Genomic DNA, 141,258 nt, shown 5'->3' with positions numbered 1-141,258 from the left:
ACCTTATGTACAAATACCTACAAATACGGATGACACCACCACCCTAAAATAATGCTTTTACCTTTGAATGAGTAATTTCCAATGTGCTCTAATGCTCACGATTTTATTGTGTTGGGTATCTAAATGCTGCTACAAAGCAGAACTTACCTGCTGTGCCAGCCTATCCGTGATATCATTGCATCACAAAACCTCTTTACTATTACACCCCCTACTAATGCTTTATTCCCCACTCCAGACCTCATATGGCACCAATCCACAATCCCTCATCATATCAGCCTCATGGAAATTCAGGAAGGTTACCTTCACAATTTAATCCTTGACTCCATGCTTCACAAAGGGGGTTAGGTGTTTAGCGAGGGGGAGGAAAGCCACACTTTGAGCTACTATTCTCAGACTTCCTCTGAGTCAGTGCCACAATATGTCAGTTTTCACTGAGGAAACTAAATGTGCTCTCTTCCTGTTCCTATTTCCAGAGAGCTGTAAGATCTGCTCCATGAGCTCCTAAAAACATTATCCTCTATTATCCATCGCAGAAGGATTACTAACCAAGGAGGTCGGTATAATACCTGGAGAAAGCGTTTCGCTAGTATAGTGTCATCTTTGCTGGCATAGAAGGCATGCGATTTGACATTTGCCATGTTTTATGTTCCGGACAATTTGGAACTTCTTCTACAAACTCGATTCTAAAAAAGTTGGGACACTGTACAAATTGTAAATACAAAAGGAATGCAATAGTTTACAAATCTCATAAACTTATATTTTATTCACAATCAAATATAGATAACATCAAATGTTGAAAGTGAGACATTTTGAAATGTCATGCTAAATATTGGCTCGTTTCATGACAATTACAACATCATGGCTGCATAGAAGAAGGATCAGAGTACCTAAATGGCCAGCCTACAGTCCAGGGCTGCGTTGATCGTAAAAAAAATCGTATGAGTGATCTTAATATTAAGGTCTGTTTCCCAAAAGCATCGTAACTTACGTAGCACTTGAAAATGATCGTAGATCTACGGGTGCTCTGGAGTAATCGCAAAGCTCTAAGTGTATCGTAAGAAGAGAGAGTTATGAGGTCACCTACAGGACAACCGGCAGATTACAACTTTATTCAAGTGCATTGTGACAACACTAAGCCTATAAGTTTTTTTTATTTTTATTTTTTTATAAGGGCAGGTAACAAACAAAAAAAAATACAAATGCACATTTGAATTAAATGACAGCAAAAATAAAAAGAGAAAAACAGAATAAAATAAGTAATGTATAAAATATACTTGGTAAAATATAAGACTGGGAAAAATAAAGATAAACTCAAAAAAATATGTCAATGACTTGCTGACATGCACGAAAACCAGCCATGTACTGGACATTCCTCTGCAGTGCCCCCTTCCTTTTTGTCAGGCTTGCAAAATCCTGCCATTTTTTGCAGACCTCTTTACCCGATCTTTTAACTAATAATTTAACTTTTAACTTTTAATTTGGTAGCAATGTCCTCCCAGATGTTTTGTTTCTCTTCGTTTGTACGATGCCGTTTAAATCTGTTGGAAATAATATCTTTTCCCGCTCCACCTCCTCTAGAAGGATATTGATTTCGTCTTTTTGAAAGGTATCTTTTTTTCTTTTTTTTCAGCCATTTTGTCAGTGCCTCAGCCTGTAGGTAGCCCAAAGATGCGTTTTGATTGCTAATCCACATCAGATGACAATTATTAGGTGAACCGTTCAGAGAAAAACCATTCCATATAAGGTTATATTTCAGGACTTTGCAAATGGACAGCGACTCTTAAGTAGCATTTATAGCGCGTTCTCGCGCGTTTATCTTATGTACATTTTTGGGGAAACGCACGTTGAATTGCTGCGAGTGATCGTAACTTTGCCCGTAAAAACGCACTCTTTATAGCTAAGATACATCGTTATTGGGAAACCCCGGCCCAGATCTTTCAACATAGAAAACATTTGGCTCATCATAAAGAGGAAGATGCGACAAAGAAGACCATAGATAGTTGAGCAACTAGACGCCTGTATTAGACAAGAATGGTACAACATTCCTAATCCTAAACTTGAGCAACTTCTCTCCCCAATCCCCAGATGTTTGCAGACTGTTATAAAAGGAAAAGGGGCATGCCACAGAGTGGTAAACATGGCCATGTCCAAACTTTTTTGAGATGTGTTGATGCCATACAATTTAAAATCAACTTATTTTCCCCTTTAAATTATACATTTTCTGTTTAAACATTTGATGTCATCTATGTTGTATACTTCCACATCATTTTATAGTGTTTTTATTCACAGTTTGAACAGTGTCCAAACTTTTTGGGATTTGGGTTTGTACTTAAATAATCATTGGAAAGTCAGACATCCAACTTGATTATCACCAACTTCACTGAAAAATGTCATTTGATGTCATTTCCAGTATGCCAGTACTTTGTTGGTTCTTTTTAGGTGGATGTGGGAGTATTCAGAGTTCTGAGTTGTCTAGAAATGAATGCAGCATGACTTGAATATTTTGAGGTCAGAAGTGCGAAAAGATCCTGCTGCATTTGTGACTTACCAGCTGTTTCTGAGTGAATCACTTGAGCTGAACATGACTAAATTTTGAGCCAAACTAGGTTATAACCCAAACCAAACCTACTAACCATCAGCATTGTGTTTGAAACATGCATGGCGCGCTAGTCAAAGTAATTTTTCTTTTTCAAAGATGAACTGGAGCATTGGCCATGGCTCTTAAAACAGCAGGAATCTGTTGTGGCTTTTTATAGTGAACGTGACAGCTTGATATATTGTTTTTGTTTATTCATATAAACAGAACAGCAGAAAGATGCAGTCGTGACCTTAAAAATCACCACAGATGCATCCTCCCCTGCAATGCCGTGCATCAATAGATTGCTGCCTGACTTATCTAGCGGCCTCAGTAGGCACGCTCATTGCCTTTGTTATATGGATAGTTTTAGAACAGAGGCTTACGTTTCCCAGAGCCTCAACGTGCATTCTGTGGTTCGAAGCCAATATAAGATTTAGTTTAAGCTTTTGCAGGGCGGTGACATTAAAGGGAATTGGAAGTTTTTACAAAACTGTGTCAGCATCAGTTATGGTCAATCAGATATGTACTGTGGGGCTGCAAAATTCTCTGCAGCTGTACTCTCTTTAGAATTAAATCTGGGACTTAAGAAAATGTCATTATGTATTGAATCTCCTGTTCATCTAGCATTAGGTCTGGGCTACAATGCAGCTTATATACTGTACAAACAGTACCTAGGAGGAGACTATCTGACTGCCCCAGTAAGCAGTGTTTATGGTGCGATATGAAATAGATTCAGACTTTTTTTTTTAAATTTAATTTAAATGTTTATTAAATACCTGAATTTTAATTCGATTTGAATTGAAGTGTAATGGTCACCAGCTCTGTCCCCTCCTCCGCACTACATTTCCCATCATCCTCCCTGGCTTGCACTTGCGCACACACTCCACAATCTGGCTACCCACCTACAGAGGCTGTTCCTGAACCGCCGGCACCGTCCTTGCCTCCTGAGCTGCCAGCCTCGCCCTGGTCCCCTGAACTTCCGTCTTCTCTCTGGTCCCCTGGACTGCCGGCTTCGCCCTGGACTCCCGAAATTGCAAATCTGCCCTGGAGTCTACTGCTCCTGCTTACTCTCTTGTCTAGGATGTCACCCAGTTTTCTCCAAGGGGGTTATGTGTTCCATATGTGTTTCTTACCTTCAGACTTACCAGCATCAACTTGAGGGAGAACTCTCTCTCTCTCTCTCTCTCTCTCTCTCTCTCTCTCTCTCTCTCTCTCTCTCTCTCTCTCTCTCTCTCTCTCTCTCTCTCTCTCTCTCTCTCTCTCTCTCTCTCTCTCTCCTCAGCATCTGCAATGACAGTAAAACAATGACCATTTCATCTTTCTACTGAACTTTGCAATTTACTATTGTATCGCCTGCATCTGTTTACCTTGCATTGCTAGGAACACAATGGAACACCATTCTGAAATGTGGGTGATGCTCAAACCACTCTTGCACCAGTGCTGAAAGGTGGGATTGGAAATTACACAATTTTGCTCCTGATCACCCTGCGTAAAGTAAAACGATAAAGTGGATTCCATAAAGTGGATTTCATTGAGGGTGTTAAATTAGTTTAGAAGCCTTTCTGTGTTGTGCGGCCCCAAGACTGCATTATGTGCCACACAACCAGTGGACTGCAGAACTTTACAAGTTTATACATTTATAAGTTATTGCAGCACTCGGGACAATGTTTATAATGGGCTGAACTCTCTGTCCAGATTCCCTCAAGGAAAGACCATAATTAATGACAGTCAATTAGGAAGACTTTGATTTAATTTGAAACCCATTTGGGTCTCCTCCTTCCTCTTACACCTTACTCTCCCCTTCCCCTCTGTCTATGTCTCATATTTTCTTCTCTTTACACTAATACCATTGCCTTACACTTTACTATCTCTTCTCCTTATACTTCCCCCATCCTCAGCTCTTTTTGCTTCTCCTAAATCCTCAACTTGTCTTGCTCCATCTCCTCTACCTATACCATCTATACCTTCTATACCCTCTCATCTCTTTCTACCACTTCCACTGCTCCTCTCCATCTCAATATGACCCTTCCTATATCCCCCCAAAGCCTCACACTTATACACCTCTTCCTTGTCTCATTTTTCTTTTTTCTGTTGTGGTTTTCCTTTTTATAGTAATATATTTGTAATTTTTCATAGCTGTGTAAACAATTAGGAAATTAGCATTTCATTTGTTGTGTATATTACGAACTCAGCAGATATTTATTTGGGGCTAATTGAGAACATTTCAAATGCAACTGAGAATTTAACAAAATAACAGAGTTTTGTTTGTTGTGTTTGGAGAAATGCTGCACAAATGATTGTAATTTTGTAAAAAAAACAACTTAAATAATTGCATTTGTTTGGTTGGCTGTATGCACTAATGACTAACTATTTCTTTTACCATTTTGTGCACACTGCTTTGAAAAAGTTGCATGTGATTTGTAATTTGCATGACTATCAGATAACTTTTTTCGAGAGCAGTGACCTGAGTTCAGAGAAATGTGTCAAATTGATTGAGAAAAACTGTAATAAATGAACTTTGGTAGACCAGGATGGGCGAACACTTAATTTCACAGAATGTATTACCTTGAATTACAAATCAGCAAAGTTCTCTACCTTTCATTAAAATTCTGTTTCAACTTCCTGCCCATCCATTCAAATAGCATTGTATCAGTCGGAGTGCTTTGATACAGAGTGTTTTGCTTCAAGTCAGACTGATAAAAAGCACTGTGCTGTTCCCTTAAGCTGTGTTAAATCAGCCAATCATATTAGAGCTTAGCAAAGTGATGAAGTGATTGCCAGTTTTGTGTGCAGCATGCATCGTATGTTTGCCATGCCTGTCTGAGGCTGAGACTATGTCCACCTTCCTCAAACAACATAAACAGTCCCAGAAGAACCTGTCCAGACAGCAGAGACACTCAGTACATGATCTTTAAAGCCCCACGGGAATCATTCTACCGCAACCAGATGTCTGTCTCTTTATTTCTTAAGAACTACTGAGCTTGCTCTCTTTACACAAATCCCTCCAGTATACCCCGCAAGGGAAGACTCAGAAACCAAGAAATACAGAGTGAGCAAGAACATCTCATTTTTCTCTTGTACTTTCCAAGCAGTAAATTCTTATAAAAAAAAAATGTCCTACCGAGCTCCTACAAAATAATGGTTGCAGGGGAGAAAGTTACAGAGCAAGATCCAATTATAAAGGGGCGGTGAACAACCCCAGCCATGACACACAGTGAACAGCAGATAGGGAGGAGGAGCAGGAACCTCAAGCAGGTGTTGAGACTCCGCTTTGACTGAGGGCGAACAGATTGCCTCCATCCTGCCAGCACTCATCTGCATGGTAATATCGGCTGCCCCCTGCTAACCAGACAAAATGATAAGACCTTCTGCCACAAGCAGTCCTGAGTAGTGTGTAAAGAAATGCATCACATAGCTCTGATGGTTGCTTATGGAAATAAAACACTTATAGGCAGTTGCTTGATAGGCATCTTAGTAACAAACTTGGGTAGCCTCTGATCTCCCAAACTGTTTGACAAGAATGTGCTGTTTATGTTAACGTACATGTTAGTTCAAGAGCAAACACACTTTATCAAAAAAGTGATTGGCTGCTTTAACTTAAGGCACTCATATACTGTACTTCTAGAGCAGTGGTTCACAACCACGTTCCTGGAGGCCCACCAACAGTGCACATTATGCATGTCTCCTCAATCAAACACATTTACATTTATGCATTTGGCAGACACTTTTATCCAAAGCGACATAAATTGCATTCAATGTACACATTATTTACATTATTGTTAGTTCTTGCTTTCCCTGGGAATCGAACCCATGACCTTGGTGTTGCTAGCGCCACGCTCTACTGGTTGAGCTACAGGAAAGCCACATGATATGGGTGTGTCAGACAAAAAAGAAATGCAAAATCTGCACTGTTGGTGGGCCTCCATGAACGTGGTTGAGAACCATTGTTCTAGAGAAATTGAAGAATAAATTGGTGTGATGTAATTTTGAACAAAATAAATCAATGTTTTGATCTTGCCGAAAGTTCATTCCAACTGGTAAACACCTTCAAATTACCATTGGTTTATGACGATTAAATTGACACGTTTGAACTTTAGATGGATTGAAAATATACCAACATCCAACTTATTTTTACACGTAAGTGAAGAGTTAAAAATAACTTTTAGTATATATCGGGGCCTTAAATGTGGTACTTCCAGTCCTAAAGCCATGTGTGTTATGATTTCTGTGGGCCACCCCCCTTACATCTCACATATGCAGCATGTTTACATCAAACCTGCAAACAAGTAACTTGGTCATGGTTAAGACAAAAGCGAGGACTAGAAGTACAGTTTGTTCAGTGAGTTATACTATTGTGGATTAGGTTCCGCTTTTGGCTTCAGAACTGCCTTTATTTTTCATGGCTTAGATTCAACAATGTGCTGGAAAGATTCTTCAGCGATTTTGGTCCATATTGACATGATAGCATAACACAGTTACTGCAAATTTGTCAGCTGCACATCCATGGTGAGAATCTCCAGTTCCGCCACATCCCAAAGTTGGCCTATTGGATTGACTGTAAAGACGATTTAAGAAATCAGCTTGAGATCATTTAAGCTTTGTGAAATCGTGTATTATCTTGCTTGAAGTAGCCATCAGAAGATGGGTACACTGTAGTCATCAAGGGATGGATATGGTCAGCAATAATACTCAGGTAGGCTGTGATGTTTAAACGATGCTAAATTGGAACTAAGGAGCAAAATGTGCGCCAAGAGAATATCCCGATACTATTACATCAACAGCAGCATCCTGAACCATTGATTACCATTGACCAAATTCTGACCCTATCATCTGAATATTTGCCCAGACTTATCAGACCAGGCAAAACATTTCCAGTCTTCTATTGTCCATTTCTGGAGAACAGGAGTGACAACTGGTGTCTTCTGCTGCTGTAGCCCATCTGATTCAAGGTTTGACGTGTTGTGCGTCCATGGGATGCTCTTCTGCATACCTCGGTGGTAACAAGTGTTTTTTTGTTTGCTTCTTTTCAATGTTACTGTAGCAGTTCTATCATTCTGGCTATTTTCCTCTGACCTCTGGCATAACGTTATTTTCGCCCACAGAAGCGCTCACTGGATTTCCTTTTTTTCCCTCGCCATTCTCTGTAACCCTAGAGATGGTTATGAGAGAAAATCCCAGTAGATCAGCAGTTTCTGAAATACTCAGACCAGACCGTTTTACAGCATAATTCATGCTATGTACAAAGCCACTTTAATCATATCATTCCCAATTCTGATGCTCAGTTTGACCATGTCTACGTAATAATAATAATAATAATAATAATAATAATAATAATAATAATAATAATAATAATAACAATAGATTTTATCTATAGCGCACTTTTCATTCCAAAGAATCTCAAAGTGCAACAATGGGAAAGGGAAAAAAAGAAAAAAAGATTGTCAAGTAAAAATATAGAATAATACAAACAATCAACCAACACATAACAGTTAAAAGCTTTTCTGAACAGAAAAAAAAGATGTCTAAAGGCATTAAGTTGCTGCCATGTGATTGGGTGATTCGATATTTGCGTTAACCAGCAGTAACCTAATCGATTGGCTACTGAGTGTAAGGGCAAATTCCAGTCATAAGTAAGCAACCCTATGCCCTACTCATTCAGAAGGGCATTACACTTGTGTGTAATAATGAATCTGTTTGGAACACACTAATGCAGAGTTCACATTACCCGATTTTAGTCTTGATTTTTATGCGCCAAAAGGTTGTGGGAAATCGCTGACAAATGCCCGAAATGCATGTGAGTGACAATCACTCAGTGTGCATGATCAAAGAAGCGATCAGAGCGAATCACAGATGAGTCTCCGATGCCTGTGAGATATTTGGTATGCTAAATATCTGGACCTGTGGGCTATTCAAAATCCTGCTGTGTGAAATGTGTTCTGACTGAAAATTATATATGGGATGACCTACAGCCAATGAGAGAGCAAGACAGAGGGCAGCGGGAAGTTCAGGGAGGAGTAATATGCCAGAATATCTGTATTTTAATAGATATATACAGTTATATCAAACAGGGGGAAAAAAGCACAAAGATTTGCTTGACCAGCTGCAACAGCAGCACATTGCAAAAAGATTTATTTACCTCCATCTCTCTTTGCAGAACATAATCATTTCTCCCTGTGTCACCCTAACCATTTCCTCCACCATAATCTTTTTTTCTTCTTCTCCTTTTCGCTGCAAATCAGCGCACAGGCGATTTGAATCACAAGCTTTCTGCAGTCTTCTATTTTTAATAACAATTCCAGTCTCGCACGAGAACTCCAGTTTGACGCACGTGTGATCTCACGTTGTTTACTTGTCACTTCTCGCGTGTGTTTAGGTTTGCGGACTGGACAGAGTAGACGCCAATTTTTCCTCTTAACTGTCATGCAATGTGAAACCCCCTGTCACTGATCGATTGTGCAGTGTGAACACAGCAGTGACTGAATGATACCCCAGATAGTCATGTAGTGTGAAAAGATCCGACGAGTTGTGCAGTCGTGCAGTCTGAACTACCTATCCGACTACCTACCATAAGGGAGCAATAAAAGACCATGCAATTTCCTCATCAGCTTCACCTTGAAGTTTACCACAATAAAGCTAGTCTGTGAAAATAGGAATATCTTATTGTTGCTGTTGATGTGGTATATGCAAATACATGTTTTTTATGCTTTATGTGTGTGTTCCTGATCTGCTTTTAACTTTATAATTTATTAAATACTTAATAAAATGTCCTCTGTGAAGTGTTGCAGTTGTTCACTTTCATTTGAAACACCCCTACAAATGCTGTCCCCTTCCCGAAGTGCCCTTCAAGGGTGCAAAAACGCTGTTTGGAAGTATTCCCAAAAATTTAACTGGATAGCAAATTCTGGAAAAAGATTTCCACACTACTTGTTTTAATTAATTTAAATTAACCAAAAATTACAGTAGGAAGTGCCTTATAATACGTGGTTTAAATCGAATCAGTTGCAATCTTCTTATAATAACATTTACCACATTTTTTGTCATCACACATCTAGGAGCACAACATGTATTTTTTATCAAATGTTTAAGATAAACATGTAAAGAACTATATATTTTCATATTCTTGTGATAGGTGCTCTTTTACTGGGGGAAAAATGACTGATTATGACCCTGTTTGATTTATTCATTGGCAAAACAGCTAAGTTATTGTCATAGAGACAGAAATATATTTGGAATCAGTGTAATGCAGTGCAAATAACTGATAAGAAATTCTTAATTTACCAACCTGTTGTTGGAGCAGCTAAAAGTTAATTTGGGACACTATATCCACAGTAGCCCTTAAAGACTGTTATTGCAGAACAAGAACACAGATAAAATCAGTACTAAAAATGTATTGGTTCTTCGGTTGGCTTGGTTGAGATTGTTTATCTATTTATCTGTTATCCTTTTTTTTCAGTTCACAGCAATTTAATGAGTGTAGAACAATCCCAGACAATTTGGCTTTTATTTGCTGTTTATTCTTAAAGTGAAATAATGTGTAGTAGACTACTTTTAAAGGGGTGATGAAATGAGAAATCAACTTTCCCTTGAGCCTTTTATATATATAACTCACCTAAAGGATTATTAGGAACACCATACTAATACTGTGTTTGACCCCCTTTCACCTTCAGAACTGCCTTAATTCTATGTGGCATTGATTCAACAAGTTGGCTGAAAGCATTCTTTAGAAATGTTGGCCCATATTGATTGGATAGCATCTTACTATGTAGCCTTCACATCCAGGGCATGAAGCTTCCGTTCCACCACATCTGAATTTGAAATTATTCGAGCTTTGTGACATGGTGCATTATCCTGCTGGAATAGCGATCAGAGGATGGGTACATGGTGGTCATAAGGGGATGGATATGGTTAGAAACAATGCTCAGGTAGGCCATGGCATTTAAATGATGACCAATTGGCACTAAGGGGTCTAAAGTGTTCCAAGAAAACATCCCCACACCATTACACCACCACCACCAGACTGCACAGTGCTAACAAGGCATGATGGATCCATGCTCTCATTCTGTTTACACCATATTCTGACTCTACCATGTTAATGTCTCAACAGAAATTGAGACTCATCAGACCAGGCAACATTTTTCCAGCCTTCAACTGTCCAATTTTGGTGAGCTTGTGCAAATTGTTAGCCTGACAAGCCAGACCCACATCAAGATGTTTGGTCCTACAGTGTGAGTATATAGATTAGATTTGCTTCCGCTAGTGTGCGTCTAGATTTCTAGGCTAGCAATTTGTAGGCTCTTTTTCCGATTTGTAGTGGAGATGAGTGGTACCGATGGGGTTTTCTGTTTTTTTTTTAGCCCATCCGTCTCAAGGTTGTGCTTGTTGTGGCTTCACAAATGCTTTGCTGTACACCTCGGTTGAAATGAGTGGTTATTTTAGTCAAAGTTGCTCTTCTATCCGCTTGAATCAGTCAGCCCATTCTCCTCTGACCTCTAGCATCAACAAGGCATTTTCGCCCACAGGACTGCCGCATACTGGATGTTTTTCCCTTTTCACACAATTCTTTGTAAACCCTTGAAATGGTTGTGCATGAAAGTAAAAAAAGCAGATTGTGAAATACTCATATATATATATATATAAAGTTCATGGTAATATAAGAATACCCTGTAAGTTTCAGAGCTGAAGACTTCCTTGTTAGTCAAAGAAAAGCTTTTATTGACACCTTATTTGTTGCTTCATCGCAATTTGGGATCAGACTCGTATATGTATAGGGCAGAACTTGCAAAGCCCAATGTCCCAGGGCTATACGTTTTTCATGATGGCTACCAAAACGTGAGCACGTCAACAGGTCGGCAGGTGATTCTTAAAAAGTGAAATAACATTAATTTCTTGATCTGCGAAGTTCACTGTCTTGACTTGACATTTGAAGAGTGTGCGTGTGCGCAGTTCGCGCTTATATCCACCAATCGGGCAGGCCAAGTAATAACAAATGTATCAATCGCAGGTGGATGAGAGATAAATCATGTTGTTTGTTTGATAAATACATTTTGAGAGCTCTGTTAGAGCATTATTCCGGTCACCACTTTCAAAACAATCCCTGCGTGAACTGACAAGGGAGTTGAAGCTCGTTAAAAATGCAAATCTTCTCCAATCCTAGCTGTGGACATTTACTGTCTTCAGTGTGGCACGCCCATCAAAACCCAGCCTTCAGGAGCATCAAAATCAGTGTAGAAAATAGCCTATTACTTATTAGTTATTATGCTTTTGAATGTAAAACCACACGAACATCATTAGTTGACATCAACTCAGGCAACAGCAAAAAAAATAAAACAAACCAGTTCATGACACCTTTAACAAATGACACCTTTAACACCTTTAACAAAATCAAAATATGATCTGCTCACTTACCAATTAGTAATATTGCTAATGTTGTTCAAATGTCATATTTGCTAACTCATCAGAGTGCAAATACCTGCCATACATCAATAATTAGGCTGTGCTGATGATTTTTGGTCTAGAATCAGCATAACACAATGCAGAGTATAAATCATACTTCTGCCTAAAAAAATAATAAATAAAAAAACCCAATCAGTTCTCAGGTTCTTACCTGGAATCTTTTTTCTGCTTGTCTTGGACAGTTGCTGTGCCGGAGGGTTGAGGGGAAGATGATGTGACTCAGGGAGATTTCTGCCTGGTTGCTCTTTGCAGGCTGCGTGAAGGGGAAGGTAACCTGCAGGTGGGCTGAGGCTTGAAGGAATTTTCTTACACATGGAGGAAATAGAGCAAAATGGTTTCTGTGTCACAGTGAACAAATAGCACCCTCAATCAGAAAGCACATGACCTGTCACACACGCTGAACTTGAACACACACATACACACACCCAATGCGTCTGTACTTGTGACATAAAACCCCTTCTTAGCCCTGCGGCTGAAGCTACAATGATACTCTTGACATTTCATGCCCAGCAATGGCCTCACCCATAAGCAGCATTAATATAGCCTGTGTCGTTTTTTTTTTTTTTTTTTTTTTTTTCTGCCAAAGGTTTTCTCTCAGAATTAACGCAATTAACTTCTTATTTTTTATTCAGTGGCAGTAACAAGCTTCCATAATTGAACTCTCTCTCTCTCTCTCTCTCTCTCTCTCTCTCTCTCTCTCTCTCTCTCTCAAAAGATAGATGGATGGATGGATGGATGGATGGATGGATGGATGGATGGATAGATAGATAGATAGATAGATAGATAGATAGATAGATAGATAGATAGATAGATAGATAGATAGATAGATAGATAGATAGATAGATAGATAGATCGATAGATAGATAGATAGATAGATAGACAGACTATATTGCCAAACGCCCAAATACATTTTGCAATATAGTGTGTGTGTGTGTGTGTGTGTGTGTGTGTGTGTGTGTGTGTGTGTGTGTGTGTGTGTGTGTGTGTGTGTGTGTGTGTGTGTGTGTGTGTGTGTGTGTGTGTGAGCCTGTTTATGTGGTTTATGAGGACACAAATTTGAATAACTACATGGGTATTACACTGGTATTACATTATAAATGTGGTTTATGAGGACATATCAAATGTCCTCATAATTCAAATGGCCTTAAAAACATACTAAAGATGTTTTTTTGAAAAAGTAAAAATGCAGAATGTTTCCTGTGATGGGTAGGTTTAGGGGCAGGGGCAGTGTAAGGGGATAGAAAATGTGGTTTGTCCAGTATAAAAACCATTACGCCTATGGAGAGTCCCTGCAAACCACATAAACCAACATGTGTGTGTGTGTGTGTGTGTGTGTGTGTGTCTGTCTGTGTCTGATTAAGTTTATGTATTCAGTCATTGTTCAATGGTATACTAAAAATCCATGTGAAAAATTACTTCTCATTGTTCTCAGGTCAAATATTTATATGAAATTAAAATGCGATTAATTTAGATTAATTAATTACAAAGCCTCTAATTAATTAGATGAACCTTTTTGGTAACACTTTATTTTGATAGTCCACTTTAGACATTCTACTAACTATAAGTAACTTTGCAACTACATGTCAACTAACTGTCATCAGAGTATTAGTAGACTGTCTGATTAATATTTACTGAAACTTTATTTTATTGGACCCCCAACAGACATTCTACTGAATATAAGTAAATTGGCAACTACAATTCAACTTATTCTACTAACCCGAACCCAAACACCTAACCGTAACCTACCAGTCTACTGACAGTCTACTAATACTCTAATGAGAGTTAGCTGACATTTAGTATATATATATATATATATATATATATATATATATATATATATATATATATACTGCATATGGGTTTGGAATAAAATGAGGGTGAAAAAGAAAATGACACAGGAAACCTTGAGCAATATATTTTTACAGGATGAGCATCCGTAACACATGCAGAAATCCTCATCTCACACTGTGTACTTTTTTGTTCTATTCATGCTGCATAAAATTACAGCTAGTTACACTCCATCAGAGTCATTAGCATCCTCTCTCTGTCTTTCTAAAAACAGAAGATTGTACTGTGCAGACGCATAGCATGATTACAAGAGAGACAGTCTCGGGAGAACAGAAGCTTAAATCAGCAGCGTGAAAGCGTCCCTTAGGAGCTCCACCAAAGGTGTTTCATTCCCTCTGATGATGTGACAAGGTATGGCAAAATAGAGTGCAGGTCACGCGTGTGTGAGCACATGCACATGGGTATTGCGTAGAGGATATCTCACATCTGTTTTTGGATGAAGGGGGTAAAAAAGTTTTTTTTTTTTTTTTATTAACATATTAGTCATTAAAAAAAAAAACATGGTCTCAAGGGAAATCAAACAGTTACGCATTCTTTCTCTTCTAGCGTTTCACAACTAGGACTGTCTGCTGTCTAATTTGTCTGTTGCATCAATTACTGTTGGTTGGGTCCTGACAACTGACAGATTTCCATCAGGAGACACCTGAGAGATATGTATCAGTATATTTGTACTTTCTAGAGAGCTGATAATTAAAATGAGAATAGTGTATTTTACCGTTCAGTGCAAACGTTGACAGCATAGTAAACTACTACTGACATTTGACAAAACTTTAGTCCATATCAGTAGACAAATTCACATCCGATCAATCATTTGAAATCAAGTTCAGCTCATTACATTTTATAATAATGACAGGATTTTAAGCTAAACTATAAACGATAAACATGGCCTTGCATTGGCAGACCGGAATCCTCATAATGGCTTTTCAGAGTGAATTAAAGTAAGTGCTAATTCAGCTAAACAAGAGCTTGATTATGAGATGATCAGCAAGGGGGGCTTTTTATTTTGCTGGGCGGATGCTGATGGGCTGGTTAATGCTGAGTGGAAGCATTTACACCAACAATAAATGGCAATAAAATAGCACAAATAAGAAGATTTCATAGCCATTTTGAAATTCACCCTTTAAAGAAAGCATATACTGTAACATGTTTTGCCTTCCTTCAAATGAATGGCTCTAAAAGTCCTGGACTGAATAATCCATAGCAATATAGTGTTCAGTGCAACAGCTCCCCCATCTTAACAGACCTATTGCACGCATGCTGTGCTTCGAAATAAATTGATCCAGCACATAAAACCATTTTAATGCTATGTTCTACTTGCCATGTAGTTATTCTTAGTGCAGGGAAACAACCGGTCGTTATTTTATGGAGCGTGCTGACGACACAAAGAATAGTGAATTGCCAAGACAATCAACTGAGTGAACAAGTCAAATACCTGTCAAACACTTTTCAAGCGTGCACAAATGGTTTTAATGAACACATCATTTATGGTGGATCATTTACAATTCAGAGACTGTTCCACAAGGACCTCGGTATGAAATTACTTTGAACTGTGGCGTCAAAGGAACACAGTTCAAACACTGCTGCAGACACCCCTTTGGGGTGAGAGGGGGCAAACCTGAATTGCAGTTACATCAGTGTCTCACATTTGGTATACCAGGACTCAAAACTGATTTATGGTTATACTGAAAGAACAAAAAATATTGGTGTGGAAACAATGTGTGTGTGGTTCTGGTATACCCAACGCTATTGGGAAAAAATTGTCCGATGATGAAAATTGCTTATAAATCATACTATGTTTTTTTTTTGTTTTTTTGTTTTTTTGAAAATGTAAAAATGCAAAAAAATCAGTTTTGTATCATGGTATAAAAATAACAACGTCAAAAAAAATAAAATAAAATAATAATAATAAATAAATAACAACGTCAATGGAATGTCCCCATTAATCATGAAAATCTAACGTGTTTGTGTGTGTGTGTGGTCCTGGTAAACCCTATGTTATGGGTATAAAAGTATAAAATGTACCCACAAGGATGGTAATATCCAAAATTCTTCTCCTTATGGGAACATATTTTGGTCCCCATTAAAAAGGCTTTTACTAAGTCCTACCTACCTACATATGAATGCAGAAAGTATTCTATGATGGTTTGATGGTTATGTTTAGGAGTAGGGTCAGGGTTAGGGGACAGAATACATATATATAATATTATGTCTATGGAAATTCCCCATGTTAAACAAGACAACACAATGTGTGTGTGTGTGTGTGTGTGTGTGTGTGTGTGTGTGTGTGTGTGTGTGTGTGTGTGTGTGTGTCCTTGTCCTTGCTTATATTACATTGTGGGGACCAGCCAGTGGTCCCTACTTTTCAAAAAGCTTATAAATCATACAGGATGATGTTTTTTTTTTTTTTTTTATGTAAAAATGCAGAATGTTTCCTGTGATGGGTCGGTTTAGGGGCAGGGGCAGTGAAGGGGAAAGAATGTACAGTTTGTACTGTATAAAAACCATTACATCTATGGAGAGTCTGCACAAAGAAAGATAGTGAACCAGACGTGTGCGTGTGTGTGTGCGTGCGTGTGTGTGTGTGTGTGTATTAGTTAGATAGAGTATTAGATAGATAGATAGATAGATAGATAGATAGATAGATAGATAGATAGATAGATAGATAGATAGATAGATAGATAGATAGATAGATAGATAGATTGATTGATTGATTGATTGATTGATTGATTGATTGATTGATAGATTGATAGATAGATAGATAGATAGATAGATAGATAGATAGATAGATAGATAGATAGATAGATAGATAGATAGATAGATAGATAGATAGATAGATAGATTAAATTGCAGAATTAACATTAAAACAGACAACTTCCACATTATTACAAATTACAACATGCTTCATAATAAAAGTCATAATAAAAGCCCTAAAATAAAATAAAAAATACAAAACACATTAAGAGCCCTTTAATTAAATTATCAATTACTGATATGAATGGCTTCTGGTACAAAAGTAAACTTACAATATATTGATTATTCAAACACTTAATAATTCTAAGCTGTCTACAGGAAGGCACTATCTCAAATCAATATCTTCTCAAAATCTCTTGTACATGTACAAGGGGTGTATGTCAATAATAATAATACTTCAAGCTTTCCTTCTCAGTTGTTGCTCATAAAATTCAGTTACGCTCTGCAATGGCACAATGTGTGTGTGTGTGTGTGTGTGTGTGTGTGTGTGTGTGTGTGTGTGTGTGTGTGTGTGTGTGTGTGTGTGTGTGTGTGTGAGTGTGTGTGTGTGAGTGTGTGTGTGTGTGTGTGTGGTCGCAAAAATATATTTGAAAAAAAATAGAAAAACTGCAGAAACCGCTGTCCATGGTGCTGAATCACCATAAACTGTTCAACAAACTTAAGTGGTTTGTGAAGAGTATTTATGTTTATAGAAGCAGTCAGGCCTGTATTCACAAATTTGCTTGTAGTGAAACTGTTAATTGGCATATTTTTGAGTGTTTTAAATTACGACAGAAAGAACGCAAGAGTAGCATCGATATCGACAGCTGAAATGTCAAGCTATATGTAATGAGCGAACTCTTGACGCAGAGGTAAATGCAGCGTTGACACTTTTATTGGTATGATCGTAAGTAATCGATGTCCTGTTTCACACAACATGAGTGTGGAAGCAGTATTTCAGCGACAGCACCTTAAACCTTTATAGCTTAATCAGCTGTAGCTCCATTCACTGATGGCTGTGCATTCCCTGCGTGGAACATTCCTGCACTCGGACCCCGTAAGGCTCAGTCTTAATCCCGACCATCTGCTGGATTTCTGTGGACGGGGCTGTGGGTTTTGTGTTGAACAGTAGTTATAAAGACAGTATCATCCATTTATGGCAAGCTGTATTAGCATTTGTTCTTTTTCTAGTTACATTTAATTAGTTAACTAAATTAGTAAACAAGCTATTTTCTCATTACATTTAGGCCAATTTATTTATTTATTTTTTATTTTTTTGCTACTGGTATTCAACGCTATCTCAGGACCAATTTGTTTGTATTTTACTAGGAGGCTAATTGTACAAATTCGTACGATTTGTCTAAACCCCAGGGTGGGGTTATGGTTAGGTCATTTGTACGAATCGCTGCAGAGCCAAATGGGCAATATTATCTGCCTGAAATACCAGAGACTACACATTTAGGACCACTGCAGTTTCAGCACCGCATTTTTAGGACCCTAGTTTTTTTGTTTTTGTGACAGCATCTAGCCAACTATACTCCAACAGAGGAGACCTGATTCAAACTTTTTTCAACTTATATTTCAACAAACAGCAGGCATGGCAATTTTAAGCTTAATTACTTTAATTAGTTTAAATATTTCAACAGGGTTACCAATGGGTAGATTTAGGGCTAGGGGTTAGTTAGGGCAACATATCAATTAAACTTAATCAATTAAACAACTAAATAGTCCTAGAAATGCAGCCTCCAGGAAATGCAGCCTCCGGGTCCGGGTAGTGCTCTAGCTCCCCAGTATCACTTGACAACGATTTAGCAAAAATCATACGAATTTGTATGAGTGAAGTCACAAAAATTCATACTAGTAGCTGTTTAGGCACTTTAAGTAACCGCCCTAAGTCTTACTAGAATGTATTCTACAACTATAGTCATTATTACAATAATTTTGCAAGAATTTTAATTTAAAGGTGCACTATGCAGCTTTTCCGTCTGCTAGAGGGTGCCTATTCAAAACAAAAGGCGTAGTTTGATGACGCGAAGTTTGAGCGCAGCATCTTGGGACATGTGGTCTTCACCTCAGTGGTAAATAGGACTCGGCCAGATATCATGTTCATGGATGCGGTTATGAACGTTACTGTAGTGTGAAGCAGAGCAGGACCAAGTGTTGTAGAGTTGAGCAAGGCCGCTGGTGCGATTGTTAATGAGATGAATGAAACACACCCCTCGCGAGCAGAGGGACTTTAATTATGAAGGGACTGGACACGGGAGCCGCTGATATTTCCGCTTTTCTGGTCACAAGTAGGAGGAAACACAGCCCTGTTTATCATATTAGATACATTTGAGTGTGTTGGAAATGATGTCATGACGTTACTCCGTGTGTTCGCTCAGCAGCTGCTGTGACACTTGTTCACACTGCTAAGATTAAAGCGCTTCTGCCAAATAAAACTGGAAACCGAGGGTAACGCAGATTTGACGGAATTTATGCTCAGACGTCCCGGGTCCTTGGTTAAAATAGCAATTTTCTCACAATTTACAAATAGTTGGAAACATTTGGGATTTTGTAAGTACTCAACTGAACAAAATATATAACACTGGCCTAGTGGTTTTTAGATATTTTACTGCAAAAATACTACATAGTGCACCTTTAACTATATCCATTCTGAGTCTGACTAATAATTATGAATGGCAAGTAAAAATCAAGTAGTATGCTAGTTTAAACAAAAACTAACAAACACACAAACAAACAAACAAACAAACAAAGAAATAAAAAAGTAAGATACATTTATAAAACTTTTTTTTCTAAGGACTAAACGCTAAAACAGCTTGCCATAAAGTTTTCCTTTACCTTTCCGCCGACTTCGAACCCTAAATCAACAGCACTTCTCACTGAGAGGCGCAGAGTGACACACGTATCAAGTATTGCGAGCGTCAGTCTGAGCCAATCCGTGATGACGTCCTGCGCTCTCTCTCCCAATCCAAACAGCAGGGCAGAGAGAACAGCCGTTATACGGATGATCCCAGGCAGAGGCTGGCGCAAAACTAGTTTGTTTAAACAGCTCGACCGTTATGATGAGGGATTTGCTCCGTCTTCCCGCTTCATGTGCCGTTAACTATACCTATCTTACATTTTTTTAGAATCCTATGTGTGTTCTATCGACTTATGGGAGACATTTCGAGTTTTTAATCCATCTTCAGTCGCGTGTGGAGAGCGTACGCTGCCTGAGGAGAAGACACTTTTGATACCTTTTGGATGGAGTGTTGGCGCGGATAGCAGTCGGTCAGTGACTGTGTGGATTAAGCTGGGGGGAAGTACTTGTAAAGGTGCGGTGGTGAGAAGGTCTCCCTGCTGAGATTTGATTTGACTTCCCGGGTTTAATGCGGACGAAAGCTCGCGCTCGAGCGAGGTGCGTCGACGGGCGGGAGGAGAATGGCACGAGCTTCCGCGCTTCTGAGGAAAAAACAAGTACTTGGCTTCCTTGAGGGGCGTTGGGCACATTGCGCAGGAATTTGACTGTCCCCCAGTACGTTTTTTTGGAGATATCAATCCGTTACTTCGAAAGGGGGGAAAAATCCCAGTGGATTTTAGTGGTTTTGGATATGGGCTTTGGGGTGTTGGATGCCTTCATATCAAGCGCACCTTTGAATTTAGTGTGAATCCAGTGGAGCACAACATCGGAAAATATGACAAGTGAGAAGATTTGGTTCCTCTGACCCTCGGTACTTCAAGCAGGACTGGCGTTCCTTCAGCTAGGTAAACTTTTCTGTCTGAATATTGAATGATTTGTCACATTGAACTGTCCCTTCTCGACCTTCTTAAAGAATCGGTGCCGAGAGTACGAATCTCTTTCCAGAGAGTGTCTATATGTCTTTGGCATATCGGGCTTTGGTTTTTAGGCAAGGTCAGTATCTTCAGGAGTAGCCTATAGAATATATTATTTTGCATTCAAAAATGAGAAACAACTAGCTGAGACGGTTTATTGTAGCTTATTGCATCTGCTCTTTGCGTTAAATATATCAGGGATTTGGTCTGAGTGCTTGTATAGTTCAGATAATGGGATGGATGGGTTCGTGTGTGTGTGTGTGTGTGTGTGTGTGTGTGTTGGGCGGTGGAGGGGGTTATGTTGAAAGACTAGATCAAAATCAATTATTTTATATGCATCCACATCCGTAATCTGCTCTATTCTAAGTAATGGTGACATGAAGAGTGATATTCTCTGTCATATATATATATATATATATATATATATATATATATATATATATATATATATATATATATATATATATATATATATGTGTGTGTGTGTGTGTGTGTGTGTGTGTCTTCAACATTGGCACATATCCAGTCGATGATATGGGATATGGAAGGCACTTGGTTATAACTATAATTGATTAATTAATTAATTAAATGTAATTTTAGTTTGCTATAATAATATTTTCATTTACTGGAGAAGGAGAACGACAAAATAAATAAATAAATGTTGTAATTTTACCTAACATTTATTTCTAATAGTTTGTTTGTGAATTAATAGATATGAGTTGTCTTCCTGATATATATATATATATATATATATATATATATATATATATATATATATATATATATATATATATATATATATTAAGTGCTGTAGACATTTAGAAGTCTTTGGATATATATTTAGATAATTGAGTTGTATATAGCTTTTTGTTTATCCTGAATACCTACAATGATATTGTATGGCTATTAAGAATACATTATTCTTTGCTATTTCAACATTATTGTCATTTGCTATACACCTAAAATATGTACAGCAATATGAACTGGTCTTCATCAGCTTCTGCTACAACAACAAAAAAAAAAGTTAAATGAACTTAAAAAATAATGTTGTGAATAAATCCTCGCATGCTTCATTTGTGATGCTCTTGAGCATTTAGAATGTTTTGAAGGTCACTTTGTTTGACAATTTCTTTATATAAACTATCAATGATGTATAATATATGTTCCAAGTATATATATATTTTTTTTTTAAATGCTGAATATGCCATATACAGATATCATTTATTTTAAATGAAGTCAAATTCCATCCGTTACAAAGAAAATTGTGTCATTTTGTCTTGAATTACTTGAAAAGAAATGTAATTACTAATATATATTGTTGTTTTTAAGTTCACAAAAACACCAATATATGAGATACATTGTTTGATTTGAAGCTGCTATATATTTTTGGCCACAATGTTTGAGCTTTCACACAGAGTAGATGGTTAACTGAACTGCAGCACCTCTTCCACTGGCTGGTGGTGCTATAATTCAATTTATGGCTCACACAGCAGCTCTGAGGGCCGAGCACATTGTCTTTCTGGGTAGGGATGTGGGATTTCTCTTGCTGACAACACAGTATATAAGGAAAGAGGATTTTACTTTATATTAGGGTATTCATATTACAGTACAGTAACAAACTACATATTTAATGTGTAATTGTTTTGTGGAGCTGCCTTCATCTTGAACTAAAGGTTGACTGTAGCCAATTATTTTAACATTTACTACAGTAATTGTAGCATTGTTTCTTATTCATTGCGTAACATTTAAATTAGCATGTTTTCCAGAACCACGGACAGTTCCTAAAATGCCTGTGTGATGTGTTGTTGAATGTGCTGCCAGGATGCCAAAAAAGTCCTTCAGACTTGTTTAATTACTCTTGCTGAGCTTAGACACATGATATGATGAGATGGAGCCAAGAAGCCAGCAAGAGCGCAATGATTCCCACAGCTTGCGTGATTGTTTGAGTAAGAAATGGGAAAAAAAATTGTTAATGCTCTAGTAAATCTGAGCTTTCCTTAAAATGGTGCAACTAGCAGGCCACAATCACAGCAGACCTGGTGAGTTGATTTATAGTCATACAGTAAGCTGTAAGCTGCCTGTTCCAAATACTGTAGATGTTACATGTGTGACTTTGCACGTTAATAATTAGACATGTTAACAGTGCTGAGAAGGTGAAACCTAATATGCCTCTGTTTGCAGATGTCTAGGGAAGCAGCCATGTCTCTGGTTTGTTCCTGTGCATTTCTTGCTTCGAATAGAAGCCTATAAATGGCATTAACCTGAAAACGTTGTATGTGTATGGTCGAGTGAAGGGTAATCCTATATTTCATTCTTTAGTTTTTATGGCTTTGGACTAAGGTTAAATCATCTCTCTGAGTCAATCATCCATGTTGTTTTCTGTGGCAGATTTGTACAGTATATCTGCTCTGATTGGTATAGAGTATTTACTGGCTTGGGTGGCCAGCTGTTGCTTGTCCTTTCCTTGAATTCGTTCAGTTAAAACAGATGAATTAAACACAAAAGATCTGGTGACTCAACTAGATGAATGTAAACATGTCAAAAAAAGATTAGATACTGAATAAGAGTTCAAATCCCAACATTTAGTGCACATTCTGACCTCATCTAACTTTTGAGATATGCCACTCAAGCAACATGTCCTCCAACCAATACGCCTATATAGGTTGTTTGTCACTTCCTTGAAATACGACCCATGGGAGCGTTTTCTAATGTTGCGCCCCTATTGATAATATTTTGATTCATGAAATATGACGCATAGGAGCATTTTCTAAAGTTGTGCTCCTGTTGAGCAGGTAACTTTAATTTTAAAGCACTTTTCCCTTTTATTTATTGTATAAAATTTCAGGTTTTGCATAGCTCAGTTGGTAAAGCATTGCACTATGCGATCATGTAATCGTGTGTTCGATCCCAGGGAAAACATGTTCTCATAAAGTGTGTATGCACTATAAATCACTGGGTCGGTTTAGGGATGGGGTGGGTGTAGATGTAAATTAAAATAAATGTTTTTGCTAAATGGAAATATGACAAATGGTAATAAAAAAAACAAAACATTGCATTAAAATGAACATGCATTTTATTGGTAACGACAGTCATACATCATTTCATGACATCAGACATAACAGTAACATAACACTGTCATTATTTGTACACCAGCTAGAGGGCGCATGACTTTAAAACGTAAATAAAGGTCGTAATAAGGTGCCTGAAAAACAACCTATAGAGTCGTATTTTTTTGGAGGACATTTTGCACTCAAGATATATAGTGCATTTGGATATTATTCACAGCGTTTCACTTCTTGCACATTTTGTGTTACAGACTTATTCCAAAATGGATACAATTCAATATTTTCCTCAAAATACAAACAACAAATAAAAAAAATAAAAAAATAATAATAAAAAAACAATACACCATAACAATGTGAAAGAAGTTTGTCTGAAATCAAATGTATATATATATATATATATATATATATATATATATATATATATATATATATATATATTAAAATCATATGTACATAAGTATTCACAGCCTTTGACATGACTCTCAAAAGTAAGATCTTGTGCATCCTGTTTCCACTGATCATCCTTGAGATATTTCTACTGTGTTAAATTCAGTTGATTGGATATTATTTGGAAAGGCACACACCTGTCTATATAAGGTACCACAGCTAATAGTGCATGTCAGAGCACAAACCAAGCCATGAAGTCCATAGAGTTGTCTGTTGATATCTGCATCACATTGTATCAAGGCACAGATCTGGGGAAGGTTACAGAAACATTTCTGCAGCTTTGAAGGTCCCAATGAGCACAGTGGCCTCCAACATCCATATGGAAGAAATTTGGAATCCCCAGGACTCTACCTAGAGCTGTATGTCCAGCCAAACTGAATGATTGGGGAAGAAAGGGCCTTAGTCAGGGAGGTGAACAAGAACCTGATGGACAGAGCTCCAGCGTTTCTCTGTGGAAAGAGGAGAACCTTCCAGAAGAACAACCATCTCTGCAGCACTCTAGCAATCAGGTCTGTATGGTAAAGTGGCCAGATGGAAGCCACTTCTCAGTAAAAGGCACATGCCAGATCACCTGGAGTTTGCCAAAAGGCCCCTGAAAGACTCTCAGACCATGAGAAACAAAATTCTCTGGTCTGATGAAACAAAGATTGACCTCTTTGGCCTGAATGGCAAGCATCATGTTTGGTGGAAACCAGGCACCACTCATCCATTGGCCATTACTATCCCTACAATGAAGCATGGTGGTGGCAGCGTCATGCTGTGGGGATGTTTTATAACTGGGAGACTAGTCTGGACCGAGGAAAGATGAATGCGGCAATGTAGAGAGACATGCTTGATGAAAACCTGCTCCAGAGAGATCTGGACCTCAGACTGGGGTGAAGGTTCATTTTCTAACAGGACAATGACCCTAATCACACAGCCAAGATAACAAATGAGTGGCTACAGGACAACTCTGTGAATGTCCTTGAGTGGCCCAGCCAGAGTCCAGTCTTGAACCTAACCGAACATCTCTGGGGAGATCTGAAAATGGCTGTGCACTGACGCTCCTGATGGAGCCTGAGAGGTCCTGCAGAAAAGAATGGGAGAAACTGCCCAAAATAGGTCAAACAAGATTTCAAACAAACTTATGTTACATTGTTATTGTGGGGTATTGTTTGTAGAATTCTGAGGAAAATTATGAATTTAATCCATTTTGTTATATAAAAAAATGGAAACAGTGAAGTACTGTGAATACTTTCCGGATGCACTGTGTGCCAATGCTTTTCTCAAAAAGTTACACCTCATATTCCCCAGGTTTTTCTTTTATTACAGGTCTGCAAAGGTTAAAACAATCCTGCAGTGTTTTTGCAGATGCTGTGAGACACCACCTGAATCTTCTGGAAGCTATTTTTGAGTCGCAGAGGACAGAGTCACTGGGATGTAAAAAGCTTTTGGGCAAGCGCTCAGGAAATATTTGGCGTGAGCCGTAAACAATTCCAGTCAAAACAGCCCGATTTTGAAGAAGCGTCAAAAGCACAACATAGCACACAGTGAGATCATGATCAGCACTAAACGTTCGGAGATGGGTAGAGAGAGCCTGGTTGTTGTCAGAGTGACAGGAGAGGCGGAGAGGTAAAATGGCAGAGGTTCGAGTGGGAGTCACTTTAGGGGGTGTTTGTCTGTGATAATGAGCTGTCACTGAGGCTCTGGTGCCTTGTTTTGATCTTGCCACCCTGCTGCTTTAAGCAAGAGAAAAGTGACAGCTGTGAATAGAAATAGATTCTGTGTACAAAGGCCAATGAGGCTATTATGCCATTAGTTATGTGTATGTGTTGGAGGTAAGAGAATTTCTTTTGTGTTCAGAGAAAAGGTGTGTTTCCTGTGTCTGCAGCACTGTCTTATACTGGACAGTGCTATATGTCTACTGAAAATTAAACAGAAAAAACTATTTAGCATTTGCCACTTCTACATTTGTGAGGAAACTGGGTCATATCGAAACTGGGATATTCGGGATGGGCATTCGATTACATTTTCTTAGCCGATTGTCGGGAGAATTATATATATATATATATATATATATATATATATATATATATATATATATATATATATATATATATATATATATATATATATATATATATATATAAATATATAGACTAATAATACAGCAAAGACTAATGATACAGCAAATAAAAAATAAAAAATATTCTAATTTGCCTGGAAACACTTACAACACGCGTGCTTGTCGCATGAAAAATAGGCATCGGTTCTCTATCATGCACTGCGTTCTGTGTCAACTTGCTGTAGGAGAGAAGAGCACAAGAAAGCTCAGTAGGTATCAGTGTATCGATTTGATACTGCTGGAAATTAGTATGGGAACCGTTTCAGATATGTCAGTATCAATATGTATCATGTTGATAAATAAAATGTTTGTACTACACTACATTACATTAATTAGTATGGTGGATTGGTTTAGTTGATATGTGTAATAATGCACATTATTCTTTATAAAGTCATCAAGTCTTTCATCAAGTCTTTATAAAATTAGCTTTGTTTTTGTTTTTATATATAGGGATGAAATGATCTTTGGGTATATTCTTGACAGATTTGCACACATATGTGTGTACTCAATTAACATTGACTTCCATTAAATATAGTGGAGTAGACCATAAAATGAGCATTGTGATCCAAAGCACTAATAGAGTCAGAAGATTACAGAAGTGTTAATATTCTGTGCAGTTTGTTGTTGTGGTGTCACTGAAAGCCTTTGGTGACTGAAGCTTCATCAGGCCTCTCTGATCTAGAAATAAATCATCAGCGTGCATTAGCTGTCATCTGCATTAGCATATCGCCACTACCTTCTGCTTTCCTCTGTATAGAGCAAAGCCTGTGTCATCCATAACAAGATTAATAGTTCTTAGCTAACCAAAGCTATCCCTTTAAAGTAGCCCATCCACACACACGCACGCATGCACACACACACACACACACACACACACACACACACACATATATATATATATATATATATATATATATATATATATATATATATATATATATATATATGTGTGTGTGTGCATGCGTTCGTGCGTGTGTGTGCATGGAAGGGCTACTTTAAAGGGATAGCTTTGGTTAGCTAAGAACTATTAATCTTTAGATATATAGACATAGATATGTATGTGTGTATATACATATACACTTTTGTTTTCTATGATCTCTGTTATATGGCTTTTCAGCGATGCCATAATCTTTTGCAAATATTTAATCTTGTATTCACAAGGTGAAAATAGGATAAATATTTGTTGTGTTCTGAGAAAGGAAGCGTTTTATTTTGATGAGTGCATCTGAGCATTAGGCTTGGTCTTATCTGATGTGATCAGATTACAGGCATTGAGGAAGAGCCATCCACATCATGGCTGGCCTTAATCTGGTCCAGGTGCTGCATACTAGTGCAATCAATCACATGTGTGCGTAAATTCACACGACAAACCAGCATACACTCTACTATTACATCCAAGATATTTACTCTATATGCTCTGCATACACTAAAAAATAAAGATTAAGGTTCTTTATTGGCATTAATTATTTCACCAAGAACCTTTAACATCCATGGAACATTTCCATTGCATGCATTTTTTAAACACTGACATAAACAATCTATCATCAATCAATCAATCAACTTTATTTATATAGCGCTTTTACAATGACGATTGTTTCAAAGCAGCTTCACAGTGTTAAACAAGACAATATTGTAACAATATTTGATTTGGCTGTTCAGTTGTTCTGGAGAAAACAGTGATGTTATCAGCTTATTTTAATTTATCATAGAGCGACAATGTTGGCAGATCAGTATTATACACTCTAAAGCCTAGTTCAGACTGCCCGATTTTTGCCCTGATTTTGAGTCGCCGACAGGTTTTGCGAAATCGCAGACAAACGCCCGAGATCATAGGCAAATCGGTGCTCGTGCACGCGAGTGACAATCACGCAGTGTGAATAATCAAAGACGCGATCAGAGAGAATCGCAGACGAGTCGCCGACGCCGGTGAGATATTTGGCATGCTAAATATCTGGACCTGTCGGCGATTCAAACTCCTGCTGTGTGAACTGCGTTCTGACTAAAAATTACACCGGCGATGACCAACAGCCAATGAGAAAGTGAGATACAGAGCAGCAGGAGGTTCAGGGGGAGTTATAGAGCAGAATATCAGTATTTTAATCGATATATTTACAATTCTATTAAACAGAAACAAAGGCCAAACATTTGCACGTCCAGCCACAGCAGCAGCACATTACAAAATTGTTTATTTACCTCAAACTGTCTTTGCAGAACACAATCCTGTCTCCCTCTGTCTCTCCAACAATTTCCTTCGCCATAATCTTTTTTCATTTTCTCCACAAATCAGCGCACATACAATTTGAAGCAAACTTTGTGCAGTTTATCGTTTTTAATAACAATTCCAAGTCTCGCGCGAGATCTCCGGTCTGACGCAAGTGTGATTCCGCGTTGTTTATTTGTCACATCGCACGTGTAGTTGGGAAACGTAGTTTGCACACCGGAGAGTTTGAGTTGTCTGCGATTCTTCCTCTTGTTCAGTCATGCAGTGTGAACTCCTCTGTCGTCAAACCATCGTGCAGTGTGAACACAGCAGTGACTGAATGATACCCCATATAGTCATGCAGTGTGAAAAGAGCAGTGACCCGACGAGTTTGAAAATCGTGCAGTCTGAACTAGGCTTAAAGAATGTTTGGTTAAAGGGGGGGTGAAATGCTGTTTCATGCATACTGATCTTTTTACACTGTTAAAGACTTGGAATCCCATACTAAACATAGACAAAGTTTCAAAAGTTAAGGTGGACCTTTGATGGGAGTATTTCTTTGTCAAAAATACTACTTCCGGTTAGTCATAAGTTTCGGCAAGTTTTTTGAGATCATGCGTCCCCTTTGACGTTAATGGGGGCGGAATTTCCTTGTATGGGCCTTACGGACAATTCTACCGGAAGCGCGTGAGAGAGAGAGAGAGAGGGAGAGAGCGAAAGTAACAGGCTACGCCCATCAAAGCGCTGGCTTGTAGGATGCTGGACAGGTGATGTGCACATAACAATGTCACCAAAAAAGTGCGTTTTTGGTTGCCAGACCAAGACAGTCCTGCACAGATTCCCCAAAAACCCCGCGTTAAGGCAACAGTGGATGTAATTTGCTTTTCCGGATCAGCAACTGAGTTGCGCGAATGTTTATATCTGTTCGCTGCATTTCGGTGCCGACTGTTTCATAAACAAGGCCCAGTTCGACGCCGGATTTTCCCGATCGCCTAATGCTGAATGATGGAGCAGTCCCAACGTTAGAACCGCAGGCGGTGAGTGAGACTGCTTCAAATGTCTGTGTTTTTGCCTATGCTCATCAAGTAGCCCAAACATGATCACGTATAGTTAATTGATCAATGGAGCATGCGATGTGTAGTGCGTGTACATTTGTTTAGCTGGCCACTATATGTGTAACTTTATGTTTGTGTATTGTAAAAGCACTCCAAACAACAATACACATAGAGGGGGGAAATATGTTGAACTAAATAAGCACGCTTCTTCATTCAAATGCGCTACTATTCCGTGTCTTTCTATGTAAACACTAACTTAACCTGCTGTGCAAAACCAGTCCGCTTACTGTCTACACAAACCACGCGTAAACACACAAACACACGTGCACAACTGCACTTCTCACATGTACACCTTCAAAGACAAAAATACGACGATATAATTCAAGTATAAATATGTAAATAACACAAGCCGCTAAGCATATTTTATTTTGAATAAAGTTTTTTCCCGCTGTTAGGGATGACACAGCTTTACGACGCACTCGACTCAACACAATAGCAGCAGCGCGCACACGTCATTATTTAGCTCCGCTCACACGACACGCCCCCACCCGCTCGGCTTTTTTCGGAAAGACTCGGAACAGCGCATCTTTCTTATATAATTATAAAAAAAATAAAGACTTTTCGGAGATATGCAGGATGCAATGCTACTCTATAGGTACTCAAGATTGACATGACACTGACTGAAATTGAGTGTTTCACCCCCCCTTTAAAAACCACTCAAGTTGGGTTAAAAATGGACAAACCCAGAAATTGGGTTGTTTCAAAGGGTCCATTCACTGTGGGCTCAAACAACCCATTTGTGGGTTTGTCCATTTTCAACCCAACTTGAGTTGTTTTTAACCCAGCATTTTTAGAGTGTTGTTTATAGAATTAAATAAGACATAATTCATTATTTTCATTTGTATATTTAGTTGAATAATTTAGATCATGATTTTAGTGTTCACAACTGAGCAAGCCAAGCCAAATAACTGCTCCATACTGCTCCAGAGGGTTAATAAAGGCCTTCTGAAGCAATGCTTTGTGTAAGACTAATAGGCTATATTCATGGGCTAATTTTCATTTTTGAGTGAATTAACCCTTCAACTTAGTAAAATTAACAAAGAAAATAAGTCATTTTTAACTTAGCCATAAAAATGTTGAGTAATGTCTACTTCGTTGAACATTCCTTTGCAATATTTTTAACACAAACATAATAACATAATAACACTCGGCGCAGTAAAAAGTCCCGGCCGAAACATCTTTCCTCACACCTCCCCCTCACTCTCTCATTTCTGTCAATAGGGAGATGTGAGGGAAGATGTTTCGGCCGGGACTTTTTACTGCGCCGAGCCAAAGTACTCTCAGAAGTGCTATTCCGCCATACATAGTTCTCCTTTTTAATCTGATTAGAAACGCGCCACGTTTTATTTTGTCATCATACATCAACTACTCGTGTAACTGTATTTAAATAGGGGAAACGTGGAGGTGTTTGGTACTTCTAACTTGATCTCTGTTTGGTACCATAGTGAATGAACTGGGCTTAGTGGGCTAAGCTAAATGCTATCAGATCATCACCGTATGTCAGAGAGATTAAGTGCACGCACTGAGACGAGAGAGGTATGTAACAACTCGTTTTAGTTAAGGGAATAACATAGTTTAATATGAAAAAGCGGTGAAGTAACCCTTTAAAAAAAAACTCAGTAATGGTGTTGACATGAATGTGCACATGGTTTGTCGGAAAGCAAATTAAAAACACAACACCACATACTGTAGACATATAAACAACATTCAAATTTTGACTTTAAGATTATAAGGTAAAGTACAGACCGGTGACTTTGTTGAGCTGATCTGAGGGAGTAAAGCACTGTAACACTGTCTGATACAGTGGGTGGCATCTGATACAGCTCCCCTGCTGCAAACATGGCTGGCCAGGTTTGGCTTGCAGTAAGCTGATCTTACTAAAGTAAGCAGATATTGAGTCATAAAATAGGTCTGCAGCAACTATAAAATGAGACGGTACCACCCAGCATGCTAGATATACTCACTTAAGTGGTAAAGAGCACATTAAAGCTCTTTCTGTATCCTTGCACCAGTTTCTGGTAATGGGAATGGCTGCTTATCTACAGGCGTACACAAGCACAAACTATAAAGAGCGGCTTGGAGATGTGTCCTATGCCAAGAGACCCTAATTGCACTTCACTTGGCCCAGTTGATGAAGATAAAGATTCGGTAGGTGCGTTTATTGCATATATGATTACCTCCTCTGGCCTCTGTCTCCTGCGCATATTGACACTAAATGATGGACTGAAATTGATGTATGCACATCTGTATTCAGGGTAAACGTCAGACGATAATGGCTTAATGCTGTCTCTCTCTCTCTCACAATGGCCATGAGAGGCTCAAAGCAGATATAAGTCTGCCAACAGCTGGGCGGAATACAAATGCATCACCACCCCGCTCTCTCATTAGCCTGTGATTTATCACACACCACAAACTATTTCAGGCCTGTGTTTAATAGGGGCTTGTTGTGACCTATGTGGATCGGTAATTTTTTATTTACTTTCTTATCTAAAAGAATTAAACATTAAGTACTCGGTGGAAAGCACAATTTGGGATGTCATGAGATAACAAGTATTAACAGCTAAATGATATGAGGTGTATTGGCTAAATGTCTGGGGATAGTTAATTCAGCCTTGATGATACTTTACAAAAAGTAAAAAAAAACTGGGTTTGAAGTTCCCCTGAGATGAGATAAATAGAAGTTGTCAGTTCCCTTTCAGTCGGTCACGTTTGATGTACGTCAGAACTGACCGACGAATTGGAATCAGATCCCAATTCGTCGGTCAGTTCTGACGTACGTCTCCGTTCCCTCCTTCAGGGAACGAGGGCTATATGTAACTAAGACGTTATTTTGCTTTGTCAAACGAATTGAATTTTACTGTAAGGTAAAACTTTATTGATAACTGGCTTTAATTAACAAAGTCAGGTCATGCTCGATCTCTTATGTGTAATGTTTAATGAGTTTACCGCATTTTGGGTGAATTTATCCACTGGCTTCGCAATAACAGGTTAGGTTCTAACAAAAGGCATTTATATTGTTATCAAAAACTATAATAGCAAAACATCTTTTGAATTCTAAGGGTACATTTACCCAACATTGTCAAAATCATCCCCTCTCATTTGGATCCGCTAAAACGACTAAAAGCTAGGTATGGGCATTTTTGTCAATTTTTCATTTGAAGTACTGATAGGTCTCAAAAACGAGTATTCAGGGGCGGGGCGTGTCCGCCATAGCATAATTAGAATATTTTGTAACACTTTATTTTACAGTGTCCTGTTACACATTTTACATGTCAGGGAGCGCAGGGAACAATCTAATGTGGGGTTAGCTGTAACACATCAATATTATTTCGAGAAAAAAATTGAAAAATAAATAAAAAAAAATAAAAAAAAATATTTGCAAGATATCACTGAACGTTTATTTAACTATAGCAAAATTACATTTCTTACTAAAGTGATTTCTTACTCTCTGTTTTTTATGTTTATTTAAAATAATTAAATAAACTGATATTATTGTAATCTTATATCTGTTATTTAACAGTTGAGATCATTCTTTAACACTGATAAGAAGACAGGAGCAGGGTTTAAATCCCAGCTGAGCAGATGGGGTGTGTTGTAACACTGCGTTAGAAAAGTAAGTTACTTAGTTAGTTAGTTACTAAATACTTAGGCTAATTGTATAATAATTACACTATAATTAGAGGTGTTTACGATTCTGCTGATACAATGAGTAGAGTGAATGCTACTTTTAAAAACACTAGTCATGTCCTAGTACTCATGAACATCCCCATTAAAAAACTGTATTATGCATGTCAGGCCAGTAGTTGACAGTATTAATCCCGCCTATAGACTTGTGATGTTACCGTTTTCACAAATTCAAGTTTTTGTAGTACTCTTAGTGTAGAGATGGTCATTTTCAAAAACCTGTTTTCAAAAGTTTACATATTGAGGCCTCCAAAACGCAGTGGTCACGAAAAAAAAAGAAGAAAAAAAAGATTTTTTTCTTCCCTTTTTTGTTGATAACAGCGTCATGTAAACAACCCTTAAGTTCCATAAAAATAGTTATTACATATAAAAATATGTTTTTGGTACAAGAAACTTAAACCAACATGATAAATGGTTGTTTTGGTGAACAACACAATTTGATCTAATTACTATAATTTCAGTTTTTTGTTTTGTTTAAAAAAACTAAATAATAATTAAAAAAAAATGCAAGGTTTAAAATCAAGCTGCTTTGTGTTATAGTGTAGGCTAAAGAAGAAAGAAAAAAACTCATTGCGCCACCTAGCTTCCAACCAGCATTATTGCTGTTTAGTTTTTTTTTTTTCTTTTTTTTTTTCTTTTTTTTCTCGAATACCTCATGGGTGTGAAAATTATGACATTGTGTTTTTGCATGGCATACTGCATGACACTTGACATGTCATTTCAACTACTAATACAATAAAATAAGTGTATTGTTTTCATTGTTCGACATTCTTTCTGCTCTCTGCAAAAAGAGAGATTAATTTAGTGAAAGACAGGAAACAGGAGTTTAGAAAGGCTTTGATGCTTTGTTGATTCTCATTAAGGAGCTGAAAGGTTGAATAGCTGTTTTAGAGGAGACACCTGGGAGGCCTGAATGGAGGCTGTCACCATGAGTTTATGTCCCAGCGCAGACAGACTCATGAGCTGAGCAAAGGCTGTCTGTCACTCCAGAGGTGCCACTCACCGTCTCTAGAGATGGCACAGAGAACAATGAGCACCTGGGAGGATTTAGAGATCCTAAAATGTTTGTCAAAGTGCTATGAGAGGTTAGACAGGCTCTGTTAGAGAATAAAATAACTATAAAATGCTAATGAGCAGTGCTTAATTTGTAAACTTTGAGGTTTTGGAACAAAGACCGTTGATGTATCTGCCATTTAATCTTATTGAACTAGCAAGCAAATGGCAGTCGACAAAACGACATCTCTTCTATTTAAATCAACAAAGCTTTCTACACTGCCACTATATTAATTAATTGCCAAAAGTTTTTGGATGCTTGCCTTTACACGCACATGACCTTTAAGGACATCCCATTCTTACTCCGAAAGTTTTAATTTGGCGTTGACCCACCCTTTGCAGCTTTAACAGCTTTAACTCTTCTGGGAAAGGTTTCCATAAGATGTAAGAGTATGTTTATGGGAATTTTTGAATATTCTTCTAAAAGCGCATTTGTAAGGTCAGGCATTTATGTTGGATGGGAAGGCCTGGCTTGCAGTTTCCGCTCTAATTCATTCCAAAGGTGTTCTATCGGGGTTGAGGTCAGGACTGTGCAGGCCAATCAAACTCGCTCATTCATGTTGGAACAGAAAGAGGCCATCCCCAAACTGATCCCACAAAGTTGGGAGCATGAAATTGTAAATAAATTATAGGCTGAAGCATTGAGAGATCCTTTCACTGGAATTAAGGGGCCAAGCCCAATCCCTGAAAAACAACCCCACGACATACTCCCCCCTCCACCAAACTTTACTTTTTCATGGCTACCGGAATATTTTGTTGTATGAATATCTGAAAATGAAATGTCAAAAGAAAGAACAGAACCTCTTGTTTTTAAACAAACAAACAAAAAAACTGTTTTATTTTAGCTTCATGCATTCTAGTTTCATCAACACTCTGATGTGGGTTCGTTTCATAAAAAAAGCAACAATTTTGTGCAAAAAGCTGGGAACATCACATCAGATCAGATTCAGAATGATGATCAAAACAGATGGAGTAGATCAACACCCAAAGATTCAATGTCATATACCTGGTACTGGGTCAACATTTAATTCCGTAACATTAAGCAGTTTTGATTTATATGCTGTTTAATGTCGATGATTGTATTATTTTACATATGCATCTGCTTGCATGTGATATCACTTGTTTCTGCTTCTTAGCCTTTGTTTTGATCAGGAGATTCAGTACTCTTTCAGAAGATGTGTAATAACGCCCTCCTACCGCATAACAGTGAAAAGACGGAAAGGCAGGAAAATTCCAGCAGTGGCAAGGAAAGAGTTAAAAAGGTGCCGGTTCCAGGCTCAGTTTGTTCCAGAACAAATTAACGAGCTAACAAGGCTCTGTGTTAGGGCTCAGGGAATATGAGCGAGGGTGAATTTCTAATCAGCCAGCAGGTGTGAATTAAAGCCCTTACAGCACTTATAGATTGCAGTCCTGAATTTTCCCATCAGCAACTTGATCACTAATTACAATTGATTAGACAGTAACTGAGTAATGATTGATCTTATAAAGACAGATTTCTGACTATAGGCAATACGTTCTGGTTCAGTTTCCAGCTTATTCTTGAAAAGAACAATTCATTTAGATATTACAATTAATCAAAACTATAGTATTGCATAGTCTCAAATATACTTTATAATCAAGCTATCATAACAGTGCAATTGTAATTACCTTATGGACCAATGAATTGTGGAAACATATCCACATTCACAATCGTATCTCACGCTATCATTTTAGTTGTATGTTTATTGTATTGAGATAAAAGCATGCAGCACATATTTACATATTCATCTAAACATCACTCTCAGCAACGTTGACGGTGTCAGGATGTTTGTATATTTCTGCAAAGATATTTTCAACTTTTTACTTAAAGAAGAGCAAAAAAGATCTTCTCCTGGAGTATATCGGGGCCTTGAATAACATTCTGTCTCACGTATGTTACGTGTGCACGAGAGTGAGCATGGCCAATAAGTTCCTTGCTGCAGTTTACTTAATGGCCACAGGGGTCGTTAATAACAAGGTTTTCTGAATATACATATAGTTCTTTTAAAAGTGCACTATGCAGTATTTTGCAGTAAATATCCAAAAACCACTAGGTCAGTGTTATATATTTTGTTCAGTTGAGTTCTTACAAAATCCTAAATGTTTCCAACTATTTGTAAATTGTGAGAAAATTGCTATTTTAACCAAGGGCCCGGGACGCTTCAGCATAGCGTTTGAGAGAGTCGCCTTTCAATTGCCGTCATATCTGCGTTACCCTCGTTTTCGGGTTTTATTCTGCAGATTCACTTTACTCTTAGCAGTGTGAACAAGTGTCACAGCAGCCGCTGAGGGAACACACAGAGTAATGTCATAACATAATTTTAAACACACTTAAATGTATCTAATGTGATAAACAGAGCTGCATTACCTTATACTCATGACCGGAAAAGCGGAAATAGTGCGGGCGCCCGGCGACTGTGTCCCGTCACGTCATAATAAAAGTCATGGTGCTCGTGAGGTGTGTGTTTGTGTAACAATCGCTCCAGCAGCTATGCTCAGCTCCACAACACTCGGTCCTGTTCTGCTTCATATTAAAGTAACATTAATATACGCATCCATGAACATGATTTCTGCCCGAGTCCTATTTTCCCCCGGCTGTGAGGTGAAGACCACATGTCCCAAGATGCTGCGCTCAAACTTGCCGTCATCAAACTACGCCTTTGTTTTAAATAGACGCCCTCTAGCGGACGGAAAGTGGATGGAAAGTTGCATAGTGCACCTTTCGGTCAGTGGTTCCCAAACCTGTCCTGGGGACCCCCACCAGTGCACATTTTGCATGTCTCCCTCATCTAACACATCTGATTAAACTTATTAGCTAATTAGTAGAGACTGCAAGACTTGTGCTGCATCTCAGTTTGCTTACTTATACTACATCCTAAAAGTATGTACTCTTTTTGGGAACAAAAAGTATATACTTTTGAGTGTGTAGCAGAATATTATGCAAGTTTTGAGACATACTACTGTGTTATCTTTAATGGACTCAGTTAAAACACACAGTTAAAATCCTCCACATTCAGTTTAATTTCATACCGTATCAGCGAGACATGTAGCTGCACGTTGATCTGCCATTTGTGGATCTTTATTCCAGAGACTCTCCTCGTGGGTTTGCAGTTTAAATATAATGATGCTTTAAAAAGTTAATGGCCAAAGTGTTTTTATAAAGTCTATAGCTCCATATAAGCCCCTCAATTGGAATAAAAATGCGCAAACCGAATGAAATTGTAATTGGTTTGAGAGGGGTGAGATAAACCTTTTCATGAACCAATAAAACGAAAAATTTCACCATGTAAACAACCTGACCGGATTACTCGCGTCCTTATATGATGTGATACCACACAGCCTATAATATTGACAAGAGAGTAAAGTTCATTTTTCTGAGGGGTAAACTTTCTATTTTACTATAGTTATGAAGATAATGTTGGAATAATGACACAGACATAGCCTGGCTACATCCTCTTATGTTTGTCCAAGGCACTTTTTATTCAACTGCGCATGACAGAAGAATGTATTTTTCTGAGATGATTTTTACACTTTACAACAAATAAATAGCTTTTATAAAATCTTATAAGTCCTTGTGGCCGTTGAGAGATGGCATCCGTGAAGGCGTGAACACATTCCAGGTGCTGGAGAGGACAATGTCGACATTTCTAATGTGGCAGACAAACTGTGTGCATGTCACAAAACGATTCCGATTGAAAGTCAGCACATGTAAACCCCGGATCAGTTTAGATAACGTCTCATGTAAACAGTCCACTGAATCTTTCAATCGTAATTATTCTAATCGCAATGAAAAAAAAGAGTGTGCTTATGATTAGACCGTTTGTTTTTTATTTTGTTTGTCATCTCATCCAATAGAGGGTGCTCTAAATGTATTGTATCGTAGGCCCATGACCAAATGTAGGCTTGCAGATATTCAAATATATTCAAATACATTGCTTGGTATTTGATATCCGTTCAAATTAGATTTTTCTCAAAAATGACAGCCCTACTACCTAGTACCTTTTTAAACTATAAATTTGTATCCCTGAATACCTAAAATAGCATAAACCCAGTCAATTGACTGTTCGCAAAGATCTGCCCCCTTTAGTTGCTGTTGCTATTTCTGTCAAGCCATGGCACTTTCACACAGTGAAAAACATTGCGGAGCAAAGAGAACACGACAACACGCAACACTCAGGACAGAGCAGGTTACTTTTAATACGAAACAAAGTGTCAACTCTCAAATTTGTAATATTTTTTTAAAAGAAATTTATAAATACCATTTTGTGGCTCTTTAATATGTGGTGACAGGTTGCTGTAGCGCCTCTGTTAAAGCTGCTTGTGAACCGATCTCTTCCTTTCTAAACAAGCTTCCTTCTAGCTAAACAAGAGAAATGTCGTTTCGACCATGGAAAGATGTCAGTACACATGGTTTTTCAAGGTCATGTCCAACGATGTTAGTCTACGAACTCTCCTGACTGCTTTTTCGGACAAAATGGTGGATTCGGTAGATTATGATTGGTCAGATCGCCTGTCAATCAAACTCATTGCAAAGGGTGAATTACATCAGATATTGCTATTGTTTATATCTTGCCAATTTTTTTGTGTGTGTGCAATATGCATTAGACGCACTGTAGGCGATCCTGAGGCTGAGACTAGTGATTAATCTTGGTCCAGTAACTGTGAAATAACAATTAAAAAGTAGTGAAAGGAATTCAAAGCATCATAATTACTTTCACACATGAAGATCTGCTGTTTATTATTCATGAATCATACTAGAAACAATTGAGGTGTAGAGTTGTGAGTGGCAAATTTGTCTTGATGTTGACTTCTCCACTCCTCCCAAAAGCAGAAAACATTTTCATTTGCTTGGTTTCTGCTTTGAAGTCTTTAGATGTCAAGACATTTCCAAATGTTTAGCTAAACACATATGAAATGTGCAGTATAGCAGCGAGGTACTAAAGTGTTTGTTTTTGATTTATATGTTTTCTGATGGTACGTTGCGTGATCGCATGTGCTGGTCGCATCTCTCTTGAGTTGTTTATGAGCATTAGCATAGCTTTGATGTCACGCATCCTGTCGGAGGTGTGCCATAATGTATGCATTGTCTTAAGGCTCCGGGTTCTTTTCTCTTCTCCTCTCAGGCTTTCTTTCTCTCTTATATTTTTTACTCCCTCTGCATTTTCATTTTCTATTTCTGATCCACTTTCTCTGTAATGATTTCCACATTGCTCAGATGATTACCTTATTCTTGATTGCTTTATCAGAGTACTTGTATTTCCTTGTAGGCTTAATAAAACATTTTCTTTTTTGTCAGCTCCAGTTTTACATTCAGTCTACAGTTGATTTTATAGCTAATTTAGATAATATATAGATACAGATAAAGATAAGAGAATTAAATCAAGGTGAGAATGATGCTAAGCAGAAAAGAAAAAGAAAAAAAAAAAACATCTGTGTAAGAGCAGTGTAAAGTTTTGTTAAGTGAAATCCACTCAAGGTTTTTCTGTTCATGGCTACTGCCTTGGTTACTGTGGTAACTGTCTTGAAAATCTTTGAACGTCTGCCCACTTCAGATATTTCATTAAACCATGTGTGCAATAACAAATGCCCTTTTATCTAAATAGAGACTTATGTTGTTCTTAAATTAAAATGACTATTTAGACATCTGTCACCCTTAAATATGTCTAAAACTGAAAAAAAAACTTTAATAATAATAATTAAAAAAAAAACACTTGTATATGCCAGTTTTGACATTTTGTTATTCAATTATTAACTAATTATTTAGGCACTTCAAAAGATGCAAGGGCAATGGTCAAAAATCCTTTAGCTCATTGTTTGCATTGAAAAATTTCACGTCTTGTCACATTTATATTTGGACCGGAACAGTGGATTGTGACTTTGAAACTGAGAACCGCTCTGTGTGTGAAGGAGACAAGTTCACAGAGGCAATGATTTTATGTAAACAATGGGAAATATATTGTGTTGCCAAAAATGATCAAAATCCTGTCCATATTTCAACTTACAAATAATCAGATAGTAAATCGTATGCATAATGGTATGCGTAATATTTGGCGTATTTGGCATGTTTTCAGAGGAGAGGGCTCCGAGCTCTGTATTTGGCCCGAACCCAGAGTACTCCCCCCATATGTGAGGAAGATGGGGTGGTGGAGGAATGCTGAAAAACTGTTGAGGAACATTGGTGAGTTGACTGGGTATGTATATGAGCCTTCACTTGTGCTGATTGGGTAGACCTGTTGATTACAGATTGCCGACAGCTGGTTGAAATTACATAATGATTGGATAGATCATTTGTTCCTCCCGAACTTTGTTAATAAAACATATTGTGGAATTAGTCGATATAGTTATTATCGTAAAAGGCCTATTCATATTTTGTTATTGCAATGATATTCATACATTCTATACGTTTTACTGGGCATTAATGTTGAGATCACTGTATATCAATATAAACTATATTGGCAAAAAATTTGGGATGCCTGCCTTTACATGAACATGAACTTTAATGACATCCCATTCTTAATCTGTAGGGTTTAATATAGAATTGGGCCACCCTTCGCAGCTATAGCAGCTTCAACTCTTCTGGGAAGGCTTTCTACAAGGTTTAAGAGTGTGTTTATGGACATTTTTGACCATTCTAATAGAAACTCATTTGTGAGGTCAGACACTGATGTTGGAAGGCCTGGCTCGCAATCCCCGCTCTTCATCCCAAAGGTGTTCTTTCGGGTTGAGGTCAGGACTCTGTGCAGGCCAGTCAAGTTCCCCCACACCAGTTTTGCCCATCCATGTCTTTATGGACCTTGCTTTGTGCACTGTCATGTTGGAATAGGAAGGGGCCAAACTGTTCCCAAAATTTTGGAAGCATGAAATTGATCAAAATGTCTTGTTGAGCTGAAGCATTAAGGGTTTCTTTCACTGGAACTAAGGGGCCAAGCCCAACCCCTGAAAAACAACCTCTCCACCAAACTTTACACTTGGCACAATGCAGTCAGGCAAGTATTATTCTCCTGGCAATCGCCAAACCCAGACTCGTCCATCGGATTGCCAGACAGAGAAGCATGAGTCGTCACTCCAGAGAACACTTCTCCACTGCTCTAGAGTCCAGTGGTGGTGTTACATCACTGCATCCGATGTTTTGCATTGCACTTGGTGATGTAAGGCTTGGATGCAGCTGCTAGGCCATGAAATCCCATCCCATGAAGCTCTCTACACACTGTTCTAATCTGAGGTAATCTGAAGGCCAAACAAAGTTTGGACTGGAGGTCTGTAGCTATTGACTCTGCAGAAAGTTGCTGATTTCTGCACACTGTACACCTCAGCATGGCCCCACTCTGTGATTTTACGTGGCCTACCACTTCATGGCTGAGTTGCTGTTGTTCCCAATTGCTTTAAATTTGTTAACATACCACCAACAGTTGACCGTGGAATATTTAGTAGTGAGGAAATTTCATGACTGCACAGGTGGCAATTTATCACAGTAGCACAATCGAATTCCCTGAGCTCCTGAGAGCGACCCATTCTTTTACAATTGTTTGTAGAAGCAGTCTGCATGCCTATATGCTTGATTTTATACACCTGTGGCCATGGATGTGATTGTAACACCAGAATTTAATGATATGGAGGGGTGTCCCAATAATATAGGCAACATAGTACAGCTGCTTGGAACATACAGTACTTTGCAAGAACAAAGACATTTGTTAGTTTTCTCGAGTTGGCAAGAACAAGAATAAAGTTCGTTCTTGCCAGTACATTCCATACTTCACAAGAAAAGCAGGTGGCGATCATCTGCGTTTCTCCGCATTAACCACACCCACTTTACATGTATGACCAATCACACAATAGTTTTCGGGAACACCAACGAGAAAAAAAGTTCTGCTCAGACAATGTGTCGAGAACAAGCTGCGAGAACTCCCAAACCAGGGCTGCGAGAACAAAATGACGTCATTTTGTTCTCGCAGCCCTGGGAGTGTGAACTGTTTTCTCTGTTCTTGCGGAGTATGTTGTAGCCTTTACTCAAGGCCTACAATAAAACCTTTGCCAATTTATTTTGTTAGAATTAACTAATCTTTTATTTTTTTATTTTTATAGTTTTCCTATGTTAGAGACACACCACAGTGCCATCTCTCCTTGCCCTATGTGTTGTATACTGCATGAGTACAGACAAAATCATCAGTATCATTAGATTCTAATGACCCTGTAATTATCCTCTGCATTTATTGGATAAATCTAGAGTGCATTCATCTCCATTCACTCTCCATATTGTGCTTTGTTGGCTCGATCACCCCTAATTTGCGGCTTGTTGTCTTGACCTTCAGAGGAAGCAAATCATTAGGATGCTGCAGCGTATTGATGATTAAGGGTTTTCTTTGTTCTGTGCCCCTGGAAACCTTCTTTGTCCTGCAAGTGTGTGCATACATGTATGCACGATGATTAGAAACGCTTGTGGCATGTTATGATGGAAAACATCACAGTGGGAGCAAATGCTTTTAGCTCTTCCTGTCTGTCAGACTGTTATGCATGACTTACCAGAGTGATAGAGCTTTTCTTCAGATGGGACACCCACACAACACACACAGACACCTACACAAATACATATAATTACTGAGATGTCTGCAAGCTGTCAGCTATTACACAGAAAGCACGAAGACTTTGATAATCAGGCGACACAATTCACAAAATGAAAGGAGGAAGCCCCTTTAAGGGGGTGGCATTTGTTTGTGTTGCCTTCTTGAGAACACACCTCTGTCATTTGTTCCCTGACTAATGGTTTCCACATTGTCAGCATTTCCACACAGAGTGGCTGAAATCCATGTAGGCCAATTCTGCATGAAATACAGCACCAATACTGACCGCATGTAGGAAGCATGCATTCTTGCGTGATTCATGTTTTGTAGGATTTACAAAGGGGCAGATTGTTGTATTTCTTTGGACAGACATCCCAGTGTATACTGCATTTGGGAAAGGGAAAGCATCATTAAATGTTATGGCTTTTCATGCATACTCAGGGTTGGTGAGAGAGCTGAATGTGGATCGTACATCATCTCGGACCAGGGGCTATTTAATACAATAAAAGTTTCAATATTAATCACGGGCGGCACTTCATAGTAGAGTGGCCTATTCAGAGTGAAAAATATGACCGTAGAAAGGATGAGAACAGTGCTTAGATGAATGCGCTGAGTTAGATAAATACCTTGTGTTGTTGCAGGCTTGATGATCATATGAGACTTATTTCAAACACATTAAAAATAGTAATGTTTCCAAACCTTTCAGTACTGTATATTAAAGCAGTAGTGAATAGTGAAAAAAAAAGATTCTTAATAAAAATCAAATCAAATATTTATTCTTAATACTATACAAATTAGGGGTGTCCATGGTTAACCGATTGACCGATTAACCGTTAAAAATTGCATAACCGAGTGAAACATTTTGCTCGGTTAAGTGGCGTCAATGACGTGCCTTGAAATTAGTTGTAATATATGTTTGCACCCCTAGAGACTGCCAGAGCGCTCCCAGACATTTGTAATATCCACAAGAAGGAAGTCATGACCAGCTTTCTAAGCGGGCAATGAAGCGGGCAAAGAAAGCGTGGGAGCACTTTAAAATGAGAGTGACGGGGCAAAATGCAAGTATTGCAATGCAGTGCTTACCGCATTTTTCAGGCTATAAGTTGCTCCGGAGTAGGGTTGGGCATCGAGAACCGATTCTAACTCGGAACCGTTTAAAAAATAACGATTCCACTGGAATCGTTTAGAAAATTTATTTTCGGTTCCGATCTTCGGTTCCAAGCGCGCAAGTTTTGGTTTCCATGGCCACCTGATTTCCGGTGCTTGCGCGCCCGCTTGTTCTTTTAGCCATGGAAGCCCGGTAAGCGGCTCTGAAGTGTGGATTTATTTCACTTTTCAAAGCCTGGGTAGCACAGTGCAACTAGTGTTGTCAAAAATATCGATACTGAAATATCTGAAAAGATACGATAGCCTGCTCAGCCTACACAATCAATCCCAGCTGTTCTCCTCTCCTCTCTGACCGACAGCGAGTTGACACGCAGCCGCATATTCTCATTCAGCCGGTTAACCTCTGAACACGACGGACGCGCGTTCTGCTGGACTTTTCCTTACGACAGCGTGTTAGTGTTAGTGTGTGGGATCGGTCTGAATTTCGCGCGGGATTGCACATAATTCTACGAATCCCCGCAGATTTCAAGCTCACATCTGAAGCGCACACACACACACACACACACATAGCCTACCGTAATAAAGCCGCCCCTGACATACAAGTGCAAATATTCGCTTCTTTTTCCAGCTTATTATTGGTCAAATACACTCAAACAAATTCTCAGTGCACATTTTGAACAGTATGTAAACACAGTCTTAAACAATTCAGGAGGAAAAGAAGAATGAGTAACAGGAACAGTGTTCAGGATCCATGAGTGTGGCAGTTCTTAAAGGGACCGCAGTTATTTGTTATTTAAAGTCAAACTACAAAAAGACAAACGGTCACACTGCTCTTGACTGATCAACTTGTCTAACTTTAATGGTTTTATATGAAACTATTTAATTTTTTGCAAAAACATTATCCAATGTTATTTTAAATTTATTTAGCCACTTTGCGTTTTTTTATTCAGTTTCTTACCTGAATGTTAGACCTACCTGAAAAAAATAAAGCAGTCTATTTCATTTATATCTTTTATTCTATTGTATTTATTTGTGCTATTTTTTGTAATATGTATCTTTGTTTATTCAATTTACCATTCAAAATCAAGCTTACTTGTGCTGTGTGTAAACTATTGCAACACAATTACCCCGTTGTAAAAAATACATTGAGTTAACAAATATTTGTGAGATAATTTTAATAGTAATTGATCAATGTTTATATATGAGAAAAAGCTTAAAAGCTTTATCATATAAAGTGATCTCTTCAGAAGAAATGTTTGATTGCCTAGACATTCAAAAGACAGACAAAAAATATATATATAAAACATATCTAATTGACAGTATATGCAGCATTTTTCCCCCGTTCTATTGAAAATAGCATTGAATATCGATGTGACATGTTTTGACTCCACCCCTCAAAGAATCGGAATCGAGAATCGAAAAGAACCGGAATCGAAAGTAAGAATCGGAATCGGAATCAGAATCGTTCAAATCAAAACGATGCCCAACCCTACTCCGGAGTATGAGTCGCATCAGTCAAAATATGCGTCATGAAGAGGAAAATAACATACGTCGCACTGGACTAAAAGTCGCATTAGGGCAGAAGCAGAGCACGAGCCGCGCGCGCTGTGCATAACGGAGCAGAAGAAAGAAAGTTTGAAGTGAGAAACTTGTGAATGACTGGAGAAAAGCAGACGTTACTTTAACTGTAATGAAGAAAACAAAAAAGCTAATCGCGAACTGAAAGCAAGATGGCCAGAGCTGAAGGGACGAGTCCACAGATGCTTGAACTCTCTGCCGGGAGAGGCTCAGCTGCGCGAGTCAAACGCTGAGTCTGTGTGAATCATTCTCGGCTGCATATTTTACTAACGTTACATGCTCTAATCATGCAGGCGCCCTCGCGGCCACTCGCATTGCTCGTGAACTGGAGCGCATCTCATCCTAATTTAACGAAACTCAGCGTACGCCTCGCAGACATGAAATAGATCTTAAGAAACTTGAAATGTCTTTTAACAATTTAAAACGAAAAGAAATAGGCTACTCTCTGATTGTGTAATCCATGATGTGCATTTCTCTCTATAGGCGCGTTCACTACGGAGATGGTGGTCGTCAAATTAATAAACTTAAAATAACCCTGACGCACACTATGGTTAACCGAGTATTAACCGCTAAGTGCCTCGGTTAACGGTTAATGAAAAACTTGAAAACGTGCAGCCCTAATACAAATCAAATATTTTGGCTCTAGCAGTGGTTTGTATGCATTATATAATGGGTCTGTAACTAAAAATGTAAAGCTGCATATTAGGAATGACGTCCTTGGCATCAAAACGTTTGAAAACCTCTAATCCAGATGACGGTCAAGAACAGAATAAAGCAGGTGGAGAGTCAGCTCAAATTCTCCTTGTTGTGGACTGATGCTGTTTTATTCTACCCTTCCTTTCGAGAAAGCTTACCAGTCGTATTTGTAAGCAGAGATTCTCTCTGAATGTATTAGAGCCTTTCAGAGCAGACAAAACATCGGTAGGTGAACACTCAGCCGCTGAATTTGCTTTTGGCAAGTGGCTCTAATGGACCTTACAAGTTTTCTGAACGCCCCTTTAGTCAGTGTATGTGGGACGGTGGCGGATGGCTCTCACAACAGGACAACTGAGACAGACTTTGTGACATAATTGAGAGAGACATCACAGAAACCTGTCCTGGCCAGACCTCTCAATCTTCTGAGAGAAAAAACGTAAGTGGTGTAAGCTTGAAATCTTAAACGAACAGTTTTTTTTTTTGTCTCACTCCATGTCCCAGATATGGGCAGCTTGTGCTTTTTGTGTGAGCCAGTGGTATATAAACTGTGACCTACTTCTCTGAATAATGGGATATGCATCATTTGGTTTGGATCGCGGGAGGGAGCACGACCTGAGCTGCACCACCGGCACAGTTGGCGGTGTGTATACGTGTGTGTGTGCGCGTTAGTGCATGTGTGAATGCCACAGGCAGGTTGAAAGTGAAATAGCGTGCTCAATCCATGCAGCATTGATCAGAAAGGCCTCGAACTCGTGCCTCGCAGCCAAACTTTGCTGATGAGGATCTAGAGGGGAAACAGTGGGGAATGTTTGAGACGCAGAAGCTAGACATAGCCAAGGGCAGTGCGATTTAGATTCAAGTTGAAGAGTGGCAAAGATGAGACCCCACCGGGGAGAGGGGGGGAGAAACGCCATCTGCAGAGACCCCAGGTGCAGCCGACACAGGTGCTGGAGAACCCAGAGGAGCTGAGGCAACCAGACCTGAGTGAGAGAGAGAGATCAAAAAACCCACAATGCACAAATGACAAATGCAAAGCTGCATAGACAAAATCATCAGCTCTAAAGTGCAGACTGGATATGTTTTATGCTGCTGCCTAATTCCTTTTATAATACTCTCTTTTTAGTGAGAATTGAGCTAAAAAATTCCTTAGATCTCACCAGGAATAGTTCACCTAGGAATAGATCACCAAAAATACAGACAACAAACTTTTGTCACATTTAGTTTTTCTCACTCGATTTTATTTTCATAACTTTGTGATATAAACACTAAAGCCATGTTCAGACAAACATTTTGTATATCTAAATGGGTTTTTAAAAGTCTGGACAGCAAAAAAAATAAAAATAATAATAATAATATTTTGGAGGTAATCATGGTTAGAAATTCCAATTCCAATCAGATTTTTACTCAGTCTGGATGCTCAAATCGGATTTCCGATTGTCACTCGTAGCACTCGTTAACGTTAAAACTGATGACGGGAATGCTGGAAGTATTCACACGGTATTCAAACGGCATGTCCAAAGATGTCCATTTTTCCCTGCGTCCATTTTGAAAGCCTTGTCACATACATGGCTGCGCCTACGTCAGTACCGAATGTTTTTGCAACCCAAGACAGGTTGGTACTGACGTAGGCGCAGCCATGTATGTGACAAGACTTTCAAAACGGACGCAGGGAAAATGGAGGTGCATCATCTCACTTTCTAAGTAAGTGCCCTGTCGAGTTACGTGAAGAACTCCTCCGTACAAAAAAAAACATGGCCGATATCTTTGGACATAATGTCCAAAAGATAGGACGCAATGGAACACAAGCAGACAGGTTGGTTATGCATAGACACGCAAATCGTATCTGATCACTTTCAAATAATAGTGTGGACAGTCCACAAATGGATAACATATTAAATTGGAAAGGCATTTACTTTCAATAAAAAATTAAGAAACTGTTCTAAAAGTGGAAATAAAGTGCCTAACGAAATGCTTAATAATAATAAAAGGATCTACTGGGTAAGGTTAGGGGTAGCTGTAGGGAGGGCTTTTATTGTCCCATTAAGGTGGCATCCATTAAATAATTTTAACCACTTGCCTGTCACCTCCCATTTTGGCATACCCCAAATAAAGTCTTTATGAGTAGACACATAAGTAATGTATATCTAGAAAGCCCACGCTTAAGAGTTTACAATTCAAGACTCAGAATAACTCAGACAGTTTTTAATATGAAGATAGGCTCAAACTTCAAAATTATCTATCATAACCTATTAAAATATATTTTTAACAGTCAAATTTTACAAAAATGTCCCTTTAGTTAACATCAGTTAGCATATTAACATTAATAATTATCCAAACATTGTTCAATTAAAAAAAAACAAAAAAACCTGTTCATATAGTTCAGGTGAGGTCAGGCCCATTAAATAATATTAACAAATACAATGTTTGGTGTTTAATAATGTATTAGTAAATGTTTAAATTAACTAAGAAATGCTTTAGAAGTAGTTTTAGAATGTAGTTGATTATGTTAACAAATGGAAACTTATTCAGTTAACTATTCAGTGCTTTCAACGGCATAATGTTAATTTTAGGTTTCAGACATTTAAATATGCATAAGCACCAGCAAAACAATACATTTAGAGATTGTGCACACTGACGCTATTATAGGAATAATATTTTGTTTCATTAATTAGATGAGTTTTATTCATATCAGTACATTATGTAAGTCACTTTAAAGTTTACTCTATTCTTCTTTCAGTCCACCGGCCATTTACTTTCATGTATTTTAGGAAAAGTAGATGAATTGACCTGTTGTAAATCCTATAGAACTGATTATCTGAACTGCGGCACAAACTAAATGTTATGCTATCGTTATAAAGGTGTTTAAACAACCAATAACATCTATTTGCTCATATTTGACTATCAGAATATCAGATATTTCATACTATAGTTAACGAATTTTTGAATATTTTTAATAAAAGGAAAAACGAAAGCAGATCATCAGTCATACAGCACTATTGTGACTGCGGTTTGTCACGTGACAAGCAATGACGCGTCACCATGGAAACAATAAAGTGATACGTTCTAAATAACGATTGCCTTGAAAACTCACGGTGGGGGCTCAGTCAGAATATTTTAAACTTAAGTCTGAAAGGGTTCAACTTCATCTGCTTACCGAACATAAAATATAGTACAATATGTAGTCATATTGTCATATTTTTGTAATAATTGTTTTTTGGAGCTTTTTACTTTTATTGTATGGAATACAGCAGCTCAGACATTCTGTTTAAGATCTCCATTTGCATTCTGTGGAAAAAAGTCAAACGTTCATAGAGATGAGAGAACCAGTGTGTGTGTGTGTGTGTTTTTTTTGTGTTTTTTAACATTTTCAGTTTTTGGTAATATAAAACAAAATATAAATATTATCCATAAGCTTAAAAACATAAAAAATAGAAATGTTGCCTTGGTAGCTAACTGAAATAAAATTGTATCACTAAAATGAGTAAAACTATAAAAACTGATACAAATTATAAAATCAAAACTACTAAAACTTTTTCCAGATGAAAATGATGCGCTTGAGGAGCATCTTGGAACTTCAGCTCTTAAGCAATAAAGACAAGCCAATGATTTGCCAAAAATAACAGCAAGCATTGCTGCAAAACAAATTGATTATAGATCTCAATGGTCCCTTCCTCCTGATGCCGAGAAGACTAAGAGGGAGGTGGGGTGCTATTCCGACTGATTGTCCATTAGACTCTGCATTAATCCTTAAATGCAAAATCAATACCGAGAGGCAAATGAGATCAGAGCTCTGCTGGAGAGAAGGATAGGAGGGAACAGGCACTGGAAAAAAAAAAGAAAAAAAAAAAGAAAAACACACACACTCTGGTGCCAGTCATGCTCCGACGAGATATTTGTTCATTTTCTCCCCCATGTTCTGTTCTTGCCTCTTTAGAGAAAACAAGAAGACATCTAAAGATGTCTTCTTAGACAGGGGTTTTCAAATTGGGGTCCGGGGACACCCAGGGGTCCTTCTGAAGGTTCTAAGGGGACCCTAGAACATTTCTGACAATAAAAAGCAAAAATGGATACTGAAAATTCTGTTTCATTTTTTCTCTCTTTTCTTGCCGGTAACGAGTTTTTCCAATAACATCAGTTATATTGCGATAAAGATGAATTTTGTGTAAGACGGTGTTTTGCATGTAAGAGTTTCCATGATGAAAGCATTGTTGATTAGTAGTAGCTGATAGGGCTGCACGATATTGGAAAAAAATTACATTGCGATATTTTCCCCCCAAAGATATATATTGCGATATTGAGAGCCATCAATCCAGGCTAAAGTCAAAAATTACCATTCCATGATATTAAGAAATGTTGGAAAGTATGTGCAAACATGTAACTAAACCTCCAGTAGGTGGCAGCAGGTTGACTGTCTTAATGAGTGAGTCACTGAGTCATTCATTCAAACGATTCATTCAAACGCTGAATCGTTCACACTTGTTGCTATGTGCTATGTTACGGGTCTGCTGTGAATGATTATCACTGCTGAAATAGAACAAAAGCACTAAATATTGCGTCTAAAATGTAAGTGACTAAGTGAATGTTAATTAGTTGTTTATGGAACTGTCATATGAAATCAGTGTCAATTTCAGTCGTGCAGGCATGAGGAACGTGCATGTCACTCCAGCAGCAAACTCGTGTGTTTACTTTGTGCTACCATTCTCTTAATACACCATGGGCTACTACCCTTCACATCACATGTTCCGGCGATGTGACTATCGCACACGCGCACATCGCGATGTCGATGTTAAAACAGAATATCGTTCAGCCCTAGTAGCTAAAGCTAACTTAGTTCTAAAAAAAAAGTTCCTGGATGCGGTGTACTAGCTTTTACACATGGATTTTGTTATCTAAAGTAAAATTTTGCGAAATTCAACATGACAGCGATCAACTTGAGCTAAACGTATTGAGTTTTTATCATCTTACTAATGGCTAAGTGTATAACATTGTAACTTTATGCTAAGTAATGTTATGTTAGCTATATTAGGCAGCTTTATGTGCTAGTGATACATGCTTCATGAAAACATAAACCAAAAAAATGTATAATCAAAATGAAAGATTACCTGTCCAGCAGAAATACAGCCATCAAGGAGTCACTTTTCAGTCCCTTGAGGTCCCTCACTTCTCGCCATCTTTGAAAAGCCACGCCGATATTTACTTGCGTTTGATTTCTTTGTTTATCCAAAGCCTTTTCTTGTACTGTCTTCCTTTTTTTGCATTGTTTGTCTTCGCTGACTGCAAAACCTGGCACTGTGGATTTTAATACTCTTTCTCTGCCTTTATTTTTGCCTAGGTTTTGTGCCTCTTGAACTGCTCAAATCAAAAGCCAATCACTTGTTTCGGCTCAAACAAAAATAATGACCGGGTTTTATTGCAGATTAAAAATTCTAGAGTCACTCGGTTTTTACACTCTCCTTTTCAGAGTACTTCCATTTTAATTATGTATTGACATTTGGACAAAAGTGTTTTAGATCACTCCTACCTACCCTACCTTTAAGCCAATTTAAGTTTGGAAACAATATGTTGCATTTATAAGGTCCCACTTACTATTTATCTAACAGTTTAAATGTTTTTTTCATACATCAAAATATATAGATGGCTTTATCATCATATTTGGGGGTCCTTGGCATCATGAAGTTTGAAAACCCCTGTCCGGGCCTTTTTATGCTCTCATAAATACAACTGACTATTGCTCAGAGTATAGCACAATAGGATGCTTTGTAGCGTTCTGTGATTTTCAATCGCAGGCCAAGTCAACCAGGCGCATCAAAATGTAATGAGCTCACAGAAAGATCTGTGTTGTCATACATTGTGTGCCGTGAGTTTGTGTGTGTACTTGTCCTCTGTTTGATAGAGCTGTGTCGTGTCCATCTGTTGCAGGTTTTAATGTCTGCGGATAGCCGAAGGCTGTGCATCAAACAACACCAGCTCTCACACAGATGGCAATGATCAACTCTACGGAGACATTTAGGGTTAAGCTGTCCTCATAACCGCGAGGAACCATGTGACCTCTGCACTGCAAACGCTTATTTGTGAGACAAGAGGATTTAGAGATCTAACTTTAAAAAATAAATAAATAAATGAATGCAAACCAAACAAATGCACCACGGGAAGAATGTTGGTCTAATAACGTTTAGCCTTCCTCATCTGTGTCATATTGTGAAATCAGATCTATTCGGTGTGTATATTCTGCATATATGTGCACCAGCTTGTGCATATTGGTGCATTGTTGCATGCACGGCAGTGTAATTTATTTATACTCAAAGAAACATGATGTCACAGCAACTACCATTTTCAGTTGTGGTTGTTGTTTGGATTTGAATAATTGATTTCTTTATTGTTGTTCTCTATAAGTGTTTGGTTGAGCTCATTACCCTGTGGTGGAGCTATATAAGGCTGTTTGTTTGTTTCCTGAGGTCTGGCACACCTTGACAGTTCTTGTAGGTCCGGATTTGGGTTTGGATTATGATTAGGTTCTTCCTTGTTTAAATTTCCAGGGGTGAAGGTCAGGAGAATCAGAGTCCAGAGTAGAGCCCGGCTGATTTATCGGTCTCCCGATTTTATCGGCGGATATGAGCCTGACGTAGATATAATAGCATCGGCGTATATACACGCCAATGTGTCTTACAGTTTCATGGCCCTCAGAATATCTTGTGTGACTGAACATGCAATATATCATAAGAAAGAACAGACCATCTGTTTTATTCTAGCTTTATGCATTCTTTTGTATCAACACTTGAATGTGGGTAAGTTTTAATAAATAATTAAAAAAACATTTTGAGCAAAAAGCTGAGAAAATTGTGTTTTGTCAAAGACTACATCCAGATCATATTCAGAACGATACTCAAAACACAGTTAGAGTAGACAAAGTCCATGAACACCCCCACAGCTTCACAGTCCTACATTCAGTAACATTAGGGAGTTTTGATGTATAGTCTGTTGAATGTTGATGATCACGTGATACATATCCATCTGCTTATAGGAGATCGCTCGTTTTTGCTTTTGCTTTTTTTTTTTGATCAGGAGATTCTGTACTCGTTCAGGAGATGTGTAATAGTTCCCCTTACCGTACAATGGAGGAAACAGGGAAAATCTATCCAGTGTTTTCTCATAAAAGACAGAAATCACTCACTTTATAACTTTAATAAGGGTTAATCTATATTTATACAGTGAATAATATGAAGTAACAATTTAACTTTGCCTTACTCTTTCTGTTGCCTACCTGAAAATCTAGTTTAGACATAAATGGAAAACCTGAAAAAGAAAAGAACCAAATAAAGTTTTTTATTTGTATGTTTTCTTATGTTGTATTTATGTACAAAGTATGAATATTATGTATATACTGTATTATATGTACAGTACGAGTCAAAAGTTTGGAAACACCAATGGAAAACTGAGCCCAAACTTTTGACTGATACGATATTATTATATACACCTAAAGAATATTGCCTAATATATCACAATCGGACTATTTTTACTCCCTAATATCGATATCGGCTCCCCAAAAAACATTGTTCTCTAGTCCAGAGCTGCTTAGTCAAGCTCAAAGATGGGCAACTTTGGTCCTAAAGGGCAACTGTGCTAAAGAGTTTAGCTCCAGCCCTGATAATTTTTTTGTTTGTTTGTTTGATTATGGTTTGAGCTGAACTCTACAGGACAGTGGCGCTCCAGGACTGAAGTTGCCCATCGCTGGTCTAGATTACTTTTAAATTTTCGGGTTTTTTTCCATTATAAAAATATTATCTTAGATTTATATGACAAGTGGTCAGAACAAAACAAAAACATGAAATGAGAATATATCCATATTATATCTGTATCTGTGCTAAACTTATTCTTAGCTTCCTTCTGAATCAGAGTGAAATCAATTTATTAGTGGCTAATATTAACAATTTATGGCTAAAGATAGACACTACTTTTTTATGTGATTTGTTTCCTTATGTGATATTTAATCACATGATTTACTCACAATGTAGAGGGTCGATGTAAATCAAGTTGAATTTTCTTACTGGAAGACCAGGCCAAAAAGCCCTCCTTTTTTATGCAGTGTAGCAGCCAAGTCACTTACATTTATGCATTTGACCGACACTTGTATCATTCTCTCTGTACACTTCGGCACACGCATTGCTTTGAAAATTGCGTAGCAGCCAGCCAATTGATTTTTTCATAACCTTTTGCTATTTTTGTGCACACTTTGCATCATACGGCATCTGTGGGCTGTCTGTATAGGCATGGCGTCTCTGAGCTACTAGACCATATTTGTACTTTTTGTAAGATCACATAGCTAGAGCTACCTTTTCACCTGTTCACCATTTCTCCAATGGAACGGTGACTTTGATATCCCTCTTCAAACGAACCGCTTTAAGCATATCCTGGATCTTAACCTTTTGTGAAAGCTTGTTAGATTTCACATATTTTCTAATGGATTGGACTGAGTTATAATATTTACAAATATTTGCAGGGACATTCATAACTGCATTATCCCAAATGTCATTGGTGACATAAGACGATTGCTTCATCTTTAACCTCGCCTTTGAGGTGCACAGACAGTTATCCTGTACTCATCCTCCTGTTTTCCATGGCTTTTTTCTTGTAATCCCGTAAAGCTTTGCTTGGCTGAAAGGGTGATGTGAACTTCATGCATGAGGTAATCACCTCACTGGGTGTGTTTTCTTTTTCTTCAGTGAGACAGAGAAAAGCCAAAGAGAGAGAGAGAGCGAGAAAGTGAGAGTACTATTGATCTTCATAAAGCCTAGCTTTCCCAGCTGTGAACGCCAGCTCTCAGCTCAGAGATAAGATGCTTGCTTCACTTTACATACTTAGAGACACTTTAATGGCAAGTACATTCAAGCACAACTCCAAACAAGCATGCCCACCCATACACATCACAAAGCAAAGTGGATGTAGAAAGACTAAGAAGTGTGTTCCCAACATACATTTTACAATATGATTGTTCTGTGATCCTTTATGCATCGTGTGGCATTTCATTCTTTTTGATGAATGAATTATATAAAGTTCAGTATACATTTCTGTAAATCCTAATGCTCAAAATAATTAATTGGTTTGAGTAGGGTAAACATAAATGAAACAAATTATAGTTCAATCAGAAATGAACTTTTATGAGTATTTAGAACTTTATTTTGAGTTCACAGAACTGACACTTTTTAGGTAATCTAAAAAGGTTTCATTGTTTTGAGTTTTGTGGACTTGTTTGTTATAATTTAGACAAACTTACAGTTAACTGGAACTGGGCTGGGATTTCCTGCATGCTGTTTTTTTTGTATGCAAGTTTAAAGGAACTGTATGTAAGAAATGTATTTAAATTAATCATAAAATAGCCCTGCTATGTCACTGGACATTAAGAAATCATGTTCATTTCAAATAAATCACTGACAACAGTAGTCCGGCCAGGATATTGTCATTTAAAAGTTGTTGTTGCAGCCCTCAACTTATGTTGATGTTTGACATGTTGTGTTTTGGCCTGAAGCTCCACCCTCCACCTGTCTACCAATCACAAAGTCAGATTACCATCATCATGACGAGTGGATCATGAGCTTAGTTTGAGAATGTTCTATATGGTTGTACTCATTCAGCATTTGCTATGCTATGCTATCAAAGCATTTTGTTACCAATTAGCAAGTTTTACAGAAACTTTACCGAAATTTACAGAATTAGCTAAAGCTAGCCAATTTTCCACTATTAAAAATATTTAAGTTGAGGGTACATGATCATTTTAAGTTAAATGTTTGAATTAGCTTACTTAAATATTTCGATTTAAGAGTAATTAAAATCCTGCCAGTTTAGCTTACTTAAAGGTGCAGTGTGTAGTATTTATGAGGATCTATTGACAGAAATGCAATATAATATACATATACCTGTACATGTCTTCAGCAGTGTATAAAGACCTTACATAATGTACCATTGTGTTTTTATTACCTTAGAATGAACCATTTCTATCTACTAAAGATAGTCAGTGAAATTGCCATTTTGCGCCGTCATGTTTCTACAGTAGCCCTAAACGGACAAACTGCTCTACAGAGCGCTAGCTGCTCTCTGCTATCTCAGACAACGACATATTTGTCCTGTGTTGGCCACCGTAGCTTCTCTATGTGCTTTGAAAGGCAGGAGTGAGCAGTGGGCAGATGTAACTGATATTTTTTTTATTTTATTTTATTTTAACTTATTAATGCTGTATATAATACCCTTGTTGTACAAATTAAATGTGCAGCATCAACTAAGTCAAAAATAAAACATTTGCTTAAAATAAGTAAAAAATAAAAAGAAAGATTTCTGAATAAATACAATTAAAATGCAATTCAGTAAAAAAAAAAAAAAAAAAAAAATATATATATATATATATATATATATATATATATATATATATATATATATATATATATATATATATAATTTGATTAGTGAACTTGTGTAGAATCTGAAATATGTATTATTACTTAAACACCATAACATGTCTTGTTTTAAATTGGTCCTAAATTCTACAATTTTGTTTGTTTACAGGTTTAAATCCACCCCCTTTTCATATGATCTCAGTTTGTTAACAGATTGTTGCTTTGATCCGATGAGTCAGATATGGGTTTAATACTAATTCACTAAGATAAATTAGTTTTGATAAAGACCTTCAATACATTCCTGACTATTATGACTTTTAACATTAAAAGCATCTCGGTTCATTGGCAGCGTGCCTTGTTTGGTTCTTACTGGTGAGTAGATTATTGTATCTATAATGGCTTTGAAATACATCTGCTCGACAGATTTAGCAGAGGTTATGATGACACAAAGTTTTTTCAATAGCAATTTCTGCGAACGCTCTTGGTGTATTAGTCATTTATATAACATTAGCAGAAACGCTTACATAAAATCACTGATGTGTCACAAAGAGTACGATAGATGAAAATTTAAGCCCTTGTACATTATAACATTAAACAGACTTGGACAAGAGTAGATTGGTCTAAAAAAAAAAAAAAAAAATATATATATATATATATATATATATATATATATATATATATATATATATATATATATATATATATAAAATCTGAATCAATTACTTTGAGTTCTGGGAAAGAGATATATAGACACTGTTAATCCCTAGTGCCATGTATCTGACGGACAGATCAGGTGGAAAGATTGATGTCCTCACCCTTTAATCGCACACTGAATGGTAGAGAAGTATTTCAGCCCTGGGCAGTATGTTCGAAAGCACACAACACAAACGCTTTTCATCTTATCTACCATTGCCGTTTTACCTTTGATGATGGTGAAGGCTGCTATATATCCGATATACTGTATATGAGTGCTGGAGATCCAGCTAACTTATTATGGCTATTTTTGTCTGTAAATGTATCATAATCTGTGACTGTGCTTATCATTAATGTAGTGTTATTGTCATTTCACTCTCTGTTGCCCAGTGTTGGTTTAAAGAGAGAATGCTATTGTCTGTGCAAATATGCAGATGTCTCTTTATTTTTTATTTTTATTAATGGTGTGATAAAATAGCGCTCCATTGAATACATGCCCCATTTTGAACCATTATACTTCTTAAACCTCATTAAAGAGTGCCTCTTCAGCACATTATTTAAGTCCAAAAATGTAGTTAATGCTCTTAAATAGCACATGCCCTTGCTGTGTACAATAGGTACATTTTAGATTTTTTTTTTTTACATTTTAGCATAGAGTTTGGTGAAATATTTGGATTATAAAGTATGCTATATTTTTGTAAAATTTCACTTGTGTGTGTGTGTATACAATGTGTATGGTACGACCAGTATATATATATATATATATATATATATATATATATATATATATATATATATATATATATATATATATAATTATATATATATATATACATATATATATATATATATATATATATATATATATATATATATATATATATATATATATACACACTATATAAAGAGAGTGGGATGATTTTGGGTTACACATTATTTTACGGTGTCATTGTTACAGTGTGATTATATATTTAAGTAATAATAATTGACCTCATGTAGTTACTATAGGGTTAGGGGTGGATTTGGGTTTGGTTGAGGTTTAGTTGCATGTAATTATGCATAATTTACTGTTATCAAGTACGTTACATATATAATAAGGCCACTGTAAAATAGTGTTACCAAATTTTGTGTGGCTATCTAGTTCTTTTAAATGAAAGTCCAATGAATGCTTTTTCCTCAAAAATGTGCGTTGTATTTTGTAAACATGACTTTAGCCCTTTCTCAGTATGTTTTCTTGTCTGTGCTTGTGTTGTTGTTGACTCGTGAAACGTAATCAGTCGCCGCTTAAGTGTTGTTCCAATTCAAAGTTCACATCAAGCCAAGTATCCTTCAAATCCCCGGATGTGTTCTTGCTCCGGGCCCAGGATACATCAGGAGGTGACTTGAGCAAACTTAAGACAGCCAGGTATCCCAGAATACATCTCTCACCAACAATCAAGTGTCAATGGCAGAAGAGAAAACCCTCATGATTGTGTCACGAAATGTAGTTTTCAAAAGTTTTTAGGTAAGAGTGTTGTTGTTTATTGCTCAAATCTGCAGTGTATTTATAAAGAGAAAGAAGATTTGCTCCAACGTTTTGAGAGTTGTGAGATCAAGGCGATCACCGGGAGCTCAGTACTCATTAACCCAGCCTGGAAAAGCCTTACCTCGGCTAGTAATTTCCCACTGGATAGGATGTCTCTAAAATGTTTAAATATGATATAAAAGTCATCTTTGCAATCTTTGGTCTCATGAATCTATTTTTTCCTGGGCATATCGTTTTGGCTAGAGGCAAAGTTCAGTTTCATAACTTAATATATTTATATATACCGCCGTACTAGAACGCTGACTTTGCTTGTTTGAAATGTTTTCTTGTCTTTATTTGTCTCGTCTATTTATTGCCTTATGCTTTATACTTTTTATAATGGCTATTATTGTTCATTAAAACTGACATTTAACAAAAAGTGACGTGTGTTTAAAAGAAGAAGAAAAAAGTTGTGTGTGTTTAACCCTTAAAGACCTAGAACATTTTCGGGGGCCTGACGTGCCTCCACTTTTCATTGTTTTTCTCCCCCATTCTAGCAGTTAGCATCAAGTGCTATATATCATTTTAAACATGAGAACCTGAAGTTTCCATCAAGCTAATTTGATGTCCCAATTTTACATTTATTAATTCTGAGAATGTATTAAATTAATATAAATAATAAAAACAGCAGCAAAATGTTTTTTTCTTTTTTACTGTGAACTCAAACAGAACTTCATGAAGTTTGGATTTTTTCCTTTAGAAAGTTAGACTTGGTTGTTTTACACTTCCAGATTAAATTGTGTCTACATGTAATAATCCCTCAGCAAGTTATAGCCATTTATTATAACCTATTCTAGGCGTTTCTAGATTTTTTTGAGTGAAAGCAGGTGTATTTTATTCACTGACAATGTGTCCTAAAAAGTTCAAGTAGTAAGGTAAATAGAAAGATTGTTATATAATAACACTGAAACAAACATTCTTCAGAGAAATATATTATAATTTGAACATGAAAAACAAATGCAAACAATGCAACAAGTTGTGACCAACAAACCGTGCAATAAAATATACTGAGGCTAAGTTTACGTGTGGGCGGCTATTTTCATAAACGGACATTTCAACCTCTGCAAATAATCTTCTCAAACACAAATTGAGGAAAATATACTGAGTGAAAAGAGTGTAAAACACAAACTATATGCAAATAGAGAATATACTGACTTTTGTGTGCTGTGCTCTGTGAGAGAGCGTTTTGCACACGTTTAGTTCTGTTTGTTTTCATGCACGCAAATTCACACCCACTTTCACGTTCATTTTTCAGAGCAACGTGATTCGTGGTTCAAAAGACCAAACATTGATAGTTCCAATGAGAAGTCATACCTATGGAAAGCGGAGGTTATCCTCTTTACGGTGCAGTTTACAGCATACAGATTGGATTAGCGGTTTAAAAGTTATTTACCATTTTAGAACAATAGTTATTTTTAGCCACTGTCTCTGTCTTTAAAGGGTTAAATGTCTTATTTAATTTTGATTATAAATTATACATGCAGCAAAGATAATCAGAGTATACTGTGACATATTACTTGGACCACATATTAATATGTTTCATAGTTTTAAAATTAAAACAAAAAGAGGCAGGGTTGTGTTTTAGATTTAGATTTGTTAAATACATATGCAATGAAGATAATCGTAATTGGCTATTAATATGTTTACATTTTTTTTTAAAGAAAAAAGGTAGGGGGTCTTTTATATCATATTTTGTGTTATTGTGTTTGTGTTTTATTTTATTGAGCTAAGTTATCTGTTCTTGTTCTTGAGTTTTAAAAGATGCTCCCATTTTCACAGAAGTTACAAGCCAGCCAATCAGAAATGAGCTTTAGATTTGGCCATTTATTTGTGCAACATGCATCAGGCGGTCAGTGAACAGACTGTGGGCGGTCAGTGAGGCTGAGACTAGTGTCATCGTAATAAGGTGAAGAGGGATTTCAACCTATCACCCTCTGGTTACCCATCTTTTCCACACTCATTTCCCAGCGGAGGTGCTACAGATGCTCTGTTACAGATCAAAGAGTTCTGGATCCTCCGCTTCAAAAGCGCCGGGGTCGTGGTGGCAGTCCAGCATAAGTATCTGGAGGCCTTTTTCTCCATCCACACCGGCTTCTCTCCCAGCTTGAGCCGATGGCTTTCTCCTACGGTTGTGATCAGCGGCCAAGGTGGGCGGAAGCCCAGCAGGGGGTGAAGGATCTTCTAACGAGCTGTGAGAGGCAGGCTACAGGGGGCCATGAGAAGCCAGAAAGTCACCAGAAAAGGTCTCGGGTTGTGTGTGTGTGTTTGTGTGTGTGTGCTGGGTCAAACACTGACAGCCAGACAGAACAGAACAGCTCCCGCTGAGCTTCAGTCATCAGACACATGATCCCACACAGAGGCCTTATTAACATATGCCAGTGTGCACATGCACACGCTTGTCGTCATGTCAACATGAGTCTCAGGTTGCTTGTTGGCATAGAGCATTGGCTCAATTCTTGTTTGCTTCTAAGTGGTGCACGTTCTAATTTAACCCTTTAAGCCCTGACATGTTCAGAGTTGTTGTTTTTTTCTGAGTGACATACACAAAAGTAAAGACTGTGGCGAGGTGGACGAGCGAAAGATGTGGAAGGAGCGAGAGGAGGCCGGTGGGTGATTGAGAATGAGCGTCACCTGGGAGGCACAAGTCTCGAGTCTGGCTCATTTATGGGAGCTTTGAGGCATATGGCCCTATCCTAAATGGCACCTAAACCCTCACGATCTTCCTCTGAGTCCACACTTTCACGACGTAATGCTGATTTGACTGCCGGGTAGAAGTCCTCTGCGTCTAGCTCGCAAACCTGCAGGCTCAGCTGAAGTGTGCATCGAGGTCGCATAGCAGCCGCAAAGGAGGCACTCATGAGCCCCCTTCTTTAAGCTTAAATGATGAATGGGACACACTACGGTCTTGTGGACTTAGCGGACATGTGTACGCAATGGCCATTGTAAGTCCACAAGACCGAAAGTGCACATGAAGTGTGCCATTTGGGACAAGGCAAATTGCACACTTCATGTCAAATTAATAATATTAATTAAGAAATATTGACTGTATGGTTGCAACCGTTGAACTAATTTCAATCAATGGTACCAATACAATATATTTTCTCTTTTTTTCACGTTGTAATGGATTTTTAGAAGGGGGGATACTTCATAGAAGGGGGAAATCTCAACCACCACCAATGTACAGCATCCACCTGGATGATGCGACGGCAGCCATTTTGCGCCAGAACGGTCCCCACACACCAGCTGATTGGTGGAGAGGAGACAGAGTGATTAAACCAATCATTATATGGAGATTATTAGGAGGCCATGATGGACAGGGGCCAATGAGCAAATTTGGCCAGGATGCCAGGGTTACACCCCTACTTTTTATTGAAGGACTTTCTGGGATTTTTAACGACCACAGAGAGTCGGGACCTCGGTTTAACGTCTCATCCGAAAGACGGTGCTCTTTGTCAGTAAAGTGTCCCCATCACTATACTGTAGCCCACTCAACCTGATTTGTTCATTTAGAACCGCACACTGTTATCACAGGTTACATGACTCTCTTTTTATTTTTTTATTCCAATTGACTTTAGATTGTAGACTTTGGCATATTGGCAGATCTGAGCACAATAGAGCAGATGTGGGATTTTATGGGGTCATTTTCTCAGGATGAAGAATATTATTAAATAGATATCACTTGTGGTTTTTATTTCCTATAAGTAGGATTCACTATAATGTGAAATGATTCCAGTAATAGAAAACCACTTTATTATAGTTTTGGCTCTAAAACTAGATTAGATGAGCCATGTTTTTTTTTTTTTAAAGCTTTTTTTCATTAGCTGAAATGTGTATGTACACCTGTGACTGCACATAGTAATGAACCAAGTGCTTAGCAACCATAAAGTTTGGTTAATGAACCATATTATTATTTCACAGCAATGTAAAATTAGAATTATAATTTCATTTGTGAGTCAATGTTATGCTGTTTTTTTTTTTTTTTTTTTTTTTTTTGTGTAGCAATTAGTTAATGCTTTTTTTATTGTAATTGTTATTATTGTTATTATAATATATTATTTAAATCTTGGAACATAATCATATTGCTGTTGTGTTTTTATAGCAGTTATTTATTTATTTGGTACTAGCCTTAAGTATGGTAAAGCCTTAAAGGAGAACTTCAGTGCTGGGAAGATGAATCTGTATTTAAACTGGGTCATTAATGTAGTTGAAATGTGAATATTATTTTTAATTTGGTGCTTTCTAGACTGAGAAAAGACAGAAAAGGGTTTTTTTTTTTTTATGGGGATGAAAGACAACTATTCCCAGAATGCTTCGCTGCCCTACGAGGCCACTCCCAAAGCCACTGCTACTAGATTACTGAATCACTTTCACTTTCCCACCGCGACCGCGTTCATTTTCATAATATCAGTTCAGTTAGAGAACAGACACTACAATTAAAAACTGAACGTGTCTGTTCAATATAATGTGATTTAGCCGCTGAGGGAGTGTAACAGCCCAAACGCTGCAGGAGTCAGATTACATTGACAGTAATGGATGAGCTCGTGATGAGAGCTGAGGTAAACGCGTCTGCGGCATAGATTCACAGCGCATGTTCAGTCTGGTGCGTTTTCAGTTCCTGCCTTTGAAAGCAAAACTTTCACTTAGTTTGAGAAGTTGAAAGACTTACTTTGCTCCGCTGGCCGCACCGTTTACATGAATGCTTGAGGTTGCAGCTGCGAGCTAAGTGTTGTGAGTGTGATCTCCCATCCCCCGCACACGAATTGTAAACATGCGGAAATGACTCCCTCTGCTGGCTGTAGTCTTTGGGAGGGGGGGGGGGGGGGGGATAACAAACCTCTTATATATATTTTTTTTATTTATTATTATTTATTTATTTATTATTATTATTATACATTTTTTGCCTGATTATTTTTGTCGGTTGTTTAACGTTTATATCCTAAAACAGCTGCCGAATATGAAATGTTTAGTTTAGCTACTTATATCTCGCGAATCAGTTGCTTCTTTGCACTAGCCTAGAAATCTAGATGAACCCTAGCAGTCTAATTTGCCGTGAATGTAGTCTAGCAACTCTCAATAGACTTCTGAGCTGGAAAAACCAAACTCTGGTCAGGCCAATCACATTGTGTATGGAGTCGGTGGGCAGGCTTAACATAATGAAGGCAGAGTTGCATGCTTCTTGTGAACAAAGAAGCTGGTGAACGGCGGCCTTTCGAATCGGCTTTGACCACGACTTTAAAGTCTGGAAGACTTTAAGCTTTTCTTTGAGAAAAGAACGGACTGGAATCATTTTTAAAGGTCCCGTTCTTCGCGATTCCATCTTTCAAACTTTAGTTAGTGTGAAATGTTGCTGTTAGAGCATAAATAATACCTGTAAAATTATAAAGCTCAAAGTTCAATGCCAAGCGAGATATTTTATTTAACAGAAGTTCCCTTTCAAAGCCTACAGCGAACGGCCGGTTTGGACTACAATGTTAGTAGTAGTGTTAATACTCTATTAGTCAGTTATTTCACAACATTTATTACATACACCTTGGAAAAATACAGAGGTCCGGTAGACTTTGGCTATGGCCACAATTACAGGCATGTAGGGAGGCTATAGTTTACCTCAAAACTTCAGTTTACATGGTCGGAGCTATTCAGTCTGGATCAGCTAGTTTCGCCACAGAGCCTTTATTGATGTACAGCTTGTATCAATTGCAAACGGATAAAGCGACTGACACTCGTTATCACTTCAATAAAGCGGCGAAAGCAGCAATCGAGTTTGTCAGTGTTGTACGTGAGATGATCGAGCTGCGACTGCTGGATGCGAGTGCGGTTTAATCAGGTAGAGCCGTTTCATTACCTGGCTTTTGGTGTTTGTTTACCATGCACTCACAGATGCGTGTGCGTGGTGGGGTTTGTCGATCGACTCACCGGGAAAAGTTCAGGTGCTCCCAATTGGTTTTCAATCATTCCCTCGACCAATCACAGTCCCCCTCCATGCTTCAGCCCCACCTAGCCCTCATGTTAATCCAGCCCTAGAGACACTCCATTAAAGATTTGGGTTAACGCTTTAGAATAATGGTCAGTCATCAGTTGGTAACTATGCAGGAAGCAATGCAGGACTATTGAGTAGTACTACATTAACATTTCAGCTACTATTAACTAATATGGAAACAAGCAACATGTAAGTAAAATAACATCTAGGACTAAGATAGATCTTTATTAGGTAAGCAATAATTACTGAAGAAGTTTGGCATCCATAAGAACTAATAGTTAACTATGTAAAATTATAAAGAATTACTAATTAATTAATAATCACAACATTAAAGGTCCTATGTCATGTTTTTTTTATTATTATTATTATTTTATAATGTTTCCTGAGGTGTACTTATATTGTTAGTACGGTTTTTAGAAAACACCCACTGTTGTGATTATCTAACATCTGCATTTAAAATGAGATTACGTGCGGAGGGGGCGTGGTTTAGTCAGGCGCGAGCAGGAGCAGCTGCAGCACTGCCATTCCAGAGAGAGACGGAGAGCTGGAGAAAAATTGCTGAGAAAGTGTTATTGTACCGATTTGTTGAGAGTGATGTGCGTGAGCAAATTTATTTTGTTTGTATCTGAGAGCTCTGAATAAACACGAGCGAACTTTGCAACGTTATTTCTGTCAAAAAATGCTTTCACCACAGCTAACGACAAACACGACATCGACATGAATACAGTAAGAGCTTCTGTTGAGCAGCTTAACAGCGTCATTCATTATAATGGCAGTTTGGACAAGTGTGCACTGCAGATATACGTGTGATTGACAGATCCGAACATTATATAAAAAAAAGTGTTCTTTGATCGCTCTCTGTAGTTGAATCATTTAAATAACAGATTTGTTTCATGCTGCTAATAGAAATGACGTGAAGTTGATCATTTTAGTCACTGGCTTGATTCACTGATGCATCAAGATGGCCAGCGGCGGGACTGACAGTATTAAACAATTTAGAAAGAAAGTCTGTGTGAATTTGAATGTTTAGCTGCACACCAGAAATCACTGATCACAGATCAGACATTAATAAACACTGTTACTGTTACGAACTGCTCTGAGACAGAAGGTTGAACATCCAAACGCAATATTTATTAAAGGGTAATCCGAAGTCGTAGTCCATAGGGGTGTAAGAAAATATCGATACACGTGAATATCGCGATATTATGTTTGGCGATACTGTATTGATTCTCAAAAACGCTGTATCGATATTTATATATTTATTTATTTACATCCAAGATTCGTGGTTTTGTGTTCGGTTTAAACCACAGACTGTATAACACCCAACCGCTAGATGGCAGTGTTATCTCAGAACGTATAACTGACGCGGAGCTGGAGAAGCGCAGGGTAAGAGTGTGTGCATCACTTGTGTTTACATTAGCAAACCTAGCTCTCAAGACGATAGCATTATTCCGCTCCTGCAGTATACAGAGCTGAAGTGTGGACTCATTTTGGCTTCAGCTAAAAAGAAGCCACTAAGGAAATTAACAAGAATCATTTTGTTTGCAAAATAGGCCAAGTTATAATCTAATAGGCTACTCGGGAAACACATTGAAACAGAGAGCTCGCTTAACATCCTGACGTCACCCGCGCTGCTGAGAAGCGTTTCGATAGAATAGACTGCACGTTTTCCTCTCAGTAACAAAACAAACACATGCCAAAACTGACAGCGGTGCCTCTCGTTGCAAAAACGCGTTCTATGTGATCGGGGCTGCTGTGTTAAATATAAAACAAACGGTCATTCAGTCATGAAATGGACTGCACTTTCTGTTGTTAAATAGCCACTGCTATACTGTGAACCTTTAAAACATGTACACATAAAGAATCCTGCACTTTACTTAGATTGCACATTGCATATGATTAGTGATATAAATGATACTGTATTAATTAAATAAAATATGTTGTCTCATGTTTTAGGCTTATGGTTGTGTTCTTTATTCTTTTAAATTTAAAAACAAAAACACACAAAAAAGAAATATCGCAATATATTGCCTCTCTTACAATATCGCAATATATTGCAATACATCGTAACCCCTGTATCGTGATACGTATTGTATCGCCAGAGTCTTGGCAATACACAGCCCTAGTAGTCCATAAAACAGGCAAAAGGTCATACACAGATAGGCAGTTCAATCAGGCAAACAAAACAAGGGACAGAGGCAAAAGGGTAATCCGAAACAGGCAAGAAATCCAAAGAACCAAGAAACAATAGAACCGCTCAGAAATGCAGTTGACACTAAACAAGACTTCGCAATGAATGACAGAGATAACCAGGCTTATATAGGCAGAGGTAATGAGGTGATGAGACACAGGTGTAAACATGAGTGCTAATGAGTCCGGGGAAAGGATTATGGGTAATGTAGTTTGTGATGGAGTGACAGTCCGGGGTGGAGTGCCCTCTGGTGGTGATCATGGGCACTCACACTGGTGAATTGTGACAGTTACTCATGGTTTGTGGCAATGCTGTCGAATCCATATGGTAAAGCCTGTGCTGACATCGCGACTGATAAACTGAGTCCATTTTCTACCAGTTCTTTGGGCAGGCAAAGCAGAGAAAGGGGAAGTAACCTTTCCTGGTATGACGTCATAACAGGAGAAATCAAAGGCATTCAAATTCAAAATGCTCAAAGGCAGCGAAAGACAGCCAGAACTCAGTTTACACTGATCAAAATTTCTAGCCACTTGGAGACAATATTCAGTCTAGGGGAACTCATATTAATGTTGAAAAACCTCATTAAATTAAAATGTCATGTCATGCCATGTCTTTTTTTTTTTTTTTTACTTTCAACTTGGTCATAAAATGCTTCACAAGTGCTACCTAGTTACTCTGCAGGAACTACTAGTGAGCTTTTTTACTTTAAAATATCATTAGTAGTTTTTGACGATTTACTATTTTTTACTCTGAATATAGTCATAAAAGGCATCACTAATTACTATTGCTGTCATACGTTTTAAAAGTTGACAGCCCTACAAATTACTCAAGGTTTACCTAGTCGTTCTTCAAGGACTACTAGTGAGCTGGACCAATATTTTAAAGTGAAAAAGATCACTGGTAGTTCCTGCAGAGTGACTAAGTCCTGCATCGTTATAGCCTGGTCCTACCAGAATCTTGTACATTTAATTTGTACTCTCGATTGACAAGCGTTAACTCCCTTGAAGACGGAAACTCAGTTGAGGTTTAAAACTATTGGATCTTCCCAGAGCTACACTGGATCTGCAATAACCAATCGCTAACGTTTGGTCGTGACGCATGTCATCTCAAACTAGTCGCCGTCATCATTCTCAGCCACTGCCTCTGTTCGCTGATTCGACTGGTTAAAATTTGACCGGAAAATATACTGCAATCCCAGACTGAGCACTGAAGGAAAATGAAAACTGAACGGAATTACGTTGGAGGGCGGAGCCAGACTAGCATGGTTACATATTAATGAGGGAACATTATTCTAAAGTGTTACTAAAATGTGTTTAGATTTGTTTGAGGCTTCAGACAGACTGAACTATTCTTGATCTTACTGTCTGATGGTATTGACACTTAAAGGGTCAGCGAGCAGGGATGCATCACTTGGATTACACAAGAGACCAAAAGAGAAATGAGATTCCCCTGATAGGATCTTTCCTGTGTCACAAGCTTCATGCGCTTTATTAAAATTCATCCCATCGTATGCAGCGCCGAATTCATTTTCTCATCCAATTAAGTGACCTGCTTGCCAGCTCTCTTTCTGTCAAACTGTTGTTCCTGTCTTCCATCACGCACACACAGTCACACGGTTTCTTCCCTACTCAGGTTTGATCAGTGCTGAACAATAGGTTATCTTTCCAGAGCACAGATTTCTCATGATTGCTGCACTCTGGTCCTCTAAAGCGTAACTCCAGAAAATTGGGGAAAGTTGACAGAGCAGGAAGAGGTATAAAATATTGCTTCATTTTGACATCTTTTCACACAATGGCAGGGAACAGCAGAGACAAACGAGGAAGGAAAAAAAATGTTAAATCGCTCAAAGGAGATTTGCGCTACTTCGAGGATGCTCTTTTGTAACTCGTAGACATAATCAAGTTCCTAGATATCGAGTTCATTAACTTTTTCCTCAGATGTTTCTTATATAATTATTAAATGGAATAAAAACTAGTAGACAAATGTTGAGAGGCATCCAAGTGTCAACTTAAACATTTCTCATTAAATCAACTTACAATATCTTACATAACATAAAAGGTTTAAGTTCATATTTAAATATCTGACTTGAGTAAATATGTTTACTGAACAATTATGAAAAGAGATTACTGGGGGAAAAAAACAAACAAACAAAACAAAAATCTAAGTAGCAGAATACTATATGTTTGCTTTTATATAGTCTGTTATTAGCCTGGCTCTGCCCTCCTACGTACTTCCGCTCAATTTTCATTTTCCTTCAGTACTACGTCTGGGACTGCTGTGTAGTCTTAGGTTTTCTCCGAACAAATTTTTACCGGTCCAATCAGCGAACAGAGGGAGTGGCTAAGAAAGATGACTTTGATGTCATGCGCTAGTTTGAGATGTAGTTCAGTAATGGCGGCGGTGAAAGATACAAACTAAACCATTAATTGCATTGTGGCACCGCTGCCGAATATCCAGAAGTTAAAGCCGGAGCAATAACAGTCTTTGCTGGGGTTTGTTGGTGGCCATGATGTTGTGGCCCTCCAACAGGGTAAATTCGGGAAAAGTTTGATTTTCCAGCTCGTTCCGTTAGTGGCGAATGAGTTGGCTGAAGCTATTCGGACGGTAACTGTTTCTCGTGGGCTCGGAAGATATTGCCATCATTTAAGTTACAGGGAGTGGTCAGTTATTTTATTGCCGTCCGTCTCTCACCACCCGCGTAAAAATCCCTGGCCGAGTTACCTACGGCTTTTGACAAACGCAAGGTCGTGTTGATGTAATAGCTGTCCGAATCCACATCTCTGAGTTTTCAACAATATATCACTTCAAAATTCACTGTTTGTAATCATTTTTGACCACTGCAGAACACCATTCGGTTGCTTTGCTGTTATTAGGATGCATTTATAGACTTGTATTTCCTTTAAATGCTGGCAAGTAATTACAAGAGCAATACATTTCATCACCGCTCAAACAAATTAAAATAAAAGCACTTAAACATTGGAATTGGTCCGTTATTTATAGCAGCATTTATTATCATACCAAGCATATGACATTTTATTTACAGCATACAATCATGTTACGGACCACGTGAGCGACGGGTTCCCGATCACAAAACTCTCCCCTCCACCGTGGCGTGAATAAATCACAATCCGAATGCACCAGTTTTAGATTTTATCCTATAGTTTTATTACTGAGGTGGCATGCACATGTGCACTTTTATTTTGTCGGATTTCCATGAGTGAAACATGCGAAGGGCACATGACATATACGTCACGACCAAACGTTAGCGATTGGTTATGGCAGATCCAGAGTGGCTCAGAGCAGATCCAATAGTTGTAAACCTCAACAGGGTGCCCGCCTTCGTGGAAATAAACCGTTGTCAATGTAGAGTGGCCAGACTCTATGTACAAATGAAATGTACGAGAGTCTGGTTAAACCAGGCTAGTGTGTTATAAGTGATATAGACTAATTTCATTGCAGTCTGGGTGAACAATTTAGATCTAAAAAAAAAAGTTTAGATGATATTAAAATAATTTGGGATTCGAGTGGGGTTGTAGAGATATTTAACATAACTCTTTTAGAGTCTTGGCAAGGAGACTCCAAATTCTTATTGTAATCGTAATGCCATCTAGGAGAAACAAATTCAATATTAAAGAGAAATTATAAAATGCAATTTTTTGAAAAGGCACTCAAAAAATATAATTCTGTCATCATTCACTCACCCTAAAGTTGTTTCAAACCTGTATGAGTTTCTTTCTTCTGCTGAACACAAAATAAAATATTTTGAAAAATATGGGTAACCAAACAGTTGATTAGTATAGAACAATGAAATACTGTGGAAGTCAATTGGGTAACCGTTTGGTTACTGACATTCTTCAAAATATCTTCTTTTTTGTTCAGCAGAAGAAAGAAATTCCTACAGGTTCGGAACAACTAAATAATGACAGAATCTATCCCTTTGAAAAAAATGATATAAATTCTCTTTCCTATGGAACTATTGAGATTTTGACTCTATAAAGTTTGGGGAGATTACTAGGGTCTTTATGTAAAATAAACGTTCTTTCAGCAAAAGCCTATTGGATGTCTAGAAGAAATACCTGAGCTATTCAAAAGATCTCATTTGCGCTTTCCTGTGGGGGAGGAAGCAGAAAGTTGGGGCAGGCAATAGATGAGCTGAGGGGAAAAGGCTAGACCGAAGGAAATTATAGAAAAGGATGGAGAGAATGCAGTAAGGAGAGATGTCTTATTGTGTTCCTGTGCGTGTGTGTCAGTGGGAGTGATGCTGAGGCTGGTCATTGCTCCAGGCAGCTACTGTGGATGTGTTGATGTTTCTTTTTTTTCCCTCTCTGTATTTCAATCCATCTCTCTCGGTCTGTATCCCCCTCTCTTTTATGGAGATTTTAGCACTCTGTTTTGCCATTAGGTGCTGATTAATCTTGAATAAGCAGCCTGAAATATGCTGCTGCCATCACTTAGCATGAGGGGAAAAAAAACACAGCTCCATTTCTCTTCCTGTTGAAGGTTGGATCTACATTCTCCAGAACAAGTCAGCCTCCCTCCCAGCTGTTGGAACAAAAGTCTCCACATTTTTCTTTAAAAACATCTTTAGCCTGACATATGCAGTGCATCACTGTTCGTAGCGCAAACAGGCCAGAAATGGGATTTCACAATGTGCCACATTTTGCTTAGTGGTATTGGAATTACAGTAACAGTCCAAATGAATCCGTTTAGCTTTGATCTTTCTTTTTTCTTCTTCTTTTTTTTCTCTTCCTATGCAAACTCAAAGCCTATTAATCGAGCTGGAATTTATCCTTAAGAGATCAGAGATGAGCAGTTGCATCCTTTCATTCATACATGAGCAAAAGTTGGAGAGTATACGGAAGATGTTTTACCAGTAAAAGATCTGTGGGCCACAGATTGACCTCATGGCTCAAAATCAAACAGATAGAACATGCTTCTTGTCTGCAGTTATGTCATCTACCAGTTACGGGTACATGTCTAAGATAGCTAGTCAAAACCTGACCCCCTCATAACACCAAATGTAAATATCATGAGAGTTTTGCAGAATTACTTTTATTTCCTTATCCTGCTTTGCATCTCTGCAGTGTTGACACAGTTTAAATATTCATGATAATATTCTCAGTGCGGAAAACATCTCCTTTAAGGGCGCTTAAATATTAATGTGCACATTGTGTGTAAAATATGGCCAATGTGAATTATAGAGAAGTTTTTATGTTTTTTACCATATGAATGATGCATGATAATAATGGATTTCTGTGCATCATGTCTTTCTCGTTCGCTCTGTGTCCCTCTCGGGTCAAAACTCAATCGCTACACGAACAAATACATATACTGTACAAAATTATTGTTGTTTTTTGTTGGTTTAACTTAAAAAAGTAAGTAACCTGGTTGCCTTAAAATTTTGAGTTTATTGAAATGAAAAATTTGAGTTGATACAATGAAAGACATTTGTTTAATAAATAGAAACTCAAAATATTATTGTATCTAAACCACATAAAAAATTGATAAATCATGAAAATAGCACTATTAGGCATGTTTCACTGCGTCATCAGAAATAAAACACACACAATTACCCAATATGCTTACAAAATCTTTTAATAATATTTTAATAAAGGTTGTCGAATCTCAAAAAATGTTCACTGTATTAACTCAAAAATTTAATTTCAGTGAACTCAAAATTTTAAGGAACCCAGGTAACTTTTTTTTCGAAATATTTTTTTATAGTGTATACACAAGTAAGCAAAATTTCTGTAAGATTTTTTCTTTTTCGGTCAGAAATAGCTGCATGAAAGGGAAGATTTACAATTTTGCAACACCGGTGATAAACTGTATCAGAATAATTTCAGATTCCACGTTCAATAGGCAGTACTGTGCTGAAAAAAAAGCTATTTAACATGCAGCAATTATATAATTTTTTTTCCCCCCTCGAAACATTGTTTGTCAAGTTTCCCCATCTTAGCGCTGAGCTATTGTTTAACCGAACGCCTCACTTCATTAAGGGCTGTGGTGGGTGAAACATCCATACTCTCTCAGACATGCTTGATTAGCAAGTGTTTGTCTTGGGGCCGCTCTTCACAGTGAAGTACACGGCAATTGCTTCCCGTCAATGTGACTGACAGCACTCTAAAGCTTCCTCATTACAGTGGCTATCATTTTGCTTTTCATGAGTGCCTGTTGCGCATACATCATCTACTTGATATTCAGTAAGGTCACTTGTCATTTGCAATACTTTGATACAAAGTGGTCTTTTGTTTAGTGTGTTTGCACTGACAGATAGGGTTTTAAAGTGTAGATCGTGTTTTAACCCCTTGCCTGTCACCTCCCGTTTGGCAAATGCAGCATTTAGACATACTCATAGTATAAAGACACCTGCTCATACGGTATTCTGAATATACACATAACCAATATATATTTAGAAAGCCAACACTTGAGAGTTTACAGCTGAATATTTAGAATTACTCAGATCAGGATTTTTTTTTTTTTTTTTGTGTGTGTGTGACAATTCTAGTGTTTGAGGCAAACAAGTCTTTAAATAAGGACACGATACATCCGGAACATTGGCTATTTTCAGATTTGAATATTACCATCATGCTTAATTTTTGCTTAGTTTAGCCTGCCTATTTGTTTAGGTTATAAAATGTGGCAAACAGTGGAATTCCACATTGTTAGCTCTATCTTTCATGTTGTATTCATCTTATAAATAATACAATGTTAATTTGCCTTTTTATTTTTGTGTAAAGAACTCTTAACATTCGGCAGTGTGCATGAGTCAAGAAAGAGATGCATCACATATTACACTGATTCATCCATTAAACTGGTGCATTGTGGGATGCAATATTCCACACAGCACATAGCAAATGTAATAGGTCATTTGGGTATTCTATGTATACAGAAAATTTGCAAACTGAGTGCACTATGCACATTATAATGTATACTGCAACAATAGTATACTTATATTCCTATTATAGCCAGATGCTAAGCTTGAAAACAATTTCAAAATAAGGGTAATCCAAAGTAAGATATTTCTTTCCAACAAACGTGAATTTAAAGCCAGGATACAGGGGATTATATACTGAAACAAATTAGGTCAAATATTTCAAGAGGGTTAGCAACAGTTGTGTTTAATCAATCAATCAACTTTATTTATATAGCGCTTTTACAATGACGAAGGTTTCAAAGGTTTCCTGTTAAACAGGAAAAGGGATGGTTAGGACAATATATAAATTAAATTGCAATAAATGTTTCCTGAAAATGTATCATAAAACTGCAGGAATACCCTACTCGTTCATTTAGGTGGTGATCGTGTTGTTTCCAGTCTGGCAATGTGAACAGCTCACGTGTAGAACCTCATGCATTCAAATGGATGGGAAGAAAAATAAAGAAATGTAGATTCGTGATTTTCATTTTTTTTTATTTTATAAGACTGGTCGTATGTTTATTTTTATCACTTAGAAGCCCTTAATGAATCGTGAAATGCAGATTAATTAGGCCTATTGTTCAGTAGTTTTGTCCTTGGATCTTGGTTTGTAAAAGAATTGGGAAATGTGCTAATTCTAGGATATGCATGCATAAATGATAAAGGGTGATGAAAGAGAAGATTTCAGGACGTTGGAAGCTTGGAACCCAACATAAATTATCACATTTTAGCTGGTTCATTTGGGGATAAAAGAGAGCTATATGTTACAACTTAACAGATTTAAGCAAAATCCGTGGTAAGATTGTCACTCTTGCAGGTAATGCAAGAAAAGCTGACAGAATTGTCACCTTTAGTGAAGTAAACAGCTTCTGTGATAATTGCTGTTAAAACTACTGGAAATTGTCCATGCAAGCCCCTCCCTTCCTTCTAGCTTTTAGACAATATAGCTAACAAGACTGTGATTATTCTCTTATGGTCCTATTCATACAGTTGTAAAACTTATAAAAATAAATGACTTTTTTTTATACTGATGTGTGACATAGAGGACGCAGGACGCCCTTTGGTCATTCAGTTCATCTTGACGCAAAACATAATGCACATATGCCTCTTATGCTTTACTGCACTGGTGAAGAGCCAACACTCGTGAATCAGATGCACTGGCATGAATCATACACGCCCCATTCTATTCCCAATTGTTCGTATGCGCAACACATCAGTCTCCGTTACAGCATCACGTTTCTCTGTATCGCTCTCCCTCTTTACTTTTTACTTCCCCTTTATCTCTCGCTCACTCAAATCTGGTTGCTCCGTCCCGTCCACAGGGTGGGATGAAAATCAATAGTGAAGACTCAGTGTTGGAAAGAACATGATCTTTGTATTTGTTGTGTGACTGGGCAGCAGCATTGGGTTTGGGGTGCTCCTGTGAGTTTTATTTGCTTTGAAATTGCATCGGATGAGTCATTCACGTGAGAGGGAGTATTTAATCTTGTCCAGACAGTTTGATTAATTTGCTCTGGTATTTAAGACCTGCATATCGTTCAGTTTATTTTTCTCTGACTTTCATTCGGAGTATTCCTAGTATTTTGTTCCGAGCTCAAGTTTAATAAAAGTCACAGCCGCTGCAATTAGATCCTGCTGTTTTTTTCATCTTTGTTGCAACTGTTACTGACAGAAATACAATAAAATATATTGATGAAAAACTTAAGCTTAAAAATAAGACATGTTTCCTTGGCTATAAAATTACTAAATAGATACAGCAACCAGGCATAACATTATGATGTAATATTCTTTTGGTCTGATGCTCACATGCCTGCTGTTCACACTTTAATCGGTGGACGGGGATCAGCATGGGCACCCTGAATGATCTGCGGCTATGCAGCCCCATCTGCAATTAACTGCGATGCACTGTGTATTCTGACACCTTTCTATCAAAACCAGCATTAACTTATTGAGCAATTTGAGCTACAGCAGCTCGTCTGTTTGATCGGACCACACGGGCCAGCCTCCACTCCCCACGTGCATCAATGAGCCTTGGCCGTCCGCCCATGACCCTGTCGCCGGTTCACCACTGATCCTTCCTTGGACCACTTTTGATAGATAATGACCACTGTAGACTGAGATCAGTCGTCTAGACCAGTGGTTCTCAAACCTGTCCTGAGGACCCCCAACCACTGCACATTTTGCATGTCTCCCTCATCAAACACACCTGATTCAAATCATCAGCTCATTAGTAGAGACTAAGATTTGAATTGGGTGTGTCTGATGAGGGAGACATGCAAAATGTGCAGTGGTGAGGGGTCCCCAGGACAGGTTTGAGAACCACTGGTCTAGACATTAAAATTTGGCCCTTGTCAAACTACATTTTTCCTGCTTCTAACACATCAACTTTGAGGACAAAATGGTCACTTGCTGCCTAATACACCCCACTCACTAACATGATGAAAAGATCATGGTGGCGTGATGAAAAGATAATCAGTGTTATCACTTTACCTGTCAGCACAACTTAATGAAAACTGAAATATGTAAAAATGAAAAAAATTCAACCCCGAATAGTCGAAGATTCGATGCATCGATATGCGGAGCCTGATTCGACCACCGATCTCACGGTCGAATCTTCGCGGGTGTTATGAAACGAGAATCATACCATTTTGGCAATATGGGGGTGCTCAATATTTTAAAGACGTGTCGCGGCACTGAGCTGAGCATCGGTGTGCGAGCCCTTTAAGGGCGCTGAGCTTCGCACCGCGCCTTTAAAATTAGAACACGTTCAATGAGTGTACACACAGTTGTTTAAAATCCTGCTGCACCACAGAGCGCTTTCGTGCAGCTCATCTGTTAGTCAATTTCTAAATTGAGCTTGCGTGTATAATGTGCGCGTCAGGTGGCGGTGTGAGTGAGATCCTGAGGCGCGCGGGGCTGAGCTTCGCGTACGTCTTCACCCCCTTTAGGCATAATCGGCTTCAGAACGTGCATGTAAACGCACTCAAAGTGTTCTTTTCCTCTCTAGGCAGGTATTTTTTTAGGTTTATTTATCAAAATGTTCTTTTATATAGTGTGTGATTTGTGTGATTTTCTGTATTTCGATCGTGGCTTTTACATGTTATGAGAAAACGGTTTATTAATGTTTAGCCACCACATTACCTTTTAGGCTATTTAAACCTAAATAAGAAAGCCATTGTCAGTTCGTCTGTCAGTTGGCAGGCAGTTTGGTCGCTTTATTAAAAGTTGTTGCTGTGTGCAGTGTGTAAAGGAAAATAAAAATAGTTTTACCCTTCTGCTGACAGTGTCATGCCCCTCCCAAACCATTCACACACACAGATGATTCGATTATCTGTCGACCATAAAGAGATTTGACAATTCTGATTTGATTGTCTAAATCCTTAGTCGAGGACAGCCCTACTATTGTAGTTTCCCTTTCAGTCGGTCACGTTCGACGTACGTCAGAACTGAACCGACGCATTGGGATCTGATATCAGAGACCCCATTCGTCGGTTCAGTTCTGACGTACGTCTCCGTTCCCTCCTTCAGGGAACGAGGGTTACATACGTAACCGAGATGATATAAATAATACTAAAATAACACTTGTTGACACTATATTTTCTGCCTATTAAATCGTGGCTAAGAGTTGTCAAGACTAGAAATCGCCATAAAGGTATCATAAAATGAAATGATTTGTGTTTAGACATGTTTATGGTAAATCTTCCCCTCTCAAATCTCTTTCTAATGTTAATATGTTTAAATTTGGTGTAGCTAATGATGACAAGAACTAATGATGTTTTGGAGGAAAGGTATTTTAAACTATTGTTAGACTTCACAATGCTTTGAATGTAGCGCATAAATCGTCTGGACTTTAATTGTGTGTATTGTTATTTTGGAGTTTAACAGCCCCTTTTCCGTATTAACATTAATTGTATGGAAACAGCAGTGTGAATATTATATTAACCTTCTTCAGTTGAGCTCCGCAGAGGACAATATCAGGTTTGAAATGACATATGGGTAAATAAATTATAACAACTTTGAGAGAGCTATCCCTTTTAGATCATGATCACCAACAATGTGACATAATCAGTCAGTAATCATACTTTGGGTAATTTCAGGTCTAATGCTCAGACAGTGTGCTCATGATTTCATAGTCTGATGTCAGCTTCTGTTGCCATTTAATGATGGCTGTTTTTAATGCAGTACTCTCTTTGAGTGCATAGCTGTTAGACCCCGTATTGTGTCATTACATACTCAACTTAGCGTAATTATATAATTAAATATAATACAGTTGCCCCACTAGGTCAGGGTCTTGCAAAAGCATTCCCTGTTCACACGTATGGTCATTACGAAACCACTCTTCTGCACACCCACATAGTTCTAATGGAGAGTGAAGGACTCTACAGATGGAAAAAATGAGTCACACCTTCGAGAGAAGTGTGAAAAAGTGAGACAGGGAGATGTAATTAAAACATCTGAAATCAAAGATGAACAGAGCATTTTGTTTTAGAATGAAATAATTTTGTTCTTAATTTGCTGCTAATAAAATGAAGAGTTAAAATAGTTTCTGTAGTGGGCATGACGTTTATTAGCCATATGTTTTGCCTGAAATAAACCCACACTCCTTCAGAGACTGCATCGATCTATTTTCAGCAGTGTTGCCATGAGCACTTATTATTACCAACTTCAGACCTGTTTTTCTTTTTCTTTTTCATAAAGTTGCTTATAAATATGGGCAGGTGTTTGTTTTATTGTTTTTGGACTTATTTACAGTCATGTGTTTGGACTAGCTGGTGATTAGCTGCCATATTACAATAAAAATTGACCATTAATAACAGCTTTCAAATCTCCCCATCTGCTGTTCAAAATGCTGTACTTTATATGCAAGATCTTCAAACTGGAAGCTGCAAGCAAATATGCATATGTTAGTTTTCTAAACAAAATGCATTTCTAAATCTCTCCTTCCTTGCAGTGTGCATATGTTCAAGAATAGTTTGTGTTTGTTTCCTAGGGAAAAATAAATACAAATGTTGGGTAGAAAAAAAAAAACTGCTGGAGAAAAAAATCTGACATGGGGTTTTGTGCAAGATGAACTGTTTATCACACTTCCTGAAATAACTGCAGGATAGCCAATGGCCTGCTGTTATCTCATGCATTCTGACTGCTCTAAGAACTGGTGTTTGATAAACATCTACAAATGCAATTATGCTCCAACTGAATAAAGACTGCTTTGCTTGAAATTGTAGTTCAAAGGCACAGTAGCATATTAATCACGCTCTTCGTCTTTTTTCCCCCCTCTCTTTTCCTAGGTGTAAAAACCTGATTTACAATGGAAAAACTGCTTGTCTGCTTGTTGGTTATCGGAATGGCAGTGAAGGCCCAGATCTGTCCGAAGCGCTGCATCTGTCAAGTTCTATCCCCCAACCTCGCAACACTCTGTGCCAAAAAAGGGCTGCTCTTTGTTCCGCCCAACATCGACAGGCACACCGTGGAGCTCCGGCTAGCTGATAACTTTGTCACCAGCGTGAAACGGAAAGACTTGGCTAACATGACCAAGCTAGTGGATCTTACTTTGTCGAGGAACACAATAAGCTACATCACTCCACATGCGTTCGCAGACCTGGAGAACCTACGAGCCTTGCATTTAGACCACAACCGCTTGACTCGGATATCAAACGACACCTTCAGTGGCATGTCTAAGCTGCATCACCTGATTCTGAACAACAACCAACTGACCCTCATCCACATGGGAGCCTTTAACGACCTGCTAGCCCTCGAAGAACTGGACTTATCCTACAACAACCTGGAGACCATCCCCTGGGAAGCCATTCAAAAGATGATCAGCCTACACACTCTTAGTCTGGACCACAACATGATCGAATACATTCCTGAGGGGACTTTCTCCCTCCTACAGAAGCTCAATCGCTTGGACGTGACCTCCAACAAACTCCAGAAGCTTCCACCAGACCCACTTTTCCAGCGGGCACAGGTTTTGGCCACATCCGGCATTCTCAATCCCTCCTCTTTCGCTCTGAGCTTTGGAGGAAATCCTTTACACTGCAACTGCGAGCTGCTGTGGCTTAGGCGGCTCAACCGCGAGGACGACTTGGAGACCTGCGCCACCCCCTTGCATCTCTCTGGACGTTATTTCTGGTCCATCCCGGAGGAGGAGTTCCTCTGCGAGCCGCCCCTCATCACCCGCCACTCTCACGAGATGAGGGTCCTGGAGGGCCAGCGGGTAGCATTGAAGTGCAAAGCCAGGGGAGATCCCGAACCTGCCATTCACTGGATATCTCCCGACGGAAAGTTAGTCTCAAACACGTCACGCACGCTGGTTTACAACAACGGCACGCTGGACATCCTGATAAGTACAGTAAAGGACACAGGGTCTTTCACGTGCATTTCCTCCAATCCTGCCGGAGAGGCCCACCAGACCATAGAGCTTGTTATCATCAAGCTTCCGCACATTAGCAACAGCACCAATAACATCCAGGAGCCTGACCCAGGCTCTTCTGACATCTCCACTTCGACAAAGGCAGGGGCAAATGGCAGCAACCACACAGGCGACGTCAAGACCAGTTCCGATAAGAGGGTGGTTATGGCAGAAGCCACCTCATCCACTGCACTCATCAAATTTAACTTCCAGAGGAATATTCCTGGAATACGCATGTTTCAGATTCAGTATAATGGGACCTATGACGACTCTCTTGTTTACAGGTGAGAAATACTTACTTTTCATTCAATCATTTGTACTTTTTGGTAGAATCTACATTAAATGTTTATCCATTTATTGAAGTGGATTTCAAACAGCTATTGTTATTTATGTATTTATTTTTTATTGCTTTGTTCGTTATGGTTGTTTGACTTCACAGACTGAAACTCTACATCCATTAATTAGAAAAATCCAGTAAGGACAATTAGATTAAAAGGACAACTTAAAGGGTTAGTTCACCCAAAAATGAAATTGACAATGTCGTTCCACACCCGTAAGACCCCCGCTCATCTTCAGAACACAGTTTAAGGTATTTTATATTTTAGTCCCAGAGCATATGCAGTCTATGCACACTGTACTGTCCATGTCGAGAAAGCTAATAAAAACATAATCAAAGTAGTCTATATGTGACATCAGTTGGTTGATTAGTATCTCTTGAAGCATCGAAATAACATTTTGGTACAAAAATAACAAAAACTAACCCTTTAAGTTGTAAAACTGAAGTTGAATTAGCATTGAGCTTACTATACAGTGAACTTAGTGAACAGTTTACAAAAAGTCACTTTGTAAAAAAAGACTACACATTCAAATGTGCATGCCTATAGACTAAACACTTTTTTTTCACACATTTGTGTTTTTGTCGTTTACATGGAACTGTTTAATGTTCAGAAAACGTGCACTTTGAAACCTGTTTTCAAAAGTTTGCATTTTCAGGTCAAAAAGGGACCCACTTTATATTCGGTGGCCTTAACTACTATGTACTTACATTGTAATTAATTATTTGATACAATGCACTTATTGTGCACTTACATGTTTTTACATTGTACTTACATTTTAAAAATACCTGCATGTAATTACGTCTGTAATTAATTTCTGTAGTTACATTTGTAATTATACAGTTGGCACATCCCTTACACCTAACCTTACCCTTAAACTGACCCATATCACCACACCTGTCCCTAACTCTACCCCTTTCCCACCTCAATATCAGCAAAAGTGCTTTGCAGTACAATTTGAACACAGTATGGTACTTATTTTTTGATGTAAGTACATAGTACTTAAGGCCACCCAATACAAAGTGGAGCCCAACTTAAACTTAAACCAAAAAAATGCTTTTCTTACTTAGTATTTTTGTCTTGTTTCTTGTCCAAACATCTAAAAATTCTTAAAACAAGAAGTATTTACTAGACAAGCTTTTTTTATTACTTTATTATTTTTGCTTAAAATAATAAGAAATAATAAGAATATTAAAATAAGAATTTAGTAGATAATGCAATAGCAACATGAAGTAAACTTGAAAATCCCATCAGTAGTTTTTTAAATATGTACAATTTTGGACATCATTATTTTTTATAATTTAAAATAATAAAGCAGAAACATTTAGAAAGTAGCCAGATATCAGTATTTGGTTTGAAATAATGAGTTTGTAGATTGAAATTGAACAATAGACAACTGACATTAGCCAAAGCAACAGACCAACTGGCAAAGAGAGAGCAACCAATTGGTTTTAAAGGCAGCTGGAAAAAAAAACAATCAATATAGCATGAACAAGCTGACTTGGGCCCTTTGAGACAACAGCTAGGTGTTAAAGAGGCCAGTTGCAAAAAAGGATATTTTATTCAGTACATTAGCACAAAAATCCATCACCAGTTTTTGTTCTAATGGATGGATAGATCAATGCATTAGTTCATGTGAAATGCTAGAATAGAAATCAATTTCTAATTTTCTCTTAGATTACTAATACTGGTGTATTTGTATGATTTGTTTTTGTGTCCTGGGTTTTAGACTGTGTAGTGTTTGTGTCTTTAGTGGTTGTGATCCGTTGTGGTATACCCTAGCCTTTAGTTACAATTACTGTTTTTAAATGTTGTCCTTTGAAATGGTTTAAATATATTTAATGCAGAGACAACTATAAGACATTTGTAGGTTGATATCCCTAAAAAGTGTGAATCAAAACATTACTCTATCCCAGCCAATATTTCCATATTGTTTATTTGAGGGTCCCATGAGATACATCGCAATGTTTGCCATTAAGTGTAGCAATATCGTATTTGTGATATTTAAGGCTCGATGTGCTGCGGTGATACGCAAATTCCTTGTTGTATAGCTTGCACACAACCTTGCTCTTGTCGAGGCTTCCATCCTTTCGTTTTTTTAAATAAAATTTCCCATCCACAGGGCCAAGCAAAGCGGTCTCATCAGCTTCTTCGTTCATGTTCACTATGGTTTGTTGTTGTCGTGACTCGTGAGCGCTAGTTGGTGTTCCAGTATAATCGGTCCGTCGAAACTCATTCACTGAAAAACGTTCCACGGTGCAAAAATAAGTGTGGTTAAAATTATGTTATTTATTTTTTGCGTAATTAATCTTGATTATATATATATATATATATATATATATATATATATATATATATATATATATATATATATAAATAAATACCAAAGAAAATAATACACAGAATTAAATCAAATGAAAAAATAACACAGAATAATCTGAACAAGCACACATATACTCATACAAACAAACACACACTCAATACACGAGCGCTCACCCAAACATCAAGACATGCTCACAAAAAACATGCACTACTAAATAACGTTGGTGCGACTTGAGCGCGCACACATACGATGGTGTGCACTTGAGGGAAGACCAACACCACGGGTCGCAGTGACAAGCCGCCACAAAACCAGGGAGGATCATGCATCTCAATCAGCTCCCTTGCACCCGAGCTCGTGAATCAGTATATCGTATTCACAAATTCCAGCACTGGTGTGGAGAATAAAGGACACTTGCTTACTACACACTGGGACACTGATGACTATATTTCCACCAACATGACAACACCCTCATTCTATAACATCACTATTGGTTTTTATAAACAACAGCAGAGCTGATATCGTTCTGACATTAATTTGCAATGTTATTTAAAGGTGCACTATGTAGTATTTTTGCAGTAAAATATCAAAAAACCACTAGGCCAGTGTTATATATTTAGTTCAGTTGAGTACTTACAATATCCCACACTTTTCCAACTATTTGTAAATTGTGAGAAAATTGCTATTTTAACCAAGGACCCGGGACGTCTGAGCATAGCGTTTAAGGGAGTCGCCTGAAAATTGCGTCATATCTGCGTTACCCTCAGTTTCCGGTTTTATTCTGCAGAAACGCTTTACTCTTAGCAGTGTGAACAAGTGTCACAGTGGAGTAACGTCATAACATTATTTTCAACATACTTAAATGTATCTAACTTGATAAACAGAGCTGTGTTACCTTCTACTCGTGACTGGAAAAGCGGAAATAGCGCCCGGGAACTGTGTCCAGTCCCGTCATAATAAAAGTCGCTGCTCGCGAGGCGTGTGTTGTTCATTTCATTAACAATCGCTCCAGCGGCCTTGCTCAGCTCCACAACACTTGGTCCTGCTCTGCTTCATACTACAGTAACGTTAATAACCGCATCCATAAACATGATTTCTGCCCGAGTCCTATTTACCACTGGCTGTGAGGGGAAAACCACATGTCCCAAGATGCTGCGCTCAAACTTGGCGCCATCAAACTACGCCTTTGTTTTGAATAGGCGCCCTCTAGCGGATGGAAGAGTTGCATAGTGCACCTTTAAAGTACATTATCAAAAATACTTTGTTTGTTACAAATACATATTCAGCAAAAAAAATAAAAAAATATAAGTGTTAGCTAAATTATGTTCATTACCTGTCTAGCATATGTTTATTAGGGCTGTCAAAATGAATGCTTTAACGCAAATTAATTTTGACGGCACTAATTTTATTAACACAGCACACATTTTCTGTTTGATCCGTGGCCTAGCCTGTAGTTGGAGAAATCGAGAGCAGCCATAGGCGTAAAGGATGCTGCAGCAAACATTAACAGGGAAAGAAAAAGGTTTAACATTAACATTACTCTGAAACAAGTGCAGTTATAGCCTGCATAAGATACCATATTTTCACTTTTAACTGAAAATTATAAGACTCCAGGTCGAAAGAAAAGTGAATTTTTTCACTGAGTATATTCTCTGGAGTCCGAGCTCGATGTGCGAATACACTGCAAGCTCACTTTCGCTCATAGCTGAGGTAAATCTTTTAACACCATCACCACTTAACAGTACATGTGTTTTATTGAACTAAATACATTACAATCAGCTAAAACGAATACACAGGTTACTTTTCTGAACAAGTGCGCTCCCGAGTCTGTGTTTCTCACTCTGTTCATGTGAATCGCCGAACAGTTCGGTGCACACACAAACAAAATACCATCAATTCAATAGATAGCGCACAACTATTAAAGGGTCCACACTATTTTCTTACACGTTGCAGCCTCCTAGAGGTGTGCTGTGGTACTGGTGTGCTCCCAGGTCCGCAGGACAGTTTTCACATTACCCTGAACTAAACTGCCAGTGTAAAAACAACCTTTATTTATATTCTTGAAATGAGAGAAATTACTGCTTATTCTGAATTTTTAAGTTTAAGCTTAAGAGACATGAACATGAAGAGGTTTTTTTAAGAAACATCTATGACATTTGAAACATCTAGTCTTAATGCTCTGAGTATGGTTTCACTAATAATAAACATACATTTGCATAAAGCATGCATATTTGTCCATACTCATGTTGATTAGAGTGTTAAAAACTTGAAACATATTCATTTAAGATACATTTACAACTGATAAAAATGTCAGATTAAGCTGTGATTAATCACGAGTTAACTCATGACAATAATGTGATTAATCGCTATTAAATATTGGATTCGATTGACAGCCCTAATGTATATGCTAAAATATAACAACATAATGGTTTGTATTTTTAAAAACATCTATCACATGTCATTATGTGTAGTGAGTTAGCTTACATGATTTAACTTTCGTGCTTCAGAACTACCATAAAGGGAACCCCATTTAGAGCCCACTATGTCCCATCATTTTGCCCCTATGGGTTAACACCAAGTGGCAACCTCCCCCAGTTTCTCCTGAAGTTAATACAGAAGTAACTTAATCTGCAATTCCTTGATTGGCCACTAGGGAGATGCTCCAGAAGGGAGCAGAATCTCATTGAGCCCCATGTCAAAATGCCCAACTTCACAGCAGAAAAACAAAACATGTTTACAGTCTGGTACAAATTGTGGTTTTGGTCTATAAGGCTAATTTTGCCCTTCATGACAACTGTGAAGGGGTGAATTTTTTTATAACTCGTTTATTTACATTATATAAAGCCTTAGGGCCCTATCTTGCACTCAGCGTTGTTCATTATGCTATTTTAAGGGCGCATGCTTGACCATAATGTATAGCGTGCACAACGCGCATACACTTTGCTCATGTAATCTACACAGATGCAACAGTTATTTTTGCAAATCATAAATTGTTACACTAAAAAAATATTAACACATGAGATGGAAATCATTGTGGTGTGCCACGAAGATGTGAAAAAATAGGCATAAATCTAGCTTACAAATTATTCAGGCTAATTGTAGTAATTAAAGATCAGACCTGTTTGCCCAATAGTGGCAAGACATATATGTATATAAGGACATCTGACAAATTGGTTTGTCCGTCAAGAACCAGAAAAGAAAAAAAATCGACTGAAAAACTGAAAAAACTGTTTAACCGACGCCTGTTTAACCGACGCTATTTTTGGTGGGTTTCTCCCATCCCCATACAACACAACTTCTGTGTCTTTCACTGCTCTTACAAGAACATCAGTCTCCTCGGCTGTGAACCGCTCCTGGCTTGCGCCTGGTAAATACGCCATAATAATAGCGATCCATAATGGAACTTGCGCACCTGCTTTTAAAGGGAATGTTGGGTGACGCTCTGATTGGTTTATTCACGTTAAGCCCAAACCACACCTATGAATAATGAAGCTACTTCAGACCAACCCATTTTAGATTTGCGCCGGGCGCAAGAGCCATTTATCCCGCCGGGAAAATAGCAACAGCGCCGAGACCCGCCCACAAAGTTACTTGCGCTTCGCAATTTGACACTTGCGTTTCAGATCGTTAAAATAGGGCCCTTAAAGTTCTGCATAATTAGGGGGGTGCCCACTTTAAGTGACAGGTAGATAGCCATTTATCTGTCTGTTAGTCATCGCATCACCTAAGCTCTGCCGACATCCCGCCTCTTTGCCCATTTTCTATTATCCGGGCATGCCGTGCGGTGACGCAGCCAAGATGGCAAAGGCCAGCTCGTAGGCCTATCTACTTTACGCTTCAAAACTGCACTTCAGAATCGTATGGGGGATGTCACAGACACTACGCCCATATTTTTTTTACAGTCTATGGTTAACATACATGGGGGCCCATGTGGAGCAGATGGACAAATTTCTATGGTCCCCATTTTGGGTTGCACATGCAGGGACCAAATGACAGCCCATCAAAAAGCCACATGGGGCCCTCATGGAACTGTTGGCTGGGATTAAAGCATCCTGATTTAGCAACATTGGTCAACAATTAGTGTGAGTTTGGGGGGGGGGGGGGGGGGGGGGGGGGGTAACTATCTGTTTAACCGACCAATGAAGGATGGGACTCTATTCCTTATAAATGATACAGCTGAAACCAGCAAACCAGTCTTAGCTGGTCTAGTTTGATGATTTAAAGAGGTATAGGCTCTTGGGAGAAAAAACACTGAATAAAATCTATGGACCTCTTTGATTAGGATTAGCAAGCATGTCGCATGTCTACCTAGAGCCTATTAAAGTGAAAAATTTAATAATCATTATAGTTTATGACTGATAATATTCAAAAACCATTTTGTGTGTTAGCCAATCTGTTTCAGTGCTATCTCGAACAGTATTTCCTTTCACGTATGCTGTACTCTTTAATACGTTCTCATAATTACACTCTTTGCAGGCTCGCTTGGGGGAATCAAAGAGATTCATTTTTTGGCTTACTTTATCTCAATGGGCTGCTGTAAATGAGCCACAGTCAGCTAATTACAATAACACACACTGGCCATGAGCATTCACGTTCAATGAGACACACTGCAGAAGCAAAGCCATTACCCCATCATTTGTGTACAGAGCACATTGTGTGGGAAGCTCTTTTCACAAACGATGGGAATGAAGCCCACAGAAAGACTACAGATACATTTCAACCTATTTTTTACTAGAGAAGCATCTGGCTGATACCCCGTGTTGTTATCAAGCGCTCCCTACTCAGTTAACACATTTAGCAACAGACCGGCCTCAGAGAAACATAGACTATAATCGAATTTTCAGCACAAATACAGGGCCAGTGGAATTTGTTTCTGCTATAAAGCTGCAGAAAGTGCCATGAACTAAATCCCCTTTCAAACCTGGGGTTAAGTGTCTTGTTCATGGGCACAATGATGATGTCAGGTCTCTTGATTCTTGCCGTTCTGAAAACGTCCGACTATCACTACTGAGCTTTAAGTAAATGTGAAATGTCATTCATAATTCAATCTATCATACAAAGTATTTCTGAGTTATACAGAATATTCAATGAGAAATTGATTGTATCTTGCAATGCAGGCGTTAAGTAGTCTGGTGTAAGAGGGGTTTGTTATGTCAGTTGAAAAGGAAGGTCATTTCACAGGAGAAACATGTAGATAAAAGATTATGGAGATGAATAGTTTTTGCTTTGGAATAAGGTGCGCTGACGATGAATCATGCGCACTGACACCAGGGATGTGTGTTAAGGAAATAAATAGTTAATTTTTTTTATCACTTATATTTGTAAAAAAAAAAAAAAAAAATTATATATATATATATATATTTCCTTGTAATTGTATTTAAACCTTCAAAGTACATATATTTCACCATATATCATGACACATCTCTTCTGTTAATTAAAATAAGCTATATTTTTTTAGTCTTACTGAGCTAGCAAGTCTCATGTCTTTGACTTTTATGTATTTTTTTTTTACTTTAACTTTAAAAAATCTTTGTGAAATAGGGGTTGCTCACACTAGTCAACTAGTTGACCTTAATGCTCTGCCATGATGCTTTAACTCCTTACCCGTCACCCCCCAATTTGGCAAATGGAGCATGTAGGCATACTCATAGTAAAAAGACAGCTGCTTATAAGTTATTCTGAATATACACATAACCAATATATATTTAGAATGCCAACACTTGAGAGTTTATAGCTGAATACTCAAAATTACTCAGAGTAAGCAGTTTTTAATATAGAGATATATAGGCTAAAACATAAAAGTAAAAAATGTAAATATTTTAAATATTTCTTTACGTATAAAAGAGACTGCCATATGTTGCACTACCCTGTCAGGTTAGTCCTTATGTGCACTCTACCACCATGCCCTCAGGGGCCATGGGCCGCAGTGTTCCTTCTCCCGAGACGGGCACGCTTCCCCAGCGTTATCCAATAGTCATACTGAGTGGGTCTTGCAGAAACAGCAGTGACTGTCCTCCCTGCTTGGAGCCCTGACTTCCATACCATATTAGACGGTACAGTGTGCTCAAGCAGGACGCTGGAAGGGCCAGCATCCTGGCGTTTTCAATAGGGATCCCAATTTATCGGTCTAAGTCCGATGTACGTCGAACGTGACTGACTGAAAGGGAACGTCTCGGTTACATATGTAACCCTCATTCCCTGAAGGAGGGAATGGAGACGTACGTCCCATCGCCAGGCGCTGTGCTTCCGCTAGGAGTCCGAGTCACTAGTCGGCTCCTCAGCGGAAAAAGCGCTGATCTACCATTCCACGTCCTTTTTATACCCGCGCTGCGGGGCGGAGCGTGGAATGCGTGGATCGCATGCCAAATTTCATTGGCTCGTTTTTACACAAACCCAGCAGTGAAAACCCAGCTAAAGTCATTTTTTGGTGATTCACTGTTTTCTACATAAAATCATCCTACATAATGTAAAGAACATTCTGTTAAAATATAACCTTGTTATCGCTAATATTAACTGAGAATGGCTATGTTAAAGCTGAATTTTGGGCTCTGAAAATCATGTTTTTGAGAAATTCCAATGTAAACACAAGCTTATTTTTAAAACTGCAACACATTTGATGCATAATTACATGAATATGAGCCATATACCCCATTAAAGCCGAGATTCTCCCATTTTCAGTGATATATGACACATTTATGGGAAAATTCTTAAAGTTTTGTAAAACAGGCCTATTTATTATGATGCGTATGTCCAAAAAGCACAAAACTATTCAAATGAATTGGGAATACAAGAGCTTGATTGTAGTAACAATTACCAAGTCAATTAATTGAAATTATTTGTATAAATGTATTAATAAAATTAAATATCCATGGAAAAAGTCATTAATATATAAAACAATTAATATATTACATGTCAGTAGAATATCTCTAACTTAAATTATTTTACTGGGCTACTATGTAACATTAAGTACAGTACTGGAGTAAAAAAAAAGAGAGGGATAGTTTACTCAAAAAATTAAATTCTGTCATCATTTATTTACCCTCATGTTGTTCCAAACCTGCACTTTCGTCAATAAACCCTGTTATATCATTATTCAGGGTAATTCCACCGAGATTAATATCAGAAAAGCTGTTTAAGCAATCAGCTATTTTCTGTTCCTGCTCGCGTTTAAGTGCTGCCATGTCAAAAAGCCTAGATAACTTAATTAATTAATCCAGTGTTTCCCAACCTTTTTTCAGTCATAGCGCACTTTGAAAATGTTCTAAATTTTGTTGCACCCCCTCGCATACGTTACGCTAGGGGTGTAACGGTACAGATTGCTCACGATTCGGTTTGCATCACGGTTTTAGGTTCACAGTTTCAGGTTCACGGTTTCTGTATGGTTCGGTATTTGCTATGTTCATGGAAAAAAGGACTACTGTCAAATAAAAATAAAGAAAATAAGAACAAATAACTTAAATATAAGCAGCAGCACAAATAATCACTATTGAGCAAAGATAGGCTACTAATAAAATAATGCTTTTCGGGCTTTTCAGGTAGGTCTAACAGTTTTTAGGTAAATAAATTGAATAAAGTAATCAAATGAAAAAGTACTGCATATTTAACTGTTTAAATTAAATATTAATCCTTATTAAACTTACAAAAGCTATTCAATCAAGAGCAGTGAGTGATTCCTTATCTTCTTTGACATTAAACAGTAAAGGCTACTGCTCCTTTAAGACGCAGGGGTATCGCTTTCTCGACTGTATGTTCACTTAAGGGATATTTAGACTATGTCTGCCTTGGATACTCATCAAGATGGACATGTTGACATAGGCTACTTCGTGTGTGAGTTTGTCCATTCAAGCGCAAGACTTGAAAGAGAGCTCAATAAAGGTGCGCTGTGAGACGTGCATGTGCGCTTTCGGATGACCGCACAGAGACAAATCCTCTCACATTGCGATCGCATGTGAGTTCTCAATCGCGTCTTCTGGCTCTACACCCGTATTCATATTCGAAGATACGGCAGCATTCACATGCATTAAAGGGATAGTTCACTTTGAAATTAAATTTTGGTATGTTTTAGCTTACCTCATGGGCATCCGAGACGTAGGAGTATTTGTTTCCCCAGTAGTTTCAATTTTGACATTTTAGGTCAAACCGTTCTTGTCTGTGACTCACATAATGCAGGTCTATGGTCACCACCTCAAAGAGCATACACAGAGAAGTCCAAATTAAACAATTCCCCATCGTAAGTACACACTGATGGCCTAAGACACGAAACGAGTGGTTTGTGTGAGAAAACGAACAGTATTTATATCGTTTTTACCTCTTGTACACCACTACGTCCGACTGATCCGAGGGCGCGCGTGCGTGTTTCCTGTGGTAAGTCTTTCCCCTATTACAGCGATTTACTTCTGGCATGTTCTGCTGCAGACAGGGTGGCAAGGCAAGTGGACTCTGATCTCAATGCCAAACCTACATCTGGGAAATAATAACGTGAAGTTTAAGCCAAAGATGAACGTTCAGACACAACTAGGGTGACATTTAAGGAATAATAATCAGATCTTGACATTAACACCCACCGTTTGTTTGGTGTATTTCGGCTGTGGCGTGTAATACAGTCACTGTTGCTATAGTCACCTACTTGTTATAGGTTTCTCAAAAGCCATCTGTTATAATCACGTTGCACATTATAACCTATCACTAATGTTTCTATTGAGTTCATGAATGAAATGTCTAATAATCAGATGCGTTCAAATTAGTCGGAGTTTTGTACAGAGCCTGCTCTCACTCACTGTAATCTGCACTTAAAGCAGAGATGAACGTGCGATGTATGCAGGAGATTCATTCAGCATACGGTTGAATGTTTTTGTTCTAGCCTATTTCAGCTGCAAAAATAGTTTAAAACAAACACAGCAGAACCATAGCGCATGCTATATGATTGGCATAAATTTGGTTTGACGTCCGAGATTTGCAAATTTAGGGACCGTCTCTAAAGTTACATACATCATTGGTATGCGTGTTTTTATGAAACTGACTGTAAAGTGTTCATCTAGGTGTCGGGTATAATGCACACCTTTTGGATTTTTTGATATTTAGTAAAATAAAATGTCAAATCATAAGATAATATGGATATGATTTATTTTACTGGGATACTGTTTGGGCTTTTACATAAAATATGATAGATTTAATGCATCATGCTGATAGGACACTGATGAGAATATTGCTTGAACATATTTATAAAGATAATATTAGAGATTGTATTTACACCAAATTATTATTTATGCATTATGTGGTGCTATTGACGACGGCCAGTATAAGGAAGTAAATACCACAGAATAGAAACTTGCTTGATTTATTTGTTGTTCTTTTTTTTTTCTTTTTTTTGTCAATGGTTCTTTTTGAAAACTTTATCTCATTTGAACAAAACTGTGATAATATTGATATATGGGATAAATTGGGTCACTATAACCGCGATGTGAAATTTCCATACCGTTTCATCCCTACACAAATGGTATCATTATCAGTTTTTAAATCATTTAAAAATTATATAATTTAAATACATTTTACACACTTAAAGCAATATTGTATTGAATATCGAATATCGCATTATTTAACAAGGTGCTGGATATCGCATTTTTCTTCAATATCGCACAGCCCTACTATAGAGGCACTTTTATGGACTTCATTCAAGCATTCATTGCCATTATAAAGCTTGAAAGAGCCAGGACATTTTTAATATAACTCTGATTTTCTGAAATAAGAATGTCATATACACCTAAGGGCTTGAGAGTGAGAAAATCATGGGATAATTTTCATTTTTTTGGTAAACTAACCCTTTAAGATTGAGCCACTGTAGTCACATGGACTATTTTAACAATGTCTTTACTACCTTTCTGGGCTGCATTTCCCGATAACGTTGTCTCTTAGCACGCTACGAAGACTCTAAAGGCATAACTTAACTGAAGGTATACCATTTCTAGGCGTGTTCCCCGAACTATACCTTATGAGGTCGCTTAAGGAGGTAAACCTTCTTAAGTGCGACGTTAGCGGGTGCTGTCCGTGGCCGCGGTGCTGAATTGCCTTATATCGATGGCTCAAGAATCGATTATTTACTCTATGCAGGGGCTGTTCCACTGCGTTATGCAGAAGAAAAAAAATGTTCTTTATAAAATAAGCACTTTAGAAATAGTTAATCTTTCATGTATCAAACAAAATTGCACCTAAATTTTACATAATTCTGAAATGAGTGCACGAACCAGCAATCTCATGCTCAACCGCATGAGCATCACGCGTCATTTAAATTATTACAATATAATTTCCATAGTGTCTTGATTTACTCCACAACCAGGGATGACTGCCCACGCAGCAGCTGCTTCACATTATTGTGTAAATAACTCATTTATATTATTAGATGGCCTAGTCAATAAAAACGCAACACACAAAACATATAATCAGCTGCTACTATAAGCGAAGAAAAAATAAAGAAAGAGGAGAACCGCCAGCAGCTGATTTCAGGGCTGAGGGGTAGCTGAGCTCCGTCCAGTTTGTCTCAAAAAAGTAGGTCCAACAAGATCTAAAAGCTGCTGAATTTGCTTTCGTGGTAGGCAAAATTTATTTTTAATAGCAGCTTCTGACATGGTAGCCAGGGGACTAAAGTTTTCACGACTAAATGGCTCCGCGGATGGCGCTGTCTTTGATTTAGCACAATTCTATTCGCTGCCTCGCTGCCAAAGTTTGACTAAACTCCCCTCCACAATCATTCCCTTTAAATAGACTCCTAAGCCTTTCCTGTCTAATGGTTTGCCAGCTGATGTACATTTGGATAATATCATTAAAAAGCTAAAAACCATTAGTGTTTGTAATTAAATTTATGACAATTTGAATCCTTGCATAAAAAAAAAAAAAATATATATATATATATATATATATATATATATATATATATATATATATATATATATATATATATATATATATATATATATATATATATATATATTCTTAACTAAGTTTGTTTCGGGAAACACATATTAACGTTAAGGGATACCTTAAGGTATAACTTAAGAATGACGTAGAGTTAAGAAGGTTTTGGGAAATGCAGCCCTGGGCATTGAAAGTTGGATGCTTAAAGGGATAGTTCACCTAAAAATGAAAATTTGATGTTTATCTGCTTACCCCCTGGGCATTCAAGATGTAGGTGTGTTTGTTTCTTCAGTAGAACACAAATGAAGATTTTTAACTTCAACCGTTATGCATTCAATGCATTCAAGCGGTTAATGCATGTCAAAAGAAGCAGTTTAGAATATGAGAGCCATAGGAATAAAAAAATAAAAAATAAAAAAAACATAGACATACGAATAGCCTCATGGTTTGGCACTGTGTCATATGCCATAGATGAGCAAAAGGCAACCCACATGTCGAGTCTTAGCTCAAATTTCAGGCTTATTTGTTCATTAGTGACATCATCAGCAACTAGTTGATGTCAACTCTACTTTCATCACATAAATATTGACTTAAAAAAAAAAATCAACCCCTAGTGTGAAATGTGATTGGCCCCAGCTATGGTCATTCACACTCAAAACGGGTCATGTTATAACCCTAATTGAGGCGAATCTGGCATGAGATGATCAGTGATTAGTCTATGAACAACTATAACATCAACAAAATGTTGAAAAGGGATCGTTCTACAAAGTTTGAGCAGTAAAGTTTCTTTAATGAGACATACCCTGCTCCTCTTTTTCCAAAAGCCAATTAAGTAGTACTTTTTACCATTAAATATTAAGTACGATTAAATATAGAAGCTTTCTGCTTTCTATCTAGCCTGAATACTTTGACATTTAATTAATACGATTTTGATATAGCATCCATATCCATTTGCCAAGCATTGCAAACTTTTTAACATCTTCAAATTAACAGTGCCAACGGCCTGCTAGTATCACAAACCTCCTACACAAAGAGGAAACATATAGTGACACTAATAAAGTCTAGGCAGTGTGCTAATTAGATGTTACGTTTAACAATGAAGCCTCTAGAAAAGGAAGGATATAATCTAGTGTCACTGCATAAAATTAGTACTTACTCAAACGGTAGAACAATGCAAATATTTTCAGCCATATTGTAAAACATGACCCTAGCAGCTAGTCTATTGACACCATTAAACACACATTGAGATACTTAGAACGACCCTGCAATTAAAATGCTCCGCTGATTCATTTGTATGTATGACTGCAGACGCTCTCATCCAGCATACTGAAACGCTCTGACCGGCTGGGGCGCGAGGCCGCTTCTACTGAGAACCTTTGTGCTCCAAATCCAGTCGGTTTGCATGGGAAATCACAGAGCGCTTTTCAACGGACTGAATAAGCTGAATGTTTGCCAGGCTGCAGAGGAGACAGGTGGGGCGCGTGGGGAAGGATGATAAGAGATGCCATTGTTCACGTCTGAAGTGAATGGTACAGAGAGTGATAGCAGACCCCAGACTCGTGCAAGTGCAGCAGGACTTCCTGTAGATACAGCACCAAAGCAGATTTAGCATTGCTCCAGACTTACGCTCTCTAGATTATGTGATTAAACATGCCTACAGCAGCAGAGTAAACATGGAACAGATAAGAGATAGGCCTGATATCGCAGTCTGCTTTACGTGTTTATTGTAACATGCTCAGAATGGTATAATAGGTCCCTCACATGTTCCGTGCCTGAGTCTGCTGCACAAATGAAAATGCAATTTTAATATTACCATATTTATCAATAGCTCAGTACTAGTGCCATCTTATACAGAGCCCTCCAATGTGAAATCCACTTCTCTATCCTGCTCTTTGCTTATCTTATGAAATGATTTAAATTCATGTGGGTTTTGATGGTTATTTGGGTTTTTTTTGAGCACCAAATAAGTATATTAGAATGATTTCTGAAGGATAATGTGACACTAAAATACGTACTGGAGTAATGATACTGAGAATGCATCTGTACCATCACAGGAAGAAGTTATATTTTGAAATAGACTATATTGACAAAAGTATTGGGAGACCACTCACTCCAATCACTTCCATGGCCAGAGGTGCATAAAATCAAGCACCTAGGCATGCAGACTGCTTCTACAAACATTTGTGAAGGAATAAGTCGCTCTCAGGAGCTCCATTTAAGAGTGGTACCGTGATAGGCTGCCACCTGTTGCGATAAGTCCATTGGTGAAATGTCCTCCATACTAAATATTCCACAGTGTTGGTGTTATTATAACAAATTGGAAGCAATTGGGAGCAACAGCAACTCAGCCACAAAATCGTGGGCCACATAAAATGAGCGGGTTCAGGGCATGCTGCATTTTTTCGCCAAATTTCTGCAGAGTCACTATCTACAGACCTCCAAACTTGTGTGGCCTTCAGATTAGCTCAAGAACAGTGTGTAGAGAGCTTCATAGAATCGGTTTCCATTATGGTATTGTTTTTCAGAGGTTGTGCTTGGCCCCTTTGTTCCAGTAAAAGGGCCTCTTATTGCTTTAACATACCAAGACATTTTGGACATCATCATATTCATTTCATATTCCCAACTTTGTGGGAACAATTTGGGGATGGCCTCTTTCTGTTCCAAAATGACTGCGCACCAGTGCACAGAGCAAGGTCCTTAAGGATATGGATGAGCGAGTTTGGTGTGGAGGAACATGATTGGCCTGAAATTATGGGTAGCAGACAAGCAATCACATGCCCTGATCATGTAATATTTAGAGGCCTCATGAAACTTTTTCTTTTCTTCAGTTGAATATACATTTGTCACACTGTAGGTTTGCTTAAGTGACAACGACAAGTAATAGTACCTCAAATATATATATTTTTTTCTTATTCATATATATGGGAGATTACTCTCTCAGGGCTACTGCTGGGCTGAAAATGATGTAAATTAAATTTTTGCATGAACTGGTACCACTCTTGAGGTTGTTCAGAAGCTGTAAAGCAGTTTAATAAATGAATGATGAATGAAACATATCATGTTTTATTCTAACACTCTTCTTTTCTTCACCCATCAGAATGATTCCCCCAACGAGCAAAAACTTCCTGGTGAATAACCTGGCTGCCGGGACGCAGTATGACCTGTGCGTGCTGGCAATTTACGATGACGGCATGACCTCCCTAACGGCAACGCGGGTTGTAGGCTGCGTACAGTTCACCACCGAGTCCGAGTATCTCCGCTGCCACTTCATGCAGTCACAGTTCTTGGGTGGCACTATGATCATCATCATCGGGGGCATAATCGTGGCCTCCGTCCTCATCTTCATCATCATACTCATGATCCGCTACAAAGTGTGCAACAGCGGAAATGCCGCCAAGGGGACCTCAGTCACCGATGTGCACTCTCAAACCAATGGGGCGCAGTCCCAGGGCTGTACCGTCACGCCGTCTGCATCAAAACAAGGTGCTTTGAGCTTAGAGGCAGGGGAGGGATGCCAAAAGAGCTCCGCTGCGCTTCTTCCTCAACCTCCAGATTCCCAAACCCAAACCTCAGAGACTTCCATTCCAGACTGCTCCACCTCCACCTCCCTGGGATGCCAAAGCTGGACGACGCCCGGCTCTTCAGGGTCACTAAAGCCAAAGCGCAAACCAGCGCCAAAGCCTGTCCCCGCGGCCGGCGCCGCCGAGCCCAAAGTGGAGGCGCTACCCAACGCGGAGACGCAAAACACCAACCGAAACAACTCCACTGCCCTTCAGCAGCCAGCCCCATCCCCTCCGCCCCCGTCCCACTTTAAAGACACTCCGATTTTAAGGAGGGCACGTCCGTCTTCGTCCAAGTATATGACACTGCCCGTCGAAGGAGCACGGGCTAAACGTAGGTACTCTTTGAACGAGAACCTGTCAAAACATCACTGCTACATTGGCTCGCAGAAGCTGGGGAACATGTTTTGCAAGCGGAGTATGTCCGTTAACGGAATGCTAGTCCAAATGGCAAACTCGAGTCTAGACAGCGAGAAAACTGCGTTTTCCAGTTCAGAGTGGATTCTAGAGAGCACCGTGTGAATGTACGACAGGAGACTAGATGGAGTGCCTGCATCCCATTGTGTATGTGTGTTTGAGTGTGTGTGAGTGTGTGTGTGTGTGTGTGTGTATAGGCGCCCATCGTATATAAATGTGTGTGATCGTATGAATGTGCACGTTTTGCACCATTTCTTTTGTTTCCATCTGCAAATCATATTTTCTGCTGTCTTTTTATTAATGTTTTCTGGAAACCCATGGATTTCTGTGGATATTTGCTTTGAGGGAGGTGCTAGCCGCTCATAGCCAGATCCATCACTCAAGAAACACACGCCTCCATCTTCACTGCATATGGTGAGCGTCATGGTAAGAGGAAAGCATCGGTGCCTTCCTGTGTCCTCTTACCAGGAGCTCTTACTGGATACAAGTTTTGTGTCAGTTACACAGATAGAAGGAAACATAAGAGATTTCACAAAAAAGCCTTTCTATTCAAGGAAATGACATTTCCTGCATATTATAGAGAAACTCTTATAAAAAAAAAAACAACAACAACAACTATATAAGGACTTGATACTGGGACCTGTTATTAAATTGATATTTTTTAAAAAATCAAAGCTTTTTCTTTTCAGTGACATTAATTTTGCCTTTGTTTTAAGGCACAAAAAAATCCATGTACAGAAAGACAACATCTGCTGTGTTGTTATGTTGTGTAAAATAAAATAAAAAAATGACCTATTCCGTTTGTGTCTTTATGAATGCGAAACAAATGTTCATGATATTAGAAGGTGTTTTTTTTAAGTCCCCAGTCTGAGTAATGCACAAAAAAATAGTGATGTTTCCAGTATTATGGGATGGAACTGTAGAACCTGTATATTTTTTTCAATTTCATCGCCATATATATTGTTAATATATGTTCTACTTGAACTACAAAAATCTTCTTTGATGCTATGAAAAAAATATAGCTTTCCATAAACCGCAAATCAACAGAGTAGCAATCTAGACCTCTTAAATAATCCAATAAAAAAATAACTAAAAAAATGTAACATTAAACATCCTAATATAAATCCCTGATGACATTTTTGGTTGCACTTTATTTTACAGTATGTGTATTTACTTGTATTTACATAAGAAAGCACTAATATCAGCATTAATATTTACACTCACCTAAAGGATTATTAGGAACACCATACTAATACTGTGTTTGACCCCTTTTTGCCTTCAGAACTGCCTTAATTCTATGTGGCATTGATTCAACAAGGTGTTGAAAGCATTCTTTAGAAATGTTCGCCCATATTAATAGGATAGCATCTTGCAGTTGATGGAGATTTGTGGGATGCACATCCAGGGCACGAAGCTCCCATTCCACCACATCCCAAAGATGCTCTAACGGGTTGAGATCTGATGAATATGGGGGCCATTTTAGTACAGTAAATTCATTGTCATGTTCAAGAAACCAATTTGAAATTATTTGAGCTTTGTGACATGGTGCACTTTTCTGCTGGAAGTAGCCATTAGACTATGGGTACATGGTGGTCATAAAGGGATGGACATGGTCAGAAACAATGCTCAGGTAGGCCGTGGCATTTAAACAATGTCCATTTGGCACTAAGGGGCCTAAAGTGTGCCAAGACAACATCCCCACACCATTACACAGCCTGCACAGTGCTAACAAGGCATGGTGGATCCATGCTCTCATTCTGTTTATGCTAAATTCTGACTCTACCATCTGAATGTCTCAACAGAAATCGAGACTCATCAGACCAGGCAACATTTTTCCAGTCTTCAACCATCCAATTTTGGTGAGCTTGTGCAGATTGTAGCCTATTTTTCCTATTTGTACTGGAGATGAGTGGTACCTGGTGGGGTCTTCTGCTTTTGTAACCCATCCGCCTCAAGGTTGTGCATGTTGTAGCTTCACAAATGCTTTGCAGCATACCTCAGTTGTAATGAGAGGTTATTTCAGTCAAAGTTGCTCTTCTATCAGCTTGAATCAGTCGGCCCATTCTCCTCTGACCTCTAGCATCAACAAGGAATTTTCGCCAACAGGACTTCCACATACTGGATGTTTTTTCCTTTTTCACATCATGCTTTGTAAACCCTAGAAATGGTTGTGCGTGAAAATCTTAGTAACTGAGCAGATTGTGAAATACTCAGATCGGCCCGTCTGGCACCAACAACCATGCCATGCTCAAAATTGCTTAAATCACATTTCTTTTCCATTCTGACATTTAAGCCTAGTCCCTGCCCGTTTTTTGCCCCGATTTTGATTTGCTGACAGGTTTTGTGAAATCGCCGACAAATGCCCGAGATCATAGGCAAATCGGTGCTCATGCACGCGAGTGACAATCACGCAGTGTGAATCATCAAAGACGCGATCAGAGAGATTCGCAGACGAGTCGCCGACGCCGGTGAGATATTTGGCATGCTAAATATCTGGACCTGTCGGCGATTGAAACTCCTGCTGTCTGAACTGTGTTCTGACTGAAAATTACACAGACAGCCAATGAAAGAGTGAGATACAGGGCAGCAGGATGTTCAGGGAGGAGTTATAGAGCAGAATTTCAGTATTTTAATCGATAGATTTACAATTCTATCAAACAGAAACAAAGGCCAAACATTTGCACGTCCAGCCACAGCAACAGCAAATTACAAAATTGTTTATTTACCTCAAACTGTCTTTGCAGAACACAATCCTGGCTCCCTCTGTCTCTCCAATAATTTCTTCCGCTATAATCTTTTTTTCTTTTTCTCCACAAATCAGCGCACAAACAATTTGATGCAAACTTTGTGCAGTTTATAATTTTTAATAACAATTCCAAGTCTCGTGCGAGAACTGACGTGTGATCTCGCGTTGTTTACTTGTCACATAGCACGTGTGTTTGGGAAACGTAGTTTGCGCACCGGAGAGAGAGCGTTGTCTGCGATTCTTCCTCTTGTTCAGTCATGCAGTGTGAACTCCTCAGTCGTCAAACCATCGTGCAGTGAGAACACACCAGTGACTGAATGATACCCTAGATAGTCATACAGTGTGAAAAGAGCAGTGACCCGATGAGTTTGAAAATCGTGCAGTCTGAACTAGGCTTAAGTTTGGAGTTAGGAGACTGTCTTGTTCAGGACCACACCCCTAAATGCATTGAAGCAACTGCCATGCGATTGGTTGATTAGATAACTGCATTAATGAGAAATTGAACAGGTGTTCCTAATAATCATTTTGGTGAGTATAAATTGTGCTTGCTTATTTTCTCCATTACATTTGAATATATAAAAAAGGCCCATGCATTTAACATAGACCCTTAGACCCTCCCCTTCAGGACAAAAGTGCTTGAAAGTGGGCAAACAAAACGGATTAAAACACCAGGTATAAGTAAATAGGGATGTGTCTCCTTCGTCTACTTTGTGATCCGATCAACCAAAATGCATCTTAACACCAGATATAAACAGCCCCAGTGTGAGCTCCTGCTCAATGATAATGTGAGAAAATAATCACCTTGGTAACAGAACCTAATTCTCTATGGTTCATCATGCATTAAAGCATCTGCATTATAAGATGATTAAGATGACACTGCATCACATCATTTACACACTGGCCTCTGAGACATGTCAGAAATGTGTGCAAAGAATGTTTGTAACGTTAATGACATTATAAATGTGTATAGGGAATTGGCATTGACGTCTTTAGAGAGTTTAAACAATTAATTACCTAATTAATGAATTAATGGTAATTAATGAATTACCTAGTCTTTTTTCACAGGCTCTGATAGAATTAAAGCTGAGGATTTCCAGTGTGGTTTGACAGCTGTATCTGAAACAAGACTGAGCTGTTATAGAATTTTTTTTATGAAAGATATATTTGCCTTGGTAGGTAAAAGCAAAAAGCAAAACCCTTTAAAAGGTCTCTAAGATCTCATCAATGTTCAGACGAAACCTACATACGAATGGTTACGGTTCCTTACAAAGGGTCAGGTGACTGAGAGCAGCAGAAGCTCACATAAAAATGTCCTTGCTGTGGCCCCTTTAAGCCCTGGATTCTTAAAGGTAAGTAGCTTTAGGAAGATCTCTTTGACCACATATGGTTTCCATTTGGCGGGCTCCAGGGGCCTTACGTCCCTCTTTAGCTTTATTGTCTCATAGGGAGACTCACAAGTTAAAGTGCCCATGTGGATCTGCCATAAAGATTTAGCCAAGGGCACTGACATTTTAACAACCCTCACTCCACTTTTTCTGTCACGGGTCTTTAATCGGCATGTGTCAGCTCATTAGAGCAAAGAGGACAGCGAATACACACAGAGAACTGCTACTCTACGGGGGAAATTAAAGCGTAATCATTATTTACATGGATATCTACTCAACAGGTACAATGAGCAAATTTCACAATTTTAAAATGGAATAAAATGTAAATACATGACGTTTGCTATTAGTCATAATAATGATGAACTGTATGGATATAAAAACATACTTTACAATTTCTTATACATTACACTATGTATAAGCCATTTACTGTAGGCACATAACTACAAGCGAAATATAGTTGCACATCATCTGCATACAAATGACAAATGGCATGTCAATTAATTACACTGGCAAGTGAAAGTATTCTTTCTTCGGCTCCATCTGTTGAAGACGACAATGGATGTGCTTGTGTACAGTCATCATTTAGAGCAGCGACGACTGTGGCTAAGCAGTCTGGTTTGTGAGTGGCAGTCTTTAGCGCATAGGTTGATGTTGGTTGCATTGGTGCTGTCGTAACCTTCCTTTTAAATCGTTACTCTGATCATTGCCTTACTTGGTTTTTATCTTCTATGGCTAAACCATTGAGTACAGTCTCTTTCCAAGAAAAGAAATAAAACACAACGTGCCCAAAATCAAGCCTACAAGATAGGGCTGGACGATTATGACAAACATTATAATTGTCTATTATTCCCTTGAAATTGTAATTGCGATTATTAATTATGATTTTCAAAATTTACATTGAATTATGTTTTGAATTAGTCTGACAAGCCAGACCCACATCAAGATGTTTGGTCTGGAAACTCACCATTGACAAGGCTCAATCAGAGGGGCGGGATAAACGGTTGTCTTTCAAACTCCCTCTGCACGCGATAGGATAGCGCTACCACCAACCAGATCAACATAAAGTGGAGCTAGTTGATAATTAAACTTTCACCGTATCCGGTCAGCAAAACTCCAAATGCAGCTTCCCTCCTTAAGAATGATTTCAGTGCCGTTCTTTGTCCTTTTCTCAAAGAAAAGCTTAACTCCAAGTCTTCCAGAATCTCGGCCAAAGTTGATTCGAAGTTGACTCGAACTGCCGTTCGCCAGCTTCTTTTGTCAGCTCTGTCGTCATTATGCTAAGCCCGCCCACCAACTCTATACACGATGTGATTGGTCTGACCAGAGTTTGGTTTTTCCAGCTCAGAAGTCTATGGAGAGTTGTTAGACAACACTGGCTGCACATTAGATTTGCTGCCGCTAGGGTGCATCTAGATTTCGAGGCTAGTTTTGAATAGCTTTATACCAAAAAAAATTTAAGTAAAGCAAAGCCATGCCATATTTTATGTTTATATTTTTATTTTTTTTATTTTCAATATATATATATATATATATATATATATATATATATATATATATATATATAAATTATAGATGAAAAAAATTCTATAGCATTAAGCCTCATGTCATTTATTCATTTGTTTGGTTTCTTATAAAAAAAAAAAAAAGTAACATTTATGCATGGTACAAAAATAAATATAGGAACTTGGTTATAGCTAAAATGTTCCACTATGGTAATTTTCCGGATTGCATTCGCACTGCCAGTAACTCTGTGATGCTTGTTGTTGTGACTTTTATTTTTATTATTTTTATTAACCGTTCAAATCTTCATTTGAGGATTGAAAACAAATGCTCTCGGACTAAATATAAAATATCTTAAACTGTGTTGCGAAAATGACCGGTCTTGCGGGTGTGGAAAGACATTAGGGTGAATTTAAAGTGTTGTATTTTATCCTTTTAGCTATAAAAAATAAATAAAATATATTAAATTAATAAGATTAAATGTTTAGGTAAATATTTAATCGTTTGAACTAATAAAAAAAATATTATATTTCCACACCTCTGTACTCTTTTGTACTCGTACTCTTGTAAAATGTACTCTTTTTGTGTAAAGTGTACCATAAAACATATTTATTTATTTTATTTCTTTCAGAGAAAATTCCTTTAATAACCTGATCCCAATTTGAAATGTTTTGAAAAGTAAGCACCTACATAAACACATAAGAAGTATACACAATGGAACACATCATACACAGCCTTTCAGCCCACGTCTGCATATTTTCTCAAAAACAAAATGTATTTTGGTTCCATCACTGGTGTTAGGTTGGAGATTCTGTCAAGGCTTGTGTCAGATGCATTTTACACAGCATCTCTGACATGAGCCAACCTTGACTGCAATTTATTTTTATCACAACTACACCAACAACCAATAATCTCTGCTAGCTGCTAGTGAACAATTCAGTCAAATTAGAGATTTACTGGATCAAAACACAATCAAAATCACTCTCTCCACCCCCTGTCTGTAAGACCTAAAACAAGACAATGGCAAACAGGCAGATATATGCATGAAGGCACATATATCACATGCCAAGCTGAAATAATTGTTTAATTATACAGAGGAAGATGCCAGTTTGCTTTGTTTCTTAAATAATGTAGCATCCTTTCATTAACTTTTCATTTAACCAGGGATGGATGAGAGAGAGGTTTGACGTATGAGAAATGATTGACAAATGCATGAGATTGAAATCCTTAAAATCTTTCTGTCCTATATTACTGGACAGAAAATGAGCTCTGCTGGCCGGCCATCTGGATCCGGCAAGAAATAAATTCAATATGCACACACGTGGCTGTTAGCTTAAAACCCACATGTATATTAACTCTGAGCTTTGTATGTGTACAAGAGAATAATGAAACGTATGCATGCAAGCGTACATGTACACAGTTATATGGGATTTTTTAAGGCACATATTTGTACTTTCATACATTTCATACGTGTTTTTTTTTTTTTTTTTTTTTTTTCATGACAGTTAAAGGTAGGGTAGGTAAGAATTTGTTAAAAAACACTCTTTTTCCAAATTTGTTTAAACTTTCTTTATATATCAATACATAATTAAAATGTAAGTACTCTGAAAAAGAAAGTATAAAAATTGAGTGTAGACCTCCCACGACTGTTTTAAAGACAGCTCATTTTTTCCATTCACTCCACCTTCTCCCTTCTGGGCTCTTTCCAAAGCCACGCCCCCAAAACACATGAACGCGCTACACAGGCCGCTTAGCTGAAAGACGCATTATTTACCTCAGACGAGCGGAGTGCATGACATCATGTCAGAATCACATGTAATAAAACATTTAACTTTATCAGTATGAATATAAACAAATAAGATGTCTTTTAGTACTCACTATCAAGCTAGAATACTGATACTGGTAAAGTTTAAAATATATTTTTGTTTGATTCGGTAACAAGCTTGTTATATTTATAAGGCAAAGAAAACGGGTAGCATCGATACATGTTACGATAATACAACGATCATTCGAATAACATCAGTTATACTGTGATGAAGATGAATTTCGTGTAAGATTCATAACATACACTGTGTTTTGCATCTAAGAGTTTCCATGATGAAAGCATTGTTGATTAGTAGTAGCTAAAGCTAAACTTAGTTCTAAAAAAAAGTTCCTGGATGCGGTGTACTAGCTTTTACACATGCATTTTGTTATCTAAAGTTACATTTTGCTAAATTCAACACGACAGCGATCAACTTGAGCTAAGCATGTTGAGCATTTATCATCTCTACTAATGGCTAAGTGTATAACATTGTAACTTTATGCTATAGTAATGTTATGTTAGCTATATTAGGCAGCTGCATGTGCTAGTGATACATGCTTCATGAAAGCATAAACCAAAAAAATGTATAATCAAAATGAAAGATTACCTGTCCAGCAGAAATACAGCCAGTAATGAGTCGTTTTTCAGGTCCCTCACATCTCGCCATCGTTGGAAAGCCATGATGATATTTACTCGCGTTTGATTTCTTTGTTTATCCAAAGACTTGTTGTGTATTGCCTTTTCTTGTACTGTCTTCGCTGACTGCAAAACCCTGCACTGTGAATTTTGAATGCTCTTTCTCTGCCATTATTTTGCCTAGGTTTCGTGCCTCTTGAACTGCTCGAATCAAACGGGTGCACGCACATGGGCGGATCCTGTAGCGAAAGCTGTGGTTGTCATGGTAGCGAGAGAGAGTGACAGTCGCCCAAGCCAATCACTTGTTTCGACCCGAACAAAAATAATGAGGGGTGTTTTGCAGATTAAAATGTCTAGAGTCACTCGTTTTTCATACTCTCTTTTTCAGAGTACTTTCATTTTAATTATGTATTGACATATAAAGAAAGTTTAAACAAATTTGGACAAAAGTGTTTTAGATCATTCTTACCTACCCTACCTTTAAGACACACAAAAGATAAAATGCTGAATAAAATCTTGTCTTTAATTGATATGGGGTGAATAAAGATGAGGTTGGCGAAAAGTAACAAAAAAATAAATATTAATTTCAAAATCGTATTTTAATTCTAAAAATAAGTAAATTGAACAAATTATTCTGAATACATTTTTTTCTGAGCAGATTTTGTGTTCTTAATGACATGCTTGGTGAGAGCCACAAGGGTTTCTATTAAAAATACACAAGAACGATTACACAAAAAAAAAAAAAAAAAAAAATCAGGCCCCAATTGAAAAATTTCTAATGACTGATCAGATCAAAAATTAAATGTAATTAATTCTTAATTTGCATCAATTTACAGAAATTCAATTTGGCCAACTGAAAAATTTAGATGTGATCACTCACTAGAACATTTTCAAATGGACATTTTTTTTTTTTTTTTTTAAATTAGTGTAGGTTTCTTTGTGACTTCTTATACCTAGCATTATTTCACTTATGCATATGCACTGATAACAAACACTGAAGAATTTGCATTTTAGTCACTTGAATTCTTGAGAAAGAAATGTAATGAATTTTTGGAAAACCCAAACGAAACTCCCAGTGCAACTTATTAAATGTACTAAGGTTATTTACATGTCTGAAACAGATCTTAATCTCTTACAAACTTCTTTTTGGAAATCAAAGAAAAAAAAAAAAAATGTGACAAAGCAAAAAATGTCTCCATTTAGCCATCATTCAATTAGAGTAGCTGAAACCCAGACGCTGCTTTTTGATGATTTTCCCCAAAGCCTTGGCTGAGAGTTTTAAAAGCCCCCACTTGCACACTTCAGAAAAGTAGTTTAGTTTCTGCATGGTGTGTCATGTCCAGAGAACTGGGGAGACTAATGAGAATAGAGACAAGTAGGCGGTCTGATTCCTCTCCATTAGCATTGATTTGCACTTTAAGGAGAGTGTAATTTAACCACATTCTTCTCCACGTTAGTCTCTCTTGTGTGGAAGGGATGGGGGATGCAAATATAAGGGAAGGATCAAAGCCGTGAGAGCTCTGTGCTTCAAAGGGGCCTTCAGCATGAACACACAGGATCCACGTTAAGTCTGCGAGACATCTAAGGTGTCAGTACCTCAACACAGGAATGCAGTCGTGGCCAAAAAGTTTGTAAGTTCAAAAAGTAAAGGGAAATATTAGAATTGTCAAATCAAGTCAAAGGCAAAGTTTCTGTTCTCAGTGCATCGACATCAAATGCGACCTTAATATTTTGTTCCTTGGGCCTCGTTTTTAAAATGTTGCTTAGAAACTGTCCTACATTTGATCTAAGATCATTTGTCAAATGTGCGTGTGTGTGATTCAGAGAAAACTAACATGCGCACGGAAATGTGTGCATGCCTCAGATGTGAAATCTGTTTCTGCATTATAGGCCTACTGTCATGATTATTTTCGGTTTAGTTGTTCCTGTCGTGCCTGTATGAGTTCCCGTTAGTTTCTATGGTTACTGATTAGTTCATCTTTGTCCTGTTTAGTGACATTAAAAGGTTAGTTCCCCCCAAAATTAAAATTCTGCCAATACAGTGCCTTGCGAAAGTATTCGGCCCCCTTGAACTTTGCAACCTTTTGCCACATTTCAGGCTTCAAACATAATGATATGTAGAAATTATTATTTTTTGTGAAGAATCAACATCAAGTGTGACACAATCATGAAGTGGAACGAAATGTATTGGATATTTCAAACTTTTTTAATAAATCAAAAACTGAAAAATTGGGTGTGCAAAATTATTTAGCCCCCTTAAGTTAATACTTTGTAGCTCCACCTTTTGCTGCGATTACAGCTGTAAGTCGCTTGGGGTATGTCTCTATCAGTTTTGCACATCAAGAGACTGAAATTTTTGCCCATTCCTCAGAACAAAACAGCTCGAGCTCAGTGAGGTTGGATGGAGAGCGTTTGTGAACAGCAGTTCCCTTTCGGGGAACTCGAGCTGCGTCGAAACGCTGTGAGAACGCCTCTGCGTTAATGCGTCGTGAAGCGCCTGTAGAACCATTCCATCGGAAAAAAGATTGATCGTCGGCGTGATGACGTCATCGACCGGAAGCTATAAAACGTCCGTGAAAACAAACAGGAACTAGCTTCTGAGCCTTCAGCAAGCGATCTGTGTGAACCTGTCTGTCTATTTGGTGTTTTTGTCTGTCTATTTGCAAGAGTTTTTCCACCCTTTTGTTAAATATTCCTATATTTACAAAAAAAGAGAAAATAAATAGATAGAGAAATGGCGAGTGAAAGCAGTCAGTTCAAGAGGTGTGTACATCCCTGCCCACGCTACATCACGAGTGGGGATACACACTCTCTTTGTGTTGCCTGCTTGGGAGCGCAGCATGCCAAGGCAGCCCTCGAGGGGGCTGCTTGCGAGCACTGTGAGCGTATGCCACTGAGAACGCTGCGCTCCCGCCGGGCACTCTTCGAGGAGGGTGCCTCGGCTCGTGTTCCCCGCGGCTCTGGTCCCGCTGCTGCCGAGGCAGAGCGGAGGCTGCAGTCGTGGGGTTCACAATTGGATGTTGCAGAGGGGTTTGAGACGGGCGCTGCCTTATCTCTGCCCTCACCTGCTCCATCCAGCGGCTCTTCTCGGGGCTTGGAAGCACGCATTGCGGTTTCTTCCCCCCCGAGAGAGTCGCCGGTGCTCCAACTATCCAGCTCCGAGGAGGTGGACGTTGAGAGCATCGCGACTGAAGATTCGCCACTTCAGTCCCCTGCGAGTGAGGAGCTCGTTGAGGTTCTAACGCGAGCTGTGGCCAGACTAAATATTGACTGGCCCATAGAAAGATCTGAGGCAGGAAGAAAAAGATCTAGTAAATTAGATGAAAGATTCCTGCCCGCTCGCGATTCAGAACCTCAGCGGCGGGGCCTGCCATTCTTCCATGATTTGCACACCGAGGTGGCAAAGTCATTGAAGAGACCGGCGTCATACCGTGTGTTCAGCCCTCAGACTTCGGTCTATAGCAACATCATGGGGCTGAAGCACTACGGTTATGGGGCGATGCCAAAGGTAGAAGAGACGCTCGCGAGCCATCTCTCGCCTTCCTCGGCATCGTCCCTGAAGGCCCCGACTTTGCCCACCAGACCCTTAAAGACAACGTCGGCACTGGTGGGCAAGGCGTACTCGGCAGCAGGTCAGGCTGCTGCATGCCTGCATACAATGGCAATAATGCAGGCTTATCAGGCTGACCTGCTTAGGGACCTAGATGGACGTGATGAAGTGGGGGGTGATGTAATCAATGAGCTTAGAACATCAGCTGATCTTGCTCTCCGGGCCACCAAGGAGACGGCCAGATGTGTTGGCCGCTCTATGGCAGCCTTGGTGGCTACGGAGAGGCATCTGTGGCTCAACCCCACTGAAATCAAGGAGAGGGAGAAAAGCTTCCTGCTCGACGCGCCGCTGTCTCCTGGCGGCCTCTTCGGTGACGCAGTACACACTGTCACCGAGAGGTTCCAGGAGTCAAAGAAACAAGCTGCGGCGCTAAAGCAGTTTCTCCTTCTCCGGGTCCAGGTCCCTGGGGCTGCCGCTGACATCAGGCAGCCCAAGCCGAGTACGAGCTCCGCTCACAGGGCGCAGCAGAAGCAGAGCGTCGCCACCCGAACTCCCCCTCAGCGTGGGGACGAGGGGCGGCGCTCTCAGGCGAGGTCTTCTAGGGGCAGGACTGATCTGAGGACAGTCCTGATCGCCAAGAAGGCCTCGTCAAAGCGTTCCTGACGCCAGAAGCGTCAGGACGCTGAGGGTGGTTCCCCCCGTAGGGAAACGGTGCTTACCCCTGCCTACGGTACCCGTTTCCCTGCGGCACCCTCGGGGGGCCGCGCTGCCAACCCCGCCGCAATGCCGGGGCGCAGTCGGTCTCCGCGGGCCACCCGAGGGTGGTCCGCACCCCCTTCGGGGGGCCCCCGAGCAGTCAAGTCAGTTGTTCCCTGCCGGTCCGCCGCTTCAGGGCACTGTGCTTGTTGCTCAAAATACACCAGAGGCCAGCCTCGAGAGGCTGGTTCCCTTAGTAGATTTTCTAGACGAGTGGAAACGTCTATCAAATATATCTCGTTGGGTCCTGCAGATAGTAGAAAGGGGGTACGCCATTCAATTCAGAAGTCGGCCACCTCCTTTCTGCGGTGTCCTACCTACAGAGGTGGGCCCGGAGCAGGCTCTGGTAATGGCACAGGAAGTAGAGACACTCCTGCAAAAAGGGGCTATAGAGAGGGTTCCCCCTCCCAGCAGGGAGTCAGGCTTTTACAGCCGTTACTTCATCGTGCCGAAGAAGGATGGGGGCTTACGCCCGATATTCGATCTGCGGCTATTGAATCGCTCGGTGGCCAAGCTCAAATTCAAGATGCTTACACTCAGACAGATTGTAGCGCAGGTCAAATCGAAGGATTGGTTTGTCACCATAGACCTCAAAGATGCGTATTTTCATGTCTCCATCTTTCCACATCACAGGAAGTTCCTGAGGTTTGCCTTCGGGGGAGAGGCATACCAATATCGTGTACTTCCCTTCGGTCTAGCACTGTCACCCCGCACGTTCACCAAGTGTGTGGATGCAGCTCTGGCGCCGCTGCGTCTGCAGGGCATCCGCATTCTGAACTATATCGACGACTGGCTGATTCTAGCGAATACAGAGCAGATGGCGGTTCAGCATCGAGATGCTGTTCTCGCCCATATGTCGAAGCTGGGGTTGAGGCTGAACGCCAAGAAGAGTGTGCTTTCTCCGGCTCAGAGAACCACTTTTCTGGGTGTGAACTGGGACTCGGTAATTATGCGGGCGCAATTATCGCCAACACGCATAGCATCGATCCTGGCAGCCGCCAAAGAACAGAAGCTAGGCCGAGCCGTCACTGTGAAACGGTTCCAGAAACTGTTAGGTCTCATGGCAGCAGCGTCCAACGTGATACCTTTTGGCCTACTGTACATGAGGCCACTGCAGTGGTGGCTCAAAACAAAAGGGTTCTCCCCGAGGGGAAACCAGCTCCACACGATCAAAGTCACGCGGCGATGCCTACGTGATCTGGTCATGTGGAAAAACCCGGGGTTTTTATCTCAGGGTCCCGTGTTGGGGGCTCATGTTCGTCGCGTAACGCTAACGACAGATGCCTCTCTCACGGGCTGGGGGGCGACCATGAGTGGTCGCTCGTCCCAGGGTCTATGGCAGGAACATCAGCGGCACTGGCACATAAATCGGCTAGAGATGCTCGCAGTGTTTCTTGCATTGAAACAGTTCCTGCCCGACCTCAGGGGCCACCACGTACTAGTCAGGACAGACAACACGTCCGTGGTCGCCTATATAAATCACCAGGGGGGTCTGAGGTCTCGTCCGTTGGACAAATTGGCACATCGGATCCTCCTGTGGGCCCAAGGGAAATTGCTGTCAATCAGGGCAGTATATATCCCGGGGGCCCTGAATCAGGAAGCAGACAGCCTGTCGAGACAGGGGCCGAGGCCCGGGGAATGGAGACTCCACCCAGAGGTGGTGGAGCTCCTTTGGAAGGTTTATGGGAAAGCAGAGATAGACCTGTTTGCTTCGGCGGAGAATTCTCACTGCCCACAGTGGTTTTCTCTGACCCATCCGGCCCCGCTGGGGCTGGATGCCATGGTACAGGAGTGGCCGAGGCTGCCTCTGTACGCCTTCCCCCCGATTGTCTTGCTTCCAGGAGTTCTGGAGAGGGTACGCCGGGACGGGGCCCAGGTTCTTCTAGTGGCTCCGAACTGGCCGACCCGAGTATGGTTTTCGGACCTGATATCTCTCCTGGAAGGCTCTCCGATGGAGATTCCGACCAGGAGGGATCTACTCTCTCAGGCGGGCGGGAGATTCCTGCACCCACGCCCGGAGATGTGGAAACTGTGGGCCTGGCCTCTGAGGGGGCTAGGCTCATAGAGGAAGGTCTCTCGGCCGAGGTCGTAGAGACCATCCTACACTCCAGAGCTCCGTCCACAAGGAAGCTGTACGCTTTGAAATGGAGACTTTTCTCAGCATGGTGCAGAGAACGCCAGTGGGACCCAGTTAACTGCCCGGTCGGTACAGTGCTGGAGTTCCTGCAGGCAAGGTTCTCGGCAGGGTTGACCCCCTCCACACTAAAGGTGTACGTGGCGGCCTTGGGTGCCTTCCACGTCCCTTTCAGTGGAGTGTCTTTGGGAAGACACCCTCTAATTACACGCTTCCTTCGTGGCACTTTAAGGTTGAGGCCTGTGATGCACTCGAGGGTCCCAGCATGGGACTTAGCCATTGTTTTACGGGGCTTGTCCGAGCCTCCATTCGAACCCTTGGAGGAGGTTTCGGATAAGTTCCTTACCCTCAAGACGGTATTCCTTTTGGCTATTTCATCCCTAAAGAGAATAGGAGATATTCAGTCCCTGTCTGTAGGGCCCTCATGTTTAGAGTTCGCGCCTGGGATGGTGAAAGCATTTCTGCATCCCAGGCCGGGTTATGTCCCCAAGGTTCCTACGAGCCCACGGGGCCCCATCACTCTTCAGGCGTTCTGTCCTCCTCCTTTCACGACGTCAGACCAGGAAAGATTGAATCTGCTGTGCCCTGTCAGGGCGCTAGATACTTATGTCCACAGAGCTGCCCTGTGGAGGAAAACTGATCAGCTGTTTGTCTGTTTCGGGCCCCCTAAGAAAGGGGCCCCAGTATCTAAGCAGAGGATGAGCAAGTGGGTGGTCGAGGCCATCTCACTTGCTTATGAGGCGGCCGGGCAGCAGTCTCCACTGGCTGTCCGGGCGCATTCAACCAGGGGTATGGCTGCTTCAAAAGCACTGTTGTCGGGGGCTTCCCTCCACGATATTTGTAACGCGGCCGGATGGTCGTCTCCTTTAAACTTCGTCAGGTTCTATGAACTAGACCTGGCATCTACAGTTGGGGCACAGGTACTCTCGTAACCGTGTGCGCTTCGGCTTCACACATACGAGACACTTGGTCCTATGGCGATGTGGGTATAAGCGTTCTCACAGCGTTTCGACGCAGCTCGAGTTCCCCGAAAGGGAACGTCTCAGGTTACGTATGTAACCCTAGTTCCCTGAGGGAACGAGACGCTGCGTCGCTCTGCCATACTCCCGGCGTGTCCGTGATCACTTACTTCAGGCTTTATCAGAAGTTAGTTCCTGTTTGTTTTCACGGACGTTTTATAGCTTCCGGTCGATGACGTCATCACGCCGACGATCGATCTTTTTTCCGATGGAATGGTTCTACAGGCGCTTCACGACGCATTAACGCAGAGGCGTTCTCACAGCGTTTCGACGCAGCGTCTCGTTCCCTCAGGGAACTAGGGTTACATACGTAACCTGAGACGTTTTCAGTTCTTTCCACAGATTCTCGATTGGATTCAGGTCTGGACTTTGACTTGGTCATTCTAACACCTGGATACATTTATTTTTGAACCATTCCATTTTAGATTTTGCTTTATGTTTTGGATCATTGTCTTGTTGGAAGACAAATCTCCATCCTAGTCTCAGGTCTTTTGCAGACTCCATCAGGGTTTCTTCCAGAATGGTCCTGTATTTGGCTCCATCCATCTTCCCATCAATTTTAACCATTTTGCCTGTCCCTGCTGAAGAAAAGCAGGCCCAAACCATGATGCCGTCACTACCATGTTTGACAGTGGGGATGGTGTGTTCAGGGTGATGAGATGTGTTGCTTTTACGCCAAACGTAAAGTTTTGCAATTTTGGTTACATCTGACCAGAGCACCTTCTTCCACATGTTTGATGTGTCTCCCAGGTGGCTTGTGGCAAACTTTAAATGACACTTTTTATTGATATCTTTAAGAAATGGCTTTCTTCTTGCCACAGTATACGACTGATTGTTGTCCTATGGACAGAGTCTCCCACCTCAGCTGTAGATCTCTGCAGTTCATCCAGAGGGATCATGGGCCTCTTGGCTGCATTTCTGATCAGTCTTCTCCTTGTATGAGCTGAAAGTTTAGAGGGATGGCCAGGTCTTGGTAGATTTGCAGTGGTCTGATACTCCTTCCATTTCGATATTATCGCTTGCACAGTGCTCCTTGGGATGTTTAAAGCTTGGGAAATCTTTTTGTATCCAAATCCGGCTTCAAACTTCTCCACAACAGTATCTTGGACCTGCCTGGTGTGTTCCTTGTTCTTCATGATGCTCTCTGCGCTTTAAACGGACCTCTGAGACGATCACAGTGCAGGTGCATTTATACGGAGACTTGATTACACACAGGTGGATTCTATTATCATCATTAGTCATTTAGGTCAACATTGGATCATTCAGAGATCCTCACTGAACTTCTCGAGAACGTTTGCTGCACTGGAAGTAAAGGGGCCGAATAATTTTGCACGCCCAATTTTGATTTGTTTTGATTTGTTAAAAAAAGTTTGTTATATCCAATAAATTTCATTCCACTTCATGATTGTGTCCCACTTGTTGTTGATTCTTCATTAAAAATTAGTTTTATATCTTTATGTTTGAAGCCTGAAATGTGGCAAAAGTTCGCAAAGGGTCTGAATACTTTCGCAAGGCACTGTAATTACTCACCCTCATGACGTCCAAGACCCGTAAGACCTCCGTTCATCTTCGGAACACAAATGAAGATAGTTTTGTTGAAATCCTGATGGCTCAGAAAGGCCTTCATTGACACCAATGTCATTTCAACTCTCAAGACCCATAAAAGGCACTAGAGACATCGTTTCAAAACCCATCTCACACCAGTGGTTCTACAATAATTTTATGACGCAACGATAATAGTTTTTGTGCACACAAAATAAATAAATAACTACTTATATAGTGAAGCAAAGCTTTGAACCGTTGTGAATCAGTGTATCGAATCAGTGTTTCAGATCGGCAAATTCATTTGTTTTCGGCAGTTTTGGCAGTTTGACATGCTTGAGGCTTCAGGAAGCTTTTTTTTAATTATGCATATCATTATTAAGAATGGCAGCCTTCAAAGTATGCATACTAAAAAAAATTAACTTTAATGCTGCGTATGTTAACAGGGTTTTGATAAACCAGTTTGTGTGTATGTTGTATTTTGAACAAATAGCCTATATATTATACTCTTTCAATTGATTATTGTTAATACTACTACTACTACTTCAACAAATCCTACTAATAATAATGATAATAATAATTATTATTCCTTTTGTGTTTAATGCATGTCAGTGATATCGATTATAAATGAATCAATCTGGGTAAATGCTTATAAATTTAGCCTTTTTAGATTCAGTAAGATTCCTAAAAAACATTCCAATCAGTGGTCAAATGAAATCCTATATGTTCATATAAAAGGTTTTAGGTAAGTGGGCTATATGGCATTTTATTTGCAGCGCATGTGAACAGCTGCATGTCTTACAGAAAGGAAGCGTTTCAGTGCATCTGGATTACTGTCAATCTTGATTGACATCGTCAATAAGCCTGACATAAGCCTGGCTCCCAGTGATTGGCATTAACATTAGTGGTGAGGAATCTGTATGAGGAATCTCCTGACACACAGCTGAGGCCATGTGAAGGCTGTAGTGCTGTTCTGGAATTTTTGGGTGTTCTTATTCATTTATAACTGCTATAGGAGTCTGTTATCTATGTGGTAACCAAATTTGTGATTAATAGTTTGCAGATTTGAATCCACCACTGAGCAGACTTGTTTGCTTAACATGACTTAAAGAAGCCTTTCCACGAGGTAATGAATGAGGCATTTATATAGCTCTTTAATGCAGGGTTGCCAACTTTTAAGTTCAGGTTGGAGTGAGATTTTTTGGGGGCCGGGGGGGGGGGGGGGGGGGAGCTTTTGATCTTGATTCAGTATCAGTTTATATCTAGTATATATACTGTACATAATAATATGTTTGTTTTGGCACTAGTTTAAAGATTTCTTGGGTCAAATTATATGTGCCATTCCTTAATATTCACTTGTGAGTGCTTATACAAGTATCATTATTCATTAAAAATATTAGGATGCAAGTTATTTAAGTTTTGAAATTTCACATTTAAAGAAATCTAGTGTTTGATCATCATATCTAAATATTTATTAGAATGCAAAGACTGCAATATATTTTTGAGCAACTAGATTAGATACATGTATATTTATTAAAGAGCCATAAGGCACCTAATGGCATTACAAATAAACATTAATATTTTTTAGCCACAAAATGACTCTAATTTGCCTCTTTGAATTGGAATTCTCTATTTTAATATTAATTACTACACTAATTGTAATATAAATTTTAGAAGAAATACAAATATTAGAAGATATGCTGTACTGTTTACCAAAACTTGCAGCAAACATCTATATGGTGAAACTGTTGTGTATTCGCTTAAGCCATTTTAATGCATTGGCAGAGCGCTAGAAGTATTGAGCGCTCATGGGCCACGTGACCAGCGCGCGCCGCAGGGAGACGAGAGCATGCAACTCCGCTTTTCAACGCCTCTGGCTTTAACATTATGCCACATTAGCGCCAAAACGCTATTTATTGTTTGAATTTCATTAAAACACATTAAAAAAAATTAAAGCTTATAGTTTTGTTTAATATCAAAAGCAGGTTTGGCAATTTGGCGTGAGATTGAGTTGGGCGGAGTGAGAGCGTGAGACAGAGCCTGAAAGCGTGAGAATCACGCCAGATGCGTGAGAGTTGGCAACCCTGTTAATGTGTACTACTGTACAGCCAAAGCGATTTAGGGTGTGTTAACACTAGCACTTTTGGAGCGCACCCGGGTTCTATTGACGTCAGAGTTTGGTTCGCTTGGATGATGTGAACGTGATCTTTCGAACTCGGGTATGCACCCGTGGACCGTACCAGAGTTGCTTAGGGTGCTTTCAAATCTATAGTTTGGTTCATTTGGTCCGAACCAAGGGCAAACAATCATACATTGTTGCATTTTTCAGCTTTTTTTGGTTCCTTTTCACACCAAACTGATTGCTTTGGTCCGAACCAGCTGAAATGAACCAAAACTCAGGCACGTGACAACATCCACATCACTCATTGGCCATGGCGTATTTCCTAAACAGTTTTTCGATTGGTCAGAATTTACGTGTGGGAAAATTCCAACAGAAGAGGAAAAGCCAGCAAACTACACACCTATGGAGAGATGACTGTGCGGGTTGGTTTCATCCCTGGCCATAATCTACTACATTGTGTGTATTTACCAAAGTATGCAAACAATACATTTCTATAATGAAGCACATTTGAAAACAAGATGTGACTTGAAAACAATGTTCTAATGCACTGCAAACGGCCAGCGCACACCGCTCGTCACTTCAAGGGGAAGCGTGCATTAATTATTCTTAACTCTGACATGCTCATCTTCCAAGAATATTGCCAATGATCTATCAGGTAATGTCATGCACATAATGTCTGCGCAGCTGACTATGGCAGCTGGTTTATTCCTAAAACGATCAGTATTTCTGCAGTTGGTTCGGTTCGAGGTCGGATCACATTCTCACCACAAACAAACTGCTCCAGAGTTCGTTTAAAAAGCGTACAGAGACCACCTCTTCAAGGAGAATTGGGTACGCTTGTTTGGTCCGCTTTTGGTGCACACCCGAGTGCGATTACTGCTTTCAGACCTGACCAAACGAACCACACCAAAGAGGGAAACGAACTCTAGTACGATTCAACCGAACTAAATGAGGCAGGTGTGAAAGCACCCTTAAAGAGATGGTCTGGGGTTCGTAGGATGTAGATTTTTCCTGGTTGAGATGCAGTCAAGTTTTGTAACCTCTGCGATTTATAAAATAATTTGGGTTTTTGATTACATGGAAAAAATAATGTTTGTGAGGTTGGATTTATTTATTATTATTTTATTTTATTTTATGAAAGTCACGTGGTTAGAACATATTTACATTCACATGATTTTATCCCTAGTGAGTAAAATAATTACAAATAAAATAAATAAATACAAATATTAGACATAGAGTAGGTCAGATTTCTTTCACAGAACATTTATACAGTTTGCTCACCCAGTATAAAATATTGTATTGACAGGAATGTTTTGAACTGCTGTAGTAAGCCCTACAGGCCATGGCTGAAAGGGATTCATCCTTGCACTTTAAAGACGTACAACATGAATGAATGTCAAACTCTCTTTCAAACCTCACAGTGGATCAAAAGCTCCCTCGCAGAAGATTTCTCCACATTACCTCAGAGCCAGATTTTGCACCTGCTATAGAGCAGAAGAGGAGCAATGCAAGTCATTAGAGTGGCTACAAAAGCAAATGCTTTCCATCAATGTCACTGCAACTTCCCCAGATGCAGCTCAAACATGCAGCGCTGATTTCCCACTTCTGCTGTCGATCACAAGCCACCAGCCTTTTTCTAATTTGACAATTGACACTCAGCAGGGGAGAGATGCATTTTTTGAAGGTCAGGGTTATCTGTTCTGTGAGCTATGATGAAGAGGAACAGGCCATCATGGACACACTGAGTCTTTGAGGAACATGCCATTTCAGAGAAAAGCAAAAGATGATAAATCTATTCAAATACTGAGATCAGTTCAAGACCATTACTCCTAAGAAAGCTGTTCCTTTGTTCTACATGTGTTAGTCAAGTCAGCCAAATTAAAACCCTGGCCCTCTGCAGAAGTATAATGTAGTATTTCCTAAGAATATTTAGCCAGCAGCATTTACACATTTTGCAGATGCTTCGTTAATTTATTATTATTTTTATTATTATTATTATTTTTAAAGTGTGCTCCCTAAAAATCAAAACCATGTTGGTGTTGCTAGTGCACCTGCACTAAAACATAATACGTACATAATTGTGGCAAAAAGGTCCAGCTGAGATAGTGAGCCATGAGAGTGTGGGCGAGACTGGTGGTGTGAGTGATAATAGGGATTTTAAAAGGATAGTTCACCCAAAAAATACAATTCTGTCATTCTGTCATTAACTTACCCTCATGTTGTTCCAAAACTGAATGAGTTTCTTTGTTCTGCTGATCACAAAAGAAGATACAAACCCAATTCTAAAAAAGTTAGGACACTGTATAAATTGTTAATAAAAACAGAATGCAATGATGTGGAAGTTTAAAATGTCAATATTTTATTCAGAATACAACAGATGACACATCAAATGTTTAAACTGAGAAAATGTGTAATTTTAAGGGGAAACAGAGAAGTTGATTTTAAATTTCATGGCATCCACACATCTCAAAAACTTGGGACAAGGCCATTGTTTACCACTGTGTGGCACCCCCTCTTCTTTTTATAACAGTCTGCAAACGTCTGGGGATTGAGGAGACAAGTTCCTGAAGTTTAGGAATAGGAATGTTGTCCTGTTCTTGTCTAATACAGGCTTCTAGTTTCTCAAATGTCTTAGGTCTTCTTTGTCACATCTTCCTCTTTATGATGTGCCAAATGTTTTCTATGGGTGAAAGATCTGGACTGCAGGCTGGCCATTTCAATACCCGGATCCTTCTTCTACGCAGCCATGATGTTGTAATGGATGCAGTATGGGGTCTGGCATTGTTGGAAAATGTAAGGTCTTCCCTGAAAGAGACAATGTCTAGATGGGAGCATATTTTGTTCTAGAACTTGAATATAACTTCCAGCATTGATTTGTGCCTTTCCAGATGTCTAAGCTGCCCATGCCACACATACTCACGCAACCCCATACTATCAGAGATGCAGGCTTCTGAACTGAGCACTGATAACAAATTGGGTTGTCCTTGTCCTCTTTAGTCCAGATGACAAGGCATCCCAGTTCCCTCTCCGGGGGAACTCCCACTGTTTCGTAAGAACAACACTTATGGGGAATGCCCCCAGCGTTACGCGTCTGAAGTATGAATGAAACTAAGACCAATCCTGATTGGTGCTACGTCATGACATAGTATGTGGCGGCATACCCGGAAATATAAAGGAATGATTGTGGGGATCGCAGTGGAGAAAGTCAGACTAGCTGTTAGTGTGTTTCGGGCCTCCTAAGAGGTGGCTGCCCGCGTCCAAGCAGATGCTCAGTAACTGGATTGTCCAGGCGATTGCCTTGGCATATGAGCCTTTGGCCTTGAGGGCGCATTCCACTAGGGGCATGGCCTCTTCTCGGGCCCTCAAATGGGGGTCCCGCTTCAGGAGATCTGTGAGGCAGCCGGCTGGGCTACCCCACATACTTTTATCAGGTTTTACAGTCTTCATCTTTCTGCGATGCTAGGCGCTAGGGTCCTCTTGTCCTAAGTGTGCCTGGGTTCCAGCTTCACACTAGAGTAGACATGGTTTGTGGTGGCATAGTGGGTACTCGTTTCCCATAAGTGACGTTCTTATGACGCAGTGGGAGTTCCCTCGGAAAGGAAACGTCTCGGGTTATGACTATAACCCTTGTTCCCTGAGGAGGGAATGAGACACTGCGTCGCCTTGCCACGCCTCTCCATGTCGTGGAGCAAATTGCTTCATCACAAAAAAGCTAGCAAAGTTGTGAAACACCATCCCTTTATACTCCGGGTATGCCGTCACATACTACGTCATGACGTAGCACCAATCAGGATTGGTCTTAGTTTCATTCATGCTTCAGGTGCATAAAGCTGGGGGCGTTCCCCATAAGTGTCATTCTTACGATGCAGTGTCTCGTTCTCTCCTCAGGGAACAAGGGTTATAGTCATAACCCGAGACGTTTTCCAAAAGATCTTCAAATTTTGATTCATCCGACCACAGTTTTCCCTTTTACCACAGTACATTTTAAATGAGCCTTGGCCTATAGAAAATCATTTTTAGATATGGCATGTGATTTCCATTACAGTAGCATTCCTTTATGTGATGCAGTGTTGTCTAAGGGCCCGAAGATCACAGGCATCCAGTATGGTTTTCTGGCCTTGACCCTTACACACAGATATTGTTCCAAATTGTCTGAATCTTTGGATGATATTATGCACTGTAGATAACGATAACTTCAAACTCTTTGCAATTTTTTCTCTGAGAAACTCCTTTCTGATATTTCTCGACTATTTTCCACCGCAGCATTGGGGGAATTGGTGATCCTCTGCCCATCTTGACTTCTGAGAGACACTGCCACTCTGAGAGGCTCTTCTTATACCCAATCATGTTGCCAATTGACCTAATAATTTGCAAATTGTACCTCCGGCTGTTCTCTTTGTGTGCATGTATCTTTTCCGGCCTCTTATTGCTACCTGTGCCAACTTTTTTGGAATGTGTAGCTCTCGTGAAAACCAAAATGAGCCAATATTTGGCAACTTTCAACATTTGATATGCTATCTATATTCTGTTGTGAATAAAACAAGTTTATGAGATTTGTAAATTTTTGCATTCCTTTTTTTAATTCACAATGTGTACAGTATCCCAACTTTTTTGAATCGGGATTCTATTTTGAAGAATCGTTGTACCCAAGCAGATAGAGCAACCATGGACTACCATAGTATTTTGTCTTCCCTAATATGGTAGTCAATGGTTGCGCTATCTGCTTGGTTACAAACATTCTTCACAATGTCTTCTTTTGTGATCAGCAGAACAAATAAACTCATCCAATTTTGGAACAACATGAGAGTGAGTAAATTACGACAGAATTTTCATTTTGGGGTGAACTATTAAAAAAAAAGATTTGTTGCTTTTGGCATCATTATACAGATACAATTAAAATCCTGCATAACCATAAAATATAGCATTTACTTATCTAAAAATATCAATTATTAATGACTATGGTCAATCAGCTGTTCTAGAACATCACAAAGTTGCGCCTGTGCAGTAGAACACCAGAACGGCGTTGCATTTCCATCCATAGTTCCTGCTTAAAGTCCTTAATGACCGGTCTCTAATGACTGGACTGGCTTTGTATTTCTCACGGAGAAGATTCGGATACATAAAAGGAGGTGCGACAACAGTGAAGGACGAGAGAGGACCAGGGCTGGGGGATTTACGTTATGTTTTTTTTTTATGTGTGTGCGCCACTCAGTGAGGGACTGTCGCTTTTATATTAGTTTTGTATTTATTTATCTTTTTAGTGTTAAACATTTGCTGATTCCTTCTTCCCTAAATAACATGCCTCATTACATTGTTATTATTATTATTATTATGGGACTACTACTACTAATAATAATAATAATTATGTCATTATTATCTTGTGCAAGTACCAACACATTGGGATAATGGAACCACATTTTATGTCACAATACAAAATCTCCAATGTTGTTTTTCTATTTTGTAGGAATAAAGGGCTCAGACAATTATGTGCCATTCCATAATGTGGTGGGCCGGATGAGGAACACTGAACATTGCCAGCTGTGTTTCCAATTGTGAAGATTAAGTGCTGAGGCTTGAGGTTTTCGGTAGGACTTTGGGTTACTCTCAGCACAATCCTTCCCAAGCTCAAGCAGCTCAGAGAGGACGGACAACACTCTGGCAGGCCGTTCTCCTCTTTAATCTGCTCAAGGGTTCAACCTTGCTTTGATACTTTGAACTAAAACCCACCACTGCAAAAACAAGGTTTGGTTGCGAAAATAACAAATCAAATGCAACGTTATGAGAGATGTACAGAAGTTATCAATTTTCGGATGTCTGTTATTTTAATAGTGGCTGCTGTGTCATGATACCATGATGCTGGTTTTAAGAAAGATTATTTTGAGGGGGGGAAAAAGAAAGTCCTGCCAAAATGCATGCAAATACATATTCATTGCTGTACAGTTTAGACTTTCCAAAAAGCTGCTGAAATTTTTTGGAAATTTCTGATATTAGTATAGAATACTGTTCTTTTGAAACAACGCAGATCTCCATGGTAACTTCCCAAACTGTAAAATAACTATAAAAAAAAACTTTATGCAAAAAACTCGAGATAATGACTTACGCCTGTTTCACACATACTCCGTCTGCAGTGCGTGTGCGGTGCGTATTTTTTTTAGTACCCATGTTAACGGATGACAGCTTTCACACTGCACCAAGCGGCAACCTCCCGCTATCTCTCTTGAAGCCAATACGGAAGTAATGTAAACTGTAATTCCTTAACTGGCCACTAGAGGCAGGCTCCAGAAGGGAGCAGAATCTCATTGAGCCCCATGTTAAAATTCTCAACTTTAAAGCAGAAAAAAACATGTTTACAGCCTGGTACAAATTGTGGTTTTGGCTTATAAGGCTAATTTTGATCTTCATGACAACTGTGAGGGGGGTGAATTTTTTTATAACTCATTCGTTTCCGTTATATTAAGCCTTAAGGTTCTGCATAATTAAGGGCGTGGTTACAAGTGGACAGCCATTTATCCGCCGTCTATAGTTATTGCGTCACCTCTGCTCCGCGCACATCCCGCCTTTTTGCCCATTTTCTGTTATCCGGGAGTGACACGCGTTGACTCGCTCACAAGATGGCAACGCCCTGCTCGGCCATACTTTAAGCTTCAGAACGGCTTATCAGAATCCTATGGGTGACGTCACGGACACTACGTCCATATTTTTTTACAGTCTATGCACTGCACGCGGATGCGTTCTGTCAGTCCGTTCCAGTTGCGTTGCGTCTGCAGCAGTGCAGCGATCATTTTCGTACTGAGTCTATTTTTTGCTGCGCTGCGCTGCTGCATTAAAGTGATAGAACATTATTCACATTAAAATAAACATGTACTGACGTGAAAATCGAGTAATTTCACCACAAATGCATATCATTTAAAATATACTCGTTTCAAAGTCAACACATGGCTTTTTTTCTCAAGTAAAGCAACAAAACGACACCTTACCTGGCATTTAGGTAAAAAAATGTGCCATAATGGATAGCACTCGTGCTTTCTTGGAGATGAAAAGCAAAGTTCTTTTTGACCTGCAGGATTTTTCAAGGGTTTAAAAAGATGAGAGTCGGCTGTTTTTGAATAGCCTATTGTAAGTTTCTAATTTAAAATGTTTATGATTTTAGGCAATAGCCTATGTTTAAATGTTTTGCCTCTTGTTTGAGCTAAATCTAAAGTATATAAATATGAATTAATGAATTGAAAAAAATGTTGTTTAAATGTAGGCTAGTAGCCTACGTTAACCTGACTTCTATGAAAGAGTAAACAAAGAGAATTGCAATTCTGACGAGCCATGTTCAGTAACAACTTTTGGATTTTAAATCACAAATCATTAATAAATGCTGTGTTTGTGGTATGTTACAGCAGATCAGTTGCGGACTGCAAACGCAGCATATGTAAAAGCACAACAGGGCATGCGGATCCTGCAACGCATACACAACGGCACACGCACTGCAGACGGAGTATGTGTGAAACGGGCGTTATATATTGATGGGCCGATTTGAACAAAGATTTGAACTGTTATGAATCAGCGTATCCGAGTCCTGAATCGATACGCGGTATAACCATTCAAATTTCTGTTTTGAAATCAGCCCTTCACTAAGTCATTATTTAGTTTTTTTGCACACAAAAATTATCGTTGCTTCATAAAATGATCTGTCTGTAGTGAGATGGCCTTTGTAACGACGTCTTTAGTGCCATTTATGGGTCTTGAGAGAGGAAAGGACATTGGTGTCAATGAAGGCCTGTCTGAGCCATCGAATTTCAACAAAAATATCTTCATTTGTGTTCCGAAGATGAACAGAGGTCTTACGGGTGTCTAACAATATTAGGGTAAGTAATTAATGACAGAATTTTCATTTTCGGATGAACTCTTTGAACTAGGCAACAGTCTCATTCCAGCAGTGTATTATGGTGATTCTTCTTATCCAGAGTCAATTCCAAGAATTATTTACTTTGTGTTTTCTCCTCATATTTCCAGCTCTGTCCTTGTTGATATCCACCTGCAGTACTCACCTGTGGCTATCTAATGGGGTGTGTTCTCCATCAGCCAGCTCTGAGGACTGAGGAAATGCAAATGAGGTGAATTAAAGGTTTAGTTCACCCAAAAATGAAATTTATGTCATTAATGACTCACCCTAATGTCGTTCCACACCCGTAAGACCTCCGTTCGTCTTAGGAACACAGCTTAAGATATTTGATATTTAGTCAGACAGCATATCTAAGTGTAGGCACACTATACTATCTGTCACAGACTGACTGTGACCCCAGACTTTTATAATGAAGGGACTGAACATGGGTATGTGCATACACCGAACTGTTTCCATCATTACACATACACACAAACTAAATGCCGGCTAAAAATACAATCTGATGTTGCGTCTTTGTAAGCTGATGTTGGTGTTGTAATATCCCTTATTCGTCCCAAGTTATCACTTTCCTTGTTTTGTTTGTTTAATGCTAAAATGTGTTGAAATGTTTAATGTTCAGTGATGCATGCTATTATAATATCATTACACACACACACACAAAAAGAACAACATACTTTACAACATAAGAATTTATTTAATTTCATTCAGTATCAGTTTAACTTCAATACATTTCAAACTGCAACACATACCTTCGGGTGCACCTTTCACTTGCCAAACCAGTACACATGGAAAGTAGCCATTTTTAAGCTAGCATTTGCTCATCAAAGGTTACTTCATCTAGTTCTGACCTCATGGGGGAGGGAGAGAACCTGGGATGTAAGTGCTTCCTTATATGTTTTGTCTTTATTGTTTTGAGCTCTGTACATGCTAGTAGTTGTAAATAATATATGTTGTAGAGTTGAAATGTTGTGAAGGCTTTTTTTGTTTATGTCTTGTCATCTGTATGTAACCTAATGGTTTTCCCCTAAAATGGTATGCTCCAGAAATAGGAGGAGCCAAAGCCTATAAAAGAGGCAGCCATTTTAGGGAAAGAGGAGGGATAGTGTGGAGAGATTGAAACACGTTTGTATTTTGGGCCTGTACATTGGCATAGCCAACTTACATTCGTATATTGCAAGTTTATTTTCTTTTGTATTATATTTTTTGATTATTTTTCCTGATTATTTTTTCACTATTGGTACTGTATATATATATAATATTTTTTTCTCCTTTCACCTTGGTGAATAAAACTACTGGACCGTGCATTTTTGTCCCCAGTCACCTATTTTACACCTCGGTCTGCTGGTACATCCTAACACTATCCATGTCCAGAAAGGAAATAAAAACATCATCAAAGTAGTCCATATGTGACATCAGTTAGTCTCTTCCGTGTTTGTTTTCAAACCTCAAATAAAGATTCAAACGGTCAAGAATCAGCATATTGATTCATGATTCGGATCGCCAATGTCACGTGATTTCAGCAGTTTGGCAGTTTTACACGCGATCCGAATCATGAATCAATAAGCTGATTCATGACCGTTTGAATCTTTATTTGAGATTTGAAAACAAACGCGGAAGAGAAGACAATGCTGAATAAAGTCGTAGTTTTTGTTATTTTTGGACCAAAATGTATTTTCGCTGCTTCAAGAGATTCTAACTCATTTTAAATTATTGAGAGAATGGTTGAGAAATAAATGGCATTTATGCAAGTAAAAATTTGAAAATTAAAGTTTATATTGGTTGCTCAGGGCGGGGAACTGGGACCTGTGCGAATGCACTAAAGGTTTGTTTACTTCAAGTGCTTGCGCTGTAGTGTTCAATAGTAACCAGGCTATCACTTGAGTTACCGACCGCTAGGCCTTCCGTCTTTATGGGAAATCTGACCGTGCCGCGGGAATGCAGACTAGTCAAATCCTGTGACGGAATCGCACTTCAAATGTGGCCTTCAGAGGTGCGCACTTCACTTTGGGACACAGCTAAACATGAGATATAATTTGTCTTGTGTAGAGTCCGATCGGGCATTGTTTGGTCTTGTTGATCTATAACTTGTTCCCTGCCTAATCGTTTAATTAATTGCAGAGGGCAAGTGAAGTTTCATAACTTGATTTTTGTAGGCTGTTTAACTGTACTGTTGTAGCCTACTAGTGCTGACTTTTTTTGACTGAATTGTTTGCTTTATTAATTGTATGGCTTCAAGATATAGGTTTCCTGAACCACACTTGTGGGGCTCATCTTTTTATGAAAATAAAGAGAGGCAGAGTTGTGTTTTATGCAATATTTTGTATTATTGTAGCCTAAAATATACAGGAGTGAGCTGAGTGTTGCTATCAAGAATGCTGTTCCATCAGCAGAGTAACGGACTTGTGTCCTCTTGTCCTCGAACTTGGCAAGTCTGAACTTGCGTGTGGGACAGGCAGAAGTACTGCTAAAAGCGGCCGTCATCCAGATGCAGCTCTTGGAGCGCCTCAAACGTGCGTCTAATTAACTTCAATTGCTCGATTTATTTGCGCATCCAATTTGCTTTATTTGTGCGAATGGATTCAAATGTTTAAGCGTCCAACTTCACAGGAATAGCGCAATTTTTATTTCCTTAATTAGTGTCTGGTGTGAACGCCCCTGAAGATGCCTTGACATTAACAACTGCACAATGTATTCACTATGCTATCCTGCTTAGTCGATCCACCGCTGAAAAACAACTTATCCTTCCTGTAATTCCCAAGCCTGTTTCTGAGAATATAGTTTCTGAGTCTGTTCCAAGGTGTGATATTTCCGAGTCCGGACTTTCTCAGAGTCTGTCCGAGAAATCTCACTCCAAGGATAAAGCATTGTTAATACAAGTAGGTGCAATGCTTTAAATGTGGTATCCCAGTATCCATTCCAGAATCCATTCTACTGAGTGATGTTCCCGAGTCCGTTCCAGAGACAGAAATTCGTGAGTCTGTTCCAGTGAGAGAAATTCCTAATCTGTTCCAGTGAGTGAAAGTCGCCAGTCCATTCCTGTGAGTGAAAATCCAGAGCCTGCCCTTCCTGTCTGCTCTGGTGTGGTAGTCTCAGTGTCTGGCCTTAAACTAGGAAACCTATTCCAGCAATCTCCTATCAATTCCTGTTCTCCAGAGTCAATTCCAAGAAGTATATCCCTGTGTTTTCTCCTCATGTTTCCAAGTCTGTGCTTGTTAATATCCACATGCAATACTTGCCTGTGGCTGTCTACTGAGATGCGTGGGCTGTCAGTCAGCTCTAGCATCTTCTCCTGGATCACTTGTAAAATAAAAGGACTGTTATTGTTACCATTGAAGCTCCAATTATCCAACTTGAGCTAGTTATTTATTCACTTCGTGCTCACTGTCTACAAAACTTTTGTATGGATTCACTTATTTCCCCAGTGTGTGACATATAATTAGTCTGGACAAAAAAAATTGACTTTACTAAAAGTTGTAAAGTCGGGTTTTTGATTAATATGCATATTTTAGCATCTCTAATGTGTGCCAAAGCATAAGTTTGGCTAGCATAAGGTAGAGGCTACTTGCTTTGCTATCAGTGAACTAGCTACTGTAATTTTAGCATATTAAATCCAACACATTCATGTGTATTTGTTGTATTTCAAATTTTTTGATGAAATATAATTTGATACGTCTTTTTTTAACCTGATAGATTCCATTAGCAGAAGTATTGAGCGATGAATTGTTCAAATTATTTAAAAATAAAATAAAGAAATAATAATAAATGATTTGCTCTGAATAATTCATTTAATCAAACTAAATTTGTCCAAACATGAGGAAAAACAGGATGGATATGAGGTGATATCAGATTTGTGAATTCATTGTTCTTTTGAGTCGGATAACTTTAATGGATTGAACCAGTTATCAAAAAAGACTTAACTGGTCTGAGTGTCAGTGTTGGGGAGTTACATAATAATAAGTAATAATTAGATTACTTTTTTTCAAAGTAGTAACGAATTATAACATATATCAGTTCTGCCAGAAAGACGCGGGAGAATTAATGCTGTAACAATAACATTTATTAAGGAGCTCAGCAAGCAACTAAGTTCTTTTTCGTAGGCCCCATTCGTAATTCGCATTCCGAGGGTACGGAATCTGCGTATCCTGTCTGAATACCTGCCTGAATACCACCCCCCACCGCGAAGTAAGGAAGGGGGCCATCTGGTGGTGGTGGGGTGGATAGAGGGAGAGACATCCTGAAGTCTTCGGGGCAAAGGGGAGATCCCATCTGGTGGTGTTGAGGATGATATGAAAGCCCGGCTGGTTGTGTAAGGGGGGGATGGAGATAAGGTCCCATCTTGGTGGTGGTCGGGAGGATGGTGGTGCTGAAAGCGGCAGTATCTGCAAACTCAAACATGAGTAACCTTTATATGCTACGGTAAAGGATATGGTTGATAGATGAGAAGATATTAATGGCGTAACGATTGAGTCTTCCTGGCAGAACTTGTTCTAGCTTCATTTCCTTTTCAAATATGTAACAAGTTAATTTGTTTTCCAATTTATTGACGACACCTCTCATGTGTCCTGTTCTCTGCAATCCAGAATAGTAGCACACCTGAAAGGTTTGTTTGAGCTGTGCTGTATACTGTACAGGCGTGAATTTGCATTTCATTCAGCATGAGGCTTATTTACTTCACTTTTGGTTTAAAAGGGCCTTTACATTTGCCAAAGGTATAACTTTTTTTGTTAAAAACAAACAAGCAAGCAAGCCCAGTCCAAGCGGGAAAAAGTAACAACACATTACCTTCTACACTGTAAAAAAATATTGTTGGCTTAACTTAAAAAAAAAAAAAGTAACCTGGTTGCCTTTAAAAGTTTGAGTTTATTGAAATAAAAAGATTTAGTTGATACAATTAAGGAAATTGGCATAATAAATAGAAACTCAAAGTATTATTGTATCTGAAGCACATAATACATTTTGATAAATCATGACTATAGTACAATTTGGCATGTTTCCACTGCATCTTCACAAATAAACACAATTACCCAATATGCTTACAGAATCTTTTAATAATATTTGAATAAAGGGTGTCGATTTTCCAAAATGTTCATAAAAAATTATTTCAATAAACTCAAAATGTTAAGGCAACCAGGTAACTTATTTTTTAAATATTTTTTTAAAGTGTATAAAAAGTAATAGAATTAGCTACTTTTTTTAGGGAGTAACACTAAAGTAACTTTCCCCAACACTGTGGTTCTTAATTTAACAACTCACTAAATCTTTGAGCAGAGACACGTCTCTTTAAAATCAGTCGGATTCATAATAAGCTGAGAATTGCCAAATAAGAACACTTGAAACAAAGGTCTGGCTGATGGAGCAAAAGGGATGATAATTGATACTGAATTATAATTAATAACTTATAAGCTGAATCAAATCTGCAACAAGCTGAGCTAGAAAAGTGCAAGTTCAATAAGAATAATTTTTAATTATTTTGGTTCAGTATTAAATTGTTCAAAAGAACCAATTCACGTAAATGAACTACACTTCAGAGGCACACCTCTAGTCACTTCAGATCAGTCACACTGAACAAATAACATGTAACATGTCGAGCAATAACAGGATTCAGTGGCATAAGCATGCATTGAACTGGTTTATATCATTAAGCTTCTACAAGCAAGTATCCATCATATTTCTGAAAGACAGGAAGAATGCTATTTTTTGCCTGTAATCGACTGTATAGTGGGACATCTCATTATGATAGATAGTCTCTTTCCCTTACAGTCTTTGAGATACAATCATTTTGAGTGGCCTGAAAATAATTTATTCTGTGTTTCTCAGAACTTCAAGGACAGGGGAGTGTCTAAGTAGTGAACACCATCATCATGAGAAGTGACAGGAACCCAAAACTCCCATTCACAGTAAGAGAGCGCTGCTGTGAAAGAGGCGTATTAATAAATGATTAGGTGCAATCACATAGCTTTGAGAAAACTTTCATGTAAAGTTATTTGGAAAGCCCCATTACATTTAAAAGTTGAGTTTTTGGGGTAGTAAGCACTTTGAAACACATTAAAAAAGATCTGCAGGTGTGCATTATGCAAATGACTCTTTCTCTTAAGCTTTCTGAGCTCTGTGCTGTTTCAGCCACTAAAATGGCTTTCAAAGGAACCCTAGAGGTCCATTATACAGAATATAATAGTCCATTTTTCCCACTTTAAAACCAACCTAAATGTGACTTTTTGCCATAAGACGGCCTCCTTGTCAATTACTTTAATAGACTATATGAATAAGTCTAAAAGTAGAAATGTTTTATTACCAAACATAGGCTTTTTATTTTACTAGTTGGGCGTTTGCCTATTCCAAGCAATTAAAGGAGAATATCACCACATTTGGTTGTTTTAGTGGTAGCACATACTCCCATATCTTAACCAAATGTGCTTATGGTGGTATTTTATGTTTCTGACAATTAAATTTTCCATCCGGTTTAGGAAGCAAAAAGGTTTGGCTAAAAATAAAAATGCACACATGATCACATGACAGTCGAAAATAAATGCCTGCTGTTCAAAAGTTTGTAGTTAATATGATTTTCTTTAAAGAAATTAATATTTTTGTTCTGCAGGATGCATAAAATTTATCAAAAGTGAGATTTCTATTTCAAATAAAATATTTTCTTTTGAACATTCTGATCAAAGAATAACCTGATATGAAAACAGTTGTTTTGTAAAATGTAATTGTAATTCACAATATGACCACAATATGAATACTGCCGTGCAAAGGCAAAAAGCCGTAACTTCGTTTTTGGTCGAAAATGAGTTATTGACATTTTTGGGACATTCAAGACCTCCTTTATCATGTGGATAAATATCGTTAGTCAATTCTGTTGTTTTTTCGAGAAAATTATGGATTGTCTTAACAGTAACTTCCAAAAGCCCTGGAGAAACCAAGGCAGAACACCGTAACAGCAGTTGCCGCTCTTTGCCTTTGTTTTGGAACACTTAAACTGAGTTACGGTACTCTGCCTTTGTTTAGCCATTCGTCAAAATTAACTTACGGTACCGACATGCAGTTATGGTGTCCCGCCTTTGTTTTACTGTCTATCAAAGTTTGCCGCGTTTAAGTTACGGTGTAGCCTGTGTACTGTCATACATGTTTTCATAATGCAGAATATTCACTCAGCGCGCCTGTCAGGCAGTCTGGGGCTGCCCACTGCACTAGTGTGTGTAGATACTCGAATGCCGTGACAGCGTGCGATCACGCATACAATCAGTAGTAGTAACAGTTCGCAGTTATATTCATATATCCTACCTTTTCTTGTAAACCCGATAAAATCCATGGCAATGAACGTCATCGGAGATGTTTAATCCACAAGCATTCTGAGAATTATTCCTACTTGTCGTTCACATCAATCTAAAAGTTGTCCTTTTAGGCTTGGCGATTTTCATTCAAAGATGTAAAAGTAATTAAGCTATGTAGCCTATTGTATCTTTTTTTACTAGATAAAAACATTAAAAACATATTGCAATAAATAATTACTCTGTTTAGCCTATGAATGGGCAATCCGATCCAGTCAGCGCTGTCATTAGAGCGCGTAATAGCCAAACTTAACCATTGATTAACCAGCGGCACTGTTTGCTATTTATCTTATTCCAATCCCATGCATTTTTACATGATTTGTTATTTGTTCTATTTTTTATATCTTTGCATTATATATATATGCAAATGTTTACTCATTAGAAATAAGCTTATCTTGTTCATAATTCAGTGTCACCTATCAACCTGTAAGTTTTGCTGCACACCAATGAAGATACTCTTTACAAGACGTATTGTGTCCTTAATAATAAGAAGATGGCTATAATTAATTGTAAATCATCCAAAATAAATGCCATGATCATTAGATTTTATAAAGGTGTTACTATATTGATTTTGTAAATGGTGATCAGCAACCAAATATTGATAATATGGAAGTTTCTGCCTTTTGCCTTGGCATGACTCCTCATTTTTTGCAGACAATACAAAGGCAGAGTGCAGTAACTTCAAAATAGGGGTCAAAAGTCCTGTTTGAGTTAAAAAAAAGTGTATGTAGATAATTTTCATTACTAAAACATCTAAATGCCAGTTCCCTTTCGGGGAACTCGAGCTGCGTCGAAACGCTGTGAGAACGCCTCTGCGTAAATGCGTCGTAAATTCATTCAATTTAAAGGGCGGCCACCTCCTTTCAGCGGTGTCCTACCTACAGAGGTGGGCCCGGAGCAGGCTCTGGTGAGGGCACAGGAAGTAGAGACACTCCTGCGAAAGGGGGCTATAGAAAGGGTTCCTCCTCCCGGCAGGGAGTCTGGGTTTTATAGCCGTTACTTCATCGTGCCAAAGAAGGATGGGGGCTTACGCCCGATATTAGATCTGCATCTCTTAAATCGCTCAGTGGCCAAGCTCAAGTTCAAGATGCTCACACTCAGACAGATTGTGTCGCAGATCAAGTCGGAGGATTGGTTTGTCAAGACCATAGACCTCAAAGATGCGTGTTTTGTCTCCATCCTTCCACATCACAGGAAGTTCCGGAGGTTTGCCTTCGGGGGAGAGGCATACCAATATCGTGTACTTCCTTTCGGTCTAGCTCTGTCACCCCGCACATTCACCAAGTGTGTGGATGCAGCTGGCGCCGTTGCGTCTGCAGGGCACCCACATACTGAATTATATCGACGACTGGCTGATTCTAGCGAATACAGAACAGATGGCGGTTCAGCATCGAGATGCTGTTCTCGCACACATGTCGAAATTGGGGTTGAGGCTGAACGCCAAGAAGAGTGTGCTTTCTCCGGCTCAGAGAACCACTTTTTTAGGCGTGGACTGGGATTCGGTAATTATGTGGGCGCAATTATCGCCAACACGCATAGCATCGATCCTGGCAGCAGTCAAAGAGCAGAAGCTAGACCGGGCCGTCACTGTGAAGCAGTTCCAGAAACTGTTAGGTCTCATGGCAGCAGCGTCCAACGTAATACCTCTTGGCCTACTGTACATGAGGCCACTGTAGTGGTGGCTCAAAACAAAAGGGTTCTCCCCGAGGGGAAATCCGCTCTGCACGATCAAAGTCACGTGGCGATGCCTACGGGCTCTGGTCATGTGGAAAAACCCGGGGTTTTTATCTCAGGGTCCCGTGTTAGGGGCTCATGTTCGTCGCGTAACGCTAACGACAGATGCCTCTCTCACGGGCTGGGGGGCGACCATGAGTGGTCGCTCATCCCAGGGTCTATGGCAGGAACATCAGCGGCACTGGCACATAAATCGGCTAGAGATGCTTGCAGTGTTTCTTGCATTGAAACAGTTCCTGCCCGACCTCAGGGGCCACCATGTGCTAGTCAGGTCAGACAACACGTCGGTGGTCGCCTATATAAATCACCAGGGGGGTCTGAGGTCCCGTCCGTTGGACAAATTGGCACATCGGATCCTCCTGTGGGCCCAAGGGAAATTGCTGTCAATCAGAGCAGTATATATCCCGGGGGTCCTGAATCAGGAAGCAGACAGCCTGTCGAGGCAGGGGCCGAGGCCCGGGGAATGGAGACTCCACCCAGAGGTGGTGGAGCTCCTATGGAAGGTATATGGGAGAGCAGAAATAGACCTATTTGCTTCGGCTGAGAATTCTCACTGCCCGCAGTGGTTTTCTCTGACCCATCCAGCCCCGCTGGGGTTGGATGCCATGGTACAGGAGTGGCCGAGGCTACCTCTGTACGTCTTCCCCCCGATTGTCTTGCTTCCAGGAGTTCTGGAGAGGGTACGCCGGGACGGGGCCCAGGTACTTCTAGTGGCTCCGTACTGGCCGACCCGAGTATGGTTTTCGGACCTGATATCTCTCCTGGGAGGCTCTCCGATGGAGATTCCGACCAGGAGGGATCTACTCTCTCAGGCGGGCGGGAGATTCCTGCACCCACGCCCGGAGATGTGGAAACTGTGGGCCTGGCCTCTGAGGGGGCTAGGCTCATAGAAGAAGGTCTCTCGGCCGAGGTCGTAGAGACCATCCTTCACTCCAGAGCTCCATCCACGAGGAAGCTGTACGCTCTGAAATGGAAACTTTTCTCAGCATGGTGCAGAGAACGCCAGTGGGACCCAGTTAACTGCCCGGTTGGTACAGTGCTGGAGTTCCTGCAGGCAAGGTTCTCGGCAGGGTTGACCCCCTCCACAATAAAGGTGTATGTGGCGGCCTTGGGTGCCTTCCACGTCCCTTTCGGTGGAGTGTCTTTGGGAAGACACCCTCTAACTACACGCTTCCTCCGTGGCACTTTGAGGTTGAGGCCGGCTATGCACTCGAGGGTCCCAGCATGGGACTTGGCCATTGTCTTGAGGGGCTTGTCTGGGCCACCGTTTGAACCTTTAGAGGAGGTTTCGGACAAGTTCCTCACCCTAAAAACCATCTTTCTGTTGGCCATTTCATCTCTCAAAAGAATAGGAGATATTCAGTCCCTGTCTGTAGCACCCTCATGTTTAGAGTTTGCGCCTGGGATGGTGAAAGCCTTTCTGCATCCCAGGCCGGGTTATGTCCCCAAGGTTCCTACGAGCCCACGGGGCCCCATCACTCTCCAAGCCTTCTGTCCTCCTCCGTTCTCGACGTCAGACCAGGAAAGATTAAATCTGCTGTGCCCTGTTAGGGCGTTGGATACATATGTCCACAGAGCTGCCCTGTGGAGAAAGACTGATCAGTTATTTGTCTGTTTCGGGCCCCCTAAGAAGGGGGCCCCTGTATCTAAGCAGAGGATGAGCAAGTGGGTGGTCGAGGCCATTTCACTTGCTTACGAGGCGGCCGGGCAGCCGTCTCCACTGGCTGTCCGGGCGCATTCTACCAGGGGTATGGCTGCTTCGAAAGCACTTTTGTCGGGGGCTTCCCTCCATGATATTTGCAACGCGGCCGGATGGTCGTCTTCATTAACCTTCGTCAGATTCTACGAACTAGACCTGGCATCTACTGTTGGGGCGCAGGTACTCTCGTAACCGTGTGCGTTTCGGCTTCACACATACGAGACACTTGGTCCTATGGCGATGTGGGTATAAGCATTCTCACAGCGTTTCGACGCAGCTCGAGTTCCCCGAAAGGGAACGTCTCAGGTTACGTATGTAACCCTAGTTCCCTGAGGGAACGAGACGCTGCGTCGCCCTGCCATACTCCCGGCGTGCCCGTGATCACTTACTTCAGGCTTTATCAGAAGCTAGTTCCTGTTTGTGTTCACGGACCTTTTATAGTCTCCGGTCGATGACGTCATCACGTCGGCGACGTCATCACGTCGGCGACGATCGATCTCCCGATGGATTGGTTCTACACACGCTTCACGACGCATTTACGCAGAGGCGTTCTCACAGCGTTTCGACGCAGCGTCTCGTTCCCTCAGGGAACTAGGGTTACATACGTAACCTGAGACGATTTCCAGTGTCCTACCTATAACTAATTTGGCTGGAAAACAAAAAATCTTTAAAGTTATTTTTCTCAGTTCCACACTCCAGTGAGTTAAGGTCTTTTGCCTTTGTAGGGCAGAATAGGGGGCATGATGGGCAAGGAAAGAGAGTGAGCAAGCGGAGACGTTGTAAAAAGACTGTATAAAGAGAGATGGCTGAAAAATTTTCCAAAGACAAAAAGGTCAGAGGAATATAAATGAAGAAGGTTTACGATCAGTCAAAAAGGTTTCCATCGCTGGAGAGCTGTTAAAGAGTGTGAAGGCTTGAAAACTTGGATGCCAAGGTTCCTGTTTCTGCTTGATATGTGAGTAATTTTATTTTATTTTTTCTTCTTACAGGAATCACAGATTTAAACATGCACAAGCTGCCTGTTGCATGGGGATTCGCAGAAATGTTTTTTAGGTATCTATTTCAAATATCAAGTGTTTCTCAGAAATACATTTTTTTTAATGAATGGGTTTTGACTAATAAATCAATTTAAATATAAACATTATGTTAAAACTTACGAAAAATAAGTTTATTCGAGTGTCCTATAAGTATAGGCTACTTTTTTTAAATTGGTGATGAATTAAGAGATCAACTTTCCCTTGAGACTTTGATATATAAAAGGTCATGGTAATATAAGAATATCCTGTACGTTTCGGAGCTGAAAACTGCCTTGTTAGTAAAAGTAAACATTTTCTAGACACCAGGCCCAGCAAATGAGAGCTCTCAAATCAATTACCTATTAGAAGGGGGAAACGTCGCCTCTACAGATAAATGTGTACGCCTGCTTCTATAGCCCTGCCCACTGACTCGTGCAGCTAAACAAGCAATAAACATGCCGAAGATAGCAAGATGTAAACAAGACACAGGTCGACACTGGATTTGCAGGCATATTGAGATTAAAACAAAATGCTGTGCCTTCTATATTGGATACGACAGGAATGTTGCAACACACTTTTGTGAGGAAAACATGTTATTTTCTGATTGCATTGCATTGTTACGGATCGTTTTTATTATGTCCACATGTCTAAAAACACGGAGTTCACACCACCTTTCAAAAGCCCTTTTTATACTTGTTTTCGCATCGGCCTGGTTGCAGTCTCTTTTTTTGTAGCCACTCCGAAAGTCCGAAGTCTTTTGCATTTTACAATGGGTAAACCACATGGCTGGTATTTGTCTTTGTTGACCATGTGCTTGTGTATGTGCATGTTTTGTGGAGGACAGGTGAGGCAAATTAAACACTAACCCGATAACAAGATGGGTGGGGTAGACAATAGACATGAGAGCACATGGCATAAGGAACATGTGACAAGCCATGTGTTCTCATGTCTATTGTCTACCTTGACCATCTTGTTATCAGATTGTTTAATTTGCCTCATCTGTCCTCCCCATTTTTCCTGCCTTGTTTGTTCCCCATTTAATCACCTTGTGTTTGCTGCCCTGTATTGGATCATTGTTTTCTGTTACCGGTTATGTGCTTCCCGTTGGCTTCATGTTTACCAAATTCTGGGGTGTTGTAAGTTTTAGTTTTCTTTTCTCCCTTGTGGGTGTTTCGTTTATTAATTTAGTTTTTAATCTAATAAATCATCATATATTCTTGCATTTGAGTCCTCGCTCCTTTTTACCATGCCACGCTGTGACAAAACGATCCAGGCTTAATGAGGACTCAGCGGAAGAAGCGCTCACACCAGCCACCAGCCTCTACTGTCTCCAGCAATCTCTATGAACGCATACTCCAGTTCAGGGCCTTGAGTTTCCTGCGGCAAAAGGGGACCGACCTGAAGGAGTCTGCCCAGGAGTTCAGGAGGGCTGCGGATGGGCTGGGGTATAACGATTGGACTCTGTAATAAAGATCCTTTATGTTATGGACCTTTATCTATATGCCCTCGATGAGCCTTTCGATTGGAGCATAATGAAGGGCTGGAGGACACAACATTTGAGGCGGCGGTGGAGTTTTTCACTCACCAGGGGGAGAAGGCTGTCAGAGAGACTGCAGCTCCTCCAAGGGTGGCCGAAGATACTGCAGCAACCCTAGAGGTGGCAAGAGAGGCTGCAGGTCTCCACATCGCCTCGCTCTCATAAGCGCAGTAGAAGGAGGGCTTCTGTCACTCACCCACCTTAGTCCCACTCCTAGTCTTACAAGTTTAGTAGTACAAGTTTACTACTAGTACATTGATACTAGTATACTTCCTAGTGCAGATCCACTTGTCAGTGCAACACTTCTGATGCGCCGCGCTCAACTTCATTCCTATGGGTGACGTCAAGCGACTTCATCGCGTCCGCATAGCATTTCGGGAAGGCAGCGCTGCAGTTGAACCAATTTGAACACACAAATGAGGGGAAGCGTCACAACATCACGCTTCAGTCAGGTTGCAAAAGTGGATCTCCATGGTCACTGCTGTCACAGGACTTCATGAAATCAACAATGTTACCAAAGGAGTGTGTTTTTGACGGAGCGGTCCCATTGGTCCCTTTGAAAGCAGGGGGTGAGCAAAACTTCTTCAAATGTTTATGTTGTTGGCTATCGTCGCGTAAGTAAACATCAGTGAACAACACGATTGTGTATAGTTAATTTATCAATGGAGCATGCAATGTTTAGTGTGTGTTTAAATACATTTGTTTAGCTGACCAATATAGGTGTCAGTTTGTTTATTGTAAAACCACCCAAACATAAACCTAGGGGACGTTCTCACAAAGCGTGCTTCTTCATTCAAATGCGCTACTCCATTGTTTTTTTTATACACTATCTGACGTGCAAAACCGTTTTGCTTGCTAAGGTTTAACATTAGTCGCATACAGTAGTCCATAAACCAAATCATGTCATAATAAACCATGAGTAAACAAACGCAAATGTTGACAGGCCACTAAATACAGTACATACCACAGAGACGGACATCCTGATGTTGTTGCTTCTCCTGTTCAATTTATTTTAGCCTCCAGATCCGATTCTGGATAATATCTGTATTAGTTGAATCTGATTGATAGCCATGATTTATTAGGGTAACGTTTTCTTTTCCACGCATGACGATGTCAGCTTTCAGAAGCTCTCGTGCAGTAGCTGCGTGCTCGTTATTCTTTAGCTCCGCCCACACAATACCTCTCCAGCCGCTCGTTTTTTTCCGGAAAGACTCGGTACAGCCTAACTTTCTAACTAAAGACTTTTCGGAGATATGAGGGATGCAATACTACTTTATGGGTACTCAAGATTGACATGAGATTGACTGAAATGTTTCTTGACTGAGTTGACTGAGTTGACTGAGTTGACTGAATTGACTGAGTGCCCCCCCCCCCCCCATTTAATGACTTATCCTCATGTTGTTCCACACCCGTTCATCTTCGAAACACAGTTTAAGATATTTTATATTTAGTCTGAGAGCTTTCTGTCCCTCCATTGAAAATGTATGTACGGTACTGTCCTTGTCCAGAAGGACCAGAAAGGTAATAAAAACATACTCAAAGTAGTCCATATGTGACATCAGTTGGTTAGTTAGAAGTGTTTGAAGCATCAAAAATACATTTTGGTCCAAAAATAACAAAAACTATGACTTTATTCAGCATTGTCTTCTCTTCCGGGTCTGTTGTTATCCGCGTTCACGACTCCGCAGTAACACTGCTGCCGTGTTATCTTGTGCGTCTGAGCTTCGTTTATAGTCTGAAGAAGAGACGCACGCTGTAAACAAATCAACCTTCGCAAACATGTCTAAGGATTTCGACACAGAGGAAGGCGCACAAGGTAACGCGTCAGCAGCGTTTTACATCAGCAGTGTCACTGCGGAATCATAAAACTGGATGACAACAGACCCGGAAGAGAAGACAATGCTGAATAAAGTCGTAGTTTTTGCTATTTTTGGACCAAAAATTATTTCCGATGCTTCAAACACTTATAACTAACCCACTGATGTCACATGGACTACTTTGATGAAGTTTGTATAACCTTTCTGGTTATGGACAGTATACCGTACATACATTTTCAGTGGAGGAACAGAAAGCTCTTGGACTAAGCATAAAATATCTTAAACTGTGTTCCGTAGATGAACGGAGGTCTTACGAATGTGAAACGACATTAGGGTAAGTCATTAATGACAGAACTTTCATTTTTGGGTGATCTAACCCTTTAAGTAGGCCTTCACTTCATAAAATTAATTTGAAATATACTGTACTTTTTTTATAAAGGTATGTAAACAAGCATTTTATTTTAAAAAAAATACACAAAATCCCTCCTACTCTGCGTTACTCAAAGTCTGTTTGTAATGTTGATAGTGTTTCAAATGAACAAACTTAGTCAGTCAAGTGAACTTCTACAGATCCTCAGCTCAGTATTAGAGAGCAGGGAACACTGCATAGGGAATATCACAGAACATTGTTTAGGGAAATCACTGAGCTTCGTGGCCATGTTTAGATTTGGTGTTGATTACAGCTATTGCCCAGCTGTGGAGTATCTGAAATTAAATCACTCATGTCAGCCTCTCTCATTAAAGGCCACTGCTTGTGATAAAAGCACCCGGAGAGAAGTGTTAGCAAGCTAATATGTGATGGTTTCTGTACTGTCACCAAACAAAACTCAACAATAAGGCCCCATTCACTTTTTTGAGAGGAGCGAAAATGAAGAATCCAACAAATGTATATATAATAGCTATCCAAAAATACTGAATAAACGTTGCAGTGAATTATAATGGTTCACCTTAAATCAAACCAGCCAAAGCTTTCAGTTTAAATTAAATATTCTTAGGATACAAGTGTCACGGGAATAAAGGCAGAGGATTCAAAAGCAAGTGCAAACTCGTTTATTAGAATAATGCAAGTAGTAAGAGAGTCAGAGTTCGATGGGGTGATGGTGACGTCAGCACTGGTAGCGCAGCATCCCAATGGGCAGACCCGATCCCAGGTCCGTGCAATGGTGAGTGAAGGACGCTGCAGAGTGACGAAATCCTGTGTGTGACGAAGTCCTGTGTGTGTGTGTCGATGTCCTGAGTGTGTGTGTGGCGAACCCTCAGCAGAGGGGAAGGCAAGATCCACAGAAGGCAGAGCGGGTCAGAGATCTGCCA

The 141,258-nt window shown here is 39.3% G+C and overlaps 1 protein-coding gene across 1 annotated transcript; it reads left to right on the top strand.

Moving 5' to 3' along the window:
- Positions 1-19,576: 19,576 nt before the first annotated feature.
- On the top strand, positions 19,577-98,516 carry lrfn5a (leucine rich repeat and fibronectin type III domain containing 5a). Its single transcript, XM_067455849.1, has 3 exons — positions 19,577-20,356; positions 79,065-80,472; positions 96,849-98,516. The coding sequence occupies exons 2-3, from the start codon at positions 79,085-79,087 to the stop codon at positions 97,831-97,833; spliced, it is 2,373 nt and encodes a 790-aa protein (XP_067311950.1). The 5' UTR covers positions 19,577-20,356; positions 79,065-79,084; the 3' UTR covers positions 97,834-98,516.
- The last annotated feature ends 42,742 nt before the right edge of the window (positions 98,517-141,258 follow it).

Source organism: Pseudorasbora parva, chromosome 10 (assembly GCF_024679245.1).
Source record: "Pseudorasbora parva isolate DD20220531a chromosome 10, ASM2467924v1, whole genome shotgun sequence".
NCBI lineage: Eukaryota > Metazoa > Chordata > Actinopteri > Cypriniformes > Gobionidae > Pseudorasbora > Pseudorasbora parva.
Note: the sequence above shows the minus strand (reverse complement) of the source record. Positions and strands in the feature narration are given on the sequence as shown.

Excerpts from the sequence above, each read along its gene's own strand:
- lrfn5a (XM_067455849.1), top strand. The coding sequence starts at position 79,085 with ATGGAAAAACTGCTTGTCTGCTTGTTGGTTATCGGAATGGCAGTGAAG. Across the intron at positions 80,473-96,848 it reads GACGACTCTCTTGTTTACAG|AATGATTCCCCCAACGAGCA; the intron begins GTGAGAAATACT and ends TTCACCCATCAG.